Genomic DNA, 144,179 nt, shown 5'->3' on the forward strand with positions numbered 1-144,179 from the left:
ATTGCCACCCAGAATTATGACCTCTTTACCAATCTTCCTACTTCCTCTTCTTATTGATCCTTCAATCCTAAACATGCTATATCTAAATTTTAAATAATCATTCTTAAGTTAATATATTTGGCCCCACTATTCCACTTCAGGAATCGTTTCCCAGGTCAGGAAGAACCTTCTTCCTTCTATAGTATTTTATTTGCAATTCTAACGAAGATAGTATGGCTATTTTCCTACTGTTATTCTGAATCTCTCCCTCCCCTCTTAACTCCATGAGGACAAGTCTCATATTTTACTTAAGGCTGATTAGTACAGGATTCTGGATCTAGTAGACACAATGTTTTTTAAAAGAATAAGTCACTGAAGTTAGTCTATCTCAAAGTTTGTCCTGGGACACCCCCCTCACCTGCCACTGTTGGCCTGGAGAGTGAGCGAGACAAATACCAGGATACAGGAAGTTTAGAAAACTGCCTTTATTCTATTAGTAGTTGGAAAAATTAACTGATACAGAAAAAAGTTTAGTCAGCTGGAGAGGAATGAGAAGTTCTTCCAAGGGGGGGACTTTGGCCACCAACAAAGAGAATGGGTAGCAAGCTCCCCAAGGAAATTAAGGGGAGTCACCACTTTTAGAGTAAGAAATAAGGAAACATCGTATATACCAAGATGCTGCAACTTAAGTTTAGACACCATCACTCAAATTTCTGAACCATAGCATTGCCTTACAGTGGAACAAATTCCCCATTCACTGGCCCCAGCTCCAGGGGATGAGGTGGACATTGGAGTATGTTGTGCAGAAAAGGAACTGCTAATGGCTGTCATTCACTGGAGAAATTGACAAAAAGGGATTTCAAATGTTTTTCCATCTGACTTTATGTTCAAATGTTCTTTTAAAAAACAAAACAAAAACAAAAAAAACCCCAAAACAAAAACCAAAGAGACCTTCGGTAGAGATAACAAATATCAGTATTAGGAAATCCAATTATACAAAAAAATACTACATCTAAGCTGGGGTAGATATATTTATTTTTTGGTAACATACATTAAGTGGCACTAATTACACAGTAACTCTAAGGTAACTAACATGAAAACCACAGAACTGTAGCTTTGCCACAGCTGCATGGGAACTTACTTGTAGCCTCTTTGGCTAGGTCCCATTTTCAAATAACTGAATAATACCCCAGAGTTATACCAATAAAAGCCTTATAAGTGGTCCTGCTCTGAAGTGACTCCGTATTTATTCCCCAGAGGGCCCTGCAGCTGACAGCAACAGGACATGTTAGGTATAAAAGTAGTTAAAGCCCAATTCACAAAAGTTATCACCTTTCTCTTTCTAGAAAGAAGCAAGAAGTTAAGAATTCCCTTGAATTAGTGCCAGATGTGCTGGTTGGGAGAATGAAGAAGGTTATTAAGAGTAATGTCAGAGGGACCCTGGTGTGCACAGATGTGTTGGACACAGACTGTCATTAAACAATCATGGTTGGCTTCTAAATACTGGTAGCAAGATGATTTCTGATTTGTAAATCTCTTAAAGTAAATTATAGATAAATGAAAAAGGCCAGTAATCATACACTAAGATTAATAAACAGCACTTCAAAAATTAACCGAGTGAGGGCTTGGGCTTTCCACTGTGTTTACAAGACAAGGCACCCGGATTTTTTCTTTCCACGTCTGGCTTGCAAAGCCGCTCTTGTGGCCATTTCAAAAACCTCCCTCACACCGTCTTTGGTCTTTGCTGAACACTCCATATAACCAAATGCACCAATCCGATTTGCCATATCTCTGCCTTCTTCAGGTTTCACTGGCTCCTGTGGGGAGAGAGAAAGAAACCCTTTCAGGAAAGTAGAAGTGAATTGTATGACCACATCCTGGGAACTATCCACACAAACCATCTACAAAAACTACACTAAATATTTATTCCGACCCCTTCATTTCACAGAAGAGGAAATAATAAAAGTAACTGAGCTGGGACAGATTCTCTGATACTAGCTAAATTTATGTTTTTATACTTTATACTATACTTTATAGTATATACTATAAAGTTTCAAAAGATACTATTCTCAGGCACCACTTATGACTAAAATCAGCATAAGGAGCTTCTCTACTGATTTAAGATGCAAAGGTTTGGGGAAGTTTTCTAATGCCAATTCCCAAGAGGGGAATAAAACTGTAGGCCAGATAAATATCTGCTAAAGGATTCTAATCTCAAAATATCCATCCAGAGACTGAAAACCTGGCTGGCAAATACTGGTCTGAAATACAAATTCTCTCTTGAAAAGGGCATATTTGCTTTCTTGAAGGGCTGTTGAGACTTGTGAGAAAAGGCAAATATTATGGATAATAAGGATATCTACCCCAGAGTTCACACCCCAATGGCCATATGGTCCCTAAATAAATCCAGGACCTCAATGTCTCTTGGGATGTTGACCCCAACAGTCAGCTGCTTCAATTCTGGTAGAAGAAAAGGCTGTCATGAGCTTACAATATATATAGTCAAAGGAGAGCTAGAATAGACCTTGGAGAACACCAAATCCATCTATCACAAGATCCTAATTTGACAGATGAGGAGAAAAAAGCCTAAAGAAGTGAAGCTACTTGTTACTGTCTAACCAGAGCCGAGCTCTCAAAGTGGTCTCTGGTAACTCTTCCTACTTAAAGCATATGATCTCATTCAGATATACCTAATATTCGATTCCTTGAGCTGAAAATAATAATTTCCTACGTTCTTCTCCTAAACCACCATTAATGTTCATTTTTGGTGAGTAAAGTTATGATTAAAGTGACTGGGATCCTTATTTTAAAAGCAAAGCAAAAAGTACTTTCAATTCATTTTTGGAACAGTCATGAAAATGGAGATTTCTATGAATCTCAATGTCTTTGAAAGCAGCAGAGTTTAATGGTAGAATGCTTCAACAAAACAGGCTTTGGAGAGTTCTGATACAATCTTCTCACACCTTACAGATGGAACAAAATGAGGCTAGAAGAGAAACAGTAAGTGGGCAGCAAAGCCACAAGTGACTAGTCTGACTCTGTTAAATACAAGAAGTAGATTTCTGAATCCATCATTTTGGTTCTGCATCAGCTACTTAAGGACTCTAGGAAGTTGTTTCCCTGCTGCCCCTCATTGTTCCTCTCCCAATATCTTTCTCTAACATGGAGGTAATTATTTCTACCCAAGTTAGGGAGTAAAATGGCAGGGGATGGAATCTGCAGTCAGGTGCCCACTACTTTCAGTCTCAAGCTATTTTTATTTTAACCTCGGATTTCTGGGGATGAACACAGAAAAACATTCTTGCCAGTGACACCCAACCCAAGCTTGTTAGTTGTGAGGAGGTTGAGAACAGTCTGGGCCAAAGAAAGAGTCCACAGCTTCCCATATTCTGCATATTCAGGGCTCAGCCGTCTATCCCCCCCTCCCTCGACATGCCTGCTTCATCTTGGCCAGCTCCCGTCTTGTGTGCTCATCATTTCGAAGATCCTTCTTGTTCCCAACCAGGATGATGGGCACGTTGGGACAGAAATGCTTTACCTCTGGGGTCCACTTCTCTGGGATGTTTTCTGGAAGAACCAAAAACAAGAATCATGAGGGCGTAGAAGTACATAAAAATTACAGAAATTGCTCTGATTAAATGATTAGGAACATCTTTTTGCTAAGGTGAGGCTCAGTGAAAAATCTCTTTTGTTTCATGCTTTGGGGAAAAGGCAAAAATTGAACTTCACAAACACACCAGTAATTCCATGGCACTTCCAAGCAGCCACATCAAAGCTTTCAAAGTTTATCAAGTGCTCAAACAATGATTCAAGAGAACTCCAAAAGAAGCATGATAATCTGAAGAAAGAATTGATGAAGTACAAATGTAGATTGAAGCATACAATTTTTTTTTTTTGGCTGAGACAATTGAGGGTTAAGTGACTTGCCCAGGGTCACACAGCTAAAGAGTGTTAAGTATCTGAGGCCAGATTTGAACTCAAGTCTTCCTGACTTCAGGGCTGGTGCTCTATCCACTGCACCACCTACCACCCCAAAGCACACTATTCTCTATTTATTTATTTTTTTGGTCTATTTCTTCTTTTACAACACGACAAATGCAGAAATATGCTATTTAAAATTCTTTTTAGGAAAGGAAAAAATTTCAAACTCAAAATTTTCTTTTTATTTTTAATAAAGTCTTATTTTCAAAACATAGTTTTCAACATTCACCCTTGCAAAAAAAACCTTGTGTTCCAAATATTTTTTTCTCCTCCTTGCCTTCCAACTCCCTCCCTTAGACTTAAGTCTAATCCAATATTGGTTAAACATATGCAATTCTTCTATACATATTTCCACAATTATGCTGCAGAAGAAAAACCAGATTAAAAAGGGAAAAAAAAAAAAAAAAAAAAAGAAAGATTTAAAGCTAGTGTTCAAAGGTGGGATGTGAACACACATCTCTTCACAGTGGAGAGAGTTCAAAATCCAGCATCAAGTACTTATACTGTGTGACCCTGGGCAAATCACTTCACTTTGTTTGCCTCAGTTTCCTCATGTATAAGGCTATAGCAAACGACTTTAGTATTTCTGTCAAAAAAGCCCCAGAATGTGGTCACAAAGAGTTGGACACAACTGAAATGAGTCTACTTTCCTCACTAAGACATTTTTACATATACCTGCCTTTGTGACAATTAAAACATACTTTAAAGCTGGTTTGCCAGAGAACCTTGCCTGCTCCAATTCACGAAGATCCCAGGCCTTAATTGCTTAATTGTAGCCTATAGAGGGACTTTAAGCTTCTCTGGGAAAGATGGGCTTTTTATCAAGTTGATATAGTCAGATACGTTTGAAGGGTGACAAGTTTCTATCTTTTGGCAACATATGGTAATCCTAAAAGAGGTTTAAGAAGTAACTTTAAATACAAATTATTCGTATTCCCTAAAACAGACATTTATCCAATTGCCAAGAGCATTATCATAAGAAACATATATGCTACTGGGCCAGAATTCTACATTGTGGAAGGGAAATTTTGTCATATCAGAAAATAACCATCAGCTCACCAATTGTTCTCAATGCTATTACTTCAGCATACAAAATAGAAAATATCAAAATGCTTCAACTATAGCTTACTAATAATACACTGATGCTGGAAAATGAATAGCTGCCTCTCAATAGAGGAGATGAATAAATTATGGTATATGAAATAATGGAATATATTTGATAAAAATGAACATATTTATAAATATTGTTTATATTTATAAAAGGAATGTTTATAAAACCTATAAAAATGTTTTTATAAAAAACAAATTGATTTTAGAGAGATCTAGAAAGATTTTGCATGAACTGATGATGAGCTAAAGAAGCAGAACCATGAATACAGTGAACACATTAATAGCAAGACTGTGTGATGATTAACTATGACAAATTTGGTTTTTCTCAGTGGTTCAGCGATCCAAGGCAATCCCAATAAACTTATAGAAAATGCCATCTGTAGCCAGAGAGAGAGAACAATGGCTACTGAATATAAATCAGCACATGTTGTGTTCATTTTCTTTTTCTTCTGTTTCTCCTCCCCTCTTTGTGGTTTTTCCCTTTTGTTCTGATTTTTCTCTCCCAACATGATTCATAAAGAAATGAACATATTAAAAAAGAATGTACATGTATAATCACAAAACAAAACAGATAGATATATATAGCACTTGAAACTATCATTATGCTTATAGAAATCTATTACAATTTCATTAAACTAAATCAGTATTAAGAAGGTTTGTGGGCAGAACAACAACAAAAAAGTGCTGTTATTTTAAACCAAAAATCTTAAAGAACTAAATTTGTATTTGGAATATATTCTTTTTACCAGAAAATGTCCCTAGTTTTCAAATTTGGAAACAGAATGCTTTTATCTCCTTAGAAGTCATGCAAGTTTCCCACACTGTCATCCTAAATTTGCTGGCTAGAAGTCTCTCTATGCCATAGCCATAAATTATCTATCAGGAAAAAAAAAAAAAAAAAAAAAAAAAAAGATTAGAAGAATTAATTCCCAGAACAGAGGATTTTTTCCTTGGGATAAAACAGTAGCTACAAAAACTAGTGTTTCTCAAGATTTAGACATATTAGATGGCTGAACCTTTATTCTATTCATGGAAATACCTCCTAATTCTCAGCTGAGTGTCTTTAACTTCCACAAATCCTCCCTCACACTGTTGTGCAATCTGGCCCAGATCTTGCCACATGACGCGTTAACTGTTTGGTACATGCATCTTGTTACTTAGTGATGGGAAATGGATGGGGGATGGACCAGGGTAAGGGTGGGATCCAAATCTAGCACTGCAACTTACTCAGCAGGAAGTTACTGTCAAACAAATGAAATTTTATTACTAGATGTACATGTACAGGGCTTGATTATTACTCCTTCTCCACATTTATCCATATGCAAACCATTATGACTTACCTAAACTATCAGGGCTATCGATGGAAAAACACATAAGTATAACATCAGTATCTGGATAGGAAAGAGGTCTAAGGCGATCGTAATCTTCTTGACCAGCTGTGTCCCACAAAGCCAATTCCACCTATATGGAGAAAAGAGGCAAATTATTTAGGTAATGATCATAACCACAACCATAAGAAAGCAGGAGGAACATAAAGTACCTACATCTGGACAGAAGAGATTCTTTCAAAAGATGAAAACTTCTTGATGCTTTCAAGAATCACTGCTTCGTTAGGTGTAAAAGGTTTACAGAAGCATCTATATTTTACATAGATGAAAGCCTTTGTGGAGAAAGAATGAATGGGGTACAGATAGTAAATTGCACACTTAGTTATTGAATTCAGGTCCTTTGAATCTAAAATCAAATCTTTTATACTATATTGTGCAATCTCCCAAGCTGGGGGTAGAATTGGGCACAGATTAAACTAATTTTATATCATTATTGGAGTTTATCCACAACTTTAGTCACTAAACTCTTATGCAGAAGGGGAAGTGGGTAGTCAGAAAGTATAAATATGAACTGCCAAGGAAACTGAATGAACTATAAATAGCAATCTACTGGCTGAAAAGAGGATGAGCCTATCCAGGAGACACTACATTTGCACAGAAATTCCAACCTAACCTTTCCTGACACACTCCTGCCAGAAACACTCCAAGACTCTCTCCCTTCAATGTCTGTTAGCTGCAGCAGAAATAGGATAACTTGGAAAGGGGAGGAAAAAAGATCTATTGGAAGCTGGTAGAAAAGGCAAAGAGAATCAGAAAGGATTCAATTTTTCCCATCTAAGGACAAAGCTAAATCATGGTTATGAATCTGTGGAGTTCATCAGATGAAGGAACAAGGATTATTTTGTGTCTATCAGAGAAGATGCTATTTTCAATGACATTATTTACAGGGTACATTACAGAAGACAGTCCTATCAAATTTTACTATTTCCAATTTGTAAAGGTTTATTAGTTGTGGCAAAGGATGAAAATGATTTAAAAGACCTGTGCAACACCAAAAAGGTGGGAAGGAATGAGCATTTAGTGCCTAATCGATCCTCATGATCCTGTAAAGCAGAAACTATTATTATTATTATTATTATGATTTTCCACCCGAAGAAACCAAAACAGAGAAATGTTAAATGATCTGTGCACAATCACAAAGCTTTATTAAGTGACCAACATTGGATTTTAAACTCATGTCTTCCTGACACCAAGCCTAATGTCCTATACATTGTCCAGCTTTGCTGTCCGAGCTAATCTTTAGGGACTTAGGAGGTCATCTAGCTCAAGACCCACAACTTCTATGTATTCAGCTGTCACAGAAGAAGCAGCACTCCCGTGTTCCTAGTCAACTGGCAAACAGTATCAAACAGCCAATGCTACTGAGCAGTCTAAGGTTTGTAAAGCACTTTTTATGCTTTTTGCACACCTGAGCCTCATAATAACCCTATGAGATGAATGATGCAAACATGATTCCTATTTTGTAGACATGAAGCCTGAGCTCTAAGAAATTAAATGATTCACCTATTGATAGGACCAGCAGTGGACATGGCTCTGGGCTTATTTTCCTTTAAACCAAGGTTCCTTCTCTTCTCTTTCCCTACCTCCCCCAGGACAGCACTGCTTGGGAAGCAGCTGCCTAGGCCCCTTTTAAAGACTTGCACCTGCAATGACAGGGGATGCCCCTCTCACCTCTGAACAGTCAGAGAACAGGAAGGTTTTTCTTTCTACTCTAAGGTAGCTCAACACTTGTTGCTCCAGCAGAATCTGTCCTGCTCCCAGGACAACTCCAATTCTTCTCCTCTACAAGGAGTCCAGGAGTGTGGACACTTATTAGGGAGTAGAAGAAAGGCAAAGACCAAGGCCCAGCTTCTCAAGCTTTGGAGGGTGGGAAAATTAGAGTTTCTCCCTTACACCTTTTCCCACAATGATGCGGAGCACTATGTAAAGTGGTCAATGATAAAGTTCATGAGGGAAGACTACAGATTAAGACAATCTTGGGCCTCATTTTGCTTTTTCTATAAATCAAGAAATTTATATTTTTCAAGGTCTTTTCTAGTTGAGCAACGATATATACGACATATTGCAATTCATTCAGAAATAGTGATCATCTGGAAAATCTAAACTGCATCTTCAATTATCACTTAAACAACAAGTTAGAACTTTCATATAAACCTGTATTTATATAAGATTTTTTAGTTATCTACCTTAACCCCAAATAGCTGTTTAATCATAGAATGTATCCTAAAAAAGGACCATTAGATTGCTGAACTATCAGCTATACATGTGGTCATAATACTTGTAGCACCTACTTCAGTGGATTATTTGTGAGCACCAAGTAAGAATATTTATGTAAAAGTGCTTTGCAAATACAAAATAGTCAGTTTGTTATTACATAGTATATATCCATTTCCACTTAAAAAGGTTTACAAAAGAGCTTGTTTGGTACTGTATAAGTAAATACCTGCTTGGTGTATTTGGAGTTAAAAGGAGTAAATTTAAATCTTGACTAGTTTGTATGAATGCACTTTAAAGGGACCCTGGGAGGAGAGAAGAACAATTCTCTTCTTCCCAAAAGAGCATTTCACTTCTTCATATAAACCGACAGCACCAATAAAAAAAGCCTCAGTACCAGGAAACAGAGTTGATGCATTTTTGTTAGGACTTCTCAGTTTCTCAGTCTGTTTCTCTGATGATATTGTCCTCTTTTGATTTAGACCTGGCATATCTTCACAAAGAACATGACCTTTTCTGCTGTTCTAATTATTGCCACCTGTCATAGTCACTATCTACATTAACCCATGGATGTCTCTTGTTCCCATAATATGTTGCCTTCCACTCCCCCGCCCCATTTAACATTTCTCAACCAAAAAGATTCAGTTCCTCTGGAGCTTATGTTTTTGGAAAAAATGATAATTCTAGATTTCCCAGTATTGTTAAAGTATTTCATATTTTTTAAAAACGACCTTCAAAATTGAGCCAATGGTCATCATAATGGAGAAGAATATTGACTTATGGAAAAAGAACTGCATTGAATCTTAATTTTATTATTCTAGGGCCCATAAGGCTGTTCACATCTCACAGAAACTGACTAATGGCAATAAACATCTATTTCCTGTATTGGCTTTTACACATATTAGTTAACCTTTCAAAATGCTCCCTTTGGTCAAGATTTCACAGATGGCAGTTCACTTGGTTGAGTAAGTTCTAAGATCTGAGTAAGCCTCCTCAGAAATTAGAAATTATAAAAATACTGGTTCCTTAGATGCAGTTAGCTTCCCTATATTTATGATTCTCTATGCCAGGAAAGGCTAACTACTACTATAGTTGCTGTGTAGAAACTAGTAACCATCCCTCATGATGGTTCCTAAATGACTCATCAATACTCTTAAGACTTTGGGGAAGCATGGCCTATTTAAGAGAGTATTCAATTTTGATGCAAATACATCAGCATATATGAACGTCCAAGTATTATCCCCCTTTTCTTCTTTTCTACAGAGCAGAATCTTATTTTATTTTTCTAAATACATGTAAAGATAGTTTTTCAACATTCATTTTTATAAAACTTTAATGTTCCAAAATTTGTTTCCTGTCTTCTCTTCCCTTGCCCCTCCCCAAGACAGCAAGCAATCTGATATAGTTTAAACATGGGCAATTCTTATTATCCTCATTTTGCAAATAAAGAAACGGAGGATCACAACTGGTAAAATCACTTGTTTAGAATCTCATAACCATAAATTGTCATACACCCATAAGAAAGCCAAAATTTGGATTTAGGTCCTTTGTCTTTAAGTTAAGTGCTTTCTCCTCTATAACAAAAGGGACATTAAAACTATTTTGTAATTAACATATAAAAAGGAATCCTTGGTCTTGAGCAAGGAAAGAAGATGCTGTCAATGTACAGATATTAAACTTATGGAGCTCTGTAGTTTGGGAGTGATCATCATATCTCAATTTGATTAAAAATATTAGATGGGTAGTATGATGAGGATGGGGGAAGGAAGAGAGGAAATGTGATGTAGTTCAAGAGTACTGATGGAGAAGAACCATATCTATGTTTTTGCTATATGAGTTAGGGAACCTCATTTTTTCTTCTCTGGGCCTCACATTTATAAAATTAAGATATCACTCTTTAGTAATTACTTAATACTCGTTCTTGGCATATAACCATCAATTAGTAAATGTTAGGATGGGTTGTATGAAAAACGATTTGGGGTAATTTTTAAGATGTTACATAAAGTTGAGCTTTTTAGACAAAATGAACTGAGAAGTCACAATCAAGTTCTTTCACAATGACTAGTACATTAAAACTGGTGGAAAAACATTTCTAAATTACTACCATCTGAAATTGGCTAGATGTTTATTGCCTATCTACTGATAAGAGTTCCAGAATCATGATATTTTTATTTTAACATTAAATAACAGAAAATCTTGGTCCAAGATGTGCTAAATAGGTCTCTTCTCTAATATGCCTATTATAAGGAAAGACTCTCTTTTATTTTATTTCTGATAATAGTTTCAGCATGTGGCATATAAATCCTAAGCCTGAATCTAAGAATGGTATGATGAACGAGGAAATATATCTAAATTGTGGGTAGAATGAAAGATTATTTTGATTCAATATCTTGGTATAAAGAAGTCAACTTCCTTCAAGTCCTTATTTGTTGACAAAGGCCAAGATCAGTAACAAATTTAAGGAGTCTTCTGTTTTGAGAGGATTCATGGTACACTTTTGTCACAAATTTGAGGAATAAATAGATTGGATCACATGAGAAAATCTAGGATAAATTAATATTTTCTTCTTTTACTATCACTTTGCCATTGGAGGCTATCTGCTTAGGCAATCTTGTAACAAACCTAGACAGGGCCAACAGGGGATTAGTAAAAGAGATGAAATGTTTATTTTTAAATACCATTTACCTTCTCCAAAGAATCTTACTTTAAGGCCGGCAAATATACTTTAAGATGGCATATCTTCCTACTATTTTTATGTATGACAAAACGGGACATATACAACAACTTTCATAGAATGTATACTTACTTGTTTTCCATCCACTTCAATATCTGCTACATAATTTTCAAACACTGTGGGCACATAAACTTCAGGGAATTGGTCTTTGCTAAATACAATCAGCAAGCATGTCTTCCCACATGCACCATCACCAACTATAACCAACTTTTTTCGGATGGCGGCCATAGCTGGAAAACAAGAAGAGGAGAAATTTATTTTGTTACAAAAGTACATTTATGCCTAGCATATGTGAATACATGATTTCTTGGGCATGCAGGTAGATAAACAGAAATGCAAAAAAGAACTTCATCTTCAGATCACACAATCAATTCTTACAGGTACCCCTGGGACTTGCTATTTGTCCAAAAATGTCTACATTTCCAGACTGATTGAAAAGAAATTTTATCAATGAATAGTCAACATTATACAGTTAATTTAGGACTAGAACAGATTTCTGAATTGAGTAAATGGAGAAACACAATTCAATTCCTTCTTGCTTCTATTCAGAAGAACCCTCATTTAAATTTTAAAAAAATTATTTTATCTTTTTATTTACAAAACATATGCATGGGTAATTTTTTCAACATTGACCCTTGCAAAACCTTCTGTTCCAAATTTTCCCCTCTTTCCTCCACACTTCCCCTAGATGGCATATAGTCCAATACATGTTAAATTATATGAAGAACCCTCATTTTTGTTGCTGTTATTCACTCTGAGCCCCCAAGTAAGGTTCTCTTGGCAAAATTACTAGAGTGATCTGCCCCTGATTTCTAATGAGGAAAGTGAGGCAGTGTTAAGTGACTTGCCCAGGGTCACATAGCTAAAAAGTGCCTGAGGCTGGACTTGAACTAGGAAAGATTAGTCTGACTTCAGGCCTGACACTATCTTACTGTACCACTTAGCTGCCCTCAACTCTTTTAGGAGTAGCATGAAATTCACTTTCTAACCTAAACCACTTCTTTTCCATCAACAGTGACAATATATATATGGCAGCTAGATGGTGCAGAGAATAGAATAATGAGAGTAACAGATGTGCTCCCTTGCAGAAATCACTTAACCCATTTGCCTTGGCTTCCTCACTGTAAAATAGGAATAATAGCATAATGAAATATCAAGTAAGATATCGCTTTGTCTGGCAGGAATATATAAATGTTAGCCATCAATGCTTTTTATAGCCGCTTTTCCAGTTCTTAACTGAAATGTGGCATAAATAATGCCAATAATATTTTATAAAAAGTCAGATCAAGAAGGTGGAAAAAGGCTTGAGATTTATGAAACGGAGGTTATCTGCTGCCCTGATTCTATGAAAATATACAAAGTCAGGCCATACTATTCATCATCTAGTTGGTTCCTTTCTCTTATCCCAAGGTCGTTTTCTTAGGAATGAGGGTGATATTTGAAAAGAAGGTACCAAATAAATAAATAAATAAATAAATAAATAAATAAATAAAAGGGAAAAAAAAAAAAAGAAAAAAGAAAAAGAAAGAGAGAGAAGAAAAGGCTATGATGAAACTGACACCTTGAAGATCTCAGTTCTTTCCAATCAAGTTGAATATTATGACATCTAAAAAAGACTGAAATAAATATGGTTTTAGGGGTTTTAGTATAGTGGAAAGAACCTTAAATATGTATTCAGAAAGAAAAACTTAGGTTTAAATCTTAGCTGTGATATCGACTAGCTGTGTAAACACAGGAAGGATAACCCCAGTTTGTCTACCTATAAAATTAAATTATACTAACTTCACAGGATCTTTTTGTGAGGCTTAAGTGAGATAATATATTCAAAACCCTAAATATCAACTACTATGCAAGGCTGCCTAAAATGAAATACATGAGACTAGAATAGAGGTGACATACTGTTCTAATAAAAATCACTCACAGCAGGATTTCCAAGTATCAGCTGAAAGCCTACTTAATTTTTTGACTTGCATTTCATACATTGTGCTGGGAGGAGGAGGAAGAAAGTAAGTCTCCAGATGTATGGTAACAGATATGATAAAAGCCACTCAGGAACTTTAGAGTCCAGTCTGGTTCTACCAATAACAAGCTGTGTGGCTACAGGCAGATGATTTCTCTCTAAAGCTACCAATTCCTTCCTTAAAATACTTATGATGGAACTGATTTCACAAGGAGTTAAAAAGAAAGCACATTATGTGAATTAGAAAGATCCTATGTCAAGGGAAGGCAAACCCCCAATACTGAAGGAACATGACTTGATTCCCTAGATAGGGTCATGCTTTAAGGAAAGTTTACAGCCACTTAGTATGGTTTTGAAATTATTCTAGCATCTTATTAAGAATATAAACCATTCCCCAATTGATATGAACAATTTTCAGATGACAAAATTTAAGCCATTTATAGATATGTGAAAAAATGTTCTAAATCACTATTGATTTTGAGAAATACAAATTAAAACAATTCTTAAGTACCACCTCACACCTTTCTGATTGGCTAAGATAACAAGAAAAGACAATGATAAATGTTGGAGGGGATGTGGGAAAACTGGTCACTAATAATGCATTGTTGGTGGAACTGTAAACTGATCCAACCACTCTGGACAGTAATCTGGAACTATGCCCAAGGGCTATAAAACTGTACATACTCTTTTGACCCAGCAATGCCATTACTGGGTCTATATGTCAAGGAAATCATAAAGAAGAGAAAAGGACTCACATGTGCAAACATGTTTGTAGCAGCCTTTTTTTTTTGGTGGTAGCAAAGAATTGGAAAATGAGTAGATGACTTTCAATTGGGAATAGCTGAACAAGTTATGGTACAAGAAGATAATGGAATGTTATTGTTCTATAAAAAATGATGAACAAGCTGATTTTAGAAAAGCCTGGGAAAATTTATATGAACTGATGCTGAGCAAAACAAGCAGAACCAGGAATACATTGTACACAATAATAGCATTGAATATATGGTGATTAACTATGAAAGACTTCACTTTTCTCAGTGGTTCAGTGATCCAAAGCAATCCTAGCCTTTGAACAGAAAATACCATCTGGATCCAGAAAAAGAGCTAATAGGACTGAATATTTATAGCAGCTCTTTTCTCTGGGGGCAAAAAATTGGAAATTAAGGGGATGCCTATCAATTGGGGAATGGATAAATAAATTGAGGTAAATGGTTATGATAGAACACTATTGTTTTATAAATTTTTGCAAGATATTCTCAAAAAAACTTGGAAAGTCCTCCATGAGCTCATGCAAAGTGACACGTGTTGTGTACAAAGGAATAGCAATGATGTGGGATAATCAGATGTGAATGACTTTGCTATCCTCAGCAATAAAATGATCAAAGTCTACTTTGAAGGGACTTATGATAAAAATGCTATCCATACCCAGAGAAAGAATTGATTAGAACCGATTGTGTCTTAAAACAGATTGAAGCATACTTTTTTTAAAGTTCTTTTCTTTTTCTTTCTTTCGTTTTTTTTTTTTTTTTTTTTTTTTTTTTTTGCTGAGGCAATTGGGGTTAAGTGACTTGCCCAAGGTCACACAGCTAAGAAGTGTTAAGTGTCAAGTGTCTGAGGCCAGATTTGAACTCAGGTCCTCCTGAATTCAAGGCTGGCACTCTATCCACTTCGCCACCTAGCTGCCCACCTGTTTGATGTTAAGAGCAAAGATCTTTGATTTTCAGTTCACTCATTTATTTTAAATTTATTGAGGAATAAGACATAAAATGCTGGCCTAAACCTAATTTTTCCACAATGCTTTTAGTCTTTCCAGCAATTTTTATCAAATAGGGAGTTCTTTTTAGGTAATCCTGTATTTAGATCTATTCAACACTGGAGTTATTGAATACTACTCTTGCTTATTCTTCTCTGTCCATCTTACTTACTAACCAATACTAAAGTGTTTTGAAGATTATATGTAGTTTTAGGCCTGGAGGTTTATTTCCTCCCTCTACTCTTTCTTTTTTAATCATTTTCCCTGATATTCTAGATCTTTTATCCCTCTAAGTAAATGTGTTATTTATTTTGCTCCAAGTTTCCCCTGTCCTTCTCTCACCACTTGTGGTAATTTAATTGGTATAGCACTAAATCTATACTTTAGTAGTAGATATTTTTATTATATTGCCACAGCCTACTAATAAGCACTGTATATTCCTCCAGTTATTTTAAAAACATTTTCTAACTAAGTCTACACAGGTGTTGAGTGAAGACTGGTAGACTGATGCCCCAATATTTTATTTGCTAGCCATAATTTATTTATTAAATTTATTTAAGAATTTTTAATAACAATGTTATTATATTTATATATTATTATAAATAACAAAAATTTATTACTTTATTAAAATTATTTTGAATAGAGAGCTCTTCATCTTGAGGAGTAGTTTCCTCATCTGTGAAGCTAGGATAATAGCTCTTTCACTATCTACTTTCACAGAAAACTTTAGGTAAGATAAGCTTTTATTATTTTTAAATTCTGTAGTATTTTCCCCAATTTTATATAGTTTTCAACTTGTAAGATTTTGTGTTAATTTTTTCTCTCTCCTCCTCCAAGACAGCAAATAATCTGATATAGGTTATGGATGTACAATCATTTTGAACATATTTCTATATTAGTCACATTACGGTAAACTTTAAACCTCAAACATTAACCAAACATTTTCCTCACCCTCTTCTTCTTTGCACTATTCTTCAGTGTTAGAATTAAAAAAAAAAAAAAAACAACAAAAAAAAAACCTTTTAAGACAAATGTTGGTAGCTCAAGTCTTATAGGATAAATTTGCTTTTATTCTTATTTATGTCAAGACACCACATGACTTATAGTCAAGAGTTCATCTGTATTGTTTTATTCAGAATCAATAAAAAAAAAAATCAATAAAAAGAGCCTTTTATTGAAAACAAAAGCCCAATTCCAAATACAATTTCAACTGGAGAAAAGTGAAAATGCTAACAGTACAAACCTATAGGGAACTGTTTCAAAGAGCACCTAAATACTGAGTAGACCACTGTTCTAGTTATAGGGTTAAGTAGGAACAAAGGAAAACTTCATAGTTAGACAACATAGGCATGAAAAGGCTATCATATGAGAATAGAGACATTATAAGACAGATAATAGAAGATAATAGACTAGCCATTTTTTTCTCTTTCTGCTTTTACAGAATCTTTTCACTATGCTATTACCTATTTCTTTTCAAACATGGCTGCTTGCCAGTTTGAGAAAGGAAACCAGCTCAGGCTCTCCTTGAACAGCTTGGGTCAGATGACTCATTTTCCTGAAGGGTTTTACTGAGGACGGTTTCAAAGCCAGTCCAGCTTGTCTAAGAGTTAACTGCAACAGCTTTTCTCAAGAACTTTCATTCCATTATCACTCACAGTTTCAACAAATTTCTTTACTAGTGACCTGGAAGAGTACTACAAATTTAAAATCCCCCCAAAATGCTGAGTTTCGTCAAGATAGGCATTTATAAAATTTATAAAAACTTGGTATCAGAACAACCACTGATCAGGCCAATGGAAATAAACAATTCAAATTCTGCTTCTAGTTCACAGCAGGGGCATGATCAAAACAGGATATCGAATCTTCCTGTTTATACTTTTACTTTACTCCCCCCCCCTTGTAGACAGTTGGGGTTAAGTGACTTGCCCAGGGTCATACAGCTGGGAAAGGTTTAAGTGCCTGAGGCCAGTATTGAACTCCAGACTTCAGGGCCGGTGCTCTAACTTTTTAAGAATTCTGCCTCTAGAGTTAGACTATAAAAAGTCCCACAAATAATAACTGATATTCTTTGGTTCTTTCAGATTTAAAATCTGGGTTTGAGACGACTTAGGTCTCCAACTATGTCATTTAACTTCTCTGAAAATGATTAGAAATCTAATTTGTCAGTGAAAACCCTCCTTCAAGCTCCTATTTTTGATACTATATTGGTACGTCAACTTCATCTAATGTTTTCACAATGCAATTAATTTCGCAAATATTTATCTGAATTTTTCATTAGACATATCAACCAAAGAATTCCAAGCCCATGTCCTCCATAGGGCCATAGCTAGCTAGTTCAGTACCATTAACAATTCAGGGTCTTTTATGGGGCAATCGTATGGACCAAAACTATTATGAGTAATGTAATAGAAGAAGGGGGAAAGGGAGAAGATGATGAGTCTTCTCCTTTAATGTCTCTTTCACTCTCCTGCAAATCTTTTGTTTACTGGATACCACAAATCTTTCACTTTCTGACTTTATATTTTTCACACTCCTCAAACATATATAGAATCTCTCTGACCAAACCTCTTCACCTAATATTCATAATTATTTTCCTTTCAAAATTTAGTATTAAATTTGTTGCTCTTTCATTAGGATTTCATAATATTCAGTCATTAGTTATGAAAATCTGGCTGTCTTCATACAGTTCAGCTGTGATTCTATACTTTTTGGGGTAGGGATAGAGTATATTTAAGTGATCATATGGTGTCAGAAACCTTTTGTTATTTACTCAATGGTTAACCTCATTTTCAATTTTTAAAGTGGCCTATAAAATATAGAAGACTATGAAACCAATGCTGCTATGATACATATTTTATGCTACCAAAATATACCCTTTGTCTACAATTACAATCTCAAATATCTATAGAGATTCAAGAACCAGCAAGCAATGACTATGAAAATGATAAGATACCAGTATCACAGCTATGAAAAGAAAACTACTCAAAAGCCCTAGATTCTCATCTTATTTACTGACTCCTAGATGGGAGCAGAAATTAAAATGTAAGGTGATAAAACAAAGGCTATCTCTACACAGAAAAACTAAATTTATTTTGCTTAAAAAGATTTGTCCATGAGTTAGGGGAAATATACGCACACACAAATAACTTCAGTCTACAGTTGCTTACACCCACATCATTAAGAGTCCTGGGAGAAACAAGTAGCCATCTTCCCACTCACTTCCTGTCTCCCTCTGTTCACAGATGCAGCTGCTTCTTAGAACACAGGAAAAGGAGAGGAATCCTTAACTAGGAAATGTGAGATATATTCACTTCTAATCTCTCCTAAATCTCTGGGGATTGAGGTCTTAATCTTTGCTGCTGTTTAGGCTTGAGACCATTATTCAAGTCAGTTAAGAACAGCTTCTAGGAGCAAGAGAAAAGCTACCTTGCCTAATAATTTTCTTTACATACCTAGATTTCACTCCTTTCTTTTGTCTGACCCTCTCCCAGAGGGGAAAAAAGGCATTTAAAATTTTTTTAAAAAAAAAAATCAATCAACATCAAACAAAAATAATTTAACATTAAATGTAATGTTCTTACATCAAGGTCTACAAATAGAGTACAGGGAAATGTCTTCATCTCTTTTTTTGGGAAGGCCACACTTGTTCTTTTTAATTTTATGGTTTAGTTTAAGATTGCGGTTTTACTCTTCATATTTTCATAGCTGATGTCCTTGTGCACACTCCTGGTTTTCCTTATCTCATTTTGGCCAATTACACAAATCTTTCCATACTTCTCTATGGGTTTATCATCTTCACTTCTTACAGCTCCCCAAATGATTTAAAATTCACCACAGTGTATGACATGGATAAACAATATAGTTATTAGGTCATGCTGGCACTAAGCAATTTCATTAGAGTAGTTGGTTGATGTTTTCAGAGCAATCCTGACTTTAAAGCTATAGATGTTTTCACAAGATTTATGTGATTAAATTAGGAGGACTTGAGTTCAAATTTGACCTTAGACACTTAAACACTTCCTGGCTGTGTGATCCTGGGTAAGTCACTTAACCCCAACTGCCCCCCCAAAGATCATGTGATGATTTCTTCTCAACAATGTGGTGATTCAAGGAAATTACAATAAACAGTTGGGATAGAAAATGCCATCCACATCCAATAGGAATATGGATTGAAGCATAATATTTTTACTTGTTGTTTGCTTGCTGCTGCTGCTGCTTCTTCTTCTTTTTTTTTTTTGCTTTTGGCTTGATTTTTCTTGTATAATGTGACAAATATGGAAATATTTAAACTATATCACATTACTTGTTATCCTGAGGAAGGAGCGAGGTAAGGGAAGGAGAAAGAAAAATTTGGAACACAAAGCATTACAAGAAATGAATACTGAGATCTTTACATGTGTTTGGAAAACAAAAATAAAAAAATAAAATATTGAAAAATTAAAAACCCTATTTTTTTTTAAAATCTTCCTACTTGTGTCCACAATTTGAAAAGACTTTAATGTCATCACAGATATTCAATGTTAAGTATCTGAGGCCAAATTTGAATTCAGGTCCTCCTAATTTCAAGCCAGCACTCTATCTACTGTGCCACCTTAGTTTTTTCTGCACTCTTCACAATCAATTTTTTATCCATTATTTCATAAAGGTCTTTCCAGATTTCTCTATATACATTATCCTTGTTGGTTGAATATAGTATTTGAATTCCATTAATGTACTACAATTTACTTAACCAGTTGACATTTAAACTGTTTTAAAGTTTTTTTTTAAATTACATACAATGTTGCTATAAAAGTAAACAGATTTTTTGAAAAGTATTCCCTCTCAAAGTATTATCATTACATCAAAGATATTAAAAAACCAAAACAACTCCCCTGTCCAATATTTTCTTTGTACTGTCAAATAGTTCTCCAAAAAGATTCTACCAGTTTGCTACTCCAAAACTGCTCCATTCAGATTTGAGAAAGATGGGTCAATTAAGGGTTTGAGGGAAGTAGCTGTTGGCCAGCAGAACTTCTGTCACACAGGTAGAAGATGGATTTAGATTTATAGATGAAGAAATAGCCCAGAGAGGCACAATGCCATATTGAGGTCATGTATCTTCTGGAATACATATATGTGTCTACATTAAAGGGTGGTTGTGCCAGCATTCTCACCCCAGCTACATGTAAAAACATTTTTTGGGGTACATAGTTCCATATGTATCATTTTGGGAGAAAAAAAATTAGAACAAAAGAACAATCATGAGAAAAAAAAAAGGTGAAAATAGAACGTGTTGATCTACATTCAGTCTCCATAGTTCTCTTTCTGGAAGTGGATGGCGTTTTCTATCCAAAGTTTATTAGGATTATCTTGGATCACTGAACTACTGAGAAGAATTAAGTCTATCTTGTTGATCACTGCACAATCCTACAATGTTTTTCTGTTCTGCTTGCTTCAATCAGCTTCAGTTCATGTAAATCTTTCCATTCCTTTCTAAAATCAGCCTGTTCATTACTTTCATATACCATAACTTATTCAACCATTCCCCAATCGATGGGCATCTACTTGTTTTCCAATTCCTTGCCAACACAAAAAGAGAGCTTCTACCATTTTGCACATAATAGCTATATGTAATCCTGGCAAGTCACTTAACCCTTAGTTCCTCATCTTTAAAATGAACTGGAGAATGAGCTCATAAACCACTCTATCTCTGCCAAGAAAATGCCAAATGAAAGTTGTACACAGTTAGACATGACTGAAAAGACTGAAGCACAACAAAGCTCTTTTTAGGTACCATGCTAACTCCTTAAAATGGCTCTTCAGAAAGTTGGGGCCCTTATACATGTTGGTAATGTGGTTTAGATGAGATTCCATTTGGAGTCATGGAATCCTGGTTCTGTCACTCATAACCTGCACAGCCAGAAACAAACCATTTGAACCTCTTTGGTTCTCAAATTTCCTCAAGAAGTTTCCTTCCAGTCCTACATAGGATTAGATTCCATGGATTCAAATATTAATGTTCTTTTACAGAGGCATTATTATTAAAACAGCACCAAATGTAGCTGTTCTTGATACAAATTTTTTGTCCATGTGGTTAAAAAAACAAACAGTAGTCTTCATTCTCCTGTTTCCTGCCTCTGATACTACAGTATATACCAGGAAAACTGCCACAAAGGGAAAGAACATAAAAATTTTTTTAGGCTGTAAAACGTTCCATTAAAAGTACATAAGGTCAATGCTTTGTCCATAAACACAAAGGGGAAAAACTTGAAATTTTTATTCTGGATGACTGTCTTTACTCACAAGGAAAAATGATCACTTCTCCAAATTAGATTAGAAGATGGATGGCACTCAACTTAGCTATTATTAGTTATGGATGGATGTACACTTTGACTAATTGCTTAAGCATGGAAAGCCAATGGGCCAAAGTTAAATAGCTTAGACATCAGCCATGCTCTGTACGAAAACTTCAGGTGATTACCAGAGACCAAACAATAAATACCAATCAAATCACAAGCACAACCCTTAAATTAAAATAAGGGGCATGGAGAGATATTTGCTTTACGTATATTTTTTATGAAATAGGGGAAAGAACTTCAGTAGTGTTCTTTTTCAAATAGACCACTTTTCACTGATTTATAAAGACTATCTTCAAAGTCAGTTCTTAAAAAATTTAGATCAATAGCTTAACTGCCTTTATTTCTTGCAATACACTGCGCACATACACATACCTTATAATTTTTAATTGCACAAATATAAAATGCATATACATTCCCAAGATAACAATTAGAAAACTTCACTGAAAGTCATCTATTGCCAGAGTCAGGTGAGACTGGTAAATACTGTGTACATTAAAGAGAAAGCACAGGGAAAAGAACACTGACTAGGCAATAGGGGCAAGAGGACCTGTGTTCAAATATCATTTTTGATGCTCACTACCTGTGATGTTTAAGATGTTTAACAGGTATCAGCCTCAGTTTCTTCATTTGTAAAATAAGGCCTTTGATGTCTAAAGTCCCTTCTAGTTCTATAATGGTACTTAATGCTTACTGTTCACTGAGGTCACTGTGCTAAAAAATGAATTAATTAGGATCCGAAGAAGAAAGGGCATACCACAAAAAGAAAAATGGCATTCCAATGATCTGGTTTCTTATACAACTTAGATGTATTAATATTTTTTTCTTGGTTGATTGGTGATATAAAGTAAAATGAATGTAGTGGTATGGGCTTTTCTTTGACACAGTTATCAGTACTTGACACTTTTTCTCTTCCCAATGCCTCCTTTTGTATCCTAGTCTCCTGGTGTCATTATGAAAGCTCCACATCACAATAGTTGAAAGCAAGTAAAAAACAAAACAAAACAAAACAACAAAAAACAAAACAAAACAAAACAAAAGGACCACACTGGTTTTTTTTTTTTTAAATGTCTATGAATTTAGTTGAATTTTTTAAAACGGTTTTATGTATTGTTGACCAGGTGGAGAACATGGTTCGTTTTCTACCCACGATCACCATGGCCAATTTAGAATTCAGTACTTCAACAGTACTATCTATAAGAATCCTAGCCAAGTTTCAGTTTTTTCATCTGTAAACACAGTGCCCCAGGGAGATGAACTAGACGATCTCTACAATTCCTTCTAATGATAAAATCATTCCAGGACCCTAAGACACAGATGGTATCAGCAACATTCCTTCACTCCCTAATCTGACTGATATGAGAAATGATGATAATGCTCCACAACTATACAATACTCCTTAAAGATTCTTTTAAGGAAAAGAAAAGAAAGATATGAGCTAAACACTACTATACAAAGAAACCAACACTACATGTATCAAGATTTTTACCTGAGAGACATTAGCTATATAGGACTTAAGAAAATAGTTGTTTTGGAAATGAAATGTGACATATGGATTAGATGCCATCTAGGAGAGGGAGGAAAGGGGAGGGGATGGGGAATGGAACACAAGGTTTTGCAAGAGTCAATGGTGAAAAATGATCTTTGCTTATGTTTTGAAAATAAAAGGCTTCAATTAAAAAAATTAGAAATGAAATCTGAGTTTGCCAGTGAAATAGTTGAAATTCCATACATTGAGACTGGTTTTGCAAAGGAAGCATAATAGCTCTCCTAAAAATAATTACATTTTATGAAAGAATAAATACCTCAGAGGTACATTTTATACAAATATGTCTCATCTTACAAGAATGTGCTTTGGACAATCCCAAGTTAATAGCAAGAAGAAGCTGATGCTTAATATTTAACTGCTAACTGCTCTGGCTGGAAGAAGTGTACATACATCACTGGGAACATTATATATATGTTTCAAAAGAAAAAGTGTAGAGTAAAGGCCAAAACGTCATGTAATTGCCTGGAGGGGGGGGGGGGGGAAGAGAAGGGGCGAAAGAATGACAAACCAGTGGGGGGAGGGAATGGTTTTGAGAAAGCTAGGTTTAGATACTAGAGAATTCTAACCAAAGGATAGTTGATTTAAATTAGCCAGAAGTGTTTTGTTTTAGTGAATGTAAGTCAAATAAGATCTCAGACATTTAAAGTGAGTCTGTTCTTCAATTGTCAAAGACTACTATTATAGAGGAAATTTACTTATAGTTCACAGCTACCTGTATATATCAATCCCAAACCAATCTCATGCAGCTTTGGTCCACATACTTATGTTTCAAAGGAATTAATATTGCTCACAATTACTTCTTAATTTTAGGATAGGTTTTAAGGAATTGGAAAATTAACCATATATTTACTTCTAACTCTGATTAATATGCTTATAATATTCTTAACATCAAACCAATCCTATAACAGTAAATTACTATTTAAGAAAGCACCTTTAATGTAAGATTATTCTTTCAAATTATTTTTATGGCTTATAAGTAATAGAGTTACTGCCAAGGCAGTCTCAAAAGTCTATAAAAAATTGGCATAATTTTTAGAACCATGAATTGCCTGTGTGTGAATCAATTAATTTTTAAAATTAATTTTTCTCCACAAAATTCACTGTGGATAAATATTAAGAGAAGAATATAGAAAGTCTCTGACCCAAAAGTATAGGGCTTCCCTAAGCATTTTATACTTTTTGAAAGAGATTCCACTAATGGGCACATATTTTCCCCCATGGAGGGCAAAGACAGAAAAGAGATTCTCCATGTCCCAAAAACGCAGAACAAAAATTTTTGGTAGGAAAGAAACAAAAACAAAGTAAATGCCCATCGATTTGGGAATAGCTAACAAGCTCAGCTATGATTTTATACCCATCAGAAGACAAGAATTGTTTTTTGCCCTTTTTTAAAAAAAATCTTTAACACAATACAGTGCCTGGAATATAATAGGTGCTTAATAAAACTTGTGGTTTTGTTTTACCCTGCCAAATGCAATTGATGTATAGGTTAATTTTGCCTTTTCTTTCTTCTTATAAGGCTGGACTCATTAAGAAGGGAAAAAAAAGGGAGAAATTCAGCTAGATGAATCCTGATAACATAGCTCATATTTTTCAGCAAATCCCAACTTCCATACCCCTACCACTTTACTTTTCCAGGGATGTCCATTCCCTCCTTAGGACCCTAATAAATTCATTGGTACAGCATCCATACTTTACAGTAAGCATAAAGTACTATCATAGAGGTAGAAAGGGCTTTCAAGATAAAAGCCTAAATTTGACAGATGAAGAAACTGAGGTTGATACTTGTTAAAATGAGTCTTATGAAATATAAAAAGGTTTGTTGTGACAATATTTTTACATGACTTGAAATAAAAAAAAAACTTAGGCCAAATGAAAGTAAAAACTGGATCTGTGATACAAAACACATTCTTAGCACAACAAACACAGAAATTATTTAGTTCTTTGCAATTAAAAAGTTAGTAAATATGTAACTATAGATATTTTTACATTGCATACATACATATATACATATACATACACACATATGAAATGATGTATTGGATGGTACACAAAGCTAGGTCTATTTGCAAATGAGGTAGTTATAAATATAACTTGTGAAATCTGTTTAGACAAGGCAGAACTTAAGTCAGAACATTACTCACTGCTAAGGAGGCCTCCAAGTCAACTCCACCCATGTTAGCCTATACTGGGAAGTCAATGAAATAGGCCAATTCTACTTATCCAACATGTCATGGAAATTCTGAATTCCATCTGATTAATAACTTACATAAAGGTAAGTAACAGACCCTAGATCAAAAGGCCTTTTGAAATCAGACACAAACCACACTGAGGAACAGTTGGTAGACCAAATTGGTATAAAAACACTAGCTGTTAGACTGAAAATAAAATTTAATGAAATAAAACTTTTTGGGGGTGTGTGGTGGAAGCATTAATGATTAGAACTCAATTAAGGAGTTTCCAAATCAGGAAAAAGTTGTCTTTGTCTGGATACAAACCAGAAATAGTCTTCTAAAAAGGAATAATTGTATCAAGATTTGTAGCATTTCCACCCTCCCCTGTTTAGGTTCATTCTAACTGCAGAAGTGAAGAAGAAAAACAGGCTTTCCCTGGGACTCAAGAGATGCCAGGGACATACTAAAATGAATGGTCTAAAACAATCATTATCTAAGATAAATGTTTTGGGACACACAATATGACACAAGGTGTTTAAAAACAAAACAAATTCATGGGTTCCAGTGCTATGGACTCTATTCCATGAACCTGGAAACCTAGAGAATCATCTAGATAACTCAAGGAATACTTAAGAGGCCAAGATGGTTCCAGGAGATTTTGGTGGATGAGATACTAAACCTGTAACATTAAAAGACATACCTTATCTCTCCTCGGATATAACTAGTATTGCTACTTGGAGAGACCTCTCTCCTATATTTAGTCATGTGACTAAATATGAAAAACATGAGAAGGGGATTCTTGAGAGGGCACACTTCACATGTGTCTTAGATGTAGACTGAATTTCAAATCAGGCACCTTCTCAGAAATATGGCCATTTCTCTTTTATGTATTCACTGAACTAAAACTATGAGCAATTTGAAAATTCTCAGCTGTTACAAATTAGTTCGCTCATTTTCTGGGGTTATTTCTAATTGACACATTGGTCTTGCTTGATTGTATTATATAGTCTTTTGCTTAGTTAGAATGTTAAGAGATTCTGCCTCCCTGGCCTACTGATAGAAATGAGAATATTCCCTTATGATACAATAAACTAGCAACAAAAATCTGAAAATTGTAAATAATACACATTAATTAGTCATACTCCTTGGAAAATTTCTATGTTCAATTAATGAGAATGTACTTGTCCAGAAAAAATGATTATTGGCTCAGAAAGAGACCAATCTGCCACTAAAGACAAATTTTGGGGAGGTGTTGCTTAAAAATATTTCCTGATAAAATCAAAAGAAGTAGACATTCCAGATCTGACATCTTCTCCAGCAATACCTTAAAATTTAAACAAGAGAGAAGTCCAATGAAAAACTTTAAGACGTCACCTAGAAACAGTGACTCAAAGGAAAAATGAATTTTCCACAAATGCCCCCATCAATAAAAAATGAATTAACATAAAAAGTTAAGGAAGAAAATAAAGTAGTTTTGTATAAGAAAGTCATAAATTTTACCTAAAGATTGCCTGAAAACTCCCCGAGACCAAACAAATTAATGACTGCATAGGATAGCAAAAAATATTAGAACAAAACCAAAATATTGAAAAAAACAAAAGATAATGTCACGTATGATATAAAAGCAAGTTGCTTGGAATATAGGTCTAGAAGAGAAAATGATCATCAGTGGATTTATTGTAGAGGAGAAAGAATATAAACAGCTTTTCAAGCGTAGCTAAAAAGGGGAAAGAGAGCTATAGAATGATAGCTTGAGAGTAATGAAGATTCTAGTAAAGGTTTTTCAAGGCTTAAGGAGACATGGCTTGTTTGAAGGCAGTGGGGAAAAAAAAATCAATGGATAGGGAGGAGAGAGAGAAAGAGAAAAGGGGTGGGGAGATGACAGTGCAACTTACTAGAGAGAAGAGGTAATTATTATATTAAGGATAAGGAGTCCCTCATTTTCAGAGGCTTGGGGAAGAAAGAAAGAGAATGGGAGATGATATAAAATAAACAAGGGAGAAGATGAACATCATTTTTGAAAGGCTTCTACTGAAAGAGAAGGCAGAAGTGCAGGTACAGTAAGCTTGAAGTGAGGAGAGAAAGTTTAGAATAGCTTCTTTGGGGAGGATGAGGAATATTGAGGAATTATTACTGAGAATCTGACTGGCTAGCTTTATTTCCTTTTGCCCCTTTTTAATAAGAGACAACTTCTGATAAACCTTTCTTCCTACTCAGTTGGATCCTAGAAATTATCCTATGACATAGATATTACAAATCTTATTATTCTCATAGTACAAATCAGACAACTGAGGCACAGCAAGATTAAATGAGTACTGAGAGATTGGATTTGAATCTTTCTTGTCTTATTCCAGCACTCTTTCTACTATACTAGGGCTTTCTAAACACTTTTTAACTTATGATTTCTTTTTGCCAAAAATTTTTGCATGATCCCAGGCATATATATGTAAAATAGGTATAGCAATAAAATATTTACTGATAATAAATTATAATTTCATGACCCTTACATTCAGTTACACAATCCCACTTGGGGCCACAACCCACAGTTTAAGCAGCTTTGTACCATACCATGCCGCTTATAAACAAACAAAACCAACACCATAACAACAGCCACCACACCAACAAAACAATAACCAAGACATCTAGTAGCAGAAAACCACTGATCTTCGTTGATGACAATACTTAATAATTTTTCTAATCTGTAAAATATTTAACTTTTTTTTTTGGGGGGGGGAGGCAGAATTTTAAGTACTTTAAAAAGCTAAATACCCTAATACTAAAAAAAGTGTCAAGGATTTTAGAAGCAAAACCATATCTGACCAAGCATTCATGAGACCAAAAAACAAAATTCAATTTCAAATTACAAAGATAAAATTCTAAAAGTTCAGTTCAAAACCATCACCATTAACATCTTATTTAGTTTTCTGGAACTGTTCAAAATACCTTCAAGATTCACTCAGGGGGAAGACTGGGTTAAAGAGCAGGCAGTTGCCACCTGTTCTTTGAAAGGTAATGGGAATTGTCTCAGGAATTTAATTTCTTTGGGTCTCTATTTCTCTAAATGACTGCTTTCCACTGGATGTCTCTGGTTCTAAGCATTAGATATATCAAGGAAAGAACACAGAAAAGATGAAAAAGAAAGAAAAAAAAACGCAGAACTTTGCTAATATAACAAACTAGAATCCAAACAATACTTTAAAACTTATACTTTGGTTTCCTGTTCTACAATTATATTAAATTTAATAACCAACCATATTTAAAAGGGACTGGAAGCTTTATTCAGCAGATACTAGTTGCTGAGAGCTTGAGAGCTGAACCAAGGAAACAGATTAAGAGTTTACCAAACGAAGACTACTTCAGGGAATCAAAGTTGAAATAATTAACACTAAAGAGCAAACAAAACTAAAATAATAATAAAGCGTTCTTCATGAAATAATAAGCAATAGAATACTTGCTAAAATTATTTAAATGATACACGAATGTACTTCATAAAGGACTACAAACTTTAAAAGACAGGAACTAAATTTAAGAGGAAATGGATGCTTCCTTTGACTAGAATAGAGTGGCTGCCTCCAATTAGACTAAACAAGTTCTCCTTACTATAATAGTACATAGAACACACCCTGGGCAGCGGGAAGGTGTGGCTTTATTTCACAACCATTTTCACAAGTTAACCTGGATGATAGCTCCCATCTCACTTAAAACTAAACTTTTATTCAAAATTGGTTAAACTCAAGTGGATCAATGAGCTCTCTCGATGTTGGATTCTAATTTAACAACCCCTTAACACTCCCCACACCCCCTTTTCCCACAATCACTCAGTTCTAAACATAACTTTCTTCAGCCACTTCTATGGTTTAAACTACAAACCTCCCAGAGAAGACTTACATTTCCTGTCTTGGTGCTTAGTTGTGTCAAAATATTTTAGTAACTCAATTTTCTTGTAATATGATTTCTCTAGAATCCTTGGATATGCCAGTCACTCTGCTTTGCTTCCTGCTATCACTGCTACTTTTTAAATAAAATAAAGGAGAAGGAAAAGATTCAGTTAACCACATATGACTGAGTGCCCACTTGTAAATTAGATAGAATATATAAAGTGTTTTGGAATGTCAAAAAGAATTTATTTAACTTTATGTGCCAGATAAATACTATATGATGGGGATAAAACAAAAACAAAAACATGGTCCAGCTTCAAGGAGCTCATTTTCTAATGGTGAAGACAAATAAAAGCAACTGTGTACATATGTGCTATTACTATACCATAGGGAAAAAAGTCACATTTTGTTTTCAAATGCTTAACATCTAATTGGAAAGATAGGCACAGAAAGAATGAGGCAAATTAATAAAATTATAAAGTAGGTATTAATATTAACTCTTTAATGGGGGACTAAAAAGTAATTCTCCTACCTCTTCTCTAACCAACAATGAATGGCCTCTTCGTCTCCAAGACAACACTGAATTTTTAGGGCATACTATTTATCTGTACGTTCAATTAAAACATTTTTATCAATAACTTTTGTTAAATTTAACTAATTTGAACAATCTAGAGCAGATATCCTTAATCTCCAGTCTGTGATGTTTCTGGAAACTTTTTAAGAAGGGGTCCATTGGCTTCAGACTTCCAAAGGAGTCCACAAGACAAAAAATATTGGAACCCATAATCTATGAAGCCATATTAAAATATATCCATAAGATTAATACTGTCCTGTAGGATTAAAAAGCAATTAGTAGCATTAACTGCCTTAGAAAGGTGTTTTTCCCCCCTTTTAGAAGTAATTAAATAATTTTGAATCTAAATTAGGATTAGATAAATTATTTCTGAAATACTTGATCAAGTGAAAAGCAGTTCTGCAGATCTGCTCTAAACTGGACTACTAAATCTGGATGTGAAGAAAAGTAAACAAAGTCTCTAATTATTCTACTAAATCTCAATAGCTTCAAGACAGGATTTCTCTCTATCCATTAAGGATGTCTTATAAAAGTGTTAAATTTTCCTAAATATTTTTGAGAAATATTAAAAATATAAAGTGCAATAAGATGGAGAGCCTTCCAAGAGAAATCAGACAAAAAATAAGTGTAAATGGGAAGCAATTACTTATACTTATTAATATTTCCAGCCTGGAGCCAAAACAGGAGAAACAAGAGTGTTTTTATTTTTAAATTAAAAGCCAGGGTCCAAAAGGTACACAGAAAAGATGATTTTACAAACAGTTAAAAAAAAAGGAAAAAAATTACAAATAGTAAGAAAAGGACCAACCCAACTATTAAAACAACAGCAACAACAAAACAGCTCTAACACACTACCAAATGATCAGTCTGTTTTGAGAATCTTCCTAAATCTAGAATGTTTACACACCCCAAATTCAGGATACTTACTTTTCACACCCCAGATTCTGGAAACTTATCTCATGATTTTTTACGACTTTAAAATATATAACCCAGAAGTTTTTACAAAAATTGACAAAATCAGAAGTTGAAGGGGGTGGGGTGGGGGGGACAGTAGAGAAAATAGGTGCTCTATTGCATTATTGGTGGGAAAATAGCTGGTATAAGTAGTTTGTGTATACGTAATTACAAAATAAACATACAGAGCAAACAAATTTAATCTTTTGATGCAATGATTCATTGCTTGGAATAATTTTTCTTTTTGTGACATATTTGGATAATTATCTGTACAACAATATTCATTTGTGATTTATTTTTAAAAGTAAAGATCTAGAAACTGTTTATGTCCAATAATTAGAAAATAACTGAATAAATTACGGACTATAATGGAGAGAAGCAATATTTGCTTCAGAGTTATACTAGATTCAAGTATACATATCCCATCTAGGTATAGGCAAACCACTTTCTCAAATTGTAATGGTATCCAAAGACTTTGCTGATTTGCATTGATAGAGGAAATTCTCTCTCTGGGAGCTCCCTATGAAACCACAGGTCCAGATCTTCTTTTCCCTTCCCCATCTCCCATCAAATATTACATGAAATACTATGAATCTATAAAATGATAAACATTAACAAGGAATATATAGAAAGATCTGAACAGAGTGATATAAAACAATAAGCAAAAGCACATCTAGTATTGACAGACTGCAAGGCAATACATGTCTTTAAACTAGGTGCAATTCATATTTATGTTCTCCAAATTTTCCACATTAGATCCCGAGAAATTAGGTCTTTTTTGCTTCTTTTCAGGTATTAAAAATGCAGCATATAGAATTGTTAATCTTTCAAATCACATGATTCTTCTTCTTCTTCTTTTTTTTTGCTGAGGCAATTGGGGTTAAGTGACTTGCCCAGAGTCACACAGTCAGGAAGTGTTAAGTGGCTGAGGCCAGATTTGAATTCAGAGGTCTTCCTGAAGGGCTGGTGCTCTATCCACTGGGCTACCTAGCTGTCCCCGTTGCCCCACTTCTATTTTCAATCATACATGTTTTTGATATTCATTTGATCACTTTCTAAACTATAGCTATCACTGGAAATATTCTGATGTCTAATTACATGCTACCCTCTGAGTTACTTGCAATTAATTCTTTGAAAAATGTGATGGGTCAAGATTTAACAAACAAATGAAAAGAATTGAAATACACACTAAAGATCAGACCCAGTGCTAAAAGCTACAGTACAATGTCTTCCTTAAAGGAGTTCATGTTTAAAGTAGACCATTTTAGATAAAATGACAGAACATGTAAAAGTACATTAAAAACAGTGACTGTTAATATTACTAATCAATACAGAAAATAAAAAAGCAATACATATACTATCTTTATAAAATGTAAACATGTAATTATTTCTCAGTTAAAAAAAGAAATAAATTAAAATAGCTATACCCTACTTATGGCCTTCTTGTTGATCCTTGAATAAAATACTTTATTTCCCAGCTCTGAACATTTTCACTGGCTGCTTGCCATGCCTGGAACTCACTCTCCTCATTTTCTCTCTCCTAGTTTCTCTGGTTGTCTTCAATTTCCAAATTAAGTTCTACCTTCTGCAAGAAGCCTTTCTAGGGGTCCTCTTCAACCTTAGTGCCTTTCTTCTTAGATTATCTCCGATTTATCCTATAAGAGAGATCTTGTTTGTACATAGTTATTTGCATTCTGTCTCCTTCATTAGACTATAAACTCCTTGAGTAAATAGGTATTGTTTTTTGGTTTTCTTTGCATTCTCAGATCTTAGCACAATGCCTGGCATATATACTTGGTGACTTGACTTTAATAAATAATCTATACATATCCACATAAATTCAGTCCTTGTATTGCCTGACTCATGTAATGTGCTTGACATACACCCTTGCTTCACTGAATTGTAACCTACACTATTAACTTTCTTATAATATTGCAATATTTTGGTTGAATTTTTAACTTAAGTAACAGATTTACTAGAGAGATCCCAACCTCCCAAATTCTCCTACAATCATAATGATTATTATTACCATCTAATAAGGGAGTCAACACAAGGGGAAGTAGTGTCTAGGAAAGGGAGTAGCTTTGGTTTGGAAATTTATAGAGCTAGAAAGTGGAGCATTACAATAGCTGAAGTTCAGATAGACTTAGAAATGAACACAAAGTTAGTTTACTCATTTGATTGATATCCAGTGTTAAAATGTTAAGAGTTTAATATAAGATTTTACTTTTGATTTTACAAATTTCACATCATTGTTGATATTAATTTTAAAATAACAATGTTTTAAAATGGTACATTTTAAGAGTTGATATAAATCAGACTGGTAGGCCCAGAAAGAGAAAAAGGTAAGACATTACTCCCAGAGAAATCACAACTTAGGAGTGTGTATAGCATATGTATATAAAATAAAAATGAAGTAAGGTAAAATATGGCAAAGGCAAAGGAGAGAATACTTCCAGCTGAGAGAAATGACAGAAAAATAAGAAATGGCTTCATGGAAAAAGTAAATGTTAAGATGAGAGGATTTCAAATAAAGTGTGCTGGATTTCTTAACCTCCTGGGTGAAGCCAATGAGGTGGGAAGAAAAGAGCATTAAGGTTACACAGTATATAAAGTGATGGATCTGGAATCTGGAAGACCTAAGTTCAAATTTTACCTCAGACACTTATTAGCTATGTGATCCTGGGTAAAAATCACTTGAACTGCCTCAGTTAGTCCTCAGAGGTAAAATGAAGGTAATAAAAGCACCTATCCTACAAGGCTGTTGTAAGGATCAAATGAGATATTTATAAAGTATTTATGACAGTGCCTAGAATATAGTAAGCATTACATAGCTGGTAGCTATTATTATTAGTTGTATTATGGATAATGTTAAAATAAGATTGGAAAGTAAGGTTAGAAATATTGTAGAAGGCCTTAAAATTCTATGACCAAAGAAACTAAGAAGCTGACAGATTGTGTTGTATTTTGAAAGCAAGATAACATGATCAAGCCTGGGCATTTGGAAAGTTTGCAGTAATATATTAAAATCTAGTGCCAGAATGAAAACATACTGTTAGGTGCTAGAGGAAATCCAATGGTTAGATAAACTAGCCCCCTACCCTCATGGACCTTACAATCTAATATTGGCATAAAAACAAACTTAACAATAGGACTTGTTACATTAGAACTGCTTAATATAAGTTCTAAAAGGCTAAGTTTGTTATCAATAAAGAGTTTGATCAGAACTGGACTTAAAAACATAAGCAAGAATTCAATAGTCAAGATACAGCTTGTCATTTTAGTTAAGACACATTTTGCTTCAACATTTCAATAACACATAATTCCTCTAGTTTGGGTAAGTCCTCCACTGATAAAATAGTGAAATACACCTATTTGTGACTGTGAGTTGCCTTATGCAAATAAAAAAATAGGTGGTGGTGGTTGTTTTGTTTTGTTTTTGGATCAAATTTCTTATGTTAAGCTTCAGTAAAATTGAGGCTAATCCTTGACCAGAAATTAAAAAAATGTTGCTAGCACTATATACAATGAAAGCCTTTCTTAGTAGGATATGCCTGAGCTTGCATTCTACTGGCATAGTCTTAAAAAGCATAGGGTTACCTGAGGATGTCAAGTCTTTCTCCCCTAAAACATGATGACTGGCAAAAATTAAAATGGACCACTGATGTAAATGCATTAAGGGCAAGCACATTTTGAAATACTCATTTCTATACCATAGTACCATGTTCATTAAACTTACTTTCTTTTTCTCTCCCCTTTCCCTAACCATCCTTTCTTCCTCTCTCTCATAACTAAGGACAAAACAGAATTTCAGCTCTACATTTGGTATTCTTATATATTTGTTAAGTTTTTTTGTATTTAAGAAGTAGTGCAAAAAAAAAAGCTGCTAATTTTATGAAATCGCTTTTCCTTAAAAGGGTTCTTAAAATTTCGCATTTTGTCATTCAATATTGTCCTTGTGGCACTTAAAAGAAAAAGTTAAATTGTTAAGTATAAAAGCATTGGGATCTTGCTTTCAGGTATGCTAAATTAAAATCAAATTCAAACAACTCCTTACCTTCTAAATTGAAACTATTTCCAGACCATTCTATCACACTTCCTCATTCAAACGAAGTATATACAGAAGGAAATGAGAAATGGGCTTTATTTTTTTTCAAAAATAAAAGATTAGAGAAAGCTAGCCAACTGCGTTACAAAATGCTTAAAGGATACTTTAATTGTTCTAACATCTTTCCAAGGCAAGAATTAAGTTGGACTTTACTACAATGAATTGCATGAAGATTGTTTACTTATATACTTCTAATAGATAAAATCTATAAGAAATAGCTGTAATCGCCTTCAAGATATCCACTTACTCTAGAAGTGTCTGAGGAAGGTAAGGGATGCAAATCAAGTTATTTATCCACTAATATTCTTTTCCCAGGAATGTCCAGAGACAGAATCTAGATAGGGAACAGAAAATTCCCTATTTCCTAAGTAGTTACAGACTAAAAATATTCTCCCATCACTGATGTAAAGCCACTAAAGTAGAATTGTCAGCATTCCTAAGTTCAGTTGAACTGAATTAAAATGTAACTGAGAAATATTTAACAAAATAGATAAAAATACAACATAGAGAAGGTTCTCAATTAATATGTGGCCCCTAAAAATGTGAAGGTAGATTTTAACTACATCCCTTTCTATTCCAGTTTGACACCATTGGTCTAAAGGTTCATTCAATGTTGTTCCCTGTGGACTTTCTTAAAATGTAGGCACACATTGCGAAAATTTATTTTACATATTACAATTTTGCAATGGGGAATAAGGGAAGAAAAAAACAAACTCTTGATAATGTTTTAGGTTGATTTTTTTTTTTTAAATAGCAAGGGAACATTTCCCATTAGATCTAAGTGGTCAAAGGATGTAGACAAACAGACCTCAAAAAAAGAAATGCAAATTAACATCAACTATATGAAAAATTTCTCCAAATCAGTATTAGGAGAAATGGAAATCAAAGCAATTCAGTTTTATTTCATATCCAGCAAATTGGCAATTATGATGGAAGATGGAAAGAGTAATTTTGGATAGTTTGAAGGAAGAAAGGCATATTAATAATAATAGAAGAGCTGCGCATTGATCTATTTGATAAAGCAATTTAGAACTATGTTAAGAAAGTGACTAAGATATCCATAACCTTTAACTCAAAAGATCCTTTTACTAGATATACACCACCTAAGTCAAAGATAGAATGCTTCCACATGTAGTAAAATACTCAAAAGCCACATTTTTGTGGTGGCAAAGGATTGGAAACAAAGATGTGTAGCCATCTAAGCAAAACTGCAACATAAATTCAATGGATACGTTGTGGCACCACCACAAAAAATATGAGCTATTCAAAGAAAAACATAAATGAACCGAAGCAAAGTGAAGTAAGAAGAACCAAAAAAACAATGTAAATAGAAAAATACAATTAAGCTGAATGCTGATATAACCAAGCTTGGTCCCTCAAGAACATTAGAGAAAAAATATATTTTTCTTGCTTCATTACACAAGTAGTAGTGGTGGAGATTTCTATGGATGCTAAACTCTGTCTATTACTTTTAGATAAGGTCAATGTATTGCTTGAGTGGTTCACTTCAATTTCAACCCCTCCCTCCTTTCTTTTTTAATTTGTTACAAAACTACACTTTGATGAATAAGGAGAAAGATATATTCATAAATATAATGCTGAAGCAAAAGGCATCAATTAAAAACAAAACCTCAGAAGAGATAAGTATACCAAGGATATGCTTATAGGTAAAGCCATCAGATAGAGGGAATAAAGGAGAACACCACTTTCACAAAAATCAAATTATTATTATTATTTAATTAAGCACCTGAAATATATTGGCTCTTAAATTCTCCATTAATGGCAGAACTAAATAGTTAGCTTTTAACCTGAACCTAATTATAACCCAGTCACTTATATTAACATTAAGAGCACAAAATCATTTCAACAATTTTGCTAAGTTCCTTCCTGGAGAGACATATTAACCTACATAATGGCCAAATGATCTGTGAACTTTTACCTTAGCCAATGACTTTGGTAAAATGTCAATTTTCTAAGCAACTTCAGGAGCCTTTAAGGGGGGGAAAAAAAAAACTCTGAAAACTTTTGCAGGTGTCATGAAGGACAAATAATGCACCATAACAATGTTTGGAAGCTAAAAGTATTCTACTACCAAGTGCTATAAACAATCCTGACTCCAGCTTCTCCCTACAAATCCATCTTGCATACTATCATCATATTATTTACTCATTCTCATTCAATTCTTTCATCATATTTCCTGCTAAGCTGCCCAGTTTTTGAGATCATCTTTAATTACCCTCCATTTTATCCTTAACAAATCTTTTTTCTATTCTTCCCCTATCACATAACTTCTGCTTCAGTCAAACTGGCGTCCTCACTGTGCACTCTTCCTCCCCCTACTACTCTATATTCACGTCCATTTCTGTCTTCACTAGAGAAGTACATTCCCTAGGAATATTCTCTTTCTGCACCATCCAAATCCTTTTCAAGGTTAGGAGGAAGCTTTTCTCGACAATTGCAGCCTTTCAAATAATTTCCTTTTCTCTGAACTACAAAACTAGTCTGTATCAAAGAATTTCACATTAAGCTGTAAATTTAAGTTGTGTCAATGGCAGTAACAGCAGAAAACTAAACTCATATTATCAAAAATATACTATGGCCTCCACTTAAATTTTCTTCCTTCTGAATTTAGTTTCAATTTCATCTTCTCCAAATGATTTATCTCTTTTTCAACCATTCTAAGGTGCCTGTCCAAAGATGATGCAGGAGGCTGAATTTCAAAAATCCCGAACATAGCAGAAGAGGGACGTCAGCACAGAAAGCCAAGATTACACAAGACTAGCCAGAAGGAGGCAGAACTTAGCCCAGGAAGGAAGCCCCAATTCAGAAATTAAGACTGAAGACATGAATAAATCCAAGAAGATACAGATTAAAAAAAAAAAATCAAAATAAGATCTAAAATTCCAACTTGGAAGAGAAATTCCCTAAGAAATGTACAAGAAGAAAATCAATTGGGGGGGTGGGGGAGAGGAAGGAGGAAAGGGGAAGGATTTTCACAAGGACCACTGTGAAGACTGAGGCCTGGAAGAGAAAGAACTGGAAGGAGAATGAGTAATTTAGGAGGGAAAGAGGCCAACCTCATTCAAGCTAACTAATTCGGAAAATTAGAATAACCTTAACAGAAATTTATGACTATATTAAAACAAAAACAAAACAAAAAAAAAAAAAACAAAAAAAAAAACCCTGAAAATATTGAATTTAAACAAGTGACCTGGAACACAGATCAAGAAAAAAGAATGCAAGGGCGGAGCCAAGATGGCAAAGAAGATACACGAGAATTTCTAAGCTCCTTTCTTCCCTCAATACCAACTAGTTAAATCAGCCTCAAAAATAACGCTGGACTGATAAAAACCACAAGGATTAGAAGCACAACTTACCAACAGAAGAGATTCTGGAATTTCAACAGAAAAGGTTGGTTCTGAGGGGAGGAAAAAAAAAGATCAGCACAGACAGTGTTGAATTGGGGTTAGCACACTGCGCCAAATGGGCTGGGGAGAACTCTGGGATCAGAGAAGCCACTGAGATAGAAGAATGTGGCATAGGCTGATAGCTCTACTCTGCTTATAAAATAGCAGATCAGAAGAGAAATCAAAGCCACATTAAAGCAATAGCCAGAAAATATAATCACCCCAAACCAGAAGCAACCTGGCTTTTCCTTGGGGCTGTTAAGAACCTGGACAGCAGGGACACAGCTTGTGGCAGCTTCTAATCCACATAGTCCAGGGCTCAGCCTGAGACAGTGGAATTCTCCCTGTAGCAAAACTCCCATAACAGCAGAACCTGCACAGCTGGGACTATGCTTTCTGGGCAGACACTTCTGGTTTGAGTGCAGGGGCTTTTCCCGTCAGTTGCTAATATCCACGGCCCCACGGGAGGCTTTGGCTGGGGTTTGTGACGCTTTCACTGTTCAGCCTCTAGTCTCAGGGCAGTAGGCTAGGCTACACAGTGAGGGTCCTTCACTGGGCACTCCTCCCAATGCAGACGTGCTAACCATCTCTAAGTCACTTCCAAGGGGGAGGGGAACTCTCTCCCAGAGCTCTCTCTTAGTCCAGACAACCTATCCCCGTCTGGGAGGAAGCTGATAAATTTTCTACCTAAAGGGCAGACCCCACACAGAGTGTTAACAATGAGTAAGAAACTTAAGAGAATGATTGACACCTTCTATTCAGAGAAAGAATGGGTATCCAACCCCCCCCCAAGAGGCTAACAGCAGACAGTCTCCAGATAACAGCCTAAAGGGGAATGATACCTGCCCCCCATGACATAACTCACTCCTAGAAGAGACTATTAAAAAGTTAAGAGAGTTTGAAGAAAAATGGGAAAAGGAAAGAGAAGCTATGATAGAGAATAAGAATGTCCTGAAATTTGAGTTGGAAAAAAATAAAGAATTCACAGGAGGTGCAGGGAAACAAAATTTATGAATTAGAAAAGGTTAAAAAAAAGAAAAAAATCACAGGAAAGTAGGATTTCTGAATTGGAAAAGATAAAAAATTCCCAAGTAGGATTTGTGATTTGGAAAAAGAAAATAACTCACTTAAAAAAAATATATATATATACACACACACACACACACACACACACACACACACACACACACACACACACACATAGTGAAATGGGAAAAAACTCAACAGAGCAAAATAATTCATTTAAAAACTCAATTGGACATATAGAAAAAGAACTAAAAAATGTGAATGAAGAAATAACTCATTAAAAATCTGGACTGAACAAATAGAAATGAATGATTCATTGAGAAACCAAGAAATCAGTCAAACAAAACAAAAAATATGAAAAGCTGGAGAATAACGTCAAATACTTACTGGGAAAATCTATAGACCTGGAAAATAGATCTAAAAGAGATAATCTGAGGATCATTGGACTTCCCGAAAATTATGCTGAAAAAAAGAACCAAGATTCTATTTTACAGGAAATCATCAAAGAGAACTGTCCAGAGATAATAGAAACAGAAAGGAAAATAGGCATTAGAAGAATTCGTCGAATACCTTCTCAAAAAGATTCTAAAAAAAGAACTCCACGGAACATTGTGGCTAAGCTGCAGAACTATCAAACAAAGGAAAAAATATTGCAAGCAGCTAGGAAAAAACAATTCAAATATCAAGGTGCCACAATAAGGGTCACTCAAGATCTGGCTGCCTCCACATTAAAGGATCGAAGGCCCTGGAACCTGATATTCCGAAAGGCAAAAAGAACTAGGACTGCAACCAAGAATAAACTACCCAGCCAAGTTTAGCATTTTCTTCCATGGAAGAAGATGGACATTTAATGAAATAGAGGAATTCCATTTGTTTCTAAGAAAAAAACCAGACTTAAACAAAAGATTTAATGTACATCCACAAGACACAAGAGAAGCAGAAAAAGGTAAAAAGAACTCTTGAGAACTGTATCTCTGTTGTGGATATACAGAAAGTCCACATGGATAATTTGATTTTACTGACATAACCTAAACAAAACAAAACAAAAAAAAACAAAAAAAAAAGGGGGGGGGAAGTAGTAAAAGGAAGGGGATAGTATTAGAAAAAGGGAAAGGAGAGATTAAAAAAAGGGAAACTACATCCCAGGAAGAGGCATAGAAAATTTACCACATTGGAGGGAATTAAGAGGGGGAGAAACATTGTGTGAATCTTACTCTCATCAGAGTAGGCTCAAAGACGAAATAATTGACATATTTGTTTTTCAGAGAATTCTCTCTCACCTCATTATAAGGGGGGAGAAGAAAAAGGAAAAGGAAAAGAGGAATAAGGGAAGGGTAAAAGAAAGGGGAAGGGACTTAACCCTACAATATATTGTTTACAGGAAACATATTTAAAGCAGGGAGATACATACAAAGTAAAGGTAAAAGGTTGGAGCATTATCTATTATCATTCAGGTGAAGCCAAAAAAGCAGGGGTAGCCATCCTTATCTCAGATCAAGCAAAAGCAGAAATTTATCTAATTAAAAGAGATAAGGAAGGAAATTATATCCTGCTAAAAGGTAGCATAGACAATTAAGCCATATCAATACTAAACATATATGCACCTAGGGGTATAGCATCTAACTTCCTAAAGGAGAAGTTAAGAGAGTTGCAAGAAGAAATAGACAGCAAAACTAAAATAGTGGGAGATCTCAACCTTGCATTCTCAGAATTAGATAAATCAAACCACAAAACAAATAAGAAAGAAATTAAAGAGGTAAATAGATCATTAGAAAAACTAGATATGATAGATCTTTGGAGAAAACTGAATGGTAATAGAAAGGAGTATACTTTTTTCTCAGCAGTCCATGGAACCTATATGAAAATTGGTCATATTTTGGGACATAAAGATCTCAAAATTAAATGTGGGAAGGCAGAAATAGTAAATGTCTTCTTCTCAGATCACAATGCAATAAAAACTACATTCAACAAGAAGTTAGGGGTAAATACACGAAACCAGATGGATTTACATGTGAATTCTACCAAACATTTAAAGAACAATTAGCCCCAATGTTATATAAACTATTTGAAAAAATAGGGGATGAAGGAGTCCTACCAAATTCCTTTTATGACACAGACATGGTACTGATACCTAAACCAGGTAGGTTGAAAACTGAGAAAGAAAACTATAGACCAATCTCCTTAATGAATACTAATGCTAAAAAAAGATATTAGCAAAAAGACTTCAGAAAATCATTCCCAGGATAATACACTATGATCAAGTAGGATTTATACCAGGAATGCAGGGCTGGTTTAATATTAGGAAAACTATTAGTATAATTGACCATATTAATAATCAAATTTAAAAAAATCATATGATCATCTCAATAGATGCAGAAAAAGCATTTGATAAAATACAACATCCATTCCTACTAAAAACACTTGAGAGTATAGGAATAAATGGACTATTTCTTAAAATAGTCAGGAGCATATATTTAAGACCGTCAGTAAGTATAATATGTAATGGAGATAAACTGGAACCTTTCCCAATAAGATCAGGAGTGAAACAAGGTTGCCCACTATCACCATTACTATTCAATATTGTATTAGAAATGCTAGCCTCGGCAATAAGAGTTGAGAAAGAGATTAAAGGAATAAGAGTAGGTAATAAGGAAATCAAACTTATCACTCTTTGCAGATGATATGATGGTATACTTAGAGAACCCCAGAGATTCTAATAAAAAGTTATTAGAAATAATTCACAACTTTAGCAAAGTTTCTGGATACAAAATAAACCCACATAAATCCTCAGCATTTTTATACATCACCAACAAAATGCAATAGCAAGGGATACAAAGAGACATCCCATTCAAAACAAATGTCGAGAGTATAAAATATTTGGGAATCCATCTACCAAAGAAAAGTCAGGAATTATATGAGCAAAATTACAAAACACTTGCCACAAAAATAAAGTCAGATTTAAATAATTGGAAAGACATTAATTGCTCTTGGATAGGCCGAGCGAATATAATAAAGAAGACAATATAATAAAGAAGACAATACTCCCCAAACTCATCTGTTTATTTAGTGCTATACCAATCAGACTCCCAAGAAACTATTTTAATGACCTAGAAAAAATAACAACAAAATTCATATGGAAGAATAAAAGGTCGAGAATTGCAAGGGAATTAATGAAAAAAAAGTCAGATGAAGGTGGTCTACCTGTACCTGATCTAAAGCTATATTATAAAGCAGCAGTCACAAAAACCATTTGGTATTGGCTAAGAAATAGACTAGTCGATCAGTGGAACATATTAGGTACACAGGACAAAATAGGGTATAACTATAGCAATCTAGTGTTTGACAAACCCAAAGATACCAACATTTGGGATAAGAATTCATTATTTGAAAAAAACTGTTGGGAAAACTGGAAATTAGTAAGGCAGAAATTAGATATGGACCCACACTTAACACCATATACCAAGATAAAATCAAAAATGGGTCCATGATTTAGGTATAAAGAATGAGATCATAAATAGACTAGAAGAACATAGGATAGTCTACCTCTCAGACCTGTGGAGGAAGAAGGAATTTATGACCAAAGGAGAACTAGAGATCATTATTGATCACAAAATAGAAGACTTTGATTATATAAAATTAAAAAGCTTTTGTACAAACAAAATTAATGCAAGCAAGATGAGAAGAGAAGTAACAAATTGGGAAAATATTTTTTATATTTAAAGGTTCGGATAAAGGTCTCATTTCCAAAATATGTAGAGAACTGACTCTAATTTATAAGAAATCAAACCATTCTCCAATTGATAAATGGTCAAAGGATATGAATAGACAATTTTCAGATGATGAAATTGAAACTATATCCACTCATATGAAAGTGTTCCAAGTCACTACTGATCAGAGAAATGCAAATTAAGACAACTCTGAGATACCACTACACACCTGTCATACTTTTTGAAGACATAGTCTGAATGAAGTGGATATCTTCAACATAGAGAAGATCCAATTCACTTCCAGTTGACCAATGATGGACAGAAACAACTACACCCAGAGAAGGAACACTGGGAATTGAATGTAAACTGTTTGCACTATTGTCTTTCTACACAGGTTACTTATACCTTCGGAATCCAATTCTTACCGTGCAACAAGAAAATTGGATTTACACACATATATTGTATCTAGCTTATACTGTAACACATTTAATATGTAGGGGATTGCCTGTCATCTAAGGGAGGGAGGGGGAAATTTGGAAAAATGAATACAAGGGATAATGCTGTAAAAAAAATTACTCATGCATATGTACTGTCAAAAAATTATAATTATAAAATTAATTTTAAAAAAGAATTCAAAAAAAAAAAAAAAGAAAAAGAAAAGAATGCAAAAATCATGCTCTCTGAATATTTTGAATTTTTAAAGAAGACTGAAATTGTTCAAATAAGAACCAGAAAATAAAGATATATTGTCCAGAGGGATAAGCTGAAGTAAATCAGTTCAGAAAATGCTGATAATACAAATTTTTGTTTGTATGATACATAGATACAGATAATATCCTCATTTCTAGAAACAATCAAAAAACAAACTCAACTCAGAAGACATATCTAATAGATAATTACAAATCACTTAATGATGTCTGAACAAACAAAAATTCAGTATTTGGGAAGCTTTCTTAAAATGATTTTTAAGCATTCTAAAACTAGTTGACAAAAAAATAATTCTTTTGGGGGAGTTTTCTCAGGAGATAGTTCATTATTCCCCTTTGAAGATATTCGAATGAATCCTGATAGACAGCTTTCTAGGAATGAAGTAAAGACAACTCCCACTCAAATATATTTTTGACAATTGAGGTTTCTTTCAACTCTAAGATTCTATGCTCCTGAAAATCGATCTGTTTACTTAATTATGGGAATTTTATTTGATAAAAGTTTTCTGAAATATCATATATAGTTCATTTTGTTTTTTTTAAAGTTTCTGGGATTTCATAATGATTAAATTAGAAAATCTACAAATAGGTTCTATTTGAATTTGATTCTACTGCATTAAAGAAAACTACCCATTATAAGGCTTGTAGTGCATTTTATTGTTTTGACAAGGACTACTTATAGAGCAAGTATTTTGAGTTTAGTGCTTAAGAAAAGCTTTGTCCAGATGAGTTTTTAGTCTTTTAGATAACGTGAAATTTTGTATCTGTTGAATTTTTAAATGTAGTGGAATCAAATTCAAATAGAACCTATTTGTAGCCACATAGTGACTTGGAAATTAATATCACATTGTATTTTTATGTATTTTTTGTTAAACATTTCCCAATTAATTTATTTTTCTCCCCTGAGGCTAGGGTTAAGTGACTTGCCCAGGGCCACACAACGTTAAGTGTCAGAGACCAGATTTGAATTCGGGTCCTCCTGAATTCAGGGCTCCTGCTCTATCCACTGCGCCACCTAGCTGCCCCTCCCAATTAATTTAAATGTGGCTCCAGTTCTGTGATTAGCAGGTTGACACTTCTTTAATTGTACATATTACAGATATTTTTAATTGATCTCTCTTGCAGAACATTTAGGAGGAGTCTTTAAAAGTTTTCTGATAGCAACCAAAGCTTAAGAATCCTATATCCTTTAGTGTTTAACATAGTGCTCCAGACACAAAATAAATAACTTTGATTTGCTTTTATTTTTTTAATAAAAATTTCCTCCTGGTTTTAGCTTCATTTCCATTGACATACATTCTATTTTTTTTTTTAAGTCAGTGTCCCAGTAGAGCTGCTCTACAGCAAGATTAACTGTTTCTAAAAGTAGAAAAGAAAATGATTGCTTCCAGAGAAAACTTTTTCTAACTCTCAGGGATGCCTCACAGAGCCAGAGTTATTCAATAGCAAGTTTAAACTCTTTGAAACATTTCCTAAAACTAAGAAGCAAAAACCATACCTGAGCAGCCAGATGGATATCACAAAGTTTGTGCTGTAAATCTCTTCTATTTTACTTAGAAAACCTCCTCAAAGACTTACCTAAAATTGACTCTTAGGTCAGTTTTTAACTAGCGTGAATGAAACTTGGTCAACTAGTTTCCTAGACACAACATATCAGGTAAGGGAAAGAGAGAGAAAGGAGGTGGAGGAAGGGGGGGGGAGAAAAAAAAAGGAAGCTGTGATGCAAACAGAAGAGTGAGCTGATGGCCAGAGAAGGAAAGGACAAAGACAATCTAAAAAAACACAATAAAAAATTTAGAGATAATACTCTTCAAAGTAGGGGCGTGGAACCCTTTAGGAACTATAGCATCAAGCCAAAAGGCCCATGGTTTAATAACAGAATATTTGATTGTGAAGCTAGGTAACACCCCAAAATCCATAGGAATAGTTAGCTAATTGTACAGCTTGTTTCCAACATAAAGACACCTAACACTATCATAGCTCTACATTATCCAACCTTTTCTGGCTCTACTTCTGGGCAAAGATTGGCAATCTAAAAATGCTAATCTTTAGTCTCTGCATTTCTTTAAAGCAAAAGTGATATAAAAGGAAGTTCAATTAAACAGTAACCTGGGAATAGAGATGAGAAACTACACATTAATGATTTCAAGTAGATTAGGATAAAACAGAAAAAATTGTCTATACAATATATCTTCCACATCTTGACTTTCCCCATCGTGGTTTTGATGTATCATAGGCAGGCAAAAGAAATTAAATGGAAATTTTGAGGTAGTTTTACAAACACTGCAGAGGACATGTGAAGGCCAACAGATGACACAAATGGAATTACAATCAATGATATCATTCATATTATTTCCAAACACTAGAGTGCCTTCCTCCGGTCTTCCCTATCCTCATCCCTCAAAGGTCAGATCAAAAGCCATTTCTTCCATAAAGTCTTCCTTGATTCTATTCTCCTTATTTGGAAGTGAATACTTTCTAGACAGTAATCTCACCAATTTTTGTACCTCCTATATAATTATATTGGTGTGAAAATAGTCCACATAAATTGACTTTGTATTAAGACTTAAATACAGCCTATTTTTATGTCAATTTTAATCCAAGGATTGAACACTGAATTTACAGTTGCTCTGAAGTCATCTCTCACATATATCCCACTGAAAAAGATTACCAAGAAATGATAAGTAGGCAGCTGATTGGGTAGTTAGATGTTGTCATGAACAGAGTACTCAGTTTGAGGTCAGGAAGACTAGAGTTCAAATTCAGCCTCAAAATTACTTATTATATCACCTTGGGCAAGTAAATTTGTGTTAGGACTTTTTTTTTCCCCCCTTAAAGTATATATCTATTTTTTTTTTAAGATTTTCTTGATTGAATGTAGCAAAGCACAATATTTTCACCTTTTTTTGTTGTTTGCTTGTTTTTTTTCCCCCCACTTTTGATCTGATTTCTCTTGCATAGCATGACAAATATGAAAATATGTTTAAAAGATTTGCACACATCTATACTGGATTGTTCACTGTCTTGGGAAGGGAGTGGGAGGGGAAGATAGAGAGAAAATTTTGGAACACAAGGCTTTGAAAAGGTGAATGCTGAAAACTATCTTTGCATTTATTTGAGAAATTAAAATACTATTCTTAAAAAGTTAAAAAAAAAAAAAAAAAAAAAAAAAGACTTCCTTTTAGGGAGATATCCAGGAACTGAACCAACAGTCAATCTTCTCTCCCACTAAAGTCTAAGCTCTCTGAAGGCAAGGAGAATGTCTTATTTATCTGTACGTTTTATATAGTGCTTTGGATATGCCAGTTGAAAGGCCAGGGTTGAAATCACAACTCTGACATATAATTTCTGTGAACCTGGAGCAATCAATTAAGTTCTCATTACTCTAGACTTCTTAAACTTTTTCCACTTTTGACCTCCTTTTGCCTGAGAAATTTTTACATGATTCCAGAAATAGAAGTATACAAATCAAACATTTACTGATAATAAATCATAATGTTGGGGGCAGCAAGGTGGGGCAGTGGATAGAGCACCAGCCTTAAATTCAGGAGGACCCGAGTTCAAATCTGGTCCCAGACACTTAACACTTCCTAGCTGTGTGACCCTGGGCAAGTCACTTAACCCCAGCCTCAGAAAAAGAAAAAAGAAAAAAAATTATAATGTTTCTACCCCACATTTGATTTACAAGACTCTACATTGGGTCAAGACCCATGGTTTTATGGGCTCTAGGCAATTCTCTAAAACCAAATTGCAAAGGAAGGATGCAACTAATGGAGGGAGTTCTAGATACTAATTAAGTCAAAGGTCCAGAACCCATTCTTCTTCTATGGTAAAAGAGAGAGCTGATACCTGTAAAAATTACATTCTTTATATCTGCAAACCTCAAAAAAATTCGGCAGTAGTCCCTCCCTTTCATTCTACTCCTCTTACTCCCCCCACTCCAGAAAAGAGAAAGAGAGGTGGTGATTACATTAGGGACCAGAAGCTGCTATTTCTATAATGTTTTGTGGTTTGCAAAACACTTTTAAATTCTCATTTGATCTTCAACAACTTTGTGAAGTAGATGCCGTTTTATACTTTATTTTCCAGAAAAGGAAACTGAAAACAATTTAAATGACTTGCCTACAGTCAATGACAGCTAGTATTTGGATAAAAACCCAGATCTTTCTGACTTTGGGTTCAATTCAATATACTTTACTACCAGAAAGTTCTCCTCCCTATTGCCCAGCCTTCTCACTTACTGAAGTTTAGAGGTGATCACAGGGAATCAGTAAACCTCTAACATATGACAGGATCACCACCACAAAAGGTGGTAAAATACAAGAAAATATGCAATTCAAAGTTAATAAGCAATCTTTTTATTTTTTAAAGAGATAAATAAATGAGGGTTGGGGGAAAGACAGAACAAATTCTCCTATCTCTTCATGTAAACAATAAAGAAAAAAAAATTCTGGATTTTAAGCTTGCTAACAACAGTGGATACACCTATCAATCCACCAATCACAAAGCAAATTTTACATTTGTTTATACATTCATGAATATTTTGCTTTGAAATATTGGAAAAAGAAGTGCCTATCTTTTTGTAGGAGGGGGGATATAGAGTGAATTTAGACTGTAAAAACAAGAGCTTTCAAAAATTATTTTTTAAATTAAAATGTTATCATATGAGTATCTTCAGTGCTTGGGAAAGGACAAGTAATATCATCCCAGATAATTTTTCCTAAAGTAGGTTGAATAACTTGGTCATTGGTCACATGGCGTATCACTGGCTAGCCAGAAATAAAACCTGCTCTCAAAACCATCTATTTCATTCTAGTACCTTTTTCACTGAACTGTCACATCTTAAAAAAAAAAGTTAAGTGAAAGCACCAACAACATCTCTAGTAAACTAACAGTAGCCAAAAATTCTATAGGGTGGGTGGGTGGGGGAAAGTAAACTCACTTTTTAAAAAATAGTAACAAAAAGACAAGGAGCTAAAGTTTCATCATTAATGAAAGGAAGAACCAGATTTTTATTTATTAATGAAGAAGCAGTCTTAAAAACAATTATTGTTCTCTTTATAGGAAGATGCTATTAACCATCACCAATAAATATATACTATAAACTATGTATACACACTGCCCTATCTATCTATGCATGACTTCTGCCCTAGCAAAATGGAGGCTTCGTGTTAGTCATTAGTTAGTGATGTTTAATAGAACAAGGAGTTCCTTGAAAGAAGAGTTTTCATTTCCAGGACCTTGAACAGCCAATTGTCCTACAAGAAGTGTTTTAAAAATACTTTGCAGGTCAATTAACACCACAGCAAGAATACACAAAACACTATTTTGCTATACTTTTGCCATATATGTATTTGCTACCCACAGTTGCATTTTCTTAGTTCATTTCAATAGTGATACCTAGGTCTGTTGTTGGGTCAAGCTCAGATCCTCATTAGCAACAGCATGAATTTGTTAAAACATTGCCTATGAGAAGAGTTGAAAAATGTTTCTCACTTCTTTCATGAAAAGATCTTTTAGTTATGGAATTTTATGTATGCAGTCAAACATAGGCATTATATTAGTTGATTTTGCTGAAAAGGCTTATTTATTTATTTATTAATTAAGCATCTTTAATATCTTGCTTCCTGGGAATCAGGGGAATGAGATATCCAGAAATGAATATGATATAAAAACAAAAGACATCAATAAAACTTTAGAAAACAAGGGACAACAGTACTTTAAGGTTAACAGTATATTTTTCAGCCCCAGTTTTTGTCTTTTTTTAAATGGTTAATTAAAAAGTTAATTGTTCCATATAAGGATTAAGTCCATTATTTCAATGTCATGCTTAACCAAACGAACTATAGGGTACATATTTTACAAATATATATTTGGTAAAAGATCACCCTCCAAACCCCATGGAAGGGCATTTTAAAAAAATGAAATAAAAAAAAAAAAATGCTTTAAGGAGAACAAATCAGAACAGTATAATATACAAGAAAGATTAGGAATGCTGGTGCATCAAGGATTATTATATGGGCAAGTATATATATATATATATATATATATATATATATATATATATATATATATACACACACATACACAGTTACTAGTAGAATATTTCTGATTATATAGGAAAATACAATTCCTTCAGACACAATGAAAGGCAATAAGCAAGTTGTATTAAGTATTACATCAATACAAATTCTGGCCAAGATGTTTTTATTTCTACTCAGCTAAACTCAGAAATTTATTCTCGTGTTCCATTTAATACCTTGCTGAATATCTGAAGACTCACTGAATTATATGTATATTCTCTGTACCTCCATGTTAATGCCAGTCACTGTTCAAACATCTAAGATACACTTTACTTCCTTTATCCCTTTTGTTCCTGGTCTATTTGTTTTTGTTTCATTCTCCTTTATAGCTAATCATGCTAGAGTAACAGTCATAGCATAAGCAAAAGGTTAGGAAGATCAGCTGATAAACACCAAAACAATGAAAAAAAGAGAAGGAAAGCTCTAAAGTGGCTAACGTAGAATTAAGTTTCATGAAGCCATTGAGAAAATTCAATAAAAATAAAGATGTGTTAAAAAATATAAGAGCTATAGTTATGAACAGAATATAGCAAGGAAATTAGGGGAAAGTTGAAAAGAATATGCTGAGAACTAGAAAAAAAAAGAATTAAGCAGAATTATGAGTAAAGAGTGAAAGTGAAATTTGAACTACAACTATATAAGTAAAAAGACCAAAAAAGGGCAAATGCTATCTTTTTATGATCATGTATGGATCTCCCCCCCCCCCCATAAAAGGGGAGTGAGTATTCCCAAAAAAGGAACGAGAAAACAAACCTCCCTCTTTCTTCGGAGAATGGGGGGGGGGGGGTGGGGGTGGGGGTGGGGGGTGAGGGGGTGGTAAAATATCATTGTGAAACCATATGCTGCCCAAATCAGTATTGTGGTTCATTTTGCTTTTATTACCACTCCCCCACCCTCTTTTTTCTGTTATCCAGAGTAACTCTCTGGTGATGGGGGGAAGGGGAAGGATTTGGAAATAAAGATACCAATAAAAAATTTTAAAACATTTTTAAAGAGTGCATTGGCTGACACCAATGAATAAAGGAATGTTAATGACAGTGACATACCTACAATTTCCCTAGCACCTTCTATTACTTGGCCCTGTAGGGAAACAGAAGCAAAGAGCAAATTTCTGATGCATGTACCTACCTCACAGGGATGCTGTGAGAAATACGACCTGTATAGCAGATAGGTTCTTTAAAGCACCTTGAACTTCTCAGAGGAAAGGCACTATGGAAATGTAAAACAAATTTAAGAATTAAAATCTAATAATTTTGCATGTGGAAACCCAAGTATAGTAATCCAAATACGCCTGCCCCAAGAGGTATGTAATGCAATCCAGTGGTCAATGTGGGACAGATGTCCAAGATTTAATTTCTGAGACATGTTAAGATTTGCAACATATATACATACACACACCACCCAGCCTATTTCATGTTATGTAAACTACACACTACTATAAACATTATAGATTTTGTAATAGTTTTCTAAACAATTTATGGGGTGGTAAATTTTTCTCTTTTAAATAAGAATCTAAAGGAAAAAAAAAATTAGTTATTTGTTATTTCCTAAGCAACATTCCCTCTAAAACTCAACTTTTTACTAACATCAGAGACCTGCAGGGACATTCTAAGGAAAATGCTAGTTCTAGACATAGAACTAAATTTATTTGGCTCACTGCGACTTAAATCGAAAGAAAATAATATTGGCATCATATTCAAAAGACCTTTGCTAGAACAATTTCAAAGAAGCTTGTGTAGTAAGTCCAAAAGGACATCATTTACTGTTAACTTTATTTTATGTTATATTCTTAAAAAAAAAAAAAACTGCTGATAGGCATGTTTTTGCTTTCTTGCTTCCTACAAGTCAACTGAACTTAAAAGATCATTCTAGCTCCGAAGTAAGCTTGAACAGAGTCATTATTTTGGTTATTCGCTAAAGAACATATTACTAACTTTCACACCTCATTTTGTACTGCAGACTAGCTGTAATTAACCAAGTATGTGTCTCAAAATATGATGATTAACTACTGTAAGTCAGGGTAGTTCTACATTTCAATGGGGAGAGCACATGAAACTGAGACAAAACAAAAATAGGGTAAAAAACCTACTATAATTATAAGTACATAAATATGCATGAAATTTTGGAAAAGGAATCAATTATGTCAACTAAATTGCTATTTAGAAACTTTAAATGCCTCCTTATCTCAAGAACACTTAACGCTGAATATGTCCAGAGTGGAACAGCAAGAGTTTTACCCTTGTGAGAGAAACACATAAACATGCTTATTTAGTTTCTAATAAAAAAGTTAAGAAGATCAAAACTAAGATGGCTAGAATTACGAAGTTGTAAAGAATTGTGTACATGTAGGTGAACTTTAAGAACATAGATGTAGCTAGACATAAGTAAAGAGGATAGATTGAGACAATAAGATAAAGATAGCTTATTTATATAGACAGAACTGGAAAAATAATTGAGTGGACTTTAAAACAATTTATGGGGGTAAAATTCTAAAAAGTAGCAAATGTTTATTTGTTGCTTATTTGTTCTTAGAGATAGCAGGCCATAAGCACAGTAAAGGGAAGGAATATGTCTTATTAATCTTAGTCTCTCTTCCAGGTTTAAAATAGTATATGTTATACATAACATACATTTAATCAGTTACTTTTTGCTATTCATTTACATTTATATTTTTATTTTTTTTTACATTTACACTATTTTTACTATTCATTTACTAGTAAAAATAACTAAGTTCAAAAATGTGAAATCCAAAAAAATTATTTATAAAGTTAAAATATAAATTCATCCTCAATTACAAATACAGATTAATACTAATCTGATTTGAGTTTTAGTTTTCCTTTCTATAAAGACTAATTTGAACTAGACAATCTCACTGGGCCTTCATTTCCTCAACTGTAAAACAAATGGGTTAGATTTGATGATCATTGAGGTCCCTTCCAGCCCTAAATCCATGATTCTAGAGTCTCTTCTAGATCTGAAGTTGTAATTTTGTGATTCTAAGAACTACTATGATAAAACTAAAATTAAATAGCATTTTATCCATTTCACGGAGTTGCTGACTTTGATGTAGAGTTTTTGAAAAGACTGGTGTGAATAATACTGGTTCTTCCAGTCACTACTTGGGCAATATACCCTAACTACTCTGGGCCTCAGTTTTTTCATTTGTAAAATGAGACAGTTAGACTAGAAGACTTCTGTAAAGTTCCTCATAGCATTAAATCTACGATCTTATAACCTGATAAGAAATCTTAGGGAATCTCTTCCAAGGTTGTATTTCTACCCTATTTTCAAGAAGTAGGTAAGGACTCTCTTATATATACATATTCTCTGTATAACTTGATACTCAAGTAACAAGGAAAATTTGGCTATGATTAAATAGCTATATTGAGGGGAAATTTAGAAACCAAATCAAACCAAAAAACTCTCTTACTCATTCATGATCAGGAAAGATGTTGCAGAGGAAAATGTTACACACACAAAAAAAGTTTCTCTGTTGCTCAAGGAACACAATGAACAAGATATGTATAGCAAGAAAATTTAATTTTTGCTAAGGCTCCTATATTGGGGGGAAAAGGAGAAGATTTGGGGATGAAAAGAATCTTCCCTAACATTTTGGGGAAAAAAAATTTCTTTGTGCTATTCTTGTGGATAAAATAGGTGAATGTGGGCTAGACAATACAATACAATAAAAATGAATTAGAAATTGGGTGAAAAGTAGGACTCCAGGATAAATAAATACTTAATGGGTTCACTTCAAACTTGGAGGTTTTTTGAGCAGAGGAATCAGGCTTTTGCCTCAAGCTATTTGGTAATCTTACTGATGTTTTAGATAATGATGCACATACCAAATTTATACATGACACAAAACCACAAAGTATAACTGGCTCAAATTTAATAAGTATACAGGTAAAATATAACACATGAGTTTAAAAATTTATCTTCACAAGTACAAAATGATGGAATTGCAGTTTGATGGAAAACAAAAAAAATTAGAGTTTTTAGCAGATAAATGCAACAAATCAAGAGTGTAATATAGCAGCCAAAAAAGTTAATATGATCTTAGATTGTTGCATTTAAAAAGGCAATGTCAATTACTTCTGAACAATATCATTGGTACTGTGACCCTGGCCAGATTACACCTGGAATATACTATATCCAATTCTATGCATCATATTTTCATAGAAAAGTTCCCTGAATGCAAAGTCTTCAAGAACATTAAAAAAAAAAAAAAGAGAGGATGTTTTTAATCTGGAAAAGAGAAGGCTTTGGGTAGAGGGATGGACCTGTGATAGCTATCTATCTTTTCACAATGTGAAAAATTGTCATGAAGTCACTAGAGTCAGGATGAAAGTTATAAGTACTCAGATGTAGACCTAATATAATCACTAAACAAGAACTCATTATGTCTGGTCTTCTCTGTTCTTGGCACTGGAGATAGACACAAATGCCAAGAATGAAATTAACCTCTACTCAGAAGCAACTTAAGATAGGTAATAAAAACTCAATTACAATTAAGGTCACTCAAAAGTGTACTCCTTAGGTTCCTCTTGGATTGAGGCCTTCAAAAGTCTAACACTTGCTGAGTATGATGTTGTAGTAGGATGTAAGTTGGCCTAGAGAAAGCTTCTTTAACTTGGGGGTCCATGAACTTTTAAAAATAACTTTTGTTAACTATATTTCAATGATTGTAACCCTGTAATTTTTACTTTATACATTTAAAATCATTGAGAAGAGGTCCATAGGCTACTTTTTTTACACCAGACTGTTAAAGGGATTCATGACCTAAAAAAAAATGAATTAGAATCTTTGTGTACAGAGTATTGCATTGAGATGCTTCAGAAGTAGAATCTGACTTTTTAATGAAAGGGTTCATTAACCTCCTAAAGGCTGATAAGCACACAGCTATTTCCATGACTGATGTAAAACCAGAGCTGCTCAGAGTCAAAGGGTCAACTCTATATGAATAAGGCTCATTTGATTATTACCAAATAAATACCTGAGATTTGAGTCTAAGCCAACCAGAGTGGTTTTCTTTAGTCTTGAAAAACTTCACTTGACTTCTATTTACTCCATAGCAAGTAAAGAAGTTGGGGTTGCAGAGTCATCATCTATTAGCTAGTCACTTAATGTCATTAAGTCTCAATTACTTCAACAAAGTGAGGATAAGAAGATTTGTACTACTTAACGGATTAGTGCTTTTCTCATAGAAAACCTCTAGAAGTAGTAGACATATTATGCAGAGTTTATTAATGAAGAAACAACTCAATAGGTTAGATGAGTTGCCCAAGAACACATAACTAATGGGGCACCCAGGGCTATCATATCACCCATGTCTTTCGACAACAAACATGGCACTCTTTACTACTTGCTCACAATAAAGAGGCATGATTCAGTGGGAGCAAGAGGAATGAGGTTCAAACTCCACCTCTGATGTTAGCTGTGTGCCTAGCCCCCATCAAACCAAATGCTACAGAGCCATCACAAATGTGTATCAAAAACATCATGATCCTCCTCTCTTCTAAACTTCCAATTTCCTTCCAGGACTGCAACCTCTGCACTCCTTGTTCTCCCTCCTTACCTTACATATCCAATCAGTTTCCAAGTCTTGATATTTTTATGTACGCATCTCTCATAGCTGACCCTAGTTTCTAACTCTACCATCTCCTATTGATCACCACTCACCAAGACGTTTGCAGTATCTGTTTAATTGCTCTCCCTTCCTCATGTTTGGGAGGTACTTTCCCTTCCTCACTTTGGCCTCTCCTTCTTCCTTCAAGATGAACCTCAAGAACCACTTTGAAGGCTTTTGGTGATACCCAACTGCTAGTGTTGTCTCCTTCAATTATACTTTGTGTTTATTTTACATCTTCCTCTGAGAAGGGATTGTTTAATTCTTTAGATTGTGTCTCCCCATCAACTTTCATAGTGCTTGCTTGGCACACAGCAGATCCTCTTGAATTATATCCTGAGCTGGTCCTCCTAAGTTACACAGGATTTGGACCATAAGCTTGAACTCCGATGGCCCAGACCTTCGAAGAATAAATGTTTGAGCTGAGTCCAGGCCCTTGCTGGCTTTGGATATAGATAGCTGCTACGCTTACTCTCATGCTGCCATCCATATTCAGAGGGAAAAAGATTGCTTTGGCAATTCTTTGGAAGCTTAAGAATTGTGATTTCCATTTGGCAACTGAATTCTGCAGATTCTTAGAAATTACAGGCCATTAATACCGTATACTAGAAAGAATACTAGTCTAGGAAATAAGAGACCTGGGCTCTAATCCAAATTTTGTTACTCTGTAACCTCGAGCAATTCAATTCAACAAACATCTATTAAACTCCTACTAGGTGCACAGAAGCTAAGTAGGTAAGCACCAGAATTTAGCCTTGAAGGAAGCTAAGAGTTTGAAGAGACAGAAATTAGGAGGGTATTTCATGTATGAGGAACAGTCTGCTTTAAAAAAAGACAGGGAGATTGGCTATGGAATGTAGGTTTCAACAGCAAGTCAGTTTAGCTGGAATACTGTTTACCTTCTTTTTATTCTTCCTCTACTTCTTCATTTATGAAATTTAGTTGGACTAGATTATTTCTACTGTCTCTTTAAAATCAAAAATTATATGAACACACGGGCCACTGACCATTCCTATTGTATTCAAACCGCTTTCCTTCCCCTAACATTCCACATAATCTACATGTGGGAACAGAAAAGCTGAAAGATTAATTCAAGGTGAACTTTATTTTTTTTTTAAAATAAAGGACCATATTTCAAAGAAAAAAAAAAGCACTGTACAAAAGGTAGTGGATACATTTGAAAGTAATTACCCTCAGAAATGAACTTTATAAGGAAAATTGATCTTTAAATAGCTTGCTACCCAATAAGTATATTTTTAGTTCAAGTTATCAATAACATTTTAATATCAATCAACAAGCATTTGTTAAGCTCCAACTATGTTTTTGCTGGGCACTATGCTTGAAAACTTTATTACTTCAAATATAAAATGTAACCATCTCTGTATAAGAACATGTATATAGGTTTAACAAATGCATATACCAAAACATCAGGCTCCAGACAATGTCTCGGTTTGTATATAACAATATATTTTAATACAATAATAAATTTTCAAAATAAAAGTTCTAATCACATCAGAAATATACATAAAATGCTGATTAAAAAAAAAACTACAAAGGCAAAATGTATTAAAAAGCTTAATCAAAGACTCAAAAATCACTACTCTAGTGTCACATTCAAGCCAAACATTTATTCAGCACCTATGTGCAAGATTCCAAGTTGTAGGTTGAGGGGAAATTCTTCCTTTTCTTATTTCTCCCTTAAAGGTACGATCTTATACATTAGGGAGGTTCAAGTAGTTATAATGCTTTATTTGTGTAGTGTACCTTTAGGGTACAAAAGTGTTGAGAATAAAACCAGCAACTTTTTAGCCCAGCTAAAATTTAGGAGTGTCAGGTGGTTCTGATTTAAAGTAATATCTGAAATAGGATAATATCACTCCACTCTCTAACCTAACAAGGTCTATTTAAAAATAAAAGCTATTTTTACAAGTTAAAAACTTTATGGATAATTTTTAAAGATTAGCTCTAATTTCAATCCAAAAGGAGTGCCTAAAAAGATTAATAAATAATGGGATTAGTATATAAAATGTTTGTAATCACAGACAGCCACACAGCAGAAACAAGGAAGCACAAACAAAAAAGCAACAAACAAACCTGGAAGGTTTCTAATAAACGTGGCAATTTCCTTCAGTTCTCAGGTTACTGAATTTAAAACAAAAATTAACAGATGGATAGTATTTTATAATATGAAGGGCCTATATAAACCGTCTCGAGAAAAAAGTATGGTGGGATTTCAGGAACTAGCTGAGGAGGACACCTTCCACTGAACACACCCAAGCTTCACCCAGGCAGAGTTGAGTACTGCCCCCACCCTGTGCCCCCTCCCACGGACCCAGAAGCTCGCACACCAGAAGGTGCTCACGAAGGAGTCAATCTGCAGGAGCTATTCCCTATCTGCTCCCTCTAGAAATCCCGCAGCCCAAGTGGGTTCTGAAGGAAAGCAAGTTTCTGGAGATGACCACGCTAGGGGAACACCGATCAACTTTAAGGACTGAGGAAGCTGCTTTAAAAAAAGAAAGAAAGAAAGAAAAAAAGCCGCGAGGGTGGGACTAAACCAGCCCTAAGTAAACTCACCCCCACCCCCACGACCCTCCAGGGCGCTTTCCCCAACCCGGCTGGTTCTTTCTGAGTGAATCAGGCCGAAGGCTGGTCCCTTCAGTTCGGGGCTGGGCCGGGTGGCGCGGAAAAGCGCTTCAGTCGAGGCCAGCCGAGTAACAGGTAGGAAAACAACCAAGAGGCGGTGTGAGGAAGTGCCCCAAGAGGAAGGAAGGGAGGAAGAGAGAAAGGGAGGGAGGGAGGAGGAGGAGGCTTGAACCAGGCCGTGGCCTACGGGGAAGGGGACGGAGCCAAGTAGGCAAGTGAGTGGATCTCGCCGAGGCCAGGCAGCTAAGGGTCGGTGCGAGTCACCGCTTCTCCCCTAATCCCGGGGCGGGGGCGGAAGGGAGAGCACGGCTCAGCTCGGCTCGGCTCCCACCAAGTCCGCAGCCCGGACGGCCCCACACCCATTCGGCGGCTGGGGACCGAGTGCGGAGTTCGGGGGACGGAGAAGAAGAGAGCCCGAAGGGAACGTGGGCAGCGGCGGCGGGGCGCGGTCCCGGGCTCCCTGGAACACACCACCCCCCACCCCGGGGCGGGGGCGAGGCGGAGGAGTTGGAGAGAAGCAGCAGGTGGGGTCCGAGTCGCCGACCGACGCCCTGGGGGCTGCCGGCTCCGCAGGCTGCCGAATCCCGGGACTGGAATCGACCAGTTACGCGGAAGGGGAGCGGGCAGGCGGAGGGCGCCCATGGAGGAAGGCCCAGGGAGGCGCCGGCACCTCGGACTTGGGGGGCCGGGGAAGGGAGGAAAGGAAGGAGACCCCAGGAGAGGACGTCTCGCCGTCGGGCTGTCTCTTACCTCAGGCGGTTCTCGAGTCCTTCCGCGCCGGGCAAGCTGCTCCGCGAGCCGCGCGTTCTTGGACTCAGGCAGTTTCTACACAAGAAACCGGCGGGCAGCAGGAGCGCGGGCGGGCGACGGCAGCGGCGGTGGCGGCGGCGGCGACGGCGACGGTGGCGGCTGGAGGGCGGGTCTCAACGTGCGCGCTCCCGAGCCCAGGACGAGTTCGAGCCGTGGCTAGCCGCGGCCACGCTCTCAGAGCCCGGCCCCTAGGCAACGATTGCTCCAAATCACGTAACCTCCCGAAGAGGACGCCGTTTAACCAATCACGAGCGCCGCGCTGGGAATCACGGGAGCTACAGGGCTATAAAAGACCTGGTTACTATTTTGTGCTCCCGAGTCACCCACAGTATAGGTAGGTTGTGGGGGCTGTTAGTTGTTGTGTGCGCGTGCGTGTTTTGGTGTCATCCATTCTCCTTTAACTGGCACATCTTTGCGCATGCGTCATGGCTCTTCCTTTCGGGCTCGGATGATAGGGGCTGCTTTTGCAGCCTGATAGTCCAAGCTGTCCCCTTCAGAAAACTCAGCGCCTGCGCTATAGCCGCTGCAGTAACCACCCCCGGGCAAGGTGGGTGAGCGTAAAGTTGATTAGCATGGCGGCTGAATCTGGGTCCGAGTTGGGCTGGCAAACTCTGCCCACGACCGTCCTGGGCGCTCTCAGCACTCTGGGCAGTGAATTCCTGCGCGAGTGGGAGGCGCAGGATATGCGTGTGACCCTCTTCAAGTTGCTGCTCCTGTGGCTGGTGCTGAGCCTCCTGGGGATCCAGCTGGCGTGGGGGGTGTACGGAAGCACCGTGACCGGCCTGTACCACCGCCCGTCCTCGGGTGAGCCGCCCCCGCCCCTCCCAGATTCCGGCCCCGCGGCTTGCTTGAATTTGCTTGAATTGCATTGACACCCCCCCATCCGGCCCGTACCACTGGGGAGGGGGAAAACATGCGGAGTCCACCCCGGCCTGTACCACTGCCCATCTATCCTGGAGGGTGGGGATGGTCGGAGACCCTCGGGACCAATTGGCAGCAGTGCTAGTTTATTCTAAAGACCGTCCCCTCACCCAGAGATCCCCCTCAGCCTCGAAGGAGAGTGCCCCACCTTTCTCGGGGTTCTAACTCTCCTAAAGAGTCAGACAATCCTGAAGCCCTTCTGTCCACAGTAGCTGGGCCAGGGATCCAAGCCTGAACCTTTCTCAGTCATCATTTACTGCACCCTCCGTGTGCCGGGCATTTCCCTGAATTCCCCTCCCACCCTTTGGCTATGATCATACCGGATTCCTCCAGGCTGGACCCGAATGTTGATCCTGTTACTTCCCGTAGGTCTGGGAGGCCAGAATGGCTCCACGCCCGATGGTTCTTCCTTGTTTCCTCCATGGTAAGTGTCCCAGGCCAAGCTTAGCCCAGATTAAGCCTAAATATCTTAAATGTATATTCTGCACTTCAGTCTCAAGGCTCTAGCTCTGTAGGGTAGGTGACGTTATCCCCATTTCTCAGGTGGAATCAGGCTTATAACATATCAGAGCTGGAAGCAGAGCTCTGTAGAGCATGCAATTTGGCCTTGAGAAAACTGGCTGCAAAGCGTCTGGGATCCTGAGTTTAGAACTTGGAGAGACTTTTGAGATGACCTTCTCTTTCCCTCTCAGGAAAGAGCCTTATGGAGAAGAAGCGGGTTTCTTTAGGCTTTCCAGGTAATAGCCGATCCGTATTAGAACCCAGGGCTTTTTTCATGCTCTGTTTGAATGTACAACTCACTTCCGCCCGAACCTTAGTTTCCTTTTCTGTAAAATATGAATGATACTGCTAATACACGAATATTTTCTCTCTCATCTCTGAAGTTTAGCTGGAGACATATATGGTATCATCTTAGTCTACCTTTGATTTTATAGACAGGGAAACTATGGGAGGTAATCACTCAGAGTATCACGGGAGATCAGAATCAGAACTGGGATTCAGTTCACCAACTCTTTAAATTCCCTGTTCCCATAAAAGCTCTTGGAAGGTGTGATTGGGAAGGGCTTGAGAAAAAGGATATAAAAACAAGCAAATCTGCCTTTATCATCACAGGGCCAGAAACCGCCAGATTCAGATCGCTAAAGGCTCCTAGTTCAAGCTAAAAATGTAGCTAGCTGTTTCACGCTGTTCTCTCCTGTCTCCCATGTTACCGTCTCATAACCTTGGTCTGTTAGCTCTTCTTTTTCCCTCCCCTTTCATATCCAGTCAGTTACAAAGTCCTGTCAACTCCATCTACACAACTCTTTTCTTGGAGGCGCTTTATTCCTTCCGCACTACTCTAGTTTGAGGTCTCATCTCATTATTGGATCTTTATTATGTGACCTTTTCTTTCTCTCATTTTCCCCTTCAATCCATTCTCCATACTTCTCTGAGAGCAGTATTTCTTATATTTCTATCACATCTTAGAAGTCATCTGATCATAAAGACTGCAGTGGATAGCTCCCATTCTGTAGCCTGGCACTACCTTCTGTACCTTTCCAGCTTTATCTCATTAGTTCCCAGCCCACTGAGCAACACTAGGCGTTCTCAGCACTCTTTGCTTTTACTCAAGTATATTCTGTGCTTACGCTATCCTCTCTTTATTTTTTCATTTATTAATTTTTAACTTTGCTATCACTTCTCAGTACTCCTCCCTCAATAAAACCCTACCATGTGACAAGGAAGTATGAGTAAACAAAACAAATGGGCACAGTGACCATATCTAACAACCACCTTCCATAACTGTGTCCACTCCTCTGCCAAGAGCTGGGAGGAATGTTTCAGCCCTGGCCCTTTGGGGCCAGAACTGGCCATTGCATTGATCAGAGTTCTTGCAGCTTTCAGTACATAGTGTTGGTGGTCCCTGGTGATTGGTTTTTCTGGGTCTGCCTCAGTTTAGACATATCTTTCCAAATTTCTCTGAATTATTCCTCTTTGCCAATCCTTATGAAACAATAGTTTCATTATATTTATTTATACTATTTTGTTTAGGCATTAGGAGAGGCAAAATGATCTTATTTGATCTGTTCCACTGGGTAGGTTAGTTGTACAGCTCTGAGTCTCATAGAAAAGGCCATCAATGACATTATTAATGACATTTTTTTTAATATGGTGAAATTTCAGTTCTTCAAATGTTTATTAACATCTGCTGTATATAGAACACTATGTTGGGATGTGGGAAGGAACCTTGATGTAATTCCAGTTTATTAAGAAAGATAAAGTCTGTAAAATGGGTGGAGTGGGATTGTAATAGATGTCTTCTATATCCCCTTCCCAATTTTTTGGGCTTCCTGAAGGCACTTTGCTTTTCCATCTCCATATACCGAGCACCTTTCACTGTGCTTTGCATACAAAAAGCCTTTATTGTTTGAATGAAATTTTAAATGCAGCTGAAATTAAATAGTGATTTACATTTTATAGTATTTCATAAAAATCATGTGAGGTATTATTGCATACATTTACAAAAGAGAAAATTGAGAGACAGATAAATATAGTGATTTGCCTAGGAGTGAAGAAGTCAGATTAGGTCTCTTGGCCAGTGTTCTTTCCACTTTACCATATTTCTAATAGATGATGGGTGTATTGCAACAAAGTTTCTTAAACTTTTTCTCTCCTTGACCCCTTTTTTCCTGAGAAATTTTTATGTAACCTCTGGGTAGATGTGTATAAAATAGATATAAAAATCAAACATTTGCTGATAAAAATCTAATTTTTTGAGCCCCATATTCAGCTACTTGTTTCAAGATCCATAATTTAAGAAACTTTGTGTTAAAAAAAAAAAAAAAAAAAAGATTGTCCACAAGATGTTGTAGACAATCTGCCAGGGAGAAGGCCATTAACAATCATGGAAGGGTTCTTAGAAGACATGGCATTTAAGGTAGGTTTTAAAGAATGCCCAGGAATTGACTAGCAGAAGAGAAGGTATTCCATTTATAGGAGATAATGTAAACAAAGACCTAGAAGAAAGCACAAAATGTCCTCAACAGAATGGTCTGGCTTTAGTCCCACAAAGTATATTTTGGGGATGAGAGTGAGGATTGATCAGCTAAGACTTGCTGGTGCCAGATTGAGGAGGGCCTAGAATGCCAAACTAACAGTTTCATTGATAGGAGAGAACACTTGGGTAGATGGAGGGAGTGTATTTTCTTCTTTCCAAGAAATACAAAGGAACAAAGCTAATTATGATTCATTTAGCATTTATCAAGTGCCTACTATGTGTAGTAATATAGCAGTGGGAAATATGCAAAGGTCAGTAAGATGACATGCCATTCTTGCCTCCAGAGTTTAAATTTAGAAGTGCTGAATAAGCAAATCACAGAAAAGTTCAATACAATTGGGCTGATTAAAAGTCATTAGATGAATAGCAAGTACTAGTTGATCAGGTTGGAGAGAGATCCTTTCTTGCTGAGGGCTTCTTGGAGGAAGAGGTAGTAATTGAAGAATGGGTGGGCCATGCAAAGGCACTGATGGCAAAGAGGAGCAAAGTGTGAGCAAAGGTGGAGGCCGGGAGAGTGTGTGATGTGTAAGGAAATGGTCACCCGAAGAAGACAGAACCAAATCCTGACTGGAGGACAGACTGAAATACAGCTCCAAGAATAACATGTCCAAAGAGATGTAAACATATGTCCAGGTGTTTTCAGACATGATCAGCCTTCCATGTGTTTGGCTTTACCATACTCTGTGACAAGGAAGGGAGTAAGTGAGAAAAAATAATGCAAAGGGAAAAGAACTGATAAAAGTAATTTTTTAAATTTTTGAACAGGCCTAGCAGGACACTCCTCCCCTATCCTCTTGTAGAAATGGGAAATATTCAGGTGTTGACCATTGTACATAATTTCAGATTTTTTTTGATGTATTAATCTATTATGCTGAATTTTTTTTCTCTTTGCTTTGTCTTGTTGTCAAATGGGATTGTTCTTCTGGAGGGAGAAAGAGGAATAATGGAGGAAACAATAGTGATGTAAAAAAACAAAGATGACAATAAAAAAAATTCTTTAAAAAGAACACATGGCAGGTGGAAGAAGAAATAATGTATATGAGAGAAACACTTGGAAAGTTAAGATACCAAATTGTACATAGCCAGAAAGGATGGGATAATGAGAGAGAGAGAGTATGTGAGTTGAGTGTGTGTGTGTGAATGATATGCATCAACTAGTAAGGAGATAGGAATTTTCTCAGACTAACGTTTCATAGAGCCACTTAATAATGATGTGCCCTAACCTGTGTCACATCTGAAAAATGTGAATAATAATACACTACCTATTTCACAGTGAATATCCAATAAAATACTTTAGGCAAAGAACTTTATAAATTGTAAAAGCTTAAGGTTGTTGCTAAGTTAGGTGATACAGTGGGTAAAACATTGGGCCTTAAGGAAGACTCAGATGTTTGCTGTGAGACCCTGGGTAACTCACTTAACCTGTTTGCCTTAGTTTCCTCATCTGTAAAATGATCTGGAGAAGGAAATGACAAATCACTCCAGTATCTCTGCCAAGAAAACCTCAAATAGGATCATGAAGAATTGTACATACCTGGGGAAAAAACTGATTAATAGCATTAGCTCGTTTTCTTTTCTTTCTTTCTTTCTTTCTTTCTTTTTTTTTTTTTTTTTTTTTTTTTTTTTTTTAATTAGCTGGCCAATATGAGGGAAGTTAGTGTTCAGGTTGTTTTCAGCTGACAAGAGGAGGAAATGAAAAATCTTCCCCAGTCATCCTTTCTGAGGTCCTGCCCCACATGGAAAAGAGTAAAGGCATGATTCCACTCTGAAAACACCCTCCAGATAGCTGGGTTATAGACCACAGATATCAACAATGTGGATACAAGTCCCAACTGCTTCCTCAAGGTTTTGTATGTTTGGATTAGAGGGCTGGGGGAATCTTTTGGAATCATTCCATGGCCTTTTCTGAACTGGCTCATAATGACTCAGTTGCCCTCCAAGAGAACCAGTTTAGATAAATGTCCAGGCCACTGGATTCAACATTATCTTCGGATGATGGTTTTAACACACAAATATAAAGTACTATTCTCTTTGTTTCTGCAGGACAAATTTACCTTTGAGCAAAAGTCAATGAGTTTTCTTCCTAGGGATAGTCTTCCTAATGCCATAGAGATGACCATGACCTAACTATGTTCATCTGGACCTCATCCTATATAATAAAGAGTTTGCATCAGATGACTCTGGAGGTCTCTACCAATTCACCTATGATCTCATGACTCTTTGGTAGCTTCCATATCTCAGAGGAAAACAAAACAAAACAAAAAATACTCTTTTACCTGGCATGCAAGGCCCTTAGCAGCCTGGAGCCTCCTGGTCTAGCCAACCATATTTGATACTTCTTTCTCTATTCTCTGTATATCAGCCAATCTTGGAACCAGACCCTGTGCATTTCATACTATTTTTCTTGTGAAAGGAATGCAAATTTTTACAACATTCTCCAGAGTAACTGAAGAGCCAGCAAATCTGATGGCATAGAGCAGGTATTTCTGCTCACATCCTTAAATAACATTACTCCCTTAATGGGCATAAACAAGGACTGTTGGTATTTGAGAACTGAATAAATCCAAACTGAATTAAATCTAGAAGTAGACATACTCTCCTTGGCAATATTTTTGGTGCAAGTACCTATGATGTCCAAGTTCCAGTGATAGATGCAGAAATCTTCAAATGAATCTGTACTTGAAAAATTTTTTCCAGACTCAGGCTTAATGATTTTTAAATGCAGAAAATGTAGAAATGTTTCTTCTGAATCTATGCTGGCATTATGTTGGAATTTAGGTTGGAAGTTGTAATGAGGCCAGTGGAAATACTTTCCCCCATTCTTTCATTTTGCCCTAGTGGACAGAATGAGTATCTACTGTTAGTAGCTTAGTCTTATAATTGGAAGATATCTCTTAGGACATCTAATCCAATCCCTGACTGAAGAATTTCTGTGATGAGGAACATACTCTTTTCTTTCAAGGCATTCCATTTCCCTTTTGGTTGAGTTAAGTTTTGTTGCTCCTAGCTAAGTATTGCTGACACATGGCCCGTCCCATGTCATATTTTGCATAGTGGAATGCTAATTCTTACTGAACTTGACAGGCTATTTATACAGTTCTAGAATATTAAGAAACAGGAATCCCCTTAGGGACTTAGAATCACAAGTTATCAGGGCTAGAAGATGATCTCAGAGATCATCTAGTCTAATGGAACGTGCAGTAGAATGAGTATTGGTTTTAGAGTCAGCAGAAGTGAATCTGCTATTGATTATGTGACTTACAGGCCTCTTGATTGTTCATCTATAAAATAAAAAAAGATGGTTTGGACTTGATACTCTTAGTTGTTTGAAAGTTTTAAATTGTGTCTACCTTAGATGTAAGCAGGCGGTGTGACTCTGTATGAGGTAAATAAATTATTCCTACAATTAGAGCTCTCATCTATAAATGAAAGGGGCTTTTTACTGAGTTTCTCAGGTCCCTGTTCCTGGGGACTGTCAATCAAAGATTGAAAACTGACTTTGTGGGAAATGTAGAGCAGGGGAGATCTGCTCAGAGAGGTTAAACTCAATTAAGTGAACATTAATTAAGCACTCACTATGCTGGACACTAAGGATGCAAAGACAAAAACCCAATGGCTCCTGCCCTCAAGGAGCTCCCATTTTTCTGGGGAAAATAGATGAGATTCCAGATCTGAAATGGATTTGAACCCAGCTTTTCTTGCTTTCCAGTACTGACCTTTAGCTATCACCCCACATTCCTCTCAGATAACTTCTAAAATCTCTTCCAACCTGTAAAGGGCTGAACTTTCTAAGTTTCAGGCAGAGCAGTCTCTCTCCTGGCTAGATTTCTGCCATCACAGGTCAGAACCTAGGGAACACTTCTTTAAAAAAAAAAAAAAAAAAAAGTTTCAATAAAACCTTGCTTAACTTTATGAAGTGTGGGCTTCTGACATCAAGGTAAATGCTTTTAATTCCTTCTGTTTCTATGTCTCATTGCCAATTGACTCATGGCATTCTGTCTCTTAGACTAATATAGAGACTATTAGATTGTATGTTCCATGAGGACAGAAATTGTCTAATTAAATCTTTGTGTTGCTCTTCCCTACCATTTACTACAGAGCTTTGCACACAGATATTGCCTGGATAGCAGAATACATAGGGAACTAGAATGAAACTTAAGTCATCGGCTAAGCCAAATAAGCCAAGCAAGTTAAACAGTCTGCCCAATGTCATACTAGATACCAAGACCCAGCTAGAATTTGAACTCTGGCCCTCTGATTCTCTTTCCACTTTGCCCTGCTGACTGTGGTAGAGACAGGCAGGAGATGGTATATACTGGCAGGAAATGCCAGACCTTAAGAATAGAGATGTTTTATGTGGGAATTTGTCTTATTTTCTCTTTTCAATTCTTTCAGGGAAACATCAGAAAATGAATCAATCAAAACTCATCGTGAATGAAGAAAGAAGGCCTCAAGGGTTTGGCTCTCATGCTACTTCTGCACTAGCAGTCTATCTTTGTTGGATTCCTATGCCAAGGGCCCCACTGACACCAGTTGGTTTATTTTGGGGGAGAGACCAGTCTAGAGAATGGTGTAGGTTTGAGGAAACCATAAGAAATAATACTGGGGTCAAATCCTAGGAAGTTTCATCAGTTCCCCATTTTCCTTTTCTAGAGAGACTTTTCTCTACTGGGAAAAGGCCAAGGCCCTGAGCCCCAACCTTAGTGGAAGCATGGCCTGCCTGACATCTCCTTGCTAGCCTCTCCATCCCACTCCCATTGTGGTCCTTGACAGCTGATACCCATGGGGCAACCCCTGCCTGGAAGGAATTCAAGAGGGAGGTGGTGGAAAGGACAACCCTCGGCCTTGTTTTCCTCAAGCAGTTTTGAGCCTTTTTTGATAAGGCTGAGAATCACAGCCTGCACTATCACAATGGGATGCTACAGTTGGAGCTTTGGATAGAAAACATTTCTGTTGGGGGGGGGGGGAGCTTGTGGTGAGTTGTCCAGTGGAATTCATTTTTCAAGGGGGAAAAGTCCTGTGACCCCTCATTTCCTTCCACTTTCCAGGAGGTCCTTTAGGAGTTCACTTGTCTGGGGCCTGAGTAATTTCCAGCTTGACTTGCTGGAATCTGGGGGATCCTCCAAAGCATAATGTGAGCTCCAGACTGAGGCCAGCCTAAGTCTGAGAAGTGATTGAACAATTTCCCTGACTCACATGGGCCTGAGCCTCAAGGGAATCTTGCACGTTCCTTATCCACTTAACGGAATTGCCTTCTATTTGGCCTGTGGCTGTACCGAGAGCTCCCCTACTTGGGGTAATCAATTTCACCAAGGTGTCTGCGGTATGGGCCTAGAGAAAGGCTTCAACTTGGATGATTATATTCTCCTTGCTTGACAGCAGACCACATTGGACTCTTAACTTAGCTGGACTGGAGGCTCAGCAAATGCAGAATTTTCTCCATTGTTTTCTGTCCTAATTTGGGAAAACTGAGAAGAGATAAAAGATATAAAGGACCACAGCCAGCCTGTGGCTTGAAAGTCACCCATTTCTTGAGCTGCTCTTAGTTCTTCCATGTACCTAAAGGATCTTTGAAGGGAATAGGCCAGAATATCCCATGCTCTTTAAATGATACTGCAGCCAAAGGATCTAGCAGCAGGAGGCTGGGCTAGGCTTGCATTAGCTTGCTGAAAAGATGTTTTTCTTCAGGGCCTCTGCTCACTAGGCAGTGCTACCTCTTCCTGGCATTGATTGATAATGTTCTTACCTGCAAGATGGGCATTTTGGAGCCTTATCCCAGGGGAAGGAGGCCTATTGAAATATGATTTCACATTTGTTAACAAAATCTGACAGGCCAACCAGCTGCTACCTCATCTTGCCCTTTCTTCGGCTTCTGCATCTGCCTTTTCCCTTCTCCATTGATTTGGTGGTGCAAACTAATAAAAGCTTATGTTTGTGACACATCTTTTTCCAGATAGTCTTTGCTAGTCCAGCTTTGAAATAATGTTGAAGAAGACTATATTTGACCAATCTACATCTCTTCTAGATTGGGGCTTCTTAAACTTTTTCCATTTGTGACCTCTTTTTGCCTGAGAAATTTTTATGTGACCCCAGGTATATAGATATTTGAAATAGATGTGCATATCAAACATTTACTGATAATCATAATTTCCTGAGCCCCACATTTAGTTATGGGACCCTCTAGTTCACCCTTGGACCATCATGGCATCTACCTACCTAACTTTAATATTATTCCTTTTCATTTAAACACATGAAAACAATGCTTGTTGGTCTTAAGGTGGAGTTATGTCCATATCACATCAGAATAGGAAAATATTCTTTCCAGATGACAAGACAGTTAAGTGAAAAGTTTTCAGGGATATGTGAGTGGTCTGAAAGACCAGCTGTACTTGCTTAAACTCAGCTGGCACCCTACTAGGAAGAAGGCAGTTTGGAAAGCCTGATACACCCATGGCATAGAGGTCCTTCCAGAAATGATTCTGCTTTCTTTTAGTAATCTACTTTTGAAACAAGTGTCAGAAGAGCTCCTGTGGGCTATCCTGGGCAAACAGAATCACAAGTTGTACCCTGGATATAGGGATGATTGTTCCATTGACAATCCTGTCTCCTATCTTGCTGGAGATGGGGAATATTTTACAAACTTTTGCGCTGGACATAAGTATGCAGTATTGAATCTCTGGGAGTATACAAACCCCAACTTGGAAAATGGAGATCGGCCTGCTGGCTATGATGTGTCCCCTGCTACCAGCCCCTCCTTGTGTCCATTGTAGGTACTACATCCTCAGGGTAAGACTAGCTCCCATTTGTGGTTCAGTGAACTTGGCTGACAATTTTATAGAACTAGTAATCTCAAAAATTATCCACATTTTCAGGACGACACCGGCCCAAAGTGACCATTCTATAAATGTGGGAGTCAAGATGAGTCACATCTTGTGTGTTGGTAAAACTAACGTATCTGATTAATGCAAAGATTCCTTAAATTATAATAGCAATGAAATTAAAGGTTTGTGAAATGCTTTCCCAGTGATCTCCATGACAATCCTGTGAGGCAGGGACAGTTATTTTCCCTATTTTACAAAGTAGGAAACAAGCTGAGGGGAATTCATTTGTCCAGAATCACACAACCAGTAAATGTATAAGGTGACATGTGACCTCAGATTTTCCTCATTCAGTGCATCACCTAAATGCCTATCTCTTGTAGTTACAGCCAAAATGAGCTAGTCAGTGCATCTCCAGGACTTTCTAAATGGAATCTATTCAGAATTAGTTCCAAAATAGCTCCTTTTCAAATCAAGCTTTTTTTTTTTTTTTTTTTTTTTTTCCCCCAAACTAGGTCAGATTCAGGCAGGGAAGGAATATGGAAATACTCCTATTCTAATGGTAACTACCTGAAGGAAGCATGAACCACAGACTCAGACATGAAATAAACAGACCTGGAAATAATCAGGATTTCTTTATCCAAGGAAGTGATGAGGCAACAACAGAAAATGGTCAGACCTCATCCAGTACAGAAAGTGGTCGCAGGGAACAGGACTAGAGGCCTTGGAATGTCACAGTATTGTAGGATGGACCTTTCCTTAATCCTATAGGGCAACTGTAACCATATATTTAGCTTAATTCATATGAGAATGTCAGCTCATTAGCTTAGATATAGATTTTTCATGCTATGAAATCACCTGTAGCAAACATGGTCACTCAGGCTTCCTTCCAAGCCTATCATATTGCTTCTCTCAAATGTTTTGGGGAAAATGCATGTCTCTGTCTAGAAATCTTACACCATTGGGTCATCTTGAGCACAGCAACTCTGCTCATAGTACAGACTTGAGAAATGTTGGTTAAAGCAATGCATAAAGTTATATATAGGCTCAGAAAGGCAAACTATTAGTTGTAGAACATATAACTAGAAAGAAAAGTGAGAAGGAAAATCACATGACAGAAGAATCAATCTCTCTCTTCCAGTTTCATTGTGTAATTAAGAGATTGTATTAGCTAGTCTATACATTCCCTTCAGCAAATATTAAGTACGTATTATGGTCAAAGCACTAAATCCTATGAATTCTAGTTAAACTTGTACTTCTTCGTCCAAAAGGCAGAATTAGGATGGACTGAGGGAGACATTGTAGAGGCAGATTTTGAATTAACATTAGGAAAAATTTTCACACTAAAGATCAAAAAGTAAATGGGGCCCCCACTCACTGAAGTATTCAAATAGAGACCTAAGTAATATTAGAGAAATGATGCATACTTTAGGTATCATTTTGGGTTAGATCCTCTCTGAGATTCTGCAGTTTAGATTATTCAAAAGTTGAATATCCTCTAGCTCAGAAAATTGAATGTTTAGAAAACATGGGAGATGGCAGTGACATTAGCCAAGTCTCCTCTGTCAATACTCACAGAGCAAGATTCCAAGTGGGCAGGAAGGCAATGCCCATCTAGGATGCCCAAAGGTAAGGTGGCTTCCCCAACCTTGGGTGCTCAATCTTTTTGCCATAGCTCCCGGAGTGCCTTTATCATAACCAGAGCTCTCATTTCTGGATCATTTTTCCTCCCAATAGGTTCGTGAGGTAGGTGACACTGGGACAATTATCCCTCATTTGATCAAGGAGGAAACTGACTCAAAAAGAAGTGAATTGCCCAAGATTACATCAAGAACAAGTAGCATAGTCAGAATTTAAACCCAAATGCTCCAACTCCAAACCCCATTTCCTTGACATTGTGCTGCCTCAATTATTTTCTTCCTCCCCAGCCCCAGATTTCTATATCTCTTTCTAGAAGGCCTTGGAAAAGCTGCTCACTTATCCACTTACTAATTTCCTCCCCCGGACAACATTAAATAACCAATGGGAGAAACTGTGTGTGTGTGTGTGTGTCCCATTCAACTTTAAAGGCAAAAAGAAGTGCTTGGAGGATCAGATCATTTTGAGGTATAGTAGCGGGTGGGCACAAAGGGCATCTTGCTGACCACTGCCTCCTGCTGCTTCTTCCGTACCTCCACCAACAGCGGGGTCCCAATTTTACTATAGCCTCCATCCACATAACCCATGGCTACATTCTTCTTCAGGCAGGGGGAAGGACAGCCACTGGTGATTTCCCCTGGGAAGAGAAGAGGTAATGAGACATGGAATCAGATAACAGAAGGCTCCCCTATGCCTGTGCAGAAAGAGACAAAGTGGTTCTCATTCCTCACACTAGTGCGGTGGGAAGGGGAGCTTAATTCCAATGCTACCTTCTGATAGAATCTAAGCTCCGAGCTTCTGGGGACTACTTCACGCGTCCCCGTGTCTAACAACAGGACCTACCGCACTTGCACATCATGACTGATGACCCACAGTGCATTTGCCCAGCAGCCATTTGAAAGACCCCATCTGAGACCCTTTCCCTGCTTGAAGACCACTCAAATAGCCAATCAGCAGTCACAGGTATCACCACATACTTACCAAATAGTTATTGATTAACTAGAAAAAAATAAAACAACACTAGATGTGGAGTTGGAGGACAAAACAAAACAAAAATCCCTTGGCTTTAAATCCCAGCTCTTTTATTTCTATGATTCTTTGGATTCTTTCTCTGTAAAATGAGGAGTCTGGCCCAAGTGATTTCTAAGATCTCTTTTGGTTCCAAATCCTATTCACTTCCTCCTCCTTGCTCTTTCTCTTGAAGGAAGAGTCTAGATGTAGGTGAGTGACAAACCTAACAGCTTCTGCCTCCATAGTTCATAATAGCATTTCTACTGTGCTTTAAGGCTTGCAAAGCATTTTACAAATATTATCTCATAGTCCTCACAATAACACTGTGAGTTAGATGCTCCTATCATCCCTGTCTTGTAGGTGAGGAATTTTGAGTCAGAAAGAGGTTAAGGGTCACACTTAGTAATTGAAGCCCTGCTTCCAAGCCTGTGCTCTACACCCTGTACACCCTGACTGTTAGCTAATGATTCATGATCACAGTTCAAAGCTAAGCCCTAACTTTGGGGAAGGGGATAGTTAGGATCATGGGGCAGTTAGGGGATAAAAGAAGTCTGCTTGTAAGTTCAAATCCAGCCTCAGACACCTCCTAGCTGTGTGATCCTCGGAAAGTCACTTAACCCTGTTTGCTTCAGTTCTTCATCTATAAAATGAGCTGGAGAAGAAAATGGCAAGCCATTCCAGTATCTTTGCCAAGACAATCCCAAATGGGGACACAAAGTGTCAGACTGAACAAACAATAAAAGACCACGGGATCCTGAGCTAGAAGGGAATTGTACACTGCCAGGTCCAAAGGAGGAATCAAGGCCCTTGCCACCATCCAGACAGTAAGGAGATCTGCTAGGATTTGAGCTCAGCTCTTCGCAATTCCAAATCTTGGGATCTTTCCATCGTAGCCTCTCCTCACCTTGAGCATACTAGAGGGGTGGAATGTACACCTGCCCTGCCCCAAACTTTTCCCCTTAGTTTAACCTACCAATGACAACTCCCTCGATGTTCATGATGAGGCTGTGCTGGCGAATAGGTGCTCCAGTAGAAGTCAGCCCCACACGCTTCCGGGCCAGTCTCCCTTTCATCTGGGGGACAACAATGGCAGCACCAGGGAAGTCCATGGCATCCCTGCGGCGTTTTCCTATAAGCAGACCCCACCAGATATGGGAGATGGATGTTTAGCACCCCCTCCGGGGGGGCTCATCACCCTCTCCTTTACCTTCAGGCTTAAGTCTGCTGCCACAGTCAGTACTTCATGACACTTAGTGAATAAGGAGAATCAGGAATGAATTAAAGTCCTAGCTCCTCTGCCTCTCATTGAGGGCCATTCATCTGACCTTGAAGCACTTTTTAGACTGAAATCTAATGTAGGCAGCCTCCTGCACCCTGATCTCCCTAAATCCTACCCATGTATTCTACATAAGTGTCCTTTTCTTAAAGACTTGCTTTGAATCCTGCCCCAATCAGTAAAGGCTTTCCCTGCTAAAAAGTAAAGACTATTAGAACTTAAAAAAACAAGAACTCTCCTTTCTATAGACCTTTAGGGTTTATAAAACATCTTCCATATCAGAACCCTGTGAGGTAGGTGGTAAGAAGTATTATTCTTATTTTACAGAGAAGTATGTCTCAACTTCCCACTCATATCCATCCTTCATCAGCCGCCAAAGGTATCTTCCTAGAATGCAACTCTAACCAAGTCACCATCCCTATCTCAAAACTTTACTAAAATATATATGTGAAATACAACAGATTTTATTTGATCAGGAAAATCAAGAGGAAAAAAATCATTGATTCATTTTTTCAACCCCAGTTAGCATAAGGAGACAGGTTTGTGGATAGGAGACAGGATCTGGTCAAGAGCATATTATGAGGAGCATTCCAATTCAGAGAGGCCATGAGCCCATTCAAGAAGAGGTCCCATGTCCAGCATGAAGGGGCCTAATCTTGTGTAAGAAACAGGAACAGGTGCCAACTGGCAGCTCTGTCATTCACTACCCAGTTCAGGATTGTAAATCCAAGGTAGATTGAGTTGGGGATCTCTGCCTCTGAGTGGTGTTCCAAGGTAAAGGGTGGTCAGAAACCCTAGGATATATACTAGTCAGAAGCAAATTCAGAAGCAGACAGCAGATGTAAGTTTCAGATCTTAAGAGTAGAGTGGGAGGGGCAGCTAGGTGGCACAGTGGATGGAGCACCAGCCCTGAATTCAGGAGGACCCGAGTTCAAATCTAGTCTCAGACACTTAACACTTCCTAGCTGTGTGACCCCTGGGCAAGTCACTTATCCCCAGCCTCAGGAAAAAAAAAAAAAAAAAAAAAGTAGAGTGGGGTCTCAATTTCAGGTTCTAATCTAGTCTAATGCCTGCAAAAAAAAAAAAAAATAACCAAAGCAAGAATCCCAGAACAAAAGAAAAACTATAATTCTATCATTCAGAACTAGCAGAGCTTTCTAGTTAGATAATACTGGCTGAGTACAACAGCAGTCCATTGATGAAACTCCAAACAGGGACTCCTCTAAGTCTATTGCTCAGACCCAAATCCAAGTCAGGAGTTTGCAGATATCAAACTGGAGGAGGCAATGATCCAGTTTTTTCCCTTGATATCTTGCTTGTAGGTCCCCAGCCTGAGCTGTCCTAGGAGCCTGAAATTACATAATATTCTATATCCCAAGAAAGCAGCAGCAGAGCCCAAGGATCAGCCCAGACATTCCCTTCAGAGGTGCATAAAGTCTGGCCCTAATAAAGTCCAAAGTCAGAAAGTAAGCTGGAAGAATGAACAAATGGGGGGGAAACCTACCATAAAAAGCTATTATAGTTGTAGAGACTCTCAAGATACAAACTCAGGAAAAAAAAAATAATTTCAAAACTTCTATAAGTAAAGCTTTAAAGAAAAACACAGCTTAGGCACAAATTCAGTTAAAATTCCTGGAAAAGATGAAGCAAAAGTTTTTTTTTTGGTTGTTTTTTTTTTTTTTTTTAAAGAGCAAAAATGTTATTAAAAATGAGGCTACTAGGGGCAGCTAGGTGGCGCAGTGGATAGAGCACCAGCCTTGAACTCAGGAGGACCCAAGTTCAAATCTGATCTCAGACACTTAACACTTCCTAGATGTGTGACCCTGGGCAAGTCACTTAACCCCAGCCTCAAAAAAAAAAAAAAAAAAGAAAAGAAAAAAAAATGAGGCTACTAGATTAAAAAAATAGAAAAGAAATAAGAACTATGGGGAAAACTCAGAAAGGCAATTTGCAGTGACTTTATGAGTTCAGAAGAAATATTAAAATAAAATCAAAGGACTGAAAAGATAGAAAAACATGTAACTCATAAACAAAAAAAAAGTGACCTGAAAAACAGATTGAGGAAAGTTAAAAATCATTTTATATTAATTGAAAGTAATGACTAAAAAAAAAAAAACAAACAAATCAAAAACCAAAAACCTAGACATCATATTTCAAGTAAGAATAAAAGAAAATTGCCTAGATCTATTAGGATTAGAAATAGTAGAAAATAGAATTTATTAGTTACTGCCAAAAGAAACTCCAAAATGAAAACTCCAAGGAATACTAAAGACAAAATCCAAAGTTATCATATCAAAGAAAAAAATTACTGAAAACAGTCAAAAAGAAAGAATTCAAGTATTGAGAGCTGCAGTTTAGATATATAGTTTAGTAGGAACTACTTTAATGGAACAGAGAGCTTAGAATATTACCCAACAAAAAAATAATGGGTCTTTAAAGAAATAGAGAACTTCCAAGTATTCCTGATAAAAAGTTCAGTTGAAATGCAAACACAGAAGTTAAGAGAAATATAAAAAGGTAAACATGAACAAATAATGATAAAATTCTAATAGATGAGGGTTCATAGAGTTTAATTAAACAGAAGGCCTAAAAGTGCTTTGTTTTGTTTTTAATATGTCTAGATGACCTTAAAAAAATGGAAAGGAAGAAAAATATAGTGAGACAGGGAAAGGAAGGATGAGGAAAGTTATCTCACATAATTGGGGTATGTAATCAGAAGTCTATAAAAATAAGGAAGAAGGAGTCGTGGAGTGGCTGACATTTGAGCCTCCCTTTCATCTGAACTAGTCAAAGAAGGGAAAAATAGCTACACACAGACTGTTTGATACAAAAATAAATTTCATTTAACAGGGAAACAGGCGGGAAAGGAGACAAGGGAGAATTAAAAGAAGGGAAGATTAAGGGAAAGCCTAATAAACCTAAGGAAAACAAATTCTAAAATAATGTACAAAAATATTTACAGCTGTTTTGAGCTGACAAAGAATGGGAAACTGAGGAAGTGATCATCAAGTGAAGAATGGCTTAATTAACTATAGTATATAAATGTGATAGAATACTAATGTGCTTTAAGAACTAATAAAAGAGACGGCTTCAAAGAAGCCCAGGAAAACTTGTATGAACTGATACCAAGGACCAAGAGAACAATTTCTATAATGACAATAAATACCACAAAGATAAATAACTTTGAAAGATTTAAGAACTCTGATCAGAAATAATGACTAATTAGAATTCCAGAGGAAAAATGCTGAAATATACTCCCAATCTTTTGATACAGATATGACAATAAGAGAGTATAGAATGAAATATATTTTCTTTTTACAGAGGCAGAAATTTTTCTTTGTAATAGTAGTTTTGTTTTTCTTCTCACTTGAGAAGGTGAGTTTGGGAAGGATAGAAGATAGATTTTTGCTGATTAAAAAACGTAATTTAAAAAGTTCTTTCCTCAAATTTAGGGTTTTTTCCTCAAATTTAGGGTTCTTTCCACTATATCACTATATCATGCTTCTTCAAGTACTTTTCACACATTATAGCCACTCTGGAAATGAGCTGGGTCATATAGCAAGAATAAAAGACAACAGATCCCCAGCCTAAGTAATGTACTGGTAATTTTAAAATATGAAAATATATAGAAAAAACCTTTCTGGAGGTTGAGGCAACATGGATGAGAGCCAAATCAATTTGCTTCTGGGGGGCCTTCGATTTTTTTTCATCTGTACAATGAGATTAGATTAGATGCCCTTTGAGAATCCTTCTAACTCTACATCTATGATTTGCTAAAGTACAAAAATAAGTCTGTTTCAGGTTGCTGTGTTACACTGTGAACTCCATGAGGACTGGATCATGTCACAGCAAAACTCTGAACATCTCCCCTTCCTAAGTAAAAGGCTCTGAAAGCAGGATGTGTTTGGATGAATGCACAAATGAAAATGTCCCCCCATCTGGTCCAGCCCCCAACTCATGAGTGGACCCAGGGGGAGAAGCTACCTTGAATATCCCTGTCCTGACTCACCCAGGGTCCAGCCCAGGCTCCCTTCCACAGGGGTGGTGTGCTCATCTATGTCATTCCCATACAGGCATAGTCCGGCCTCCAGCCGCAGGCTGTCCCTGGCTGCCAGTCCTGCCAGTTTGACCTCCTCGTTCTCCAGCAACGCCTCTGCCAAGTGGATGGCCCTCTCAGCTGGCACCGATATCTGTGTGGAGTAAGGTTGTGGGGTTACAGGAAGACAGCTGGCTCTTCCCCAAGAGAGCACCTGTGGCCCCCAGGAGCACAGCTACTTCAAAGGGGCCAAAACCTTTCCAGCCCTGCTGAGAGCCTGGGGAAAGGGGAGAAGATGGGCACTGTATACCTCAGATTTTACAGTGGGAAAGGGCCTTGAAGGCCATTCTGTTTCATCATCATTTTCAAAGGAGGAAACAAGCCTATGAGGTGAAGGAACTTGTCCAAATTTCCAAGCTCATAAAAAACACAGCTGAGATCTAAACTCAGGTCTTCCGCCTCCAAACAAAATGCTCTTTGTACCTCCACACCGTCCTCCCCAGTATAACCGCAGCGCGTCACACGGCAGCCAGGTATTCCAAAGACATCCATCATGGCACTGGTCATGAAGGTCAACTTCCGGAGGTCATCAGACACCCCAGCCTGTAGCACCTGAGCCGCTGAGGGACCTGGCGTGAGGAGCAAAGGGATCAGGGATCTGCCCAGCACACAGCTGCAGTTCTGGGGCTTTGTGGAACTAAGCAGGGAAGAAAAGAGATTTAAGAGAGAGGTCTATTTCCTACTTCCTCTCACAGGTTTAGATCCAGGTTATTATGGCAATGCTCAGAAGGAATAGCTATAACTCTGGACTTGCTCTCAAAGGCGCTCACCTTGCAAGGCTATCAAAGCATTATCAATCACCTCCAGATTCACATCACAGCCAGCACTTTTCAGTTCTGATGCCTTGTTCTGAAAACAGACAGAAAGGCTTTGGCTACAGGGCCCTTGAGAATATGGGCCCATATTTGGTTCCAAAGCCAAATAGGATCAGCTTCTACTGACCTCCGGAACCCAGCTCCAAAAGTGGTTTTTTCCCCACCCTAGATCCCAGGAAACGGGCCATTCATTCTCAGGGACTTACCAGCCACTGAACAACATCCATACCTGCATGAGGGCCATGTCCTTCTCTCGGCACCCAGCATTGGACACCACGTACAGATACTCCTCAGAGGTGTTTGTCACAATCAGGTCATCTATGATACCTCCTTTTTCATTGGTGAAGAGAGTCAGTGTCCCCTATCACCAAGACCAAGCACATCAACCACGAGGCAACAGCCCTGGCCTTGAGGCCTGGATCCAAAGGCTACAAAGTAAACTTCTACAGCTCTACAGAGCAGAAACTATGATCTATGAGATCACTCCAATGACTAGGACATGCTCATTTTTTAAAATAATTTTTTTCTCAAATGTAACTTTTTTTCTTCTACCTATATTGCCCTTTTCCTATTCTTAAGTCTTTCAGAATTGTTTTTTTTAACAATATTAATATTATCGTACAAATTGTTCTCCTGCAAAGAACATTAAGCATCAGAACCATTCTTATCTTTAATAGCTAACCAGAACACTTAACAAAGGTCTCCTCTGTAAGCAAATAGGACTCTGGTGCTAAGCGTTGTTTCCAGAAGAAAAGATGTGTCAGAAGCAGGACCAGGGCTTAGTCTATGATTGGGGGAGATTTTGTGTGTGTGTGTGTGTGTGAGACTAGTTAGAGCTCAGAGTCAAGTATAGCTTACGTAGAGTTTAAACCTCCACCCCCTAACACTTCAGCTGAATTTTCTAATGGCCTTGATCATGCTTCTGTCCCCATGATAAGTTTAACACAGAAGTATATCATCATTGTGCAAATGAGATGGTCTCCTGTACATGGTATTCCTCCTATCCTTCTATGACTACTTTAAGAACATTTCACTGGATTGGTTTGGCTATTTCCCCCTCCACCATCACAAATTTAAATTCTTTCACAGTTTAGAAGCCCGTCTTTGATAGTTGCTGTTATTTGATATTTCTTGCAGCTTGTGCTGCAAGTGATGAGGTCTTCCAACTCAAGCAGGTTTGTTATAGAACCACAGACATAATCTGGCACCAAGTTCATATACAAAATGCTCTACTTCTTTGGCAAAGCCTGGGAGAACTGGGAAGCCTAAACAAATTACAAGGCATCAAAACTGGACTATAGTGGGGGGACCACCACACATACACAGCAGTTAACATAGTGTTAGTACATCTACTGTTGAAAAAGGAATCTGTCACTGGGTCTATCCTAATTGCTTTGGAACAGTTGCAGTTCTAAGATTGGGTCTACCAGTAGTACAGATTTATTTGAGGTTAAACTGCAAGAGGAAGTCCCTCTAGTGGCAGTAAGAATAGTGGCAAAGTAAATCAACAGGCTTTTTTTTTTTTTTTTTTTTTTTTTTTTTTAAAGCAGGCATTTCTATGTAGGCAAGACTAAGCTAACCAATGGACCAGAAGGAGTGAGGAAGCTGGGAGTTGACAGGCAAGGACTTTACCTGGTTTGGCTTTAGTTCAGCAATGTCACTGACCACCAAGCTCTCCATCAATTTCACTCGATCCTTTCCAAATATCTTGGTCTTGTAAAAAGATTAAAAGATGGTTTTAGCAGCAGGACCATGGACTTCTGTGTCAGAAACCCATGAAACAAAACATAGAGTCATTCAAACTCAGAGTGAAAGGGGCCTCAGTCAAAATTTATTACCAAGTAATTATCAAAACTGGGTAAAAAAAAATTGAAAAAGTGTTTTTGAAAAATCAGTGTTGTTGGGCAGCTAGGTGGCGCAGTGGATAGAGAACTAGCCTTGAATTCAGGAGGACCCGAGTTCAAATTTGATCTCAGACACTTACAACTTCCTAGCTGTACTACTGTATCTACCCAGGTTACTTATACCTTCGGAATCTAATACTTAATGTGCAACAAGAAAATGGTATTTACACTACACTACACTATATTATCTAGGTTATATTGTAACACATGTAAAATATATGGGATTGCCTGTCATCTAGGGGAGGGATTAGAGGGAGGGAGGGGATAATTTGGAAAAATGAATACAAGGGATAATGTTATAAAAAAAATTACTCATGCATATATACTGTCAAAAAATTATAAATAAAATTAAAAACAAACAAACAAATAAAAAAACCAACTTCTTAGCTGTGTGACCCTGGGCAAGTCACTTAGCCCCAGCCTCAGGAAAAAAAATCTGTTTCAAATTAGAAAAACTTATCAAAATATATCAATAACATGTCAGGACTAGAGATAGAAGACAACAATGAACTATATACAAAAGATTAACTTTTGATAAACTCACAGGAAAAAAAACTGAGGAAAAGAATTCATTATTTTATAAGCATATGTGAGGAGATTGGTTAACAATTTGTCAGGAAACTTGGTTTAGACTCATATCTCAAGAAAAGAGGAATGGTTAAATAACTTTTCATTAATACAACAACTCTAAAATGCAATTAAGATAAACAAGCATGAGGAGTGCAAATTTAGATAGAACTTTATGAAATACAAAGCAAAAGAAAAAAAGTACAAGAAAACAGACAGTAGTATACACTACCAAAATGGAAGAGGAAAATTGAATGGGAATGAATAGGCAAAGATTCCAGATAGAAACTGAGATTTAAAAGGTTATGACATTTTATGTGTTGCAATTCATTTATTTAAATGTTAAACTTAGAATCAGAAAAATCCAAGTTTAAATTTGGCCTTAGACACTAATTGTACCACCCTAGGCAAGTTAACTAACCAATGTGTGCCTCAGTTTCCTCATCTGTAAAATAGCAAAAATAACTGCGCCTAAATCCAAGAGTGGTTGTGAGGATCAAATGAGATAGCACTTAGTACAGTGCCTGGCACAGAGGAAATACTATAGAAATATTAGCTATTGTTATTACATTTGCAAAAGCAAACTTAATTAGCAAATATAATTTATTACAAGAATCCAAAAGTAATTTTGTGTCTCCTCAGTACTATCTAGAGTTAGGAATTCTCTGATTAATAGGAAGAGAAGAAAACAATTCTTTATTAAGCACTTACTATGAGCCAAATATAATTTGATCCTAATAACTACAGTGCCTCCTTAGACAAAAATATTCCTCCCATGGAGAAGAGCATTTCTGTTGTTGACATCATCCCCCCAAGTTTAAAACTTTAGAATCACTTGGACTTTTCCCTCTCTCTTACATTTTATAAGTTGCCAAATTTTTATTCTTCTTTCATCTCTCTTCTCTGCTTATGAGGCAACTGCCCTAATTCAAGATCCCATTACCTTTCACCTGGATTATTAAAATAAAATAGTCCTTCACCTTATAACTCCTAGCAAATGACCAAATCATCCTGGCAGGTTTAGCAACCATTGTAAATCAATAAACTGAGTGACCTCCAGGAGGCAAAGAGCCCAGTGCTAGGAGTCAGGAATTGGGCACTAGCTCAGGATCTGCTAACTCCCTGGGTGGTCTTTGGCCAAGTTCCTTCTTCTTGTGGGGCCTGTTTTCAACCAAAGTAAAATGGGAGATTGAGGCCCTAGGACCTTTCCAGGTCCGACCTGCTGTGTTTATAAATGGAGACCTTGTAAGTTCAGAGATTTTTAACTGGAAGGGATCATAGAGGAAATCTAGCCCAAACCCCTTCTTTTACAGGGAAGGAAATTGAGGCCCAGGGAGATCAAGGGCCTCATCCAAGGCCACACAAATAGCATGCAGCAGAGCCAAGTCAAGAAGCATTTGTTAATCACCTAGTATGTAACAGACACTGTGCTAAGTGACGGAGATAAAGGAACTTCAAGAAAACAGTTTCTGTCCTCAAGGAGCTCACAGTCTAACTGAAGGCAAGCACATACATACAATCCAGATATACCCAGGCTACATCAATATTATATGATGATCAATTCTGATGGATGTGATTCTTTCCAACAATGAGATGACTGATATTAGTTCCAATGATCTTGTGATGAAGAGAGCCATCTACACCCAGAGAAAGACTGTGGGAAGTGAATGTGGATCACAACATTCTCATTCTCTTTGATGTTATTCGCTTACATTTTGTTTTCTTACTCATTTTCCTTTTTAATCTGATGTTTCTTGTGCAACAAGAGAATTATATATGTTTACACATATTGGATTTAACATATATTTTAACACGTATTAACATATATTGGATTGCTTGTCATCTAGGGGAAGGGGTAGGAAGAAGGAGGGGAAAATCTGAAACACAAGGCCATGCAAGGGTCAATGTTAAAAATTATCCATGCATATGTTTTGAAAATAAAAAGCTTTAAAAAGAGATATCTCAGGCTAAACTGGAGTTTAATTAATGTAGTATAGTGGAGTATAATTAATACAGGAAAGACATTAGAATTAAGGAGGACCAGGAAAGGCTTTTTGCAGAAGGTAGAACTTTAGCTGAGGTTGGAATAAAGCCAGGAAAGCCAAGAGGTGAAAATGAAAAAGATTATTCCAGGATTAGGGGGAAAGCAACTGAAAAATGCTTGAAATTGGGAGATGCAATTGTGCACACTGTGAATTGTGCAAAGAACAGAAAAGGTAGGTACCAATGGATTCCACAATATGTGAATGGGGGTTATGTGTAAAAAGACTGGAAATGGATGAATCAGAAGATTTAATACTTAATAGGATGCTGAAGACTGAATGACATTGATTTGTGCTTTAAAATCAGTTTGACTAGGTGGACGATGGCAGAAAAGACTTGGAGACAGAGTCCAGCCAGTCCACGTGTAAGGTGATGTGGGCCTGCACTAATGTGGCAGCAGTGTCAGAGAACAAGGGTAGGTAATATGGTAATGAGGTAATATGGAGGTAGAATTGACAGGCTCTGGCAACTGATTGGATATAAGGGGAGTTAGAAAAGGGACTTAGTTGACAGCCTCAGCCTGCTGATGAGAACCTGCATGACTGGGAAGATAGCAATGTCCTATACAGTAAAAAAAAAAAATGTTAGGAAGAAGGGCGGGCTTTGACGAGAAAGAGTTTAGTTTTGGACATGTTGAACTCAAGCTGTCTGTGCAACACTCAGTTTGATGTCAATGGGCAGCTGGAAATTGAGATGGGAGGTTAGGAGAGGTTAGACTTGAGAATCAAAATAGACTATTTAATTGATGTACTTATGATATAGAGAAGGGAAGAGGGCTCAGGCAGAGCCTTGGGGGACACCCTAAGTTCGTGGGCATGACCCAGATAAAGAGCCAACAAAAGACACCAAGTACTAGTGAGATTGGTGAAAAAGTAGTGTCATTAAAAATTGGAGAGAAGAGGGTTTCATGGAAAAGAAAATATTCAAATGTGTTGAGAGGCAGAAAGGTCAAAAAGAATGAGGACTGAGGAAAGGGCATTAGATTTCATAATTAAAAACTTGGTAACTTTGTAGAGCGCCATTTCAGTTGAATGTTAAGATCTGAGTAGAGACAGATGAGAAGCAGACAACCTCTGAAATGAGGTTTTTGTTTTTGTTTTTTTGAGGATGGGAGACGTGGGCATGTTGAGCAAAAGAGGCAGTCAGGAGACTGGAAGACACAAGATTAGTGAGAAAATAAAAAACAGAACAGGCAATATGCTGGAAAAGACAGGTGGAATAAGATTACTTGTGCATATGTCAGAATTCAAACTGAGATCCTCTACCTCATTTATTCTAACAAACCAGAGACATAGGACTTATCTGGAACCTGATTTTTTAAGGCACACATTTCTATATATTAACTCTGTCCTTTGCTGGACCCCAATTACCCAGGTGAAAATTAGTTCCTGAACCCACAAACTGAGAGCCCATACATGATGACCCACCCAAAGACCTAGCCTGAAATCAAATTCAGGATTTCAGAGTAAATGCTAAACTGGCAACAAAATAGTCTCACTTCCTCAGTTTTATTGCTCTTTCAGGACAAAATAAAATCAAAAACAAAAATCACTCTCCAAAGTCTTTCCACTAATATCTCTTTAACTTGGCAAAAGAGCCTGGAGAAGTCATCCCATGCATTCAAAGACAGAGTGGATAAAGAAATCAAATCATTGAGAAACAAGATTAGTGAGCTGGAAAAGGTAAACAACTCCAAGGAAAACAGGATTAATGAGCTGGAAAAGGTAAACAACTCCAAGGAAAACAGGATTAGTGAGCTGGAAAAGGTAAACAACTCCAAGGAAAACAGGATTAGTGAGCTGGAAAAAGAAATCAGCTCTCTAAAAAATAAAATGGATAAAATGGAAAAAAATTCCATAGAAGATAAAAACTCAATTGGACAATTACAAAGAGATATAAAAAAAGTGAGTGAAGAAAATACATCATTGAAAATTAGACTGGAACAAGTAGAAATGAATGACTCAAGGAGAAACCAAGAGGGAGTCAAGCAAAACCAGAGAAATGAAACAATTGAAAAGACTGTCAAGTACCTTACCAGAAAGACAACAGACCTGGAAAACAGATCCAGGAGAGACAATTTGAGAATAATTGGACTCCCTGAAAAATGGGAGGAAAAAAAGAGCTTGGACACCATTTTCGAGGAAATTATCAAAGAGAACTGCCCAGACGTTTTGGAAACAGAGGGTAAAATAGACATTGAAAAAATTCATCGATCACCTACTGAAAGGGACCCTAAAATCAAAACGCCAAGAAATATAGTGGCCAAGTTCAAGAACCATCAGACAAAGGAAAAGATATTGGAAGCTGCTAGAAAAAAACAATTCAGATATGGAGGATCCACAATAAGGATAACCCAGGATCTAGCAGCATCCACATTAAAAGAACGCAGGGCCTGGAACATGATATTCCGAAAGGCTAAGGAACTTGGTATGCAGCCAAGAATAACGTACCCAGCAAGAATGAGCATCGTTTTCCAGGGAAGAAGATGGACATTTAACGAAATAAATGAATTCCATCTATTTTTGATGAAAAAACCAGACCTACATAAAAGGTTTGATCTTCAAATACAGAACTCAAGAGATTTCTAAAAAGGTAAAAAGAAATCTTGAGAACTATACTTCTGTCAAAAAAATATGTAAAGAACATATGTACAATTTGTCTTAGAAACTAGAGGTGGAAAGGAGATTATATCATAAAAAAGTGTAAAGTGGTGGTACTACATCTCATGAAGAGGCAAAGGTAACCTATTATATCTGAGAGAAAGAAAGGAGGGAGATGAACATAGAGTGTATCAATAGACATATTCGATTTATGGTGAAACTTCTTCCACTTCATTGAAAAGTGAAAGGGAAGGAGTAAGCTAAGGGGAAGGGAATACAGTAATTTCGAGGAAAAGGGGTAAAATAAGGGAAGGATCTTTAAGGTGGGGGAGGGATCCTAAAAAGGGAGGGCTGTGAAAAGCAAGTGGTGTTCACCAGTTTAATACTGGATAGGAGGGTAAAAGGGAAGGGAAGGGGAAAAGCATAAGCAGGGGTTAATAGGATGGCAAGCAATATAGAATTAGTCCTTCTAATCATAAATGTGAATGGGACAAACTGCCTCATAAAGAGGAAGCAGTTAGCAGACTGGATTAAAAGTCAGAATCCTACTATATGTTGTTTACAGGAAACACACCTGAAACAGGATGAGACATTCAAACTAAAAGTAAAAGGGTGGAGCAGAATCTATTATGCTTCAGGCAAAACCAAAAAAGCAGGAGTAGCCATCCTCATCTCAGATCAAGCAAAAACAAAAATTGATCTAATTAAAAGAGATAAGGAAGGGCATTATATCCTGCTAAAGGGAAGCATCAATAGTGAAGCAGTATCAATATTAAACATGTATGCACCAAGTGGTGCAGCATCTAAATTCTTAAAAGAGAAATTAAGAGAGCTGCAAGAGGAAATAGATAGCAAAACTATAATAGCGGGAGATCTCAACCTTGCACTCTCAGAATTAGATAAATCAAACCACAAAATAAATAAGAAAGAAGTCAAAGAGGTAAATAGAATACTAGAAAAGTTTGATATGATAGATCTTTGGCGAAAGCTAAATGGAGACAGAAAGGAATATACTTTCTTCTCAGCAGTTCATGGAACCTATACAAAAATTGATCCTATACTAGGGCATAAAAACCTCAAAATAATATCTCTTTAAAGTGGGAGAAGGAGTGACAAGGGCATTGTAGGAGACAATCTCGAAGGTCTCTTCTAGCTCTAACATTTTGACATTCTTATTCAAGTAAATAGTGCCTGGCTGATATATTCAAGGGCCCAGGAAAAATAGGCCACAGTGCCAAAACAGTCAGAACTGGCCCACCTCCCTCCTTTCATCCTGAACTTAGGTCCAGGTCATTCACCTGCAGCATGTGGGATACGTCAAATAGAGAGCAATGTCTTCGGGTGTGCAGGTGGGATTCTAAGTGGCTGTTCCGGTACTGCACAGGTAGACTCCAACCAGCAAAGGACACCATTTTCCCACCATGGCTCTGGTGGAAATCAAACAGGGGTGTTTTCTTCAAGGGCTCCTGCCAGGGAGGGAAATCACTAATCTGAGAAGATGGCCTCTTGACACCTAGACCATTTGAGACAAATGGACAGGTAAGATGGAAATAAGATTTGACACTACTTGGGACCCTTTTCATCCACTCAAGTTTCTCCTGGGGTCTTTACCTCTGACAGGACCCCATCTCCGGAGTCATTTCCTTCCATTCTTTTTAAATCCAAACTAAAATCTCACCTTCCACAAGAAACCTGCCTTTTCCACTCTTGCTTTTTCCTATTTTAACTTGCATATAATTTCTTGTATATTGTCTGCCTCAGATTGTGAGCTTGAAGGGAGCCTCTGTAATCCCAGAATTCAGGCACTGTGACTTGGCACATATGTTACAACGTTTAAGTTCCATTACTACCTTCTATTCCCAAGTTCTACTTCTCCCTCTTCTCTGGTTTAAAACCATCTCCAGGCACTAGGATCCCTTTCTCCAACTCTAAACCTCCTTTCCAAAGCTACCATCCTCCCTTACCTCTGGCTCTCTCCAAGTCGGTTCTTCTCTTTCCCGTTCCATATAAACTTTTCCCCCAGGCCAAGTGCTCCCCTTCCCCGATCCACTTATTCTTTCTTGCCTATACTCTCTCCCTTTTACCAGTCCCTCCTAGGGGCTTCAGCCGAAACCCTTCTCCCTTTTCCTACTTAACCCTATTTAGAACCCCCACTCTTCTCATGCTAGTCTCCTGTCCGTAGAGCAGGATCCGGACGCCCTTCCACCTTCCCCTTTCCAGAACCCTGTTGAGACCCCTGCTCTGCTTTCCCCTTCCCTGCCTGTAGACCCTCCCCAGGACACTACCACCTTCACTTTCCTTTCCGGAGCTCCCTCTCCAAAGATTTCCGCCTCTCCATCCCCCTTCCCCCCTCCCCAGACCCAAACAGCTCATCTCCAAGATTTTAGCACCACCACCCCCTTCTGAGTTTGCAGTTTTTCTCCCCAGAAGCATCCCTCTTCCTCTCCCCCGGGGTTCCAACCCCTCCACTTGTCTCATCCCCTAGGCCGCAGCTCCGGCCGAATCGGTCCCACCTGCCCCGAACTAAGAGGCCGTCGGGTTGCTGCGGGGCGGCCACTTCGCACCCCCGCCGCACTAGCGCAAAGGCGATCCAAAAGTCCCCAAGCCGAGTTCCTAACGCGCCGCATCTTCGAGCTGAAAAGCTGGGACGAGATCCCTAGTGACTCTGCTCTCCTACCGCGCAGGTCCTGGCCGGCTAAGCAGAAGAGGACAGTGGGAGATGTAGTTCCGTCTCCCCCTCCATTTGCCCAGAGGGGGGTCTTCTGAATTTCATTCCCATCCCTAGGGCAAAGTCCTAGGTTTTCTTTCTTAATGGTACCAATCGCTGCGTGTTAGGACCAGGTTTGGGTGCTGCCTTTCAAGCAAAGTTTCCAGACCATCATTGTATTCTTATGAGTTGGAAAACGTATTTCATTACAGTAGATAAAAACAATTTAGGTACACATGAAGCATATTTTCCTAAAGCATTAACAAAATTCTTAGAATCAGAGCAGCAAGAACTTTTACTTGAACCGCCTGAGAAACGGGAAGACAATAGAATATAGCCTGTATTGTAGGAAAAGCAATATATTTGGAGTCAAAAGCCCTGAGATTGAAAACCATAATCTGCATCTTGTGTGACTGTCAGCATATCACTTCTCAGAAATTGCTTCCTCTATTAATAACCAGAAAGAGTCCTGCCTGCTCGAAGGACCAGAATGAGGATACCCTGGCAAGTCTGAAATCCTCTTTTCCATATGGAAGGAATGGATTTGCTTATCCTTATAAGCTTAAGATACAGTAGTTCTCAATTTTATTAAGAAATTTGTCAACTCATCCAAGCATATACAACAGGAGTGGTCTGCTCACCCCAAATGCATCGCTAATTTTTTGGCTTTCGTATCTGAAAATAAACTAAACACATCCCTGACTTCTTCCAGGGTAACGCTCTGGTCACTGAACTGTGGTGATAGTTGAACAAATAAGCCTCTGTGGAATGTAAAGGAACTTAGCTTTTTAAAGAGATCAAGCAGTACTTGTGATTGTGGTCAGAAGGCATTTAGGGGAAAAATAGTTAAACTTTAATTCAAAAAGGGGAATGATAGCCAAAGTAATTAACCCTTTAGTCGCTATCAGAAACTTCCAATTTTTAAATTTGTACCAGAGTACTAGTTTAATCTTTACCCCATTATCCAAGTAGGAGCTGCACCACCATAATTTTGCAGTAGGAAAGAGATCTGGCAGGTTTCTGCTACCCACCTGCATGTACACAGTGGCCCATTAACTTTCTTAGTAGGAACGACCTTCTGCTGCTAGCACCTGTTCTGAACTTAGTCCCTGAGCTCAATAGACTAATTCATATCTTGTCAAGTACTGAAGCATTATTAGTCATAAACTTTGCTGGGTACCAGAACAAATGGGGCAATATCTACATATCTGTATTTAATAACATTTGGGAAGTTGGCTACCTATTATAAGTAGAATACTCAAAAATGGTCCCTCTTGAAACCAATTCTATGACATAGAATTTTGATTAGACAGCAGGTATAGTGTCTGCTTGGCTCTGCATGAATTCAGCATCTGCTGGGCTAAGTCAGAGTAGGGAGGGGGAAAAAGGGAAGAGGGCCGGAAGAAAGTAACAATAAACAGGAAGAGAGGAGTAATCTATCCTAAGAGAATCCATCTAGTTCCAGTTTTCTCCCCTCTCTCTTTCCTCCAATCTGTGGCTTGTACATTCTAACTAGGAAAAGAAATGTTGCTTTGTAATTGACAACCTGCAGGATCTCGGGGAGGTGGAGTGGAATTGTAGTCTGTTCAAAGAATGAAATGGGGGCTCCTCTCCCCAAGTACCTTTGGGCCTTCTGTCTACTCTGGACGGTAATTTAGATAATGACTACTGTTTGGAATTTCCCATGACTAAGACAGATTCCTGAAGCTTCCAAAGACCAAGACATTTAGTTCAGGTTTAGACTTAGGCCAGAGCCAGGTAAGAGGTAGAGAACTACCTCAAATTATGTCTTTTTTTTTTTTTTTAATGTACCTATATATATATATATATATATATATATGTACATATTGTCTTCTCCATTAGAATGTAAGCTCTTTGTGGGCAGTCTTTGTCTTCTGTCTTTGTATCTTTCGGCACCTAGCACAGTGTGGGACACACAGTAGGCTCTTAAAAATACTTTCTTGATTGAAAGACCTCATACTGTTGACAGGTATGTGAACAATAGTCATATGGCAGGATGAAGTTATCCCAAGCCCAAATGAGCTCAGGATCAGAAATAATAGGAAGACACAAGTTACCATTAAGGCAATACATAGGCAGGACTGGGACTATCCAGGGGTGGGAAAGGCTAGAAGGAACAGACCGTGTCAATACTATGCACACATTGCTTCTAAAGAAATAACATTGGTGAGTTTTTATGATGAAGCTGAGGCAGGGAAGGAGGGAAAGTTGGCATCTCAAGAGTTCAGGCTGAAGCCAGAGGACGGGAGAGTTTCCACCCAGAGCTTACATTCAAGCTGTTTATCAATACCAAGAAGTCTTGGCAGCCTCAACTAGAAGCAAAGAGGAGAATGATATTCTGGGAGCAGACAATGGACACTGGGCCTCTTTTGTTTGAGATGGCCTTGGTCCTCAGCAGGAATAAAAAATAATCATCTCAGTCATGAACAAAATCTGGAGGCCAAACAACCTTGAGGGTTCACGTGTAGGAGAGCAGGTTCAAATCATAACAGCCATCCACCTGTAATACAAACAGAGCTCGTCAATCCTGGTCAAGTAAGAGCTAGGGGGCTAAAAGCAGAGGCAGCTGGACAACTCACATCAAAGCGACCAATACGAGCTGTTGTTCGGTTGGCTCGGATCATCTCAGTCAGCATCCACATCTGCTGTACCTCCGAAGAGACCTTATCTGGGTCAGGGAGAGCTTGCTAAAAAAACACAGCAATGACTTACTAGAAGAAGGGAGTGAAGGTTGCTAGAATAAAACCCTTTCTACCTCTGTGGGACTTTCACAACTGTGAATAATAGTTACAGCTTTTAAATAGGTCTAGAAGCAACAGCTAGCAGTCCAGGAGGCAATAGGTCATGGATGGAGTAGGGTGGGACAGTGAGTGAGTCAGATGTATTCAATATAGATGTACAAACCATTTCCATCCCAACAGCCAGTCACTCCCTACTGTCGTGACCCTTTTATTAGTGCCCTTCCTTTCATTGTGTTTTGTGGCATCAGGAAAAAGTAGACAGTGTTCCCAGTTTAGTTGTTATGGCATGTCCACCAGTCAGATTCTTGAAGGAGGAGGCCCAGCACCAGACCAATTCAATCTGACAAACTTGTACTGATAAATGGAAATACAAGGTTTCAACCTAGGTACTACGAGATCAAGGATGAGGGTGGGTAAGAGAAGCCAGAAAAATATATAAGGTGAACTTACCTGAAGGAGGAGAGCTGGTTGCTCATAGGGTGCTGGGTGGGAGAGCCACTTGGTAAAGGCTGATGAAGGGCTCTATTAGGTAACCATCATCAAAGAAGATGGAATTAGAGGAAGAAATGCAACATGTTCAGAACAGAATGTGTTCTCTTTCATTTCCATAGTCCTCCTAAATTTCCTTCTTTCTACAAAGAGTACCATTATTCTTCTAGTTACCCAAGTTTATTCATCTCTTTTCTCCACTCACATGGCAACTTAACCCAGTTCATATCTTCACTCTTTTGGCCTGGACAATTATTGCCACTAGTTTCCTAATTGGTCTCCCTGCCTCAAAGCTGTCCCTTTTCTAATCTATCCTCCATAAAGTTGCCCAAATGATTTTCCTTTTAATATCCAGGTCAGATGTCATTCCTCTCAAAAAACTCTAATGGCTCCCTATTACTTTGAGGATCAAATATAAACTTCTCTGTTGGACATTTATAACTCTTTACAACCTGAAGCCAATCTACCTGTGCGGACTTATTATATGCCTTATTCCCTTTAGATACTTCTTGGTTTAGCCAAACTGGTCATCCTGCTATTACTCACAAAAAGCAGTCCATCCAGGTCTTTGAAAACACTATCCTCCATGCCTTACCTCTGATTTTTAGAATCACTAGCTGCCTTCAAAGTTTAGCTCTTATACTGCTTTCCTAAAGATGTTCTTAGCTGTCAAGGCCCTCCCATCATGAAGATCACCTTATCTTTTGTAAACACCAAAGATGTTTCTATGTTGCCTCCCCCAACAGAATACAAACTCTTTGAGGATAGAAATTGTTTCATTTGTTTCTTTGTATAGCCAGCTCCTAAGCTCAGTGCTGGCATGGAAAGGCCTGACTCTTTAAAAAGCTAACCTTCCCTCTTTTTCTAATTTAATTAATGGTTACATCATTCAATCCCTTTAAAGACTTAGAAGTGACAGGAGAGGGTTCTGAAGTCCTGGCTGCACACCAGAGGATTCATATATATGTAAGAATCACTCTGCCTTTGGGATACAATCCCACACACTCTTCTCGTCAAATACTGAGGGTTGTTGGGAGTATTTCCAACTATTTGGGTATTTCCAATTATACCCACGGGACCCTTTATTGTCCCTGTCTTCACAGTTCTAACTTGGCTGCTATCTCTCATGCTCCTTTCATACACCCATGTTCTTCTGGCCTTGATTTCCATGCTGCTGGTCAGCCCCAAAGGTAAACTTGACTCATTTTCACTTTCTAATAGACTGTGTGTTGAGACTGGGCCATATATACATGTGGTATCTTACCTAGTACCTACTCAAGAGATTTGGACACAGTAGGCATTTAATAAAAACTTGCTGACTAACTATCCAGGTCTTGACCCCAAAATGGAAGTGTATACCCACAGCTATAAGCACAAGAACTGATTGTCTCAATACATTCCACCCCCTGCTTTTTTTGGATGCTTATTGTTCCTTTTATAAGTTTAACGTGTACAGTCTAGCAAAAGTCACAGAACAAACATTATCCGTCTTATCTGAAAATCTCCCACCTGTGGTCCATGCTGAAAAAACTGTAAGTCCTCCAATGTGAAGTTGAGCCACAGTGGGGATGGCTGCCGCAGAATCAGGCGCAGCTCCAGCACCTTCTCCATGTCACACAGCATCTGCACAAAGGTAGCCCCATTTCCATTACCAGCATGTCATCCCTGGGATTCTTCCTAGCCAGAGGGCCCTTAGGTACCAGGGAATAACCAGGGGAACTACAGTCTCTATATAAATGCTATATAATAGCTAACAAATGTATATTTATATATAACATAACTATTATGTGTCAGGCCCTGTACTAAATGCTTTATAATTACTATCTCATTTAATCCTCAGAGCAATCCTGAGAAGTAGGTGTTATAACTATCCCTCTTTTATAGTTGAGAAAAATGAAGCAGATGGTGGTTAAATGACTTGCTCAGAGTCATACAGGGGGTATGCATCTGAGGTGGATTTGAAATCAAATTTTCCACCAGCACCACCTAGCTTCTTGGTTAATTGTTCTTCCTTCTTGAAGAGGAGCAAAATGGCATTTAGTTGGAGTCAAGTTACAGTGTGTCCAACTGTGGCTGATCAGAACACAAGCTCAGAAGGCTCTATCATAGGTAGGGCACAAATAGTCTATGTGAACATTTGGGGTTTGTAGATGTGTCTTAATTTGTGCATCTCACATTTCATTTGAGCTGCTGTAATTCTGCTTTGCTCATAGAGCACAGCATCTTTGATGTGAGCATGCCATGCTGGGAATACTTTTGCCAGCCTTTCCCATGTCACACAATCATTTGCAAAATTCTTCAGAGAGTAACTTATATAAAATATGGGCCAAATATTCTCTGCTTGAATAGCTATGTCCTTAAGACCAAAAAATTATCTAGAAAGTGAGAGGCACCATAGAAATCTAGCTTTGAGCTTTGAATTGGCCCAGTCTTTGGAAAGCAATTTGGAACAATTATAGCACTACTAAGCTAACAACAAAGAATTAAAAGATAGAGATGTACCAAAAAATGATTCCAGAGGACAATTATAATCCATGCCTCCTACTTCTTGATAGAGGGGTGATAGAAAAGCGGTAAAAAATGAGACATACATTTTTGGAGAAGGCCAGTATACATTTGTTTTGTTTGATTATGTGTATTGATTACAAAAGTAGTTTATGTTTTTGTTTTGGGGAATGGAAAACTGGGGAAAGGCTGATAATGTTAGTTGTACAATAAAAGAAATGTCAAAAGTATCAATGAAGTATTAAATTTTTTTTTTTCTCCAAGTAAAACAGAAAGAGGTGCAGAAGAAACACAGACAAATGCGACAATTTTGGAACTAATATCCTGAATAAATTATATATCTATAAAGAAAGCAGCTTCTTATAGTGGAGATTTTTCATTTCCATGTACAATCTTCTTTTTCTGTCCTTTGTATGTTGAAATGCTCATATTTGGGGGCATTTATCAAATATAAATAATCAAATAATGCTACTTTTTAAAACACAGTCATCTAGCCTCTAGATTTTCTTAGACCTTCACACTCTCTTGGTAAATATTTAACTTTGTTAAATGAGCTGTGCAGGGCAAGAAGTCAGGTCTCTTCTCCCCACAGCCCACTCCTCCCCTTAACTCCAATGGAAAAAGAGTTCTCACTGACCTGATGCTTGTATAGGGACACATAGTCCTGGGCCCCTTCCTCATTATGTGGATTGGGCATTAAGCAGTAGTCTCGTAAACAGGTAATCCATTTGTTCGGGGAACCAGGCTGGCGCACACGGATACTCAAGAAGGCTGTGTAATAATTCTTAAAGGTGATTTCCTGTAACTGAAATACAAATAAGGGTTGCAGTTAAGACTGGCACAATTTGGAATCAGACCAGGTCTACAAAAGTTTTACTTAATGCTCCCATAATAAATATAATAAATACAATGAGCAAAACCAGGTCAAGGTTTTGTGTGTTCAGGTAAACTTGAAAAGTTCATACATTCACACATAAGTCTGTGTACAGTTCAAGAAAAATGTTAAGCTTTCACAATAACATGCAACATGACTTCTTGAATACCTCAGTGGATCCTATCCCCATGGGTAATTTTTCCAATGATACATATCCCAATCCAGCCAAGTTTTCTCATCCTCTGTAATACTTATCCATGTCCTCCTATAAATTCCACTCAATATGATAAGGGCTTTCCTCTAGATTTCTTGTTGTTACAAGATACTGATCAAGTACACAGATTTTGTTACCTCTTGATCCAATTACATGACTGGCTCACATTCTTTTCTCACATCCTATTTGCCACATCTTCTATATAATTTTTCATCGGTAGTTTGTTACAGCCTGCTGTAGAGTGCTGTGTGTCTCTCTATTGTTCCATCTCTCCAAACTGTGGTGTGCTTATGACTCAGAGCCACACAGCAGCAGCAGCAGCGGGATAATGATGTTTTAAAAGAGGCCTTTGTTCCAGGGAAACACTAGAGTCATTAAAAGAACTTCATAATTTTTCAAAAACAATCCAGCTAAGTCTCTTCTTCCTCTTCAATTCCGGGCCTCAGTCCATTACCCTTGCACAATATTTGCCACATTATAAATACTAATGGATACAATGTATCATCTATACAATTTCTTATCAAAATCTGGTCAAGTCCTCTCCCATTTGGACCGGGCAATGGGGAGCCTCCATCAAGTGGCAAGTGTTTCTCTATTTTAAACTCCTTTTAATGTTAATGGGCGGCTGTCAAGCAAAATCATCTCTAGTGAGCCATCTTTCAAACAATTTTCTATCATATTGACATGTGCATTGGAGGGAAAATATAAAGGGTTTGAGTTCTCAAATACCACAGTCAATAGAAGTCAAAAAATGCTCACAGTGGGTGTAAATGCGCTTCAACAAATTAGCAAAGAACTGTGAGGGCCCAGGAGCAGAATGGATAGTCTTATCAGAGATGTAGAACCCGGAGAAAGAGGTGGCTAGTCATGTGAGAGTTACCCTCGGGGAAAGCCCCGCCAGGCTTTGGAGGAGGTCGGAAGTCAGAGTCAAATTCTACTTGTGACACTCTTCAGCTACGAGGCAATTCTGGACAATTACCTCATCTAACCTACTTTCCATCTTGTGAGCTTGCCCGATAGACCTGGCTGCATGTTTATAGCACGATGTGTGTCAGTTATTAGTGATTTTTGTCAGCTCCACTGGCATTAACCAATGTAAAAGTCAAAATTACCAGAGAAAAGGCACTGGGTGGGGTCCCTTCTGAGAAAGTTAAAAAGGGCATGGGTAGGAGTGGAACGGGAGGGGTCAGAGTTCCCACTCAAATCCGTGACATCACGGCCCCCGGGTTTATTGGGGGATGTGATTTTATTTAACTCCCAAAGTGAGCAAAGCCTTGGCCAAAGAGAAATTTAAAGGGGTCGTTGTCATCATCATGCACACAGCTGGGCAGAGATCTAAGGGGTCCTCCGGTCCAACTGTCTCATTCTACAGATAACCGAGACCCGGAGGTGGGAGGCGGCTTGCTCAGGTCACTGGCTTCTGACCTCACTCTTGGCACTTACAGGCCGCCCGGGGGCAGAGGGAGGGCCTGCAGAATCGGCTCGTCTTTCTCGGAGTACTGGAGAGCTCGAAGCGTCGGGCCTTCCTCCTCAACCCCGCCCCAGCCCGGCCCCGGCCCGGCCCCTCGGGCCGGCGCTCACCTCAATGGGCCCGGCCGTGGGGAAGGTGACATCGATGACCAGGACGCCCGGCCGGCCCTGAACCGTCCGCACATCGCCCACCTGCAGCGCCACAGCCCCCTTGATGTGACAGGGCACTTGCACCCGGGACATGGCGCCGGCGGCCGCTGCATAGAAGCCTTCTCTGGTCCGAGAATCCGGGGCTGGGAAAAACTACACCTCCCAGCAGACCCTGCAGCCTGACAGCAAACTGTCCTATCAGCATTCAGTAGCGTCCTAGTCTAAGCCGGAAGAGCCTCCGGAAGCTCCCTTTCAACCAATCACCGCTCCTCTCCTAACCTCGTAGCCCCGCCCCTAACTAGAATCTCAGAGAGTAGGACTGGGCAGAACTGGCAGGCATTCTCAACCGCTTCAGGCCAACGGTCTAGTGCAAGCAACGGCCGTCATCTTTCGGCCTTCCCCCGCCCTCGTCTCCCACTCTCCTCGCAGAGCCCTAATCCTGATGGAAAGAGGAAGTCGCGGTTTCTAAAACCCTTGCAGTACTGCTCGTGCTGTTGAGACAGGGTCCTTGTACTATTGCAGTCTTAGCAAGGTACACACTACATGTATGCCGCCGCTAGGTGGCGTAGTGAGGTAGCGCTACTTAGAAAGGGCCCGAGTTCAAATGCTGCCCCAGACGCTTCCCCAGGCCGAGTCTCGGAACCCACCTTGTCCAGTGTTCTCATTAAAATGGGGATAATACGAATATCCCTTATTTCTCAAGTTCCCTGTGAAGACTGAATGAGAAAGAGCTTTGCAAACCCTAAAGCAGTTATATAAATTCTAAAGAAACAAAATAAATCACTCTATGGACACAAAGGAGTTTTGTTTCCAGAATTCTCCTTTCCCCGCTCCCTCCCCACTTATTTAGTTGCTTTTATTATCTTAAGACATTTTTGTCCACATCAATTTTGTTCTTGGTTCTTTTCCACCAACCTCACTTTGCATCACAGGATCATTTATGTCAATCAATCAAAAAACCAACAAAAACCGCACTTATTTAGTGCCTACTATGTGCCCCGGCCTGTGCTAAGTGCTGCTAGGGATCACAAAAGCGAGGCCCTGCCCTCAAGGAGCTCGCAATGTAAAGCCAGGAGAAGCTTAAAAATCATACTCGTGTGCAAGGAAACCCAAATCCAAGAGAAGGAAAAGTATTTATGTAGTGGGTAACAGAAGCGAGACAGGAAGACAAAGCTTCTGCCCCGCTCTTGGCTGCTTTCTTCAAAGAAAACGGAGTTTCTTCATTTTTGTCCTGTTTGGGGAACAGTAACCCCCATTCTATGGATGGGTCAGTTTTTTTGCCTATTCCCAAATCTTTGCGCCTACAAGTTGTTTCCTATTTACCACTAGTCTCTTAATATTTTGGTATATGTCAATCTTTTTTCTCTTAATAAAAATAAAATCATAATTTGATCAAGTTTATCTTTAGGATAAAGTCCCAGCAGCAGAATCATCGCTAGTTAATTCTGCTCCTGGGCTAAGATTGTGATCCTGTACCCTTTGACCTCATGGCATGGCATTCTTAGAATAGTACTGAATATTACTTGTTTTTCTTTGTCCCCCTCAGCTTTGCTTGCCTCACCTTTGTCATAGCCATGCCTACAGTGAGATTAGTGGAGTCAAAAGTTTGTTTTCCTAGGTCAGTGTGACAATGTCAAATTGCTTTCCAAAAAGTCTGAAACAGCCTAATAGTTAAAAAATGTGGTAGAATGCCTGTTTCTCCATAGCAATGTCAACACTGAATTATAGTTTGCTTATTTTTTTGTTGGCAATTTGGTAGATATATCTTAAAAGGTGTTTTGATGTGCATTTTTTGAGTGTGAACAATTTTTCAAGAGATTAGTAATGGTTTGTATGTCCTCCTTCAAGAAATTTATGTTCTTTGAGCACTTCTTACAGAATATCACTTGCATTATATTTCGCAATATATCATTATTTTGCATTATTTATCATATACTATGTATATAGTATACATTGATAAATTTCTTTCAGTTCATTAAGGAATCTAGATATCAGATTTTTATATGTGATTACTGCCAAAAAGAAAAAAAAATGATAATGATAACATCATTTATTTCTATATTTTCCTTTTTATTTTTTCATACCTTTTTTTCTCCTCAACATGTCTCCCTCCTAAGTTCTCTTGTTACTCCCTTTCCCACTCATCTTTATACATCCTGCCTGAGTACTCTATTTATAGAGTCTGGAATTGAATCACATCCGTTTCCTAACCAACTATTTCCAAAGATTTCTTCTTCCCTAAGCAACCTGCCATTCAAGGCTTACCACATTTGGCCCCATTATACCTAACTTTAATTCCTATTCTTCTAGCCAATAACTAGCTGTTGTCTTGATGACAATAAATGGATGGACCAATTGGGACTTAGATTCCTGATATTTGGATTTGAATACTTGCTTTGATACTTAGCTATGTGACAACAGGCAACAGGTGCCTTCTGTCATGGAAATTCTTTGGTTCTATCATCAGTCTCCCTATTCATTCACACGGAACACAAACCTTAAATTCATCAAATTTTCCTCCCCTTTCCCTCCTTCATTCTCACATCTAATCAAACGCCAAATCCTGGCAATTACCTCCTCAACAAGTCTGGCATTCATCACTGCTTCTGCCCAGCTTCAGCTCCTCTAACTTGAGCTACTGAGATAATCTAACAATTGTTTTATCTTGCCTCCTTTCCTTTCCAAGTGCAGTTTCTGACCTTTCCAGTCCATCCTTCACACAACTACCAAATTATTGCACAGATTTCACCCAATCACTCCTCCGTTCAAAAACATCCCAAGTATCTATTGTCTCAATACAAACCATTTAGCCTATCACCTCAGGCTATTCACAATCTGTCTCTTGTATGATTCCACACTCCTCCTAGTGTGCTCTGGACTGGACTCAAATGCAGCATCCTGCCTTTGAAGTCTACATGCTTTTTCATAAGTAATCCCATGTGCCCGGAGGACTCTACCACCACATCTCTTCCCCCTTTGCAACTAGATGGTACAGTGGATAGAGCTTTGGTGGAGAATCAGGAGGAACTGAGGTTTGAATTTACTAGTTATGGTTCTTTGATCTTTATCTCAGTTTCCTCAAAGATCATTTGGTAAGGATAAAATGAGCTTATATTTGTAAAATGCTGTGTAGACACTACATAAATGCTATTATTATTAAAACATTTTCCTTCATTCAAGGCCCCATTTAAGTGTCCCACCTTATTTATGAAACTTTCTTTAATGCCTCCAGCTTAAAGTCATCTTTCTCTTCTAAAATTTCCTTATATATATATTTTGAAGCAACAAGGTTAAATGAGTAGACCAGGCTCACACAGCTAATAAGTATTTGAGGCTGGATTTGAGCTCAGGTCCATTTTGACTCCGGAGCCAGTACTTTATCTAGTTGTTCCTCCTTTAATTTGTTTCTTCCTTTGACCATTTCACATTTTCCACTTTATTATATTTATTTGTCTATTGGTCATTTAACCCTTATTAGATAGTCATTTATTTCCTTAAGGTTGTCTGCTGAGTGTTTTTCATCTTTTTATCTCCAATGTCAACACCTAATAGGTAGGAAATGGATAGCATGTTGCAGTTGGAGTCAGCAACACCTACTTTAGAATCTTGCCTCAGACACTTACTAGTTATATCACTCCAGCAACTCCAGATTCAGTTTCTTCATCTGTAAAATGAGGATATTAAGAGCACCTTTCTCCTAGTCTTGCTGTGAGCCTCAAATGAGATAATAAATGTAAAGAACTTTACAAACCAAATACCTAAGTATTGTTGCTGTTTTGGAGCAGCTAAAGTGGTACAGTAGATAGAGGCCCCAAATCAGGAAGATTTATCTTCTTAAGATCAAATCTGGTCTCAAGCACTCATTAACTGTGATTCTGGACAAGTCACTTAATCTTGTTTGCCTTAGTTTCCTTATCTGTAAAATGAGCTGAAGAAGAAAATGGCAAACCATTCCATATTTTACTGAGCAGCAATCAATTATTTCATTGTTATTTGCCCAAAGCCACAGCAAGACTGGAATCAGAAACTAGGTTGGTGTCCAGACTGCTAATCCTGTCCTCTTTCTACCGTAGTACAGCTGCCAGATTCCCAACAGATTGCCCATTTAAGGAACAATGACTTTATAGTTCTTTGAAGAAGTTAACTGGAAGGAAAGATGCAAAGTGATTGAATAATAACTAGGGTCTTTTCAGGTGTTTGACAGTTTCCAGTTGGGTCAGTAAATTCTGTACCTATCTATAGATAGGCCCAAAGTAACCAAATATTGCCAGCGGGAACCCAATATGGAAGTGGAAAAAAATACCGTCAGATGGGTATGACTAGTCGTTTGCTTTTGAGTTTTTTATTTTATTTTGGTTTTGTTTTTTGGCTCCAGGGTTGAGGTTTTAAAGCTTAACTACCATGAGAGGTGCATTTTATTCAGACAAAGTATTCACAACATCCCAACTCCTCACCAGGCTCCTTGAGTCCTTTAGCCAGTATCCAGACTCCAGGAGAGATCTCAAAATGACTTCTTTATAAATCATAACAATGATTTCTATTTATATAGTGTTTTAAGATTTATAAAGCACTTTAGGGTAGCTAGGTGGTACACTGGACCTGACTTAGAGGACCTGAGTTCAAAGCTGGCCTCAGATACTTACAAGATGTGTGGCCCAATCACCTCGAAACAAATTTATAAAGAATTTTGACTCTTTCTTTTTAGCCTCTCAACAAATATGAGAGATATGGGTGTTAGTATTCCTCTTTTGTTGGTGGTCGTGATGATGGTCTTGGGATTTTGAAGAGAATCAATGACATCATGGGATGATGTCTTATCTGTGAACTGTATTTAACATTAAACTACTTCCCCTTTTGCAACTGGAACAGTGTTACAGAGCAGAAGCAGTTGGCTAAAAGTCATAGACTTATTATGTGGTATAGAAGGATTGAAACTTCTGAGTCCAAGTCCAGGGAATTTATAATAAAAGTAATGATCATTTATCTATATCTATGACCTAGGTAATAGTAAAAAAAATAAAATAAAATAAACCTCAAACAAATCTAGGAACAATCTCATTCAATTCAACAAACATAAAAAAGCAACAGAAGGGTGGTGCAATCACTAGAACAGCCCTAGAGTTAGGAGGATAAGCATTTAAATCCAGCCTTAGATACTTACTAGCTATGTGATCCTGGACAAGTCACTTACTCCCAATTGCCTCAAGGGGAAAAAAAAAAAAGATAACAGGATCCCACAAAGAGCTCATACTTTTTACTTAGTTTTATTATTTTTCTTTTTTCTTTTAATATCACTTTATCTTCTCATTAATTCTGCTCTTCCCTAACTGAGCCTGCCCTTGTATCAAACAAATACAGAAGAAGACAAATACAGAAGATGACGAACAAATACATCAGCCATGTTAGAAAATGTTTTGTTTTTTTTTATTCTGTACCCATAGAATATCACCTCTCTTGTGAAAAGTAGGAAGCATGCTTCATCCTTTAGGACTCCTTACACTTCACCAGAGCTGCATTAGGAATTTGATTGTGAACATTTCTGTAAAGAGAAGTATCACCCAATAATGTTTCTGTCTGAAGTAGAATGTAAAGATGCCAGATCTGATGGAATGGGGCTAACTTGGGAAATTCGTCTTCATTCTCAGGGTTTCAAGAAGAGCTTAGATGGGAATATTGTAGGTAGAATCTCTATTTAGGTATTAAAATCGACTTAGTAATTCTTAGCCTAATTTGTTTTAAAAAATATTTTGACAATTGTATTTCAATTCTTTTGTCATCTTACCTATTTTATTTTGTGTATTTAAAAGCATTATTCTGTGAAAGAACCCACAAATTTTATTGGTCTACAAAACAAGTTAAGATGACCTCTAATCAGTCAACCTTTGAAACCCCTTCCAGATGAAGTATTCTATGATTGGATGAAAGACACATGGCTAGCTCAGTTCCCTGCTCCATCAAGGCATATTCTTTCCTTGCTTTGGGCCTCATGTTCCCCCTCTATGAAATAGGGGTTTTGGACTTTGAGGCAAGTCTTTGATTCTCTGAGTCTTTATGCTCAGGTAAAAGAATCTCCTCTATTAATTCTTATTTGAGTCTATACTATTTCCCTCCCTTGTAGATTGTAATTTCCTTGAAGTTTGTAGATTGTAAATTCCTTGAAGTTGGGGCTGTTATTCTCCTCCCCCCTCCCCTTCCCGCTATTTTTGTATCACTAGACATTAGCACACTGTTTTGCTATGCTTATAGGATTCATGGGATGTGATTAAATTTTTTAAAAAACTGAGTTGACATTCCCCCCACACACACACACTGATTTTTCTTGTGCAGCATGGTAAATGTAGAAATATGTTTAGAAGAATTGAACATGTTTAATTGTATTACTACATTGTATTACTTTCTATCTAGGAAAGGGAGTGGAGAGAAGAGAAGGAGAAAAATTTGGAACACAACATTTTGCAAAGGTGAATGATGAAAACTACCTTTGCATGTATTTTTAAAATGAGCTATTAATAATTTAAAAAAAAAGCAAAAACAATGAGTTGAATGTCATAGACATTTGAGAAAGGCAACATTGGTATGGAAGGAAAAGCATTGGCTTTAGACTCAGAAAACCTGGGTTCTAATCCTGTCTTGTCACCTACCAGTTGTGTGGGATGGCAGTCATGTAACCACTAAGCCGTGTAGCTTCTTGTAACTTGCTCCCTCAGCTTGGAAGTCAGAACCCCTCATTTGCCTGCTTCATAGTCTGTTGTGAAGTTCAAATTAGACAATGCATTCTGCAGACCTTGAAAAACCAGACTACCATGTAAAGGGTAGCTATTGCCAATAGCCTTGATAAGCAAGCAGAAGAAAAAGAACAATGACACCATCTGCTGTTGGAAATAGGAATTACATGCCCACAGCAGAAACCATTGATTCTCAAATTTCTCCCTCCAGGATGCCAGAGAATTGCCTCCCTCGCCTCTTGAAGGCAAGTCAACTCTACCTGATTTTCCTTGCGTCATTCCCAGGATATTGATAAGCTGGAACAGGTCTCCCACAGGGCCATCATATAGTGGAAGGAAGACCATGCCATAGAAAGATGATGAAGAAATGTTCCTTCCCAGACTGAAGGAGGAAATGTAGATTTATAAACTTATAGATTTAGTTTGTGGCAGCCCTATGTGTAGTGGCAAGAAACTGGAACCTGAGTGGATGCCTGTCAGTTGGAGAATAGCTTAATGAGTTATGGTATATGAATGTCATAGAATATTATTGTTCTGTAAGAAACAATCAGCAGGATGATTTCAGAGAGGCCTGTAGAGACTTACATGAACTGATGCTAAGTGAAAGGAGTAGAACCAGAAGATCATTATACATGGCAACAACAAGATTGTACGATAATCAATTCTAAAGGATGTGGCTCTTTTCAACAGTGAGATGATTCAGACCAGTTCCAATGATCTTGTGATGAAGAAAGCCATCTACACCCAGAAAGAGGACTGTGGGACCTGAGTGTGGACCACAACATAGCATCCTCACTCTTTTTGTTGTTGTTCGCTTGCATTTTATTTTCTTACTCATTTACTTTCCTTTTTGATCTGATTTTTCTTGTGCAGCAAGAGAATTGTATAAATATGTTTACACATATTGGATTTAACATATATTTTAAGCAATCCAATATATGACATGTATAACATATATTGGATTGCTTGCCATCTAGAAGAGGGGATGGGAGGAAAAAGAGGAAAATCTGAAACACAAGGCTATGCAAGGGTCAATGTTGAAAAATTATCCATGCATATGTTTTGAAAATAAAAAGCTTTAAAAAAATAAATAACCCCCCACACACAAATTTATAGATTTAGAACTTGATGGGATTGACATCAGGTCCCACCCCCTCCTTTTACAACTGAAGAAACTGGGCAGAGCAAGGTTAGTTCACTTATCTACAGTTACAGAGCTAGTAAGTGTTTGAGACAAAACAGTTTTCTTCACTCCAAGTACTTTAACAACTGCCTATGATGCTAGTCTTCCAACGTTTAAAGGATTATTGTGTTGCCTCAACTCTATCCTTTAGAATTCCAGCAAGGCTCAGCTCAGAATTTTCCTGATTCCTCCAGTTGTTAGTGCTCCATACCCATTATATTTTATTTTTATTTATTTACATTATAATTATTACATTTACCATTTTTTATTTTATATGTGAAGGTAGCTAGATGGCTCAGTGGGTAGTGCAGGCAGATTTGTCTTTAGATCTTGTCTCAGATACTAAGTGACCATGGGCAAGTTACTTAATTCTATTTGTCTCAGTTTCCTCATTTGTAAAATGATTTGGATAAGTACATGGCAAATTACTCTAGTATCTTTGCCAAGAAAAGAATGGGGTCATAAAGAATCAGACATGACTGCTCCAACTCAAGTAGAATTAAGCTTTTTGAAGGTAAGGACTCTTTTCAGTTTTGATTTGGTATCACATATATCTAGCACTTGTAAATGCTTCTCAAATTGAGTAAAACATAGAAGAAGGATTGTACTGGCTTTACTTGGGCCCAGAAGGCATTAAGTAGAGGTGAGTTTAACAGAATTTAGGTTCTTCATAAAAGGAAAAACTTCCCCAAAAAGAAAACTATCCAAAAATGGAATGGACTACGACATAGGGTACACTATTGAATTTTTTTAAGAGAAGGATTTTTTAAATTGTCAGGATATTATAAAGGGAGGGGGTCCCTACTCACATATATGATGGACTAGACATCTCTTGAGACCTTTTCCCATTTTGAGATTCTCTATTTTAGACTCAGCCACACCCAGAAAAGGAACACTGAGAAATGAGTGTAAACTGTTTGCACTTTTGTCTTTCTTCCCAGGTTATTTTTACCTTCTAAATCCAATTCTCCCTGTGCAACAAGGGAACCGTTCGGTTCTACACACATATATTGTATCTAGGATATACTATAACATAATTAACATGTATAATACTGCTTGCCATCTAGGGGAGGGAGTGGAGGGAGGTAAGGGAAAAGTTGGAACAGAAGTGAGTACACTCGATAATGTTGTAAAAAATTACCCAGGCATATGTACTGTCAATAAAAAGTTATAATAAAATTTTTAAAAATTTTTCTTATTTTTCCTAATACCTCTTGTCTTTATGCTACATTTATTTCTGAATATATTCCTCCTCCTTCCTGCTAGCCAAGGAGTATCATTAGGGGCTCATGAATTGTAGCATTAGAAACTAACCTTCCAATTCCTTCATATAATCCCTTAAAATTAATCCTAGAACTTCAAGGAAGGCAGCTGAAAATGGTGGGTTGAAGACTCAACTTGTTAGGTAAAATAGGGATCAGGAGAGTAGCTCCAGAGTCTATAGCTTGGAAACTGTCTGTTGGAGATGTTACATTTAATTTGGGGAATTCTAATACTTTAACTTAGCTAGAACATATAGTTCATAAAAAGTGGTATTCTATAGTAAAGCTGGAAAAGTTGTTTGGAGATAGATTTTAAAGGGCTTTATTTTGGTTTTTAAAAAAGTATTTATACATTTTATTTTTGCCCAGCAGACACTTCCTAACAAACACTGAGATTAAAATTCCTATACAAAATACACCTCCAGGCAGAGCCCAGATTTCAGAGTAACAGGAAGTGTACTAGACTCTACCCTCTACCTCCACCCACCCTACAACTCTATCCCTAACTTCTCTAAACAGATCTAGCATCAAACTGAATCTTGACCTGAAAATCCAAGAAAAATAAATCATTTTTTCCAGTCCAGGTCAGCATAGGGAGACAGAGAGGACTGTGGATACTAGGGAGAGGATCTGGCCATAAGCATATTATTTATTTATTTTTTTTTACTGAGGCTGGGGTTAAGTGACTTGCCCAGGGTCACACAGCTAGGAAGTGTTAAGTGTCTGAGACCAGATTTGAACTTGGGTCCTACTGAATTCGGGGCTTGTACTCTATCCACTGCACCACCCAGCTGCCCCCCAGAAGCATATTATGAAGACAGGTCAAGTGCATGAGAGGCTGTGCACCAGGGGGAAAAAGGTCCTCACAGTGGAACCATGACCTAATGTTCGTTCGATGCTAGAACAGGTGCCAACTATCAGTTGCCCATGCTCTAGCTAGGGGGCACAGTAGATAGTCAGAAAAACTTGAGTTCAGACATTTACTAGCTGTGTTACCCTAGACAAATCATGTAATTTATTTGCTTTTGTTTCTTCATCTGTAAAGAGGATTACAGCCCCTACTTGCTTGTTGTGAGAGTCAATTGTAAAGTGTCTGTACAATAAAGTCCACAGTGCCTGGCTCACTGTCAGTACTATGTAAATACTTATTCCCTTCCCCTCTTTTTCTTTTTTTCCAATTTCATATCTGTGTAAAACCAAATTTTCTTTGTATATTTGGACCAAAACAACATATAATAATAATAGTTAGTGTTTATATGGGCAGCTAGACGGCATAATGGATAGGGTGGAGTTTGGAAAATGTGAGTTCAAATGTGACCTCAGATACTTGCTAGCTGTGTAATCCTGGGCAAGTCATTTACATTGTTTATATCAGTTTCCTCAGGTATAAAATGAGCCAGAGAAGGAAATGGCAAACTACTACAATATTTCTGCCAAGAAAACTCCAAAGGAGGTTAAGAAGAGTTGAAAATGACTGATACAGTGCACAATAAAATAGTGTTTAGATAGTACTTCAAGGTTTGTAAATATTTACAAATATTATTTCATTTATCCTTACAATCCCAGGACTGTCATTATTACTATTTTACAGATGAGGAAATAGACAGGTTAAGTGACTTGCTGAGGGTTTCCCAGCTAGTAAATATCTGAGACCTGATTTAAACTCTGATTTTCTTCCTCTTAAACCAGTCATTTAATCTGTGCCATCAGCTGATTGAAATCAGAAATCTACATGAGAATCAATCTGTCTTCTATTAATCGAGACAATAGAATTGCAAAAATGTGTTAAATATCGTTAATTCCTTACTATTTTTTTTGTTTTGGAAAAATATAGTTATTTTTCATTAAAGTGTGTTATTTTTTTTAAACATAGAGTTTGTTATTTTAATAAACATTTTAAAATTTATTCATTTTATTTTTTAGTGCAATAATTACCTCTAAATATAACCCACATAACCACAAGTTCTTTGGGGTCTCCAATAATTTTTAAGAGTATAAAAATAAATGAGACCAAAAGTGTGAATATCACTGATCTCAACCCATTCATTTTACAGATGAGAAAACAGGCCCTGAGGGATTTCATAATTTGTTCATTATCTACAGATCTTGAAAGTGACAGAGTCAGTGTTCAAAGGCAGGAGTATCCTTTTCATGACAGCCACTTACCTGATTTTTCAGAAATGCCCTTCCCCTCACTGGTATTCACTCCCTAATCTCTCTATCTAGAGCCACAAAGTCTCATACATAGTATAAAGGGATTTAGCGAATGAGTTAGATCAGATTTAGAATCCTAGGGGTCTGCTGCTTATCATTTGTAGGACCTTGGGCAAGACATTTAATCCCTGTTTTCTCTCTGCAAAATAAAAGGGAAGGACTAGATGACCTGTATGATAACCTTTGTAAACCAGAAAGTTTGTCTAAATGTGAGCTATTTACTAGAAGTGAGAGCTTGAAGACTTTGAACCTGTGAAACTCATCGAAATATAGTCCTGGTAATACTATCTAGGGTTCAACTTGGGGGTCTTTAAATGCCAGAAAGAGGAATTTGTATCTTAGCCAAGAGGCAAGAGGGAGCTGCTGATCGCTTCTGAGCAGGGGAGTGACATGGTCAGCTGTTCATTTGGGATGATTATTTTGGCAGCTGTGTGTAGATTGGAGAAGAGTTATACTGCAAACAGGAAGACCAATAATGATGAGACCATTACATTAGTCCAGGTGAGAGGTGATGAGTTCTTGAGCTGGGTCAGTGATCATATAAGTGTAGAGATGATGGTGATGGATGTGAGAGATGGGGAGGTAGAATCAACAGGGATTAGCAGCTGATTAGATAAGTGTGTGTGTGTGTGTGTGTGTGTGTGTGTGTGTGTGTGTGTGTGTGTATGTAAAGGAAAGAGATGTCAAAGGTGACTTGGAGGTTATAAATTTGGAGGAGTAGGAGGATGTTGTTTCCCTCAACAAAAATAGAGAAGTTTGGAGGAGGGGTAGATTTAGCAGGGGAAGATAACGACTTCTATTTTGGCTATATTAAGTTGGAGGTGTCTATAGGACATTCCACAGACTGATTCTAGAGCTTTTTTTTCATTTTGTGACAACTACAGGCTAAGAATGTTCATTCTTTTTTGCCTACCTGTAAAGCACTATATATTTTTTCAATTCAAATTTATTTTATTTTCAGATTTGCATTCTCTCCCTCCCAATCCATTTCCTCCCTGAAGAAAACAAGAAAAACAATACCCCACTTACAAAATATATAACCACTCAAAACAAATTACTGCATTGGCCATATCCAAAAAGATATGTCTCAATCTATACTCTAAGGCCATGGCCTCTGCATTCAGCAGCATGTTTTACCATAAATCTTCTGGAACTGTGATTGGTCATTGTGATGATAAGACTTTGAAAGTTGTTTGTCTTTACAATATTTCTGTTATTATATAAGTTGTTGGACTGGTTCTGTTTACTTCATTCTAAATCAGTTCACACAAATCTTCCTAGGTTTTCTCTGAAGTCATTTCCTCTATCATTTCTTACAACACAAAAGTGTTTCATCATAGTTCATAACATAACTTGTTTAGCCATTCCCAAATTAACGAATACCCCTCAGTTTTCTTTGCCATTGCAAAAAGAGGTACTATGTTTTTGTATACACTGCTCCTTTTCCTTATTCTTTGGTATCTTTAGGCTTATAAACCAAGTAGCAGCATCCATGGGTAAAGGTTTTGCACAGTTTAATAACTTTTGGGGACATAATTCCAAATTACTTTCCAGAATGATTGAACCAGTTCATAATTTTACAAACAGGAGCATTGCAATAACAATAATAGTTTTTATAAAATGGTTTAAGGTTTGCAAAACACTTCATAAATGTATCTCATTTGATTATCATAACAATTCTAAGAGTTAGTGCTATTATCCTCATTTTACAGGTAGGGTAACTGAGCAGGCAGAAATTAAATGACTTGCCGAGGGTCTGAGGCTGAATTTGAACTCTGGTTTCCTGATTTGAGATTCATTACTCTCTGCACTGTGCCATCTAGATGTCTCTGTGCTTTTCAAAGTATCCTAAAAGCCATTATTAAGTTTGCCTTCATTTATCCAGAGGGTATCAGAAATAGTGGTCAAGTCAGATACTTACTGCTACTGTAGCATCTTTCCATGTAGAGGACACTATGGAGCTGCTTCAGGAAGAATTGTGATGAGGTGTAGACATTATATTATTGGTTTCATACTCATAAAAAGCACAAGGAACATAAAGAAGAATGTCTGGCTTTGATTGACATAGGGCCCTGTGCCAGGAGTGGTAGGGAATACAATAATGACCTAAAAACAGGGCACCTTATCCCTCTGGAAACATACAAACAAGTTGGGGAAATCACACAAGATTGAACATAATAAATATTAAAGGCAGGAAATGATATGGAAGCAATACTTTATTCAAGCTAGGAGAGTCAGGAAGGATGGGTCAAAGAAGTTGGGATTTGAGCCAGGCCTTGTGAGAAAGACAGAATATGGAGTGGGGATCAATTTTTCAGTTAATAAGAATTTTCTGAGAGCCTACTCTGTGCCAAGCATTGTGCCATGTAATGGGGTGATAAGTACAAAGAATGAAATGATAACCTTTCACAAGGAGCCTATGTAGTAATGGAGGAAAAGTATGTGTATGTATGTACATGTATACAGAGGCATATATTTGTATACATGTGAGTATGCGGGCATATCTGTGTATATAGATGAGTTGAAGAAGAAAATGGTCAATTATTCCAGCATTTTTGCAAGAAAATCTTAAATGGAGTCATAATTGGACATAACTGAAAACAACTGAACAACAACAATATATAAATATATGTGCATATTCATATATACACATACCTGTATATATATACATATATATTCAATACACATGCATATATGTGTATATATATGGGCATACATATGTAGCATAAATATAAAATTAATAAATACAAATACATATAAGGTAATTTGTCAGGAGAGGGGGCAAGCATTTGTGGGAAATGAGAAAAGTCTTCAAGCAGAAGTTAGTGGTTAAGCTACATCTTAAAGGAAGAGAAACACTGGAAGCAGAATTAAAGAGGAATTTTTAGCTAGAACAAGGGCACAGAAATAGGTCATGAGGGCTGTGTGTATGCAAACAGGTTTAGCTTGTCTGGATCATGGAGTGTGGGAGAAATAGGAATCTCCAATGAGTCTAGAAATATAAGTTGGAGTCCGTTTACAACAGACTTTAAAAGCTCGGCAAAGGAGTTTGTATTTAATTCCAGAGCAGAGATTCTTAATCTTTTTTGTGTTATCCCTTTTGATAGTTTGGTAAATCCTATGAACCCATTCTCAGAATTATGTATTAAAATATAACATTTAGAATTACAAAAAAATTCCATTATATTAAAAGTTATCAAAAGATTACAAAGAGAAGTTCATGGATCTTAGATTATTAAGGATTGCTTTCCTAGGTACAAAAGGAAATCAATTGAGTTGACAGATTAGAAGAGTCACATGGCTATATCTTTGTGTAAACCCATTCCAGTCCATGAAGGATTTAAGGCTTTTCCAGGGACAGTCCTTTTGCCTCTGCATGCTGGAAATCTCTAAGAAGATATCATTTCTGATCTGAGAAGAAAATTTTGACATAGAGATTCGGAGAGAGGGATAGTATGGACTGTGAATGATAACACAAGACTTCTCAGGAGCTGCAGGCATGGGGTAATTTGAGATTTCATCTCTATTCTTATTCACAGAGTCTTCTAATTCTTGTGTGCTCTAAGCTAATCTTTATAACTTCCCTGGTTACTGTTTTACACTTGTTTGATAAATTTGTTTGTTCAATATCTGAGATTGCCTTTTGTGTACTAAGTATTTAGTAGCAGGGAAGCAAAGATGACCAAGGGTTAGCAACTGTTCTCCTTTTTGGGGTGGGACTATTTTCTTCTTGGAATGAACAGGAAAAAAGGGGCTTTTATTCTGAATTTCCTTTTGTATCCTTGGACTGCCAATATCTAAAACACAGTAAATGGATATTCTAGACCAATACACCTTTTGAAGATACAAGAATGATTGGAGAGAAATTTGGAACTATGTCCAAAGGACTTCAAATTGTGCATACTCTTTGATCCCGCAGAATCTCTACTGGGTCAGTATCCCAAAGAGATCATAAAAAAGAGAAACAGACTCACATGTGCAAATGTTTGTAGCAGCCTTTTTGTAGTGGCAAGGAATTGGAAATTAAGTGGATGCCCATCAGTTGGAGAACAGCTGAAAATAAGTTGTGGTATGTGAATGTTATGAAATATTATTGTTCTATAAGAAATGATGAGCAGGTTGATTTCAAAAAAGTCTGGAGAGACTTACATGAATTGATGCTGAGTGAAGTGAATAGAATCAAGAGAACATTGTACACAGCAGCAACAAGATTATGTGATGATCAATTGTGGTGGACTTGGCTCTTTTCAACAATGAGGTGGTTCAAGCCAATTCCAATAGAATTGTGATGGAAAGAGCCATCTACATCTAAAGAGAGAATTATGGAGACTAAATGTGGATCAAAGCATAGTATTTTCATCTTATTTTTGTTGTTGCTGTTGCTGTTTGCTTGTTTGTTTTTTCATGTTTTTTTCTTTCACCGTTTGATCTGACTTTTCTTGAGCAGCATGACGAATATGGAAATATATTTTGCACATATGAATTGCACATGTTTAACCTATATTGGATTGCTTGCTGTCTTAGGAAAGAGGAGAGGGAGGAGGAAAAATTTGGAATGCAAGGTTTTGCAAGGATGAATGTTGAAAACTAATTTTTCATGTATTTGGTAAAATAAAAGACTATTTTTTAAAAAGTAAGAATTCATTCATAAGAATGAAGGGTGAGTCCTCCTCTCAGTCTTTACTAGAGTCAGGATGGACCAGGTATCAAATCATGCATACTTAAATATATAAATATTCAATAAAGGCTGCATGGATCCCTGTGACCTAGGTCTTCCATGTTACATGGTGATCTATGTTAGACATACGTAAGAAAAAAATCACTGACAGCAATATATAGAATGAACTGGAAAGATGAGAAGCTTGAAACAATAATATAGGGAAATGGTAAAGAGCACCAGACAATATGGTAGGTGTGTGAGTGAAGAGAAATGGTCAGATAAGTCATATGGGAGAGACTTTGCAAAGATGCTAATAGTTAGTGATTGATTAGTATTCAGGGTAAAGGAGAATCAAGGATAGTACTGAAGTTTTGAACCTGGGAGACTAAAATGATGATGATTCTTTTAACAGAAATAGGGAAGAGAGCAGGAAAGTTTGGGGTACCATTTATGGGTGCCCATACCCATTGATACTTAGTTCCCTATCCCTATAATAGCCTATTTTCAGTTTTGTGATCAAGGGCCAGAAGAAATCTATGCACTGTGATGGATCCAAGATGGTAGAGAAAAATCAGGAAGTTGCCTGAGCTCTCCTCAGTCTCCCTTGGAAACAACATTAAACCAAGCCTCCAAGTGGATTCTGGGATGACAGAATTTATACAAAGACAAAATAAAAGTTTTCTAGCTTAAGATAACTTAGTTTCTAAGATAACTTTAAAAGGACTTCAGGAAAGGTCTATCTCACTTAGGCAAAGGGGAGCACAGCCCAGTATCAATTAAGTCAGTGGGAAACTCTTAGCCATAGTGCACATCAGCAATTGAAGTCCATCTAGTATGATTCAGAGGTCCAAAAGCATAGCAGGCTAGCTGTGAGGTCTTCAGTGCAGCACAGAAGGCAAACTACCAGCTTTGGATACTAGTGCACAAGAAGTACAACTAGGCTGGGTTACCTCAGCACAGTAAGCAAGTTATCAGCACCTGAGGTCCTAGAACAGAAAGCCAGTGACCAGATGTTCCAGTCCCCAGCAAAAGAAGGTTGAGGTAGTGCTTCCTGTGCTCTAGGAGTGGAGCTTAACTTTAAAAAATCAGTAAATGGGCTAAAAAAAATGAATTAAAAAAACCCAGAAAAATGACTTGACCATAGGTGACAGGGAAGATCAAAACACAAACTCAGAAGAGTATAACAATGCCTACATGCAAAATCTCAAAGGGGAAGATGAACTGATCTCAAGACTAAAAAGTCTTTTTGGAAAAACTCAAAAAAAGATTTTAAAAATCAAATAAGACACCTAGAAAAAAAATTGGGGGGGAAATAGGACATATGTTAAAGAAAGTCAAAAGTTTAGAAAAGGAAGGACAAGAATTGATTAAATAAAACAATTTCTTTTAAAATATAATTGTCCAAATGGCAAAAGAATTCACTGAAGAAAACTTTTCCTTAAAAAGTAGAAATGGCCAAATGGAAAAGGAATTACAAAAGCTAACTGAAAAAAAAAGTTCCTTAAAAATTAGAATCGGGCAAGTGGAAGCTAATGACTCTATGAGATATCAAGAATCAGTCAAACGAAACCAAAAATGAAAAAATAGCAGAAAATGTAAAATACCTCATTGGAAAAACAACTGACCTGGAAAATAGAGAGAAATAATTTAAGAATTATTGGACCACCTGATCAAAAAAAGAGACAGGATATCTTTTTTTTTTTTTTTTTTTTTTTTTTTTGCTGAGGCAATTGGGGTTATGTGACTTACCCAGAGTCACTCAGATCCTCCTGATTTCAGAGCTGGTGCTCTATCCACTGTGCCACCTAACTGACCTTGGATATCATCTTTTTTTTTTTTTTTGTGCATGCATTTTTTTTAATTTTAATTTTATTTTATAATTATAACATTTTTTTGACAGTACATATGCATGGGTAATTTTTTACAACATTATCCCTTGCACTTACTTCTATTCAGATTTTTTCCCTTCCTCCCCCAACCCCCTCCCCCAGATGGCAAGCAGTCTTATATATGTTAAATATATTACAGTATATTCTAGATACAATATATGTGTGTAGAACCAAATTTTTTGTTGCACAGGAAGAATTGGATTCAGAAGGTAAAAATAACAGTTTACACTCATTTCCCAGTGTTCCTTTTCTGGATGTAGCTGGTTCTGTCCATCATTAATGAATTGGAATTGGATTAGCTCTTCTCTATGTTGAAGAAATCCACTTCCATCAGCATACATCCTCGTACAGTATCATTGTTGAAGTGTATAATGATCTTCTGGTTCTGCTTGTTTCACTCAGCATCAGTTGATGTAAGTCTCTCCAAGCCTCTCTGTATTTCTCCTGTTGGTCATTTCCTTTAGAACAATAATATTCCATAACATTCATTTACCATAGTTTACCCAACCATTCTCCAATTGATGGACATCCATTCATCTTCCAGCTTCTAGCCACTATGAAAAGGGCTGCCACAAACATTTTGGCACATACAGGTCCCTTTCCCTTCTTTAGTAGTTCCTTGGGGTATAAGCCCAGTAGTAGTATGGCTGGGTCAAAGGGTATGCACATTTTGATAACTTTTTGGGCATAATTCCAGATTGCTCTCCAGAATGGTTGGATTCTTTCACAACTCCACCAACAATGCATCAGGGTCCCAGTTTTCCCACAGCCCCTCCAACATTCATCGTTATTTGTTCCTGTCATCTTAGCCAATCTGACAGGTGTGTAATGATACCTCAGAGTTGTCTTAATTTGCATTTCTCTGATCAATAGTGATTTGGAACACTCTTTCATATGAGTGGAAGTAGTTTTAATTTCATCATCTGAAAATTGTCTGTTCATATCCTTTGAGGATATCATCTTTTAAGAAATTATTAAGGCAAACTTCCCTGGTATCCTAGAATCAGAGGGTAAAATGGTCATTGAAAGAATCTACTTATCTCTTTTGAAAGAAATCCCAAAATAAAAACTCCAAGGAATATTATAGCCAAATTCTAGTACTATCAGGTCAAGGAGAAAATACTGCAAGCACTCAAGATGAAATGAATAAAATATAAAGAAGTCATAGTCAGGATTACACAAGACTTAGTAGATTCAACATAAAAGAATTGTAGGGTTTAGAATATGATATTTTGGAAGGCAAAGGAACTTGAATTACAACCAAGAATAAACCCAGCAAAATTGAGCATAATCTTTCAAGGGAAAAGGTGGATTTTCAATGAAATAGGAAACATTCAAACTTTCCTAATAAAAAGATCATAGTAGAACAGAAAATTTCATCTTCAAATATAAGGCTCAAGAGAAGCATAAAAATGGGGCAATTAAATGGCATAGTGGATAGAGCAGCAACCCTGAATTCAAATCTGGTCTCAGACATTTAACAATTCCTTGGGCAAGTCACTTAACCCCAATTGCCTCAGTTAAGAGAAAGAGAGAGAGAGACAGAGAGACAGAGAGACAGAGAGAGAGAGAGAGAGAGAGAGAGAGAGACAGAGAGAAGCATAAAAAGGTATCAAATTATCAAATACATCAAAAATGTATCTAATAGGGCAGTTAGAAAGAGCACATATAAGATGATACTTGTAACTCTTGAGAATTGTATCTCTATTAAGGAAGTTAGAAAGATGCAAACATACAAAGAGTATATATGGCTGTAAGTTGACTTTGGTGTGTGATGATATAAAAATTAAGGGTTGAAAGAAAGGATCATACTGGGAAAAGACAAAAGGGGGAGGCAGAATAGTGTAAATCATATCATATGAAGAGGCACAAAAAACTTAATATAATAGAGAAAAAGAAGGAAAAGAAGTGAGCATTTTTTGAACCTTACTCTTTTCAGATTTGGCTCAAAGAGAGAGTAACATACATATTCAGTTGAATATAGAAATTTATCCTACTCTATAGGGAAAGAAAAGGAGGGGACTGAAAAAAAGGAAGGACAGATTGAAGGAGGTGTTAGAAGCAAAATACTAGTGAGGAGGGACAGGGTGAAAGAAGAGAGAAAAGTATAAATGGGGAGGATAGGGTGGAGGGAAATGCACAGTTAGTAATCATAACTGTTAATGTGAATGGAACAAACTCTCCCATAAAATGGAAGAGGAGAGCAGAATGGATTAAAAGCCAGAATCCTACAATATGTTGTTTATAAGAAACACATTTGAAGCACACAGATTAAAGACAAAATATTGAAGCAGAATATATTGTCCTTTAACTGAAGTAAAACAAAAAGCAGGGGTAGAAATCCTGACCTCAGAAAAAAGCAAAAGCAGGCCTAATTAAGAGAGATAAGGATGAAGACTACATCTTGCTAAAAGGTATCACAGATAATGAAATAATATTTATACTAAACACATGTGCACCAAGTAAAATAGAATCCAAATTCTTAGAGGAAAAGTTAAGTGAGTTACAGGAAGATATAGACAGAAAAACTGTACTAATAGGGAGGTCTTCAACTTCCCTTTTTCAGAACTAGATGAATCTAACCACAAAATAAGCAAGAAAAATGTTAAGGAGGTGAGTAGAATGTTAGAAAAATTAGATATGATAGACATTTGGAGAAAACTGAATGGAAATAAAAAGGTACATGGCACCTACATGAAAATTCACCATGTCCATGTATTAGGACATGAAAACCTCATAATCAAATGCAGAAAGGCAAAACATGAAATGCATCCCATTTAGATCATGATTCCATAAAATATTTTTGTGTAACAAAGGGCCATGAAAAGAAAGAGTAAAAATTAATTGGAAAATAAATAATCTAACCCTAAAGAATGAGTGGGTCAAACACCAAATCTTAGAAACAATAATTCCATCCAAGAGAATGACAATAAGAAAAAAAAATAAGCCAAATTACTAGTATCAAAAATGAAAAAGGTAAATTTATCACCAATGATGAGGAAATTAAAGCAATAATTAGGAGCTGCTTTGCCTAACTATATGCCAATAAATCTGACAACCTAAATGAAATGGATGGATATTTACCAAAATATAAATTGCCTATATCACAGAAGAGGAAATAAAATACTTAATCCCATTTTAGGAAAAAAATGAACAATCCATCAATGAATTCCCTAATGAAAAAAAAATCCCCATGACCAGATGGATTTACAAGTGAATTCTACAACACATTTAAAGAACGATTAATTCCAATACTATATAAACTATTTGGAAAAATAGGCAAAAAAATTCCTACTAAGTACCTTTTATGATGCAAATTTAATGCTGATACCCAAACTACGAAGAGCCAAAACAGAGAAAGAACATTATAGACCAATTTTCCTAATGAATATAGATGCAAAAAATTTAAATAAAATATTATCAAGGAGATTACAATAATTTTTCATGAGGATAATAAACTATGACTAGATGGTCATACTGAGATGGTTCAGTATTAGAAAAAGTATTGACATTGACCATATCAATAAAAAAGCCAACAGATATTATATGATTATCTCAATAGATGTAGAAAGTGTTTCTGACAAAAGAATACCCATTCCTATTAAAAACACTAGAAAATGTAGGAATAAACATAGTTTTCCGTAAAATAATAAGTAGTACCTATCTAAAACCCTCAGAAGGCATTATATATAATGAGGTTAAGCTAGAAGCTTTCCCAGTAAAATCAGAGTGAAACAAAGATGTCCATTATCACCACTATTATTAAATATTGTACTAGAAATTTTCGTTTTAGCAATAAGAGAAGAAAAATAAATAGAAGGAATCAGAATAGACAATGAGGAAATAAAACTATCATTCTTTGCAGATGGCATAATTAGAGAATCAAGTAAAAACCATTTGAAACAATAAACAACTTTAACAAAGTTGCAGAATATAAAATAAATCCACATAAATCAACATTTTTATATTTTACCTTGCAGAAACATATAGAGAAATTCTATTTAAATTGCTGTAGACAATATAGAATATTTGGGAATCTATCTGCCAAGACAAAAATTAGGAACTATATGATCACAATTATGAAACATTTTTGTTTGTTGATCTAAATAATTGGAAAAATATCAATTGCTCATGGATAGGCTGACCTAAAGTAATAAAATGATGATTCACCTAAATTAATTTACTTAGTGCCATACCAATTAAACTACCAAAAAATATTTTATAGAGCTTGAAAAATAATAACAAATTCTTATGGAAGAACAAAAGGCCAAGGGTATCAAAGGAATGGGGTGGGGGAAATGCAAAGAAAGGTAGACTAGCCATACCAGATCTAAAACTATATTATAAAATATCAATCAAAAAATTGTTTGATACTATCTAAAAAATAGAGTGGTGGATCAGAGGTTAGACTAGGTACACGAGACACAATAGTAAAATACTATTGCAATCTATTGTTTGATAAAACCTGAGACTCCAGCTTCTGGAATAAGAACTCATTATTTGACAAAAATTGCTAGGAAAACTAGAAAATAGGCATAGACCATAGAATTTGGTTTGCCAAAATAAGGTCAAAATATATAGAGGTCTCAAATATATAGAGAACTGAGTCAAATTTCTAAGACTAAGTCATTCCCCAATTGTTAAATGGTCAAAAGATATGAACAGAAAGTTTTTAGATAAAGAAATTAAAGCTATCTATATCACATGAAAAAATGCTCTAAATCACTATTGATTAGAGAAATGCAAATTAAAATAATTCTGAGGTATCACCTCACACCTATCAGATTGGCTACCAGAAAATAATAAATGTTGGAGATGTGGGAAAATTAGAATACTAATGTATTATTGCTGGAGTTGTGAAATGATCCAACCATTCTGGAGAGCAATTTGTAACTATGCTCAAAGGGCTACCAAACTGTGCATATCCTTTGACCTGGCAATACCACTACTAGGTCTATACCCAAAAGAATTCATAAAAAATGGGAAAAGTCCTGCATGTACAAAAACATTTATAGCAGCTCTTTTTGTTTGTTTGTTTTATTTACTTAATAGTATTTTATTTTTCCAATTACGTGTAAAGATAGTTTTCAACATTCATTTTTGTAAGATTTTGAGTTCCAATTTTTTCCCTCTTCTTTCCCTTCTCTCCAAACAGCAAGTAATCTGATATAGATTATACATGATATAGAATATACATTATATATAAAATATAGTTATTTTAAACATATTTCCATATTAATCATGTTGTGAAAGAAAAATCAGAACAAAATGGAAAAACAATGAGACAGACTAATAACCACCACAACAAAAAGATGAAAATAGTATGCTTCAATTCACATTCAGCCTCCATAGTTCTTTCTTTGAATATGGATGGCATTATACATTCTAAGTCTATTGGAATTGTCTTGGATCATTGTATTGCTGAGAAAAGCTAAATCCATCATAGTCATCTCATAATCTTTCTGTTGCTATGTATAATGGTCTCCTGGTTTTGCTCACTTCATAAGCATAAGTTCATATAAGTCTTTGCAGTCTTTTCTGAAGTCAGGATACTTGTCATTTCTTATGGAATAACAATATTCTATTACATTCATTTACTATGACTTTTTCAGCCATTCCCCAATTGATGAGCATCCCTCAATTTTCCAATTCCTTGCTATTACAAAAACAGCTGCTACATACATTTTTGCACATGTGGGTCCTTTCCCCTCTTTTATGATTTTTTTTGGGATACAGATTCAGTAATGGCACTGCTGGATCAAAGAATATACACAGTTTTATAGCACTTTGGGTATAGTTCCAAATTACTCTTCAGAATGGCTATCAGTTTACAACTCTACCAATAATGCATACATAAGTGCTCCAGTTTTCCCATACCTCCTCCAATATTTATCATTATATTTTCCTGTCATCTTAGTCAATCTGATAGGCATGAAGTGGTACCTGAGTTGTTTTAATTTAACAGCTCTTTTTGTAGTGGCAAAGAATTAGAAATTGAGGAAATGCCCATCCATTGGGGAATTGTATTGGAATATTATTGTGCTATTAAAAATGGTAAGCAGACAGAATGAGTGAATGAGCAAAACCAGAGCTCTGTACACAATAAGAGCAACATTCTATGATGATCAATTATGAGAGACTTAGCTTTTTTTTCAGCAATACAATGATCCAAGAGAATTCAGAAAGACTCATGATGGAAAATGCTTTCTACATCCAGAGGAAATCTATGAAGTCTGATTGCAGATCAAAGCATACTATTTCTATTTTTTTTCTTTTCTCTGGATTTCTCCGTTTTGTTATGATTCTTCTTCCATAATATAATGTGGAAATATGTTTAACATGATTGTGAATGTAAAAACCTGTATCAGATTGGTGGGCAGGGGAGGGAGAAAGGAAAAATGAACTCAAAATTATAAAAATAATCTTGAAAATGATTTTTACATGTAACTGGAAAAAATAAAGTACTACTAAGTGGAAAAGAAAAATAAAAAAGAAATCTATGAACTTTAAAAGTATCTAGACACAGGGTAACTCTCTTACTTTTCTCATCTCTTCTTCAATACCAAAACTGCCCCTCCCTCTAGAAAGAACCCCCACATTTCTTGTTTTTATTCTTGGTTATTACCACACTGGTCACATCCTCAGCACACCCCAATACTGCTTCTTGATAGTGGAGACAGATGGACCTGTCCACATTCCAAGCAGCCCTAAGGCCTTCTTAATCCAGCTAAACAAAAATTTATTCATGCTTTCTTTTAGGTTTATGGGGAGAGGAAGAAGAGGTATGTCTTATCCTCAAATAGTTTATATTCTAATGGAGGGAAGGGTCACATTCACATTAAGTATGATTTGAAGTAAAATGTGATAAGAGCTGAAGAGAAATCCAAAGTGGTCTAGGAAAATGTGAGGAAGAGATCACGTCCAGCTGTAGGGATCAGTGATTCATGGAGGAGTTGGGTCATTGACAGAAATAGGAAAGTTGAGAGGAGGGGCAGGTTTTGAGAAAAAATGAATAAGTTCAATTTTGAACATGTTGGGTCTAAGATTTAACATGCTTTGGGATTAATCTCAATTCTGACGCAAGGTTATCCTGGGAGCCTATTTTCTCCAACTCTTGGGCCCTACTCCAACACATTAACCCCTTTTTCCTCCTCTCCAGTGACTGGACACAGCTGGTCTGACTCTCCCCAAGCTCTAAGACCTCCTCTCCTGTGGGGAGTTGGCCAGAAAAAAAAAGGGGAACAAAGCTCTTTTCCATTACCCTATCTCTGCCCATCCGGCTTGGGCACAGCCGGGAACAGCTGAGGCATTGGAGCAGGCCCTGGGCAGCTGCTGGGAATAGGGAAGGTCAGGCAAAGCCAGGGAATGTTTGGGCCCCTGTGGGAGTCTTTCCTAGCTACTCTGGGGCTTGGGCAGTCCTGTCCTGGCTGAAGTCATCACTACTCCCACAAGGCCCCATTGTGAGGCTTCAGCTGGGCAGATTTTGTCACTTTAAAGAAAGAATCCAAAGAGAATATAACTCCCACATTGGATAGTGTGAGAACCAAAGATGACCCCCACCTGTCTCAACCCTCCCTGAAGCCCTAAAATTTTTCTGGTCCACCTCTTAACTGGAAAGAAAATTGAGTTTTTACCCTACATGGGCAGAAAACAACAGGATCAGACAAGTTTTTGTAAAGTTGAGGAATTTAGCAGCAGCCATACTCTGGACATCTGTTCTCTTTATGACCACTGCCCCACTCCCTGTCTTTCCTGGACTAACCAAGTCCAGGCAAGTAACTGCTACTTCTATCACCATTGCTCATGAGGACAGAGAGTCTATCTTCCTACACACATAACACACACACACACACACACACACACAAATAGTTTTATCGCTAGATATGTGCTACTTATACCAGGCCCAAAAATTTCTCTTTCCCTTCAAAGATCCAAGTTCTAAATGTTTTTTCAAGAGCCAGCTGAATTCAGGGTGATTTATTCTCAGACTACTCCACGCCACTATGATCTCTCCCAGTTTGGGCTGCTGCAGGATACATGATGACATGACTGGATTTCTTAGTAGTTGGTAATAGGTATTATTTGTTTTTCTTGCTGTATTTCTAACTGAACTCTGTTGAGTACATTTAATTTATTCATTCCCTATATACTGTGTTCAATGCATTGTTTTGGCAGGTGGGGAATATACAAAGTTTAGATAGGACTCAATCTTTTCTCCTAGGAAACAGTCTCTATCATGGAGGGGTGATAAAATAAATATACATACAACAACCATACACAATATCAAGGATAAGCCTATACAAGAGTGGCAAAGCAAAGCTTTATGGGAGCCAAGAGGACTCTGAATTTGGAATCAGGAGAGACCTGAGTTCCAATTATACTAGTTGTATGATCATGGGCAAGTCACAATACACCTTGAACCTCATTTTTCTCATCTGCAAATGGGGATATTTCTAGAGTACTTTTTCATTGCCTTGTTATACTTTTCTATATACTGGTAATATTTCTTTTCCCTGTAGAATGAAATTTTCTTAGGGAATTGAGCTGTTATTGATATCCTAGATAGAAATAGGGAAGTTAGGAGCAGAGAAAGGCTTACTAGGGAAATAGAATGACCTGTTCTGCATATATTTGGATATGTTGAGTTTAATATGCTTATGAGATACCCAGGTAATGATTCTAGGAAGCAGTTGTTGATTCAGGACTACAGCCCAGGAGAGAGGTGAGGGAGATATATAAATATGGGATTTATTTACCTACATAGAAATGATAATTGAGCTTATAAGAGTTGATGAGATAATAGTCATAACAATGGAGAAGAGGAATGGGACAAAAACAGGGGGCAGTGACACACTGATACACATGAAGCAAGACAAAGATGTTAATACTACAAAAGAACTTAAAAAGAAATAGTAATATAAAGTAGAAAAGGACCAGGAAAGCAGCCACACAAAATTCCAGAGAGAAGAGGTACCCAAAAGGAAATTCTCAGATGAAGTTATCCAACCCTAACTTCTCTCCTGATCTCTGTTCTCACATCAGTAACTGTCTATTGGATGTGCCAAATTGGATAGTCCATAAGCATCTTAATTTGTTCAAAACAGAACTCTGTATCTTTTCCTTTAAATTCTCCCCTCTTGGATGTGGGAAAACTGGGACACTGATACATTGTTGGTGGAGTTGTGAAAGAATCCAGCCATTCTGGAGAGCAATTTGGAACTATGCCCAAAAAGTTGTCAAACTGTGCATACCCTTTGACCCAGCATTGCTGTTATTGGGATTATATCCCAAAGAAATACTAAAGAGTGGAAAGGGACCTGTATGTGCCAAAATCTTTGTGGCAGCTCTTTTTGTTGTAGCTAGAAACTGGAAGTTGAATGGATGTCCATCAATTGGAGAATGGTTGGGTAAATTGTGGTATATGAAGGTTATGGAATATTATTGCTCTGTAAGAAATGACCAGCAGGAGGAATACAGAGAGGCTTGGAGAGACTTACATCAACTGATGCTGAGTAAAATGAGCAGAACCAGAAGATCACTATACACTTCAACAACAATACTGTATGAGGATGTATTCTGATGGAAGTGGAAATCTTCAACATAAAGAAGATCCAACTCACTTCCAGTTGATCAATGATGGACAGAAATAACTACACCCAGAGAAGGAACACTGGGAAGCGAATGTAAATTGTTAGCACTACTGTCTATCTACCCAGGTTACTTATACCTTCGGAAGCTAATAATTAATGTGCAACAAGAAAAAGGTATTTACACACATATATTGTATCTAGGTTATATTGTAACACATGTAAAATGTATGGGATTACCTGCCATGGGGGGGGGGAGGGAGTGGAGGGAGGGAGGGGATAATTTGGAAAAATGTATTAAAAAAAAAAAAGAATGCAAACAACATAATACCATTATTGTGTGAACTCACACAAAACTTATTTCCAAATTAGCCATGTTGCAAAAGAAAAGGAAATAAAAATTAAAAATAAATAAATAAATAAATAAATAAATAAATAAATAAATTCTCCCCTCTTCTGAATTTCTCTGTAGAGGGCACCACCATCTTCCTACTCACCCAGGCTCCCATTATAAACATCATCCTTGATTCCTGACTTGCACCTACCCCCTATGTCCAATATGTTTCCAACTTTTGTGGTTTCTATTTTCAAAACATCTCTTATCAATGTCCTTTTCTCTCTGTTGTGTATAGTTAGACTAAACTGGAATAGAGATGACTGAATTAGCCTTCTAATTGGTCTCCCTACCTCAAGTCTTTTCCCATTCCAGGACATCTACCAAAGTTGCCAAAGTAATCTTACGAAAATGAAAGGCAAGCTAATATTCAATAAACTTTTGGGCTCCCTATTGCCTCTGATATCAAATATAAAATCTATAAAATCCTCTGTTTGGCTTTTAAAATTCTTTACAACCTAGCCCCTTCTTACATTTCCAGTCTTTTTATGCTCAATTCCCCTTTCACACTTTCAAATACATAGTAAGGCTAATCTTGCTATTATTTCTCATATTTACCATTCTATCTCAAAGACTCAATGACCTTTCAATGTTTTTTATGCTCTCCTTCATATCTGCCTCCTGGCTTTCTTGGATTTCTATAAGACTCAGCTGAAATCTTATCCTTTTCAAGGGGACTTTCCAAGTGCTTGTGCTTTCTCTCCAAGATTATCTGTACATTACACTTTTATTTATCTTGTATGTACAGGTTGTTTCCCTGTTAAGTTTTGAGGACAGAGAACATTTTTTTGTTTTGTTTTTTTAAACTTTATTCCCAGCACTTAGAACTATACCTAGTACATAACAAATGCTTCTTGATAAACTTTATTAAATGCTATAGGTCAAGAGACTTACAAGAGAAAAGTCCATTGGATTTTGTCATAAAAAAACCAATCATTGGTAACCTTGGAATGAGCAGTTTCATTCAAATAATAGGATTATAAAAGGGTAAAGAAATGAATAAGAATGTAATGGGACAAAAACAGAGCCCGGTGACACATTAATACACATGAAACAAGACAAAGATGTTAATACTACAAAAGAACTTAAGAAGAAATAGTAATATAAGGTAGAAGAGGACCAAGATTAGCAGCTACACAAAATTCCAGAGAGAAGAGGATATTCAAGAGGAAATTCTCAGATGAAGTTATCCAACCCTAACTTCTCTCCTGTTCTCACATCAGTAACTGAATATTGGACAGGCCAAATTGGATAGTTTTGAGGCAATGAGTGTAAACAAGTTCTTTTAGGAGTTAGATTTTGAAAAGGAAGAGAGGTACAAAAAATAACTTGATGATATGGCTAGTAGAAGTTTTTTTGTTTTTTTAAAGGCTGAGAGAGATCTAATAGAGAGTATATATAGAGAGGAGGGCCAAGGAGAGATGCTTGAAGATATCCACATTTTGGAAAGTGTTCTTGGAAAGAAGGAGCCATCAGTGAAGGAGTAGTTGGAGAAGGGAAGGAGAATCAAGGATGTCTCTGAAGCCAAAAGAGGATAGAACATCCATTTGGATGGAGTGGTCAAGTTTGTGAAACACTAGCTACACTGAAGTCAAGGAGAATAATGATTGAAAAGGATAGATTTGAACATCGTGAAGCAATTTCAGCAGATCAATGGGGGTGAAAGCCACATTTCAAGGAATTGCGATGATAATGAGTGAAATAGAAGTTTAAACATTGCATATAGACTTTTAAAAAAGTTTAGTAATGAAGTGGACAGTAACTTAATTTAAATAATGGATAGAACCATCTTGATAGTGGTCATCAGCAACTAGCAAGAACTAAATCCATATCTCAGACTTTTAATCCTCATTTGGGGCCTCTTTTTTCATTCTACAGATGAGGTCCTAATGTGTGACAAATTTAAGAAATGCTGGGAGACAGTATTTTTGTGGATGGGGACCCTCTGCCCAAGTGGTGACTTATATTTCCATACCTTAAGAACCTGCCCTTTTCACTTGTGTGGATGGATGTTCCTTCCACTGATGCAGATTATAGCCCTTTCATGCTATTATAGTCTTGGAGAATTGTCTTGATCAAATAATTCACACTAGTGGCCAGCTTCTAGTATTGGAGGAATCTCTGCAAACATAGCTGGGCTACTTCAGGCATGTAGTCCATAGTGAAAGGACCATCTTCCACACCATTCCTGCTGGGGAGAGCCTAGCATAGTTTGCATTTTATTGGCCTAATATTTGAAAGTCCGAGGTCCCCTATACATCCTAATGAAGCATCAATCAGAGAAAGACCTTTATATGATAACCATAATATACAATATTAAATGCCTTATCAAATGTAGTAGAAAGGAAAACCAAGCCATTCCTCCAATGGTAAAGGGCAGCATGATATAGTGACAATATCTCTGCACTCTAGTCAGAATTTGGTTGAAATCCCAGTTCTGAGATTCCCTAGAATCAGGTCATTCAGGTCACTTTTTCTGAGCCTTCTTATTCTGAAAGTCAGTGAGAAGTACTATTTATCATATGGGATAACTCTCTGAAATACTATGGTAATGTAAGAAACAGAAAGTCTCATCTGGACATAGTATGTGATCTATAGAGGAATCTATGACTCTCTGGGATGAGAGAGTGAAGAAATCTGGCTATATGATGATTTACCAATCCTCAGAGCTCAGATTGGGCTTGACTAGACTCCTCTGGAAGCCTGGGTGGGATACAACTTTACCACACAGATTCATGACCTTGGGACACAAACTGTTAAGCTGACATAGCTCATAGTGGAAGGCAGCTGCTGCCCCAGATCAACAACTGACAGGTGTCAGGAACAAGCTCCAGATTTTAGACCACTGCAAGGGGATATAGAGGAGGATTGGGAAGGGCAAAGGACTTTGGCAACACTGGTCTTTCTCCCTTGCCCTTCCAGGAAGGCATTCAAGGGCAGGGGGAGAGGAGAGAGCAATGAATGGTCCTTTGTGAATCTCTAAGGGAGGAGGGGGTCACAGCAGTTCAGTCCAGCAATGATATCCTCTCCCCTTGACACAGTTGCTAATGAACAGCTGGAGTGACCACTGCAGAGTGGGGAGGGATCTGACCTTGGTAGCAGGTGAGGGAAAGGGCACTGGGCCAAGGAGGGCCAAGCCAGTGGGAAACTAGGAAAGCCCTGGAAGGAAGCAGTTTTGAATACAGTGGAAAGAACACAAGTTGCATGAAGTTGAGTGAATCACATTATTCTCTTAGAACTCTTGGTCTAGAGCAATGATTCTTAACTTCAAATCTATGATAGATTTGGATAGAAAGGCTTTGGAAAAAACACATCTTTATTTTGATATTTCAATATAATTGATTTTCTTTGTAATTTTATATATTTTACTTCATGAATTTAAAAACATTAGTCTGAGAAGAGGACCATAGGCTTCACCAGACTTCCAAAGGGTTCACAACCCAAAAAGTTAAGAACTCTGGTCAAGATCCATAGTTTCCTGACTCCCAAATCTATGCTAGATATGCATTGCAAACAGCCATACCTCTTACTGGAAGTGGAGGGTGAGGGTAGGAGTATCTTAGTATAATGGAGAGAGCATTAAATTTAGGGGCAGAGGACCTGGGCATGAATCTCACACTATGCTCCCTTCTACTTCTAAATTCTATGATTATATAATGTCTGTGAAAGCTACAAAGCAGTATATTTGAATCCTATTTTTGTTTTATCCTCTGTTTTTGGTTTTTGTTTTTGTTTTTGTTTTTTCTTTTCCTGAGGCTGGGGTTAAATGACCTGCCCAGGGTCACACAGCTGGGAAGTGTTAAGTGTCTGAGACCAAATTTGAACTGGGGTACTCCTGAATTCAAGGCTGGTGCTCTATCCACTGCGCCACTTAGCTGCCCCTGGTTTATCCTCTGTGAAAGTTCTTTCATGATGCTTTATTGTATCATGAAAGTGACTTTAGGTTCTCAAAGCATATGTCAATGAAGTATAAATTCTGTAAAATTCTACCAAACTTTATGGAAATATGTTTAAAAGGATTACACATATTTAACTTATATCAGATTGCTTGCTGTCTTGAGAAGGAGGGAGGTAAGAGAGAGAGGGAGAAAATTTTGGAACACAAAGTCTTACAAAAACAAATGTTGAAAACTATCTTTATATGTATCTGGAAAAATAAAATACTACTGAGAAAAAAATTCTATCAAGCTTGTGAGGCTTTGAAGTAGTCTGAGCAACAGATTGAGACTGCTGTCTGAAGACAAAACTAGTTAGGTATGGAGAGGCTTTTCATCACTAGTGAAAAGTTACCAGTTACCAGGTGAATGAATTATTTAGTGGGAAATATGTATCTGCATGACTTGTATTACATCGACAATCCAAGAAACTACAAAAATGTAAAATGACACATTTTGTCGTAGATACATTTCACTTTGACCATGGTGATATTAAAATAGTGTAGTCTAAAAATCATCCTGGCCATAGCTATTGAATTAGCATTTGGTACTTTCTAAAGAAATCTTTCTCTACTGAGTTGTTACATTATATTATAGTCTCATTGTAAATGAAATCAGAAGACACAAAGAAGTTACAGTTAATGGAAATATGACTCACAGTTTCTCCTAAGGGAAGTAAACAAAAGATTTGGAAGAGTTGGCTTTATGAAGTGCCCAAAGTCAATGAGACATCATTTGGACCCAGGATTATTTTGTCTTGTAGTATTCAAGATGAACATGGACAAAAAGATCATTATGAAGACAATTTCAGTTGGTATACCAGCATCTGTTGTGAAGGATGAGGATATCATAGTATTTCCTATAGAGGTTTAACAGATGTAAAGCAATTGCCACAAAGGAGAAATCCAGAGAGTACAGAAATTTCCTTATCCAGAAATTACTAAGTGGAAAAACTGGAAACCAAAGTCAACACAAGTTTATAGTTCAAGCTGATTTGTAAATCATTAAAGAAGAAGAAGTAATATTACATCAAAAAATAGTGTAATATTTTATTTTTATTTTCTGTATTTGCACTGAACTGGCAGATGAGGCTCCCAGAGGACAAAATACTATTTCTCACCGCACAGTTTTAAGGGAATCTTAGGGAATAGAGTGGGAGAAAGTGTTGTGGTTTCTAATATTATCTCTCATGAGCCTTTGTCTGGTTTATACTTCAATACTGATTAACTAGTTGCTATTAAATAGCTTTTACAAAAGGATATTTAATAAGAAAGATAACAAGAACAGTGATTATGAAATTTCCCAAACTGAGTTGAAATATTTCCTCTGCATATACTTAGTTTCCAGGAATGGTGGGCTCAAGGTTAGAACTTGAAGGTTGTGAGGCACATATATAGGTAATACATGTAGCTAAGGGACACCTTGTGATTCATGTACCTATGAGTTCTTTTTCTATTTCAAGTCCCCATAAAATTTATTTCAGAAAGTGAAGTAGACAATGCACAAGTCACTCCCTTATTTAAATGGGCAATTCTTTACAGGGTACAATATTTTAGCTAATAAGTTGATCACTAGTGGTCTGAATCAAGGAGGTCACTTGGCTACTAATATTGCCAGTTCTGGTTGTTAGTGAGACTTCAAATGGATATCTTGAATTCACTGATTTTACTTGGGCACTTTTCTTTTCCTTTTTTTCAATTTTTCTTGATGAGGCAATTGGGGTTAAGTGACTTGCCCAGGGTCACACAGCTAGAAAGTGTTAAGTATCTAAGATCAGATTTGAACTCAAGTCCTCCTGACTTCAGGACCATCTGCACCATCTAGCTGCCTCTTGGGCATTTTTCTTATAGTGCTTATTGGTCTACACTTTCCTTATAGAATATTTATCTGAGATTGGGAAAGAATAAATACAAAAGAGACAAAAGAACCTGGTTGGGTGGTTGTTATACTTTATTTTCCAAAGAGGATCAAAATGCCATTATTTGTTATTTTAACATATTTAACATGTATTGGTTTACCTGCCATCAAGGGGAGGGGGTGGGAGGAAGGAGGGGAAAAGTTGGAACAAAAGATTTTGTAATTGTCAATGCTGAAAAATTATCCATGCATATGTCTTGTAAATAAAAAGCAAAAATAAATAAATAAATGACGTTATATGTTAGAGTCAAGTTACAGTGTGTCTGACTGCAGCTGATTAGACCAATATGAGCTTGGGCACAAAAAGTACATGTGAACATTTGGGGTGGATTCTCTAAATTTGTACACATAGTGTTTCTTTTGAGCTACTTCAATTGTGCCTTGCCAGGTAAAAAATTGTAAGATGTTAGGGTAGTATCTTTTGATTCATGCATAAACTGAATTTAAGTGAGTCAGAACTGCACAAAGTTGTTGGTCTCATCTTTTTTCCAAAGTTGTAACAGTCCAGTGGCAGGACAGAGTCAAGACAACTAGTGATGGCTCAAGATACAGTGGATGACCTTGGCGTCAGTGATATCTAACCAAGCTCTGAGTGTTCCACAACTTTGGTTCCTTCATAATCTTTGGAACAAATTGATCTCATCCATCCATTCCACCAGAGGAAGTCTTCACATATGTGTGACAGCCCCTTAACTCACGGATGGGTTTAAGATCCCTTGGCTGTTCTCACCCTAGTTTAGTCCATCTGCCAAAATGATTTACCAGGCTATGCCTGCTAAGCATGCTTGGAACCATAGGTGAGAGTCAGGTTGATCAGGTAGACACTAAAGAGCACTGACAAGGATTTGGAAGCCTCACATCAGAAGTACTGTTTTCCTTGGGCATACCTTTTACACTATACCCCTATAATGCTCACTCATCTACATTTCCTTTTTTTTTTTTTTTTTAAATAATTTATTAATTTTATAATTATAATTTTTTGACAGCACATATGCATGGGTAATTTTTTTTTACAACATTATCCCTTGTATCCAGTTTTCCAAATTTTCCCCTCCCTTCCTCTACTCCCTCCCCTAGATGACAGGCAATCCCATATATATTAAATGTGTTACAGTGTATCCTAGATGCAATATATGTGTGTAAAACCAAATTTCTTGTTGCAAGATAAGAATTGGATTCCGAAGGTATAAGTAACCTGGGTAGAAAGACAATAGTGGAAACATTTTACACTCCTTTCCCAGTGTTCCTTCTCTGAGTATAGCTGTTTCTGTCCATCATTGATCAACTGGAACTGAATTAGATCTTATTTATGTTGAAGATATCCACTTCCATCAGAATATATCCTCATACAGTATTGTTGTTGAAGTATATAGTGATCTCCTGGTTCTGCTCATTTCACTCCGCATCAGATCATGTAAGTCTCTCCAAACCTCTCTGTATTCATCCTGTTGGTCATTTCTTACAGAGCAGTAATATTCCATAACCTTCATATACCATAATTTACCCAACCATTCTCCAATTGATGGACATCCATTCATTTTCCAGTTTCTAGCCACTACAAAAAGGGCTGCCACAAACATTTTGGCACTTACAGGTCCCTTTTCCATATTCAGTATTTCCTTGGGATATAAGCCCAGTAGTAGCACTGATGGATCAAAGAGTGTGCACATTTTGATAACTTTTTGGGCATAGTTCCAAATTGTTCTCCAGAATGGTTGGATTCTTTCACAACTCCACCAACAATATATTAGTGTCCCAGTTTTCCCACAGCCCCTCCAACATTCATCATTATTTGTTCCTGTCATCTTAGCCAATCTGACAGGTGTGTAGTGGTACCTCAGAGTTGTCTTAATTTGCATTTCTCTGATCAGTAGTGATTTGGAACACTCTTTCATATGAGTGAATATAGTTTCAATTTCATCATCTGAAAATTGTCTATTCATATCCTTTGACCATTTATCAGTTGGAGAATGGTTTGATTTCTTATAAATTAGAGTCAGTTCTCTACATATTTTGGAAATGAGACCTTTATCCGAACCTTTAACTATAAAAAATATTTTCCCAATTTGTTACTTCCCTTCTCATCTTGTTTGCATTAGTTTTGTTTGTACAAAAGCTTTTTAATTTGATGTAATCAAAATCTTCTATTTTGTGATCAATAATGATCTCTAGTTCTCCTTTGGTCGTAAATTCCTTCCTCCTCCACAAGTCTGAGAGGTAGACTATTCTCTGTTCTCTAATCTATTTGTGATCTCATTCTTTATGTCTAAATCATGGGCCCATTTTGATCTTATCTTGGTATATGGTGTTAAGTGTGGGTCCATATCTAATTTCTGCCATACTAATTTCCAGTTTTCCCAACAGTTTTTTTTTCAAATAATGAATTCTTATCCCAAAAGTTTGGGTTTGTCAAACACTAGATTGCTATAGTTGCACCCTATTTCTGTTCCATTGATCGACTAGTCTATTTCTTAGCCAATACCAAATGGTTTTGGTGACTGCTGCTTTATAATATAGCTTTAGATCAGGTACAGCTAGACTACCTTCATCTGACTTTTTTTCATTAATTCCCTTGAAATTACATTTCCTTTATAGAATATTCACTTGCCTGAGTTTTAGAAAGAGTAAACACAGAAGAAACAACAAAAGTAGAAGCACCATGGACTTGTGTCAGCCACAAAAGAGAGGGCAGATAATAGCAGTCCCTTACCTGGGGCATGGAGTATTTCTTGTCTAAATTATTGTCAGAAAGGAAAAACATAGAAAAGGCCAGTGGAAGGCTATAATAACTTTTTTGGTGTGCAAACAGCATCAGGAGGTGCTCTGTCTATCAACTTCACACTTCCCCATGCTCTTTTAGGCTCATGGGATAACATGACTACCCCCAGGTTCTACATATTGGTTTAATAGTATGATCTGGAATATTTCACAAAGCTGTTAAAATATAAAATGTAAAAATCTTCTGTCTATTCCCTGAAATCATATACAATGTCTGGAAAATCTGCTATTTAATTCTATTTATAAGATTTAGATGCTTGGCTTATGAATGGCCATATGATTTATTTTTATTTATTTATTTTAAAATAATATTGGCTTTTTATTTTTCAAAATAAAGATAGTTTTTAACATTCACCCTTGCAAAACTTTGTGTTCCAAATTTTTCTCCCTCCCTCCCTCTACCCTTTTTTAGACAGCAAATAAGTTTTCCAATATAGGTTAAATATGTGCAATTCTTCTAAACATATTTCCATAACTGTCATGCTGCACAAGAAAAATCATTTCAAAAGAGGAAAAAAATGAAAAAGAAAAAAACAAGCAAGCAAACAACAAGAACAACAAAGTGAAAATACATTGTTGTGGTCTGCATTCAGTCCCCATAGACCTTTCTCTGGATACAGATGGCTCTCTCCATCACAAGTCTATTGGAATTGGTCTGAATCACCTCATTGTTGAAAAGAACCAAGTCCATCACAGTTGATCATCACATAATCTGGTTGTTGTTGTGTACAATGTTCTCTTGGTTTTGCTCACTTCACTTAGCATCAGTTCATGTAGGTCTCTCCAGGCCTTTCTGAAATTTCTTATACAACAATAATATTCCATAACATTCATACACCATAACTTATTCAGCCATTCTTCAACTGATGGACATCTACTCAGTTTCCAGTTCCTTGTCATTACAATAAGGGTTGCTACAAATATTTTTGGACAGCCTCATGATTTACTAAAATCATAAGCTATGGATCAGAAAATGCTATCTGCATCCAGAGAGAAAACTATGGAGACTGAATGTAAATCAAAGCATAGTATTTTCATCTTTTTGTCCTTGGTTGTTCATTTTACATTTACATTTACATGACAAATATGGAAATATGTTAAAAAGAATTGCTTGTTGTCCTGGGAAAGAGAGAGGTAAGGAAGAGAGGGAGAAAATTTTGGAGCACAAAATCTTACAAAAATGAATGTAATAACTATATATGTATTAGGAAAAATAAAATACAATTGAGGAAAAAACCTTCAATATATTATCTATGAGAGCAGTAGTGTGGCAGAAAAAAAGGCAGTATAAGAAATCTTTTGAATTGCAAAAGTATACTGAAACTACTTAGTTTGACCAACTTCTTTTTCCCTGTGCTCTCTAATCAGACAGATGTTCCAGGGTTTGGAACTGTCTCCTGATGGCCTCACAATCTTTGGCGAGGAGGAGAACAGCTGTCAGTCCTATTGGACTCACTTTCTGGCTTTCCCACAATTCTTGTCCTTGTTCTGTTGTTCCCACACTGCTCTGAGTTCCTCTGTTACTGCCATAATTCCGCAAGATTTGTCCCAAATCTTTCTTTGCTGTGCCTAGGTCAAGTTTTAAAGATAACTCTGTAGATGGAGAGACTTAGAGCTAAAAACAGCAAGTAGGTGCAGGTTGTCTTGCCTATCTAGGGGGGCCCAGGCCTCCAGCAACCTTTCTACTATGATTAGTATGGAAGAAATGGAATGGAGGATCAAACTTCTTCTCTGAGCAAAGCTGGGGGGAAAAAAGACCATGAATAGGGGGAAAATTTGTCACTAAATGAGTGATAAAGAAGATAAAATGAGTAATTTTGATTGTATAAAATTTTAAAAGGTTTTGAACAAACAAAACAATTGCAATGAAAATTAGAAGGGAAATGAGTGACTGGGGAAAAATTTTTTGCAGCATTCTGATAAATCCCTCATTTCCAAGATATATAAGAGGGATATATGAAGATTTAAATGTAAAATAAGTCATCCTTAAATTAATAAATGCTCAAAGGATAGAAATAGTTTTCTAAGGAAGAAAAATCCAAGTTATCAACATTTATATGAAAATTGCTCCAGATCATTAATAATTTTAGCAATGCAAAGTAAAGCAACCTTGATTTTCTATCTCATTCCTATCAGATTGATAAATCTGATAAAATTGGGAAAGGACAAATACTGGAGTTTTGGCTTTGTGAAAATAAGCATATTAATTGTTAGTAAATTGGTCTAACCATTCTGAAAAACAATTTGGAACTATGCCCCCAAAGTAACTAAACTATGTTTACTTTTTAGCTCAACAATGTACTACTTTGATGCCCCAAAAAAGTCAAAAAATGAAGAAAAGGATTCATATGTACCCTAATATTTAAAGCAGTCTTTTGCAGCACTAATGAACTGGAAACTGAGGGAATACTACTCAATTAGTGAGTGACTGAACAAATTATGGTACATGAATCTAATAGAATGCTATTAAAAATGAAGAAAAGGCCTGAGGTTAGAAAAATGTGGAGAGACTAGGACTGCTAGGTAGCACAGTGGATAGAGCTCTAGCACTAGAGTCAGGAGAATCTAAGTTAAAATATGGTCTCAGACAATTAACACTTACTAGCTGTGTGAGCAAGCTCACTTAACCTGACTGCCTCATGAAAGAAAGAAAAAAAGTGGGGAGATGTATGTGAACTAAGGCAAAGTGAAATCAGAAGAACCAAGAGAACAATTATACAATACAATAACAATATTGGAAAGACAAATAACAGTGATGGAAAGATTTAAGGACTCTGACTGATACAGTGACTACAATTGAAGACTCCTGGACTCAAGGATCAGAATGAGATATACATTTTTAGACACAGCCAGTACAGGAATTTTTTTTGCTTTCTTATGTGTGTTTGTTACAAGTACAAGGATTTGTTTTCTTTTTCAGTTTAGGGCGGGGAAAGATAGAAGTAGGAGGAAGAAAAATAATTATTAAGGAAAAATAAAAGTTAACAAAATAAAACAAAAATAACCATCCAGGAAGCAGGGGCAAGTTCATTCACTCACATTTAAATCTCACCCTGCCTCCCAAATTTTTGTGTGGCTTTGTTCTAGTGTTGAAGTCATGCTTGGGTGGTCATTGAAAACTTTGCTATATTCATGAGGATGACTTACACACATATTGAGGGTATCCTTGATAAAAATATGAAAAGGAAATGGGTGGCTTTTGGCAAAGGATTTTCTACAGTAGACCATATTTCATAGTCATCCAGTTGACTGAAAAGGGCATCGAAAACAAGGTCCTATTGTGTTTGTTATTTGTTGATTACCCAGAAAAGCATCTGACTCAGTAGAGCAAAATGTCTTTAAAACCTCTTCTTCAAAAAGGATTCTCTCATATGTTCAAACTCCTTCATAATATAATCATGGAGCTAATTATCCAATAAACCCCTGATTATCAACATCAAGCAAAGCATAATAGCTAGCATTTATATATAATTCCTTAGGGTTTGCAAAGAGCTTTTCATATGTTCTCTTACTCAATCCTCACAATAAGCTTATGAAGTAGATACTATTATTATCTCCATCTTACAAATGAGGAAACTGAGACTAAAAGCTATTAAGTGACTTTTCCAGAATTACACAATTAGTAAAGTGTCTGAAGCAGGATTTGAATTCAGAGTTTCTTCTCTCTAGTCCTCATGCCCTATCGATTGTATGACTTAGCTGTCCTATAAAGCAGGGAGATATATATATTTGCCACTCTCATAGAATTTCTGCACAGAATCCAAATGGAAAATAGGTTCTCTATGAATGGCAAGTAGCTTCAGATGTTCTTATTAGCAGAGCACATTATGCTGATCCAGAATATTAGCTCCAGAATATTACAGGCACTTTTTAATGAGGGAGGACTATACAATCTATTAGTTTGAGAAGGAGGGGCAGTAGTAATGAGAGGAGTCAGCAAAAACTTTATTAGAAGTCAATGCTTGAACTATGTATTGAAGGTAAGATAGGAGACTCTGATGTGGAGATTACAAGAAGGGCATTTCAGATGTAAAGGGTGGCTAGGGCAAAAGCACAGAGATCAGAGAACTGATCTCTTACTTACTGATCTCAGTAAGGAATTGAGAAAAGGCCAGTCTCACTGGATCACAAAGATTGAGAAGGAAGGAGTAATGTCCACAGAAGCTGGAATAGGTTGGAATCGGGTTGTGAGAAACTTTAAAAGCTCAACAGAAGAGTTATATTTTATTCTTGAAGCAACAGAAAGCCAGTAGAGTTGATTGAGTAGGAGAGATACAAAGTCAGGTATGAAGCAAGGGAAAATTACTTTAGAATATGAGTAAGGAGAAACTGAGGCACAGTGGCCAATTAGGAGATGGCTGCAATAATTTCTATAGCATATAAAGGTCTAAACTGAATGGAAAGAAGGAAACAGATTGAGAGATATTATGGAGATAAGAATGCAAGCAAGAGAAGACATGAGGGATGGGGTGGGACATGATAAACCTGTCCATAAGTATTTGTAGTGCTTCTCTTCTGGCTATTGGGATTAAATGACTTGCCTAGGGTCATATTGTTAAGAAGTCTGAGATCAAATTTGAACTCAGGTCCTTCTAACTCCAGGTCTGATACTTTATTCACTGTGCTATCTAGCTAGTCCTGGAAGAGACATTTGGTCTGTTTTACATGACTTCAAAGAACCTATTTAGGAATAATGATCAGAAGCTTCAGAGGTGAGATTTTTAGTTTTCTATAAAAACAAGCTTTTTTTTCCCCTCAATACTATTTTATTTTTCCAATTACATGTAAAGATAATTTTCAACATTCATTTTTGTAAGATTTTGGGTTCCAAATTTTTCCCTACCTCCCTTACTTCCTCTCTTCCCCAAATACATACATACATGTTATACATATACAATCATTTTAAACTTATTTCCATATTTGTAAAGACAAGCTTCTTAATAATTAAAGCTGTGGAAAGGGTCAAGATTTAATGAATTCCTATGCCCAAAGGGCGATAAAACTGAACATATACTTTGACCCAGTACCCATTTGTGCTAAAATATATTAGCAGCTCTTTTTATGGTGGAAAAGAATTGGAAATTGAGGGAATACTCATCAGTTGGGAATGGCTTAACAAATTGTGGCATAGTCTGGGGGAGGGAGAGGGAAGGTGGGCAAAAATTGGAATAAAAGGTTTGGCAATTGTCAATGCTGTAAAATTACCCATGTATATATCTGGTAAATAAAAACTATAATTAAAAAAAGAAAAAAAAAACAAATTGTGGCATATATTATAATGGAATGTTATGCTATGAAAAATGTTACAAGCAGGATGGTTTTAGAAGGAAAAAAAAACAGACTTGGAAAGACTTATATGAACTGATGCAAAGTGAAACGAGTAAAACCAGATCATTGTACATTGTAAAAACAGTATTGTAATGATGATCAACTATGATAGACTTAGCTATAATAAGCAATACAATAATTCCAAATTCCAAAGGATCCATGATGAAAAAATTCTATCCAACTCCAGAGAACTGATAGACTCTACAGATAGAGATACTCTTTTAAAACTCTAAAAAAATTTCTTGCTTTTATTTTTGTAACATAGTTAATATGGAAGTATGTTCTGCATGACTTTATATGTTTGCCTTCTCAATGAGAAGGGGAAGAACTTACAACTCAAAATGTAAAAAAAAAATGTTAAAAATAAATAATTTTAATGAATTTTAATTAAAAGAGTGCTTGAGTTTCCTATCCCTACATGTCTTTGTCAACTGTACTGAACAATCTTCTTACTTGTGGATGACTAGAGATGAAAAGAGCAGGCTAGAGATAGGAGAGTCAGGGATCAAATGGAAGTTTAATTTCAAAGTAAGAGAAATAGCTTGCAAGAAAGGAAGCAAACTAGACACAAGTGCCAGGACTTGTTGCTAGTGGGAGGATCTGCTTTAGGGTGACTAAACCTCAATACTTATATCAATGGCTATGCAGTAAACGATAGCTCTGACAAAGAAGGGTGATAGCAACAATGCAACACATTGGTTCATATCATGGCTTCATGACTAGAACTTATCCAAGCTTATCCCCTGCTTGTCAGAGCTCAGAGAACACCTGGTACTGGTCAAAGCAATACAATAATTATGTGATTTTGTGAGAGGGTGAGATTATCCAGTGTGAAAGCAAAAGATTATTGTTATGTCAAGGTCAGGACACAGTTTGCTTGCTAGGCCTTAGCTCTGGAAAATAGGGTTTCCCCTAATATCTTAGTATTTCCCTCTTTTGGCTAAAGGGAGGGGAATCTGAAAGAACCACTACCCTTCTGGCCAATATAGGAGAGGCAGATATGAGCCAAGATGCTACAAGAGAACAGTTAGGTCAGGACAAGATATGTGAATTGAATACATTTGCTTGCAAGGAGAAAAAAGATACTTGGGAGAGCTGTTTCATGTGGATGTTGGCTATTTCTGCATTTGTTTTAGATGAACCTTGAGGTCCCTAGAGGATTCTGCCATCCATTCAGGAGTGGGGCTTTCCTCAGATGATCCAGAAGTAAACACCCGCAAGTTTGACAGCTGTGGGAGTAGTCAGAAAGACTTGGTAGGAGTCCTTAGAAACAAGGATTGATTGACTATTTTCAGATAAGTTTTGAAATGTAATTATAAGAAAATTTCTTGCAAAATCTTTGGATCTAAATTTCTGGTCAGCATCTTTAAACAGCACATAGAAATGGTCCAGTTTCTCAGTCATGTGGGATTAGGCTCAAACAGTGCAATAAAGGTTTTCATAAATTTATAATCATAATTACATTTTTTGTCAGGTTACATGGATGTTATGTTATGGATTAAATTATATAGAGGACTCACAAAGGACTAGTTTTCAAATATATGTAATTATAACAATATTTTTATTATAATTTTTTCTAATAGATCTCAAAACTAGGAATAGCTATGTTCTCTGGCTATATCCTCCATCCCTGAATGTTCTCTTCCCTCCCCCTTTCTCTCTGTCTCTCTCTGTCTCTCTCTGTCTCTCTCTGTCTCTCTCTCTCTCTCTCTCTCTCTCTCTCTCTCTCTCTCTCTCTCTCTCTCTCTCTCTCTCTCTTTCTATCTCCTCATCTCTGCTTAGAATGCTTTCCCTCCTTATTTCTGCCTTTTTGCTTCCCTGGTTTAAAGGACTACTTTTGAGAAGGGAGATTTTCACATCACAAGGTAACCAAGGAAACTTAAACATAACTAACATGTATTCTAGTGACCCATTCTCAATATCCATTTAATCAATACATTTTGAGTTGCAGATGTCTCACATAGTTATCTGGTTCCTAGGTGGCCAGACAATAGGTTTTACTCCAGGACAGCTCTGGAGAGGGCTCTACTTCCCTAGTTCCAAATCTAGAAGTTCCCAGATAATTCTGAGTTAGTAGTTTAGTGTAATTTCTTAAATTTAGTTCTCCAATTTTGAAACTACAGAGTATTTTAGTTTACATACCATTTATTGTTTCTTTCCTCACCTAAATCCTGTACATGATATAAGAAATAAAAAAAATTTTTTTGTGAGGCTCCAACCTTAAAATGAACTCTTCTGTCTTTTAAAATTATCAGACAGAAATTTCAAAATGGGAAAATAATTTCTCTTTCTTTACCATTATCAATACAATTTACGTATAAAATCTAATTAATCCTTAATTAATACATCCTTAATCCAATTTTGAGAACTTATTACTAAAAGATACTCAAAGCTTGAATTTTAATGACAAATAAATTTGTCAGACAAACATAGACATAGGTATATAATTCTTAGAGAAAACAGTCAAATCTTGTTATTTTCTCAAAATGTACTGTTCTATTTATTTAGAAAATTTTTACATTACATTTGTTTCTCATTATTTTCTCTAATCATTTCCCCCTTAGAAGACTATCATCCTGATATTATAATTTGACCACAAATATAAGTTAAAATTATATCAATCTATTATTTAATAGATTTAGTCTTATACTTACAACAACTTCTTGATTATGGAGATTTGCTATAAAAAGGAAAAAGAGATTGTATAATATACAGTAACAATTGTAACCAAGTGAAAAACTCCATTAGTCCTGTTTCATTCCAGGTATGAGTAATATCTGATAGCCAATCATATAGTTAAGGGGGGTTAAAAGCAGGATTTAGGATTAACCAGATGAAAAATTTAGAAAGGAAATTGAAGACTGAGGAAATAAGGTCTTGAGGAACTCCTACCTTAGGCCATACCAAAGTCATTCCAGAAACTTTTCCAAGGCACAGACATCTACTTTTTGGAGTTTTCAGAAGTGCTAAAGCAGTTTCTTATATTAGCATCACCTTTAGAAATTCTACCAGCTACATGATAATTTATATAATTATCCCTATAATCAAAACTTAAACCAATAGTAAGTTATGGTCTCAAGAATTTTTACTTTAAATAACAAAATGTTACTAACCACAGTTAACATTTCATTAATCCTATACTTATGAATTAATCTAGGACAATTTTGGACTGCACCTTGAAGGGGAACATAGAAATTGGGTAAAGAACAGAGTCTTTCAGTAAGAGTCATATTTTAGGTGGCTGGGTGGTTTACAGATCACTAGAGAGAGATTTTTCAAATAATTTGATCCCTTATTGACTCTAACTCTGATTTAGGTTTTCTCTCTTTTGCTTCTGAGCAACATTTATTGAAACTATTCTATTCAATAGACTGAGTTTTCTTATTTAACAATTTCTGCTTTAAATATTCTAACTTGGTCCTATCAAAGCTGCCCCAGAATCAAGAGAATTCCAAGCATAGAAATATGAGGAACAGTCTCACACATTTCTTATACAATTAAAAGGCACATGTCTGTTCAGGGGTGTACTAATAGAACCTCCAATCCCATCTCTAACTTTAGGGTGTACCTGTCTCATATTAAAGGCAAATTTTTCACAAAAGACAATGACATCACCTAACAAATAAATGCAAGCATCCCACAAAAACCATTTCAGTCACAATTTTAACAAAGCTCACAGTTATAATTCTAATTTTGATGGGTTCACCAGAGGCATACAGTTTCTGAGGCTTCAACTTTAAAAAACAATAGAGATATACAGTTCCAGCTTTTACAATGTGCAGTAAAAAACAAAAACAAAACAAAACAAAAAAAACAACCCACAATAGACACACAAAGGAACCAGTTAACAGAGGTGTGCAGTTTAAGTTTAATTCATTACTAGAATGATCAAAGACTAATTGATGGAAATTCCCTGGAATTTTTCTCACAAAGAATGGCAAGCTGAACCAAAGTGGGAGCTTAGAGGATTGGAGCAAGGACAAGGGCAGAGAAGTCACCAGCCAAGGGAGATGAAGGGTAGACTTCGGAGAAATAAATCTCTGGTGGCGCCTTGTTTTTTCCCACTGGTATCATAAAATCCAGTGGCCGGTTCCATGTCCAATACCACTTCTGATACCAATTAATGTCAACAGGACTCTAAGCTGTGAACGAGCCAAACAGAGTAGACTAGAGATAGGAGAGTTAGGAATCAGACATTGATTTTCAAAGTGCGGGAAACAACTTACTAATGAAGTTCTCCTTTTTAAGAAGGAGAGCTCACTATGATAACAAAACCAAGGAGTTCTAAAATCCTTGTGTATTTGAAGGTTAATTTGCAAATAATTACAAAAAAATACATAACTTATATATTCATCCCTTCTCTTCCCAAATTGACTCCTTTCTTCCTAAATCATTTTTACTTTTTCAGCTTCTATTAACTTTCTGGGAAAAAACCATAGATTGGTTACTGTAATGCAAGAGATATCCTTATATTCTTTCCTTCTTTGAAAGAGACAATTTTATCCTCTACAAAGATGATTTTTCTAATTAAAAAATAGGATCTAAGCACTCTGAAGCAATAGATTCAAAAGCACTGCCATTGAGAAAGGACAGGATGTTGACCTCAACCAAATACATTCAATGATGTAAACTAAAAGAGTGATGTTTGTCGTAACATCAAAATTCCTGATATTCCTCAAGTCCTTTCAGATTTTCACCATTATATAAAAATGGCTGCTTTTGCATTTATTTCTCTTCGATGAGAAGGAATGTGCCTTATTCAATGTAGTTTTAACCAAAAATAAAATCCAGTACTTTATTCTAATTAACTGATTCTTAACTGAGACTAAAGAAATTAAAACATTGCAGTTTTCAAAAGAAAATTTTTTTAAAGGAAACCTTACCTGCTTATGATAGAGGTAAGATCTTAAAGTGTGAAAATCACAAATAGACCACACTACAGGCATTTTTGGATCTTGTGTGATCAATCTCCAAGTCATAAGGGTTGTTAAGCCTTATTTTTTCAATGGGAGCCAGAAGCAGGGTTAGCTGGATCAGGAATAGAAGCAAAATACTTAGTTCAGTTCACTTGGCAGTGGCACCTCAGAGATTGTTGGTATGTCAGATCTGATTGACCACTTTGACAGCAACCTCATTTTCTAAGTCAGGGTCCTTTGAAAAATAGGGATTCTCCAACAAATCTAAAAAATATAATCATCATACATATCATATTGATTAATATAGAAATCATGGATCTCACTACAACATCCTCATTTTAAGTCCAGATTACTACTTAACAGGGATGTTGAGAGGGGATTCCTACCCAGGAAATGGTTGAAATTGAAAGTTTCACCAACTAGTTTTTCTTCTTTTGACATTCTATGTTCTTCTAACTCTGACATTCTATGAATCACATATCATTTTTGACAGTCCCCCACTCCTAAACCTTTCCTAGGTCTTAGTGTAGTCTTCTAATTTCAATGTGGCTCTCAATTCAACAAACACTTAGATTTATTAAGTGCTTCTATGTATTTGGTATAGTATAAGGCCAGGCCAGTATGAGAACATAAAACTGAAAGAAAAAAAAAAAAAAGACACTGTGTTTGCCCATAAGAAGCTTACAGTCTTCATCTACTCTGTATATATCTCACATGTATCTGGTAAGTTACATATTATTTCCCCCATTCATTAAAATATATGTTGAGTTCTCACTATCTCTGTTGTTGTT

The 144,179-nt window shown here is 36.9% G+C and overlaps 4 protein-coding genes across 12 annotated transcripts; 1 reads left to right on the forward strand and 3 right to left on the reverse strand.

Moving 5' to 3' along the window:
* Positions 1-449: 449 nt before the first annotated feature.
* On the reverse strand, positions 450-58,916 carry RHOA (ras homolog family member A). 8 transcript variants are annotated; one of them, XM_074264470.1, is made up of 8 exons: positions 58,644-58,782; positions 50,750-50,830; positions 32,016-32,238; positions 29,066-29,185; positions 11,479-11,636; positions 6,411-6,531; positions 3,416-3,546; positions 450-1,796 (listed from the first exon to the last, which is right to left on the reverse strand). In XM_074264470.1, exons 5-8 carry the CDS (start codon positions 11,632-11,634, stop codon positions 1,623-1,625), a joined length of 582 nt encoding a protein of 193 aa, XP_074120571.1. In that variant the 5' UTR covers positions 11,635-11,636; positions 29,066-29,185; positions 32,016-32,238; positions 50,750-50,830; positions 58,644-58,782; the 3' UTR covers positions 450-1,622. The 8 variants fall into 8 exon arrangements, with proteins under 8 accessions (XP_074120571.1, XP_074120483.1, XP_074120216.1 ...); XM_074264382.1 differs by having other exon boundaries at positions 29,066-29,188; XM_074264115.1 differs by having other exon boundaries at positions 32,011-32,238.
* Positions 58,917-58,971: 55 nt separating this feature from the next.
* TCTA (T cell leukemia translocation altered) lies at positions 58,972-68,601 on the forward strand. Of its 2 annotated transcripts, XM_074264669.1 has the most exons (3): positions 58,972-59,507; positions 59,994-60,048; positions 67,057-68,601. In XM_074264669.1, the coding sequence occupies exons 1-3, from the start codon at positions 59,276-59,278 to the stop codon at positions 67,097-67,099; spliced, it is 330 nt and encodes a 109-aa protein (XP_074120770.1). In that variant the 5' UTR covers positions 58,972-59,275; the 3' UTR covers positions 67,100-68,601. The 2 variants fall into 2 exon arrangements, with proteins under 2 accessions (XP_074120770.1, XP_074120746.1); XM_074264645.1 differs by lacking the exon at positions 59,994-60,048 and having other exon boundaries at positions 59,276-59,507.
* A 1,479-nt stretch (positions 68,602-70,080) lies between these two features.
* On the reverse strand, positions 70,081-88,236 carry AMT (aminomethyltransferase). The gene is made up of 9 exons (XM_074263693.1): positions 87,943-88,236; positions 86,728-86,895; positions 79,948-80,028; positions 78,545-78,676; positions 78,271-78,349; positions 77,924-78,069; positions 77,414-77,594; positions 73,102-73,257; positions 70,081-71,754 (listed from the first exon to the last, which is right to left on the reverse strand). The coding sequence occupies exons 1-9, from the start codon at positions 88,054-88,056 to the stop codon at positions 71,576-71,578; spliced, it is 1,236 nt and encodes a 411-aa protein (XP_074119794.1). The 5' UTR covers positions 88,057-88,236; the 3' UTR covers positions 70,081-71,575.
* A 2,071-nt stretch (positions 88,237-90,307) lies between these two features.
* NICN1 (nicolin 1, tubulin polyglutamylase complex subunit) lies at positions 90,308-97,245 on the reverse strand. The gene is made up of 6 exons (XM_074263824.1): positions 96,562-97,245; positions 94,530-94,697; positions 92,897-93,010; positions 91,349-91,420; positions 90,737-90,844; positions 90,308-90,657 (listed from the first exon to the last, which is right to left on the reverse strand). The coding sequence occupies exons 1-6, from the start codon at positions 96,691-96,693 to the stop codon at positions 90,616-90,618; spliced, it is 636 nt and encodes a 211-aa protein (XP_074119925.1). The 5' UTR covers positions 96,694-97,245; the 3' UTR covers positions 90,308-90,615.
* Positions 97,246-144,179: the final 46,934 nt, after the last annotated feature.

Source organism: Sminthopsis crassicaudata, chromosome 1 (genome assembly GCF_048593235.1).
Source record: "Sminthopsis crassicaudata isolate SCR6 chromosome 1, ASM4859323v1, whole genome shotgun sequence".
NCBI lineage: Eukaryota > Metazoa > Chordata > Mammalia > Dasyuromorphia > Dasyuridae > Sminthopsis > Sminthopsis crassicaudata.

Coding starts and splice junctions, on each gene's coding strand:
- RHOA (XM_074264037.1), bottom strand. CDS start 11,634: ATGGCCGCCATCCGAAAAAAGTTGGTTATAGTTGGTGATGGTGCATGT. Junction 3,547..6,410: donor CGATAGCCCTGATAGTTTAG/GTAAGTCATAAT, acceptor TGGTTCTTCCAG/AAAACATCCCAGAGAAGTGG. Junction 1,797..3,415: donor AGCTGGCCAAGATGAAGCAG/GCATGTCGAGGG, acceptor CTCTCCCCACAG/GAGCCAGTGAAACCTGAAGA.
- TCTA (XM_074264645.1), top strand. CDS start 59,276: ATGGCGGCTGAATCTGGGTCCGAGTTGGGCTGGCAAACTCTGCCCACG. Junction 59,508..67,056: donor GTACCACCGCCCGTCCTCGG/GTGAGCCGCCCC, acceptor CAATTCTTTCAG/GGAAACATCAGAAAATGAAT.
- AMT (XM_074263693.1), bottom strand. CDS start 88,056: ATGCGGCGCGTTAGGAACTCGGCTTGGGGACTTTTGGATCGCCTTTGC. Junction 86,896..87,942: donor GGCCTCTTAGTTCGGGGCAG/GTGGGACCGATT, acceptor CCTCCCTGGCAG/GAGCCCTTGAAGAAAACACC. Junction 71,755..73,101: donor CATCGAGGGAGTTGTCATTG/GTAGGTTAAACT, acceptor TTCTCTTCCCAG/GGGAAATCACCAGTGGCTGT.
- NICN1 (XM_074263824.1), bottom strand. CDS start 96,693: ATGTCCCGGGTGCAAGTGCCCTGTCACATCAAGGGGGCTGTGGCGCTG. Junction 93,011..94,529: donor TGTCCCTATACAAGCATCAG/GTCAGTGAGAAC, acceptor ACCTTTGTGCAG/ATGCTGTGTGACATGGAGAA. Junction 90,845..91,348: donor AACCAGCTCTCCTCCTTCAG/GTAAGTTCACCT, acceptor GTGTTTTTTTAG/CAAGCTCTCCCTGACCCAGA.